Below are 143,379 nucleotides of genomic sequence, written 5' to 3' on the forward strand. Positions count from 1 at the left end.
TTTTGACGAATACAATTTCCATGATTCCCTGAAAAGATAGAGCTCTAAATATTTGCAAACGAATATGGGTCTTAATGCAGAGCTTCTTATGTCTTGTTTAGCGGTTCCATGTGCCAAAAATCCATGCCGAAATGGAGGAAACTGCACAGTCAAAGGAAAGGACAGCTACATTTGTCAATGTACTGAACGATTCTTTGGAGACACTTGCAAAGAAGGTAAAACCATAAATGGGATTTGAGGACTACGCCTTGTCAAAAAAAAAAGAAAAAAAAACGTGAACGCCATACTAAGTTCCAGAAATAGTTTATTTTTAGAAAAGGTCACAATAACAAAAATGTTTTACCAGTGACACTTTAAAAATTGAAGTACTTTTTAACTATCGGTTAGGCGCATAACCTAATCAAAAATTCCAAATTTAATAAAAACTAATTTGTCACCTTCCCCCTCCCCAACCCGCCATTACAATTTTATACATAAATGGAAAGATAGCCTTTTTTCGTCTATTTCAAAAAATATCTAGAGTGCTTAAATGCTCTTGGCATGGAAGACCGTACAATCTCTGACGAACAAATTACTGCTTCTTCGCAATGGGATGCTAATGAAGCCGCCCACCAGGGAAGGCTTCATTTTCATAGAACACTGTCCAAGGCAGGTGGCTGGGTGGTTGCCACAAATGATCTCAGTCAATGGCTTCAGATCGACTTTGGCGGTCTGCACACTAAAACAACACGTGTGGCAACACAAGGAAGAAATGGAAAAGAGGACTGGGTAACCAAATACAAGCTAAAGTTCAGTAACGATGGCGTGAACTTCACGTGCTACAGAGAACCAGGAGAAACCGACGACAAGGTGAAATCCACTCCGAAGTTGATTACTCTTGATCCTCCAGTAACGGCCACATTTGTAACTGCCCACTAATTGCAACGGTGGTCATTAACGGTCCTAATCAAAACTATAGCAAAATTCTCGAACGTGATTGGCTATCAGCAGCCCGATTTTAGCATTAATTGGACAGTGTACGCGTCATGTTTGTAATTGGATAGTATACGTCATTTTGCGCGCGCTGTTGCGGTGCACTTTGTTGAGTAAACTGTTGTGTTTTTCAGCATTCATAACGACGTTTAATTGTTCAGCGCTCAATCGATAGTTTGTTCGTTTCTCGAATTTTGTCATAGTTTTGATTAATTGGTGACAGGGCTTCGCGTCGTCCAATTCAGTCTTTAATCATACGCTTCGCGGTCGTCCGATTTTGTTAATCACTGGTATGATTACAGATCGAATTGGACTCCACTCAGTCCTATTACCATTGTTTATCATAGCTATATGCTGTACAACCATAGCAACCAATACTCAGTACAGTAGAAAAACACCTCCAAAATGTCTATGAACCATAAGGCATCGCCGCCCATGTTCTCACAGGCCTCGCAAGGACAAACACGGAGAATCTCTTGCAGGCAAATTCAGTATGACACACAAAACTTTTAAAATTGTGAAAGTAATTACCAGTTTATACAAAAAAGCTTTAGAGCTATTCTTTTGCAAGGTATGATCATGTTAGACGTCTTTTAGCAAGTGTGGCTATTGTTTCGGCATCACGCACTCGAGCTACTCTCTCAGGAGCAGCAATATAGTCGCGTCTTTCTTTTATCTTTACAAAAGGAGTGTATACATAAAATAACATTTTCCAGACATTCTACTGACTTCTCTAGGAAGATTAAAAAACTGAATTAAACAGCTCCGATGTCCAGGAAACGATTAAAACTGCAAAATAAGTGCAAGGCAAAAAAATGAGATTATGAACAAGAATCAGAAGTAATTAGCTTCAATAAGCTGTAACATGAGCTCCCCAGAACGTGTTGCTTCCCTTGCATCATACGGTAAAACGGACGGACAGTAAAACTGTAATGCAAGGACCATTTGTACAAACAGCAGCGGAGTGAAGCCGGATCTTGGTTTTGATCAGGATCAGCAGTGTACAATAAAGCACAAAACCAAAGGAAAGGCTTACCGGACGACTGAAAAGGGTAAATTTAATGCCCTTTAATGCCCTTTTAAACATGTACCTCCAGACGGCGTAGTGCGCGCTCAAAAAAAGTGCAAGAGACGCAAATGTTTCCCTTACTGGGAAGGCGACAAAAAAAAACGGGCACCACCGTGAAAGTTTTTTCAAAAAGATGAAGACATTTCATTTGACTTTTAAAACGCGTGGTTACCCCCACAGGTTATGTTATGAAATGGAAGTGGCAAGCCTGTTCATTACGTGATTAGTCTCTGGTTGTGAGGAAAAGCTATTTAGACTGTATCTTGGCTAAACTAGAGGAGAGCTTTCAGGGACGCTAAAAGAGCTGTTTCGAAGATTTTTGTTATTAAAAAGACAGCAAAAGTGGTTTTATGTTACCATTAACTTACCATAAGTAAGTAAGTAAGTAAGTAACTTTATTTAACCATGCAGTTAAAGATCTTTATAAATGTTTTTGCTTTTCTGTATGTAAAGGCGAATTCTAAGAAAATCTAGGAAGAAAATTTTTTTCCTTCTTTTTCAAAAAAAATGCCTACATCAGCATTTTTATTCCATATTCAAGACTATTCGGAAAAGTGCGCGGCTAATCCCAGTTTTCCTTTTGGATTCCGACAGCCCTTGCTAAGATCTCCTTTTCCATGTGGTGCGACAGCCCTTGTTAAGATCTACTTTTTCCATGTGGTCCGACAGCCCCTGCAAAGATCTACTTTTTCCATGTGGTCCTAATCCGGCGAAAAGACCTAGTTTGTATTTAGTGTGCACCGTCCTTAACATAATTGAAATTATCCGCGGCAGGAGTTTCATGATCTCTATAACAAAAACTGTTATCTCACTGGCATAGGAATTCGCTGGGAACACAGACCAGGACACTGTTGTTTATCATGACCTAAACCAAACCATAACTGCACGTTACATACGCTTTCAACCAGTAGATTGGCATAATTGGATTTCGATGAGGGTGGAGCTCTATGGTTGCAGAGGTACAGTATTTACCCATGTATATGCAAAGAGTCTATGTTTAAAGTACGTTTCTTATTAAGCTCGCTTTCCAGCCATCATTACTTGACAATAATTAACAGAGGCAGCGTCTTATTTGGAGGCGGCGTGTCCGAGTGGTTTAGGGCGCTGGATTTGAAATCTGGAGCTCCCTGGTTCAAATCCTCCGCCCTACCGCTATCAGGATTTGTTCTCGGTAGTCCCGAGTTCAACTCCTCGACCGCGTTGAGTAAATAACCAACTGGTCAGCCTCCAAACAGTTGGGATTCTTAATACTTTATGTTATATTTGAAATATTTGTTTATTTATTTACAGTATTTAATAGTGCTAAATACATTTGACACTTAAATAGTTATTATTATTATTATTATTATTATTATTGTTATTATTATTATTATTATTAACATTTTGATTCTAGAATAGTCCACTAATCACCAAGTCATCCTGATTAGTCGATGACCAATTTGTACTCGCATACTCAAAGCAAAAAGTATCCACCTATTACCACTATTAGGTACGACATTACAACGGGTATTTCCTTAAAGACGAAAAAATGGGCCGGAATAACTGTTCTGTGCCAGAATTTCACATGTATATCTATGGATGTCTATGGATATGGTTTATCTGCTAGAATGTCAACAAGCTCTTGGCATGAGGAACAATGCAATCTCTCATGGACATATTAGTGCCTCTTCGCAATTCGATGCAGACCATGCCCCCTTCCATGGCAGACTGAGATTTAAAGAGGGTGCTGGTTGTTGGTCGCCAAGCTCAATAGATGCCAATCAGTGGCTCCAGGTGGACCTTGGAAGTATTTACACTAAAGTGACATGCGTAGCAACACAAGGAAGACACAGTCAAAATCAATGGGTTACCAAGTACAAGTTACAGTACGGTGACGATGGAGTGAATTTCCAGATCTACACGGAAAATGAACAAAGCGCAGATAAGGTAAAATGTGATGCATGATAAAAAGTGAGTAAATCTCACAGCGCTCATTTACAGCAATCAAATATTATTGTGTTTAATAGTAATAGTAAGACTAATAGTAATAGTAATTGTAATAGTACATGTAATAGTAATAGTAACAGTAGCAGTAGCAGTAGCAGTAGCAGTAACAGCAACAGCAACAGCAACAGCAACAGCAACAGCAATAGAAATAGTAATAGTAATAGTACTAATAGCAGTTATAGTAATAGTAATCGTAATCACTGGTAATGGTAATGGTAATGGTAATAGTAATAGAAATAGTAATAATAAAAATGTTAATCTATTTAATTTCGTGACACAGGGAGTGGTTACCTATTCTTCCGAACCGGGGGCTCACGATAAAAGCGCTAGACAAAAAATAAACTACTTCAATAAAAAATTAACGTGAAAAATATGAAAAAAGGATATCCAGCCTTCGGAAGTACAACGAAAATTTTCCTTCCTTTGGGTCATGGCCAGCTGAGAAAAGATACTTTCGGTTGTCCATGTCCATGTAAAATCAATATCCATTTCTAGGTAATGAGAATTTTCATTGACGAAATTCTCAATGGCTAATCTGATTCCTAACAGTTTGTAATGCTGATTTTTTAGGAGTTTGCTGGAAACACAGACAAGGCCAGTATTGTTAAGAACGATTTAAACCCGCCGATCATTTCACGCTACATTCGTTTTCTACCAATAGCCTGGCACGACCATATATCAATGAGGGTAGAGCTCTATGGCTGTATAGGTATTGTGGCAAAGTTTGTATTCGTTTTTATGTCGACAATTTCTCTCAAACCTGTTGCAAATAAAAGGCAAGTTTCTTTGTTTTTTGTTTTTGTTTTTGTTTTTCTTGATTGATTGACTGACTGACTGACTGAAAAAAACAACAAAAGGAAACAAGAAATAAATGATAACCCGAGGCATGACAACCGAGAAAAATATATACAATCATTTCTTCTACCAGTAAGGCCCAGCTGAGACGCCGACCTTTTCATGAGCCAAGGCCAATACATTGAATTAAGTACTAGAAAAGTTCGGTGTCTGAATCAATTAAGAACGGTTATCTGAATTTGGAACGGTTCAGCCGTTCTTCCCGCCAAGCTCTTCCGGGAATCTCGACTTTGGACTTTAATTCAGACGTCGGACTTTTCATGTGCCGAACCTAATGCATAAATTATTATAGCATATTTTACAAGCAGCTTACACTTTGCCTCAAAACCGCTGACATTTAGATGTGTTTTGGTACAAACTAAATTAAGTTCGGCGAATTAAGTTCGACGTCTGAATCAAAAGACGAACATTTGGGTCGGTCCAAATTCGAATTAGGTTCGGCTCATGAAAAGTTCGGCGTCTGAACTGGGCCTAACAGCTTTATATGGAAGGGAAATTTATGGCAAAGGTCTTCATTGGAACATTTTTCTTTCCTGTTTAATCTTGTAGCCATCGGCGTTCTAGATCCTAAGGTTCTCTACCCCCTTAACAAATGGTTTTCAGTACGGGAAATCAACGACGAACAACCCCAGGGTACCCCTGTTGGAGTGACGCTAGCAACTGGTCCAAATGGTAACGAAGATGGCTCTTACGAGTTCGATGGACACGCGAACAGCTACATTGACTTTCCAAACGATGGGGGATTGGATGTACAGCATTCCATCACAGTGTTATGTTGGTTGTATCCTAAGATTATAGGTAGAGGATCAATCTTCAGTTATGGAATAAATGATCAGCAGTGGACAGTTCATTTTTGGATTTCCAATTCGGGAAAACTTATGGCTGGTTATGCGGACAGAAATTACTCGGACATACCAGCTTTTAAGACCGATAATTCCCTGGCAAGTAACCAATGGCACTATGTTGGCACTTCCTATGATCACGATACTGGTATTGCAAGCATTTGGATAAATGGTACAAGAATTGTGCAGCGCAGTATCGGAGCTGGAATAACTCTTGCTACTCAAGACGACGTCAGAATAGGTGCATTTAAAGAGCGGTATTTCACGGGAAGAATTGCTGCAATGCAATTCTTTGACGCCGCGCTGACCGCGAAGCAAATAAATGAAGTGAAAGAATCGGGTCTAGGTAAGCATTTGTGCCATCTTGGTTTTAGCTCGATCAACTATCCAGCTAGAATAGCTTCAAGACTTATTCCGGGGGGAATTAAGAGTTGCAGGAGAAATAGGAGTTCTAGAGACTTCGTTGTTTTGTAGAGAATATATATAGTCACGTAATTCTAGGCGAATAAGTATGGTCTTCTTATGCAAATAAACGCATTTGTTTCAACATTATCGTCTGCTCCCTTAGTCGAGTAATAAGAATAAAGGTAATGAAAGTCAACGTATTTCACAGGGCGTGGAAATTAAAAGTCTGAAATTATTAATCAGCACATCGTTCCGATACCTTATATGGCCAGAAAATCCCAATTATATGTCGTTTACAAATAATGCGATGTCTTCAGATGTACACAGTTTGACACGATTCCTCTTGGCCTGGCATAGAGAATAATACATGGGCGCCCGTAGATATGGAAAACGTCTTACATTACGACAGTACTCTCCGTAAAAACAAGTTTCGTTGATAGTCTGTTGGATAACCAGATAATTAATCAAGTCCATTATGCAGTCCTAGGGCCTCGTCGGCCATGCTTCTGTCGTGATCCCGCGTGATATCAAAGGATGGTCGCTAAATAACTTAGTGATAATTATTTTTCGCAGACATAGACGAATGTCAAGAACAGAAACACAATTGCGACGTCAACGCCCAGTGTAACAATACTTTTGGTTCATTCAACTGTACTTGTGTCCAAGGGTATTCAGGAAACGGTGTAAACTGTTGGGGTATGACAACTAATTGTAGTTAGTAGAATTCTACTAGTATACTAATGCAAATGCTACAATCTAATTGGCTCAGCTACTCGTATACCATCAGCCATTAGAATGCAGTAGCTGTCGGTCGTCCACAAAATGCGACGTTTTTATCGTTTATCCGAAGTTTTGGAAGAAATTTTGGATGTAAATGGATAATTAAATTCCTGAGAAGACTCAAAGAAGGACATAAACGGATGCTTGACTTAAAACACTTGAAATTATTGAAAAACCGGTGCGCGCGCGTAAACAACTGCAAATTTACCAAGGGCAATTCAATACGTGCGATTTTGTTAAAGCTTAAAGTTCAATAATACGTCGAAAAATATTTGGGAACCTTTATTTGCGTTAATTTAAGTTATAATTCTACTGAAACAATTAGATTATTCGCTCTCGGCGATAGTTGATTCGGCCTTCGGTCTCATCAACTATATCACCTTATAGAAATCTCGAGCTCATAATCTAATTGTTAATTAGACGGAGTGGAGTACAATTCAAGGAGTAATCCGGCAAGTTATTCGAAATCGGACGAGTATAATTGCATGTATAATTGCAAAAAAAGGGGGAAACATTTTAAGTGAAGTCATTAAAGTGCGCGAGATTGATACGTTAATACAAGAGTTAACAATCGACTATTAAAATACTCGACTTGTTAAAATATTTTACCACAAAATTTTATTTCTCCGCAGACGCAGACGAATGTCAACATCAGACGCACAACTGCCACGAAAATGCACAGTGCATCAACACTATAGGCTCATTCGACTGTACTTGTCTTCGAGGATATTCAGGAGATGGCGTAGATTGTTTTGGTACGATTTATCATTCTATAATCTTCCATCATCTATACATTTTTACAACAATGGTCGTTTTCTTGTAATCTTTTATGGAAGTTAAGGCTTACCTAAGGTAACCACAACGAAGCGTATTTAGTAAGCAGCGGTGTAGAAATAAATTATAATGTTGCAACAAAATGTTCGCAATGCTAGCAGTCTCTTATTAATGTGCCACATGCTGTGATTTATCATTCAATAGCAAGAAAATATATCCGTTTAATAGCACTACTGACCCACAAATAATTAAAGCTAAGAAAGCACTCGACGCTTTTCTAGAACGATGTCTGAATGTTGCTGAAGTAGTTCCACGATGAAACTCTCACCCTAAAATGGGCCTAAACTAAAGATTTTCCCAACAGGTAATCACAGAAAAAAAAGAACATTTTTTTCCATAAAACAGGCAACGAACTAGTCGACCTTATCGCCCGAAGAAGACTAGCAGTAAGCAGTCGAAACGTCGCGATCTACATCTCAAGTGACTACATCGTGAGACAAACGATAATACACTTTATTATAACGAACTAGTAGTTTAAAAAATATGAAAACTGCATGAATCGAGATTTATCGTTCTTAGTGGTTAACATGGCTTCCTTAGAAACAGTTTCATCCGTTGCGTGTACCGCAACTTTCCGCTAAATTTTTCTGTCAACTATTGAAAGAAGCATGCATGACAATATTCGATTAATTATTATCCCATTTATGGTACATTTTATTTACATATTCACAGCATAAAGATATCCTATATATACACATATTGTGCCATATGTCACCACGTCAGCAAAATTGCAAGAATTTTTGAGGCGCGACGTTGTCTACACTTTTTAATAACATGCGAACACTGGATGAGGTTTTACTCCGCCGTTAGTTATAAATCACGACGGCGATCAACGAACCTTAAGAAACAAAAGGGATTGAAATCTACCAATATCAAGCCACAGACATGAGGATTTGAGCCCTTTTTGAAGCGACCTTTTGTTTTCTGAGAGGTTCACGCAAAAAAAAAAAAAAAAAAAAAAGGATGACGATTATTCTGCCTTGCCTGCAAAATTGTATAAATTACATTTATACGTATACATTGTCTGACAGATATCGATGAATGTGGAACAGCAACTCACAACTGCCATGGAGTGGCTAACTGTTACAACAATGACGGTTCCTTTACCTGTGAGTGTCGGGATAGTTACACTGGTGATGGGATATTAAATTGTGATCCCGTGGGTAAGTAAGTAAGCTTTGTAAATAGCCAACTAGTCTGCCTCCTGCCGGTTGGGTTTTTTAACTATCTTACGTTTATTTGAAATATGTGTTTCCTTTGTTTCAGTGGCAGGCCTGTAAACTAGCTAAGCTTAGTGCTTGTATAGCTAAGCTTAGTGCATGACCACTATAAATAAGATTCACATTTTTTACGTTGACATTTACATTAGCGAGTAAGTAAGTAATCGATCTTTATTTAAAAAGACGGTGGTACACGCACACTGGTATACCAATATGGATGTGTTGTAGTTTAAAATGTGTTTTAAGTCAGAATGTAACTGTAATTCACATATTAGTCCACTTCAGCTTCTTTAGTTTTTTGTTTGTTTCCAAGGAGTCATTTTTCGTATAGAATTATATATTCAAACTGTTTTATGACTAATTGTTACTCACAGGAAGAGAGGATTTACAATAGCCGTTTACTAACGTAATTAACTTTTATTTTCTGAGAAGAAAGAGGTGTCTGAGTTTCATCCCGCGAGTTACATAAATCGTTTCAACCCTTCTCATTGTTTGTGATATATACTTAAAAAGTGAATGACTTGGCGTCAGTTGTGGACGTCACTGTCTTTTTCGTCTGTTGTATTATTTGTAATATTCCGAGAAAGTATAAACAGAATGAACGGAAAGTTTACGTTTCACTTTGTCCCTGGTTGAATATCTTTCATGCATGTTACCCTTTTTTGCCATTATTTAAGTTGATTAAGCGTGAAGTTATTTAAAAAAAAAATTCCAGAATGGAGTGCTCTTGATGATCTCGACCCTTTTTCCCTTAGATCCGTCAATGGTTTTTTCTTTTAATTGACAGGAGACTTCTCAGTAACCATCCGGAACATTTCCAAGGACAAGAATCACGCCACTCTTGTCGAGCGGTCGGTGAAAAGTGTTCAAGAAGCGATAATCCAAGGTTTGCAGAGCGATGCCAATGTATTGGCAAACACCTTGGAATGGCGTATCATTAGTGAAACAGAACTCGATAACTCGGAGACAGCGGAGGGAGCTTTAGTAAGTCAGGGAACAACTGAATGGACCATAAACAGGAGATCTATACCCGCTGGTATCTATCAAGTCAAATTTACTGCTTCTTACAAAATTGGTGATTCGGAGTTCCCACAAACTCTTACTGCCTTTGACTTTGGGTTTATTGAGGTCATTTCAGCGCCGGTAAAAGCCATTATTGACGGTGGCAGTAGCGTGCGCCTGGGATCCGTCGATAATGTAACCGTGGATGGCTCATTGAGTTACGATGGAGATATTGGCCCTGGAAATTACTCAGGATTAAATTTCGCTTGGTCCTGCTTTCATTCGGAGGACAATGCTTCTTTGAGCAATGATTGTTTCGGTTCTTTTGTTGGACACGTAAACGCCATTTCCACTTCCATTACTATCGACCCTCGTCAGCTTGCAGTACGGCAAAACTATGTTCTGAGACTGACTGTGTCCAAAGATGAGAGAAGCTCCTTTGCAGAAATGTCTTTTGAGGTAACTGCTGGAGAAGTACCCCAGGTGGCATTGAGGTAACCACTACCATTACAACTCTGTTAAAGAAAATTGACTCCAAAATTTCTCGAAAAAAGATGCGTTATTTCTCCCACAAGTGAACTTGTGGCGAGATGGTCCAATCAGTCTACTCACCTGTGAAAAGTGTCCAACATACTGCTGATATTGGCAATGTATGTCAAAATCAGACTCTGTTGTAGTAGGGAGAGAGAAAGTATATTTAGACTCAGTAAGTAAAATGAAGAAGACGTAACATGGGACATGAGTAGAACGCGTTAACCACACCAGCATATTCCATTATTTCTTTCCACACATTCACTGTTAGTCTTTCGCTTCGTGGTAATGGCTTCTGGGATGAAAACCCAAAAACTCCAAGAAGCTACTTTCTTTTCAATTTTATGTCTTTCGTTCTGATTTCAGATGCTTTGTTGACTGTGGTGCAGTGGTAGCCGCTTCGAACAAGCTCCGAGTGACGTCAGAGTGTGTTAATTCTCCATGCAATGGTTCAGTGTACGAATGGCGATTAAAAAGATTGGATGATAATTCGGGCAAGTGGGAAGGCATACCTATTCCACCTAACATGACCTCAACTGCAGTGAATGCGACCAATATGATTATCAAAAAGAATTCATTGCAATCCAAATCCAAGTACAGTTTAACGTTATTCGTAACATCTCCAGACGGAACAGAGGGTTTCGCCGTGCTTGATTTCGAGACAGCTGGGGCGCCGCACAGCGGGTATTGCACACCGTCAGTAACTGAAGGAGTGGTTCTCGAGACAGAGTTTACTTTTGAGTGTTTTGATTGGCAAGATACAAACGCACTTACTTATGAATTTCAGCTTGGAGAGGAACCAATATCTTACGGAAGCTCTCCCAAGTCTGTTTCGACAGTGTTACCGGCAGGAGCTCCAGAAGATGATTACAAGTTACAAATTAACGTCGTCGTCAAGAATGCCGTCGGCGTTGCGGTTGTAGTAAATCTGTTTATTAAGGTAACCAAATTAAAGAAGACGCATTGATGCTATTTTTCTCCACAATACATTAAAGGGTGCAAGAGTAAACAACCGGAGATTTACTTTCTCGTCGTGATTCTAAAAGTCCTTTTTTGTTTGCAGTCGCGGCTTGTCATCGATATCAATCTTGTCTTTATTTTTACTTTTCAGTTCTCACTTTAAAAGTTTACCAATTAAAAAGCGGATAAGAAATCCACATTAATGAGGCAGCTTCTTCATTCAATTTGATATTTTCATTTTTTTTTTGTCTCTATATCATAAAGTTGCATCAGACGAATTTGTTGGCATGCTGTCTTCAATCAGATATATTAAGACGGAAACCATTTTTTCCGGATAAATATGCTATACTAAGCTATCAAATATTCTTCACGCATTAATCTGTTTAGCTTTTCACGCATTCATCCACGTCCCAGCAGCTATCACTCGTTGAGAGCGCCTTTCTAGAGCACGAGTCTACTTGAATGTCTTTTTTAGTTAAGTGATATCATTTCTCATGTTTTATTGTCCGGTAAAATTTCATCGGATATAAAATAAGTGAAGAACTTCACGAGTCACCTTTGTAACGGATGCGCAAAGTAACATTACGGTACAATGGCTAACTGACACTTCAAAAACTATCATTATATCCCAGGAAGAATAAGGTGTAAAAATCAAGCCTATAAAAAAGCACACGTATCTTTAATGAATAAAAAATCAAAAGCAGGCATGCCAGAGAAAGGTTCATTTTCCCGTTATAAAGCATCAAATGACTTGTTAATGAAATAGCCAAGGGCTGAAGAGAAAGTATTCTCTACTTTTCGACAAAACGTCCAAAATGTCAACAAAATGTCCGAGACAAAAGGGGATTTTGTCTAAGACTTGTAGAATATGCATATAACATCTTGTCTGTTCAACTGCAGGTTAAACCAGCTGCTGATCTTGATCCCTGTCTATCGTCGTCAGATGAAGTCGCAAACAAGTTAAAAAGCTTTGTACTTGGGGAAGGCAATCCACTGGATGGATTTCTTAATAAAGGGGAACTCTCCCAGGCTGCCCAGCTTGCTTTGTCTGTCCTCAAGTCTGCCAACGAGAAAAACGATTGTGAAAAAACATTGGACCCAGGTGTAAAAATGTTGGTACGTCCACCGTCGTGTAAACGATTATTGTTCTCCACATCAAGTGAGACATTTTTTCGTTCACCTTGATTTAGAGAAACAAACGTCGATCATACGATCTTGTTTTTATTTGGCTCTCGTTAAAAAAAAAAAATTTACAACGATTGCAAGTGCGTATCATTACATGCCGCAGTTGATCATTATTAAATTTGTACGTCAGTGATTAGCGATCAGTGGACAATTTCACAGCTAAATCAAGGGTTGTACAATGTAGCATGTCTCCCTTGTACATAGCTATTTGAGTGGATAACGATCAATATTCTGACTCGAAAAGTCAATTCCAATTTGAAATAAAAATCATTTTACAACGAATGCAAGTACGGTTTATTACATGCCGTAGTTGGTCATTATTACATTTGTACGTCAAGGATTAGCGATCAGCGGAAAATGTCACAGCTAAATCAAGGGTTGTACAGTGTAGCATGGCTTCCCAGTACATGACTATTTTAGTGGATAACGATCAATATTCTCACTCGAAAACTGAAGTCAATTTCCAGACAACAAACTTAATCTTTCTCGGTGCTCAGTCTGGGCCATCTTTCCTATCAGTTGTTTTCAAATAATACACATAAGTATTATCCTTTTCTCTCTTTGCTAGATTTCTGAAACAATAATTATGAAGTTTACAGTTATAACGCCAGAGAGTCTTGAAATGTCCCGCTTGGTGATGTCAGTGGTTAACGTGGCGATGGGCGGCGAGAAAGGGACGGGAGGGAGTAATAGTCTAGTAAGTAATATACTCCATCTTTCTTAAGAAAACTGAGTTCGCTATCTATCTTTATCTATCATGGTAGACAGCGTATTTTGAGATTAAAAACAAATGCTACACCCCTCCCAATTTCAACGTGTACTTATACTTCCTTTAGAAAGACCATATCTGAAAAATTATTAGATATTCTATAATATACATTTTACCTCTTAGGTATTTATAATGCAAATGACAGAGAAGGTTTCAAATATGCTAGTTGATAACCTCAACGACTTGGAGGAGCCATTTTCTCCTGTGATAGAGCAAACATCTAAGAGCATTACAGGATGTCTCACCAATGTTCTTCAGTCGGCAGCAGGTGCAGATCAAGCGAACGGAGTCTCAGATGACAACCAACCTTCCTCACAGGTATAAGGATTTAAGTTATCGTTTGGACAGCACTAACGGTACTTACCCAACTGTACACTAGTGAATGCCATAATACGGAAATCTGGTTTGTTCATTTGTACGTTTAGAATACAGATTGTGAAAAAAGGACTAAAAGCTTTAGGCAATCTTTATTGCAGTAATTGCCGAAAAACAAAAAAACAAAACTGCCGAGAGTGTTTTTCTTTTTTATTGCAGTTCGTGAAAAAGGCTTTGGGGAAATTGAGTAACATGAGCGATGCGTTATTTGGCCGCTTGGTTCCGTCCGAAGCCTTAGTAATTCGTACAAACAACTTGGCAACAACTTTGAAGAAGGTCGCCGTCGACGATGTGAAGGGACTCGCTATGGAAGAAGGGCCCACAAAATTTAAGCTACCTGCCAATCTTGGAGACATTGGCGATGGAGATATTAACGCACGGGTATGGATAGTGACTGTTTTCTATGCTTTTGTCCAGTCGTTTTCGTTCATTTCGCCAGGGCCGAATCATCCCATCTATTGTTCTCTTCCTTGATTGTTGCTTCCAACCTCCTGTTTAATGTCACTCAGCAATGAGCAAGTCATATTTTGGCACCCTATCTACTCTGCTTGGGCAATAATCTCTTTGCTGGACAGCAAAACAAACGTCTTTTTGCGGACACGCATGGTCAGCGAACAAAAGCTGGACCCAGTGAAACCGCGTGAATGAAGCTGGGGCTTGATGGACGCTTAACACGGCCCTAAAAGGCGTTGTTTTTCGGTCCCACTCTCTCGAACAAATTTTCGTTTCCCCTCGAAGTTCTATCATTCAACATTCCAAGTTTATTCGGCTCCAGCTTATGCCTGAAACTTGATCGGGGAGTTCACTTCGTAATATTTAGCCAGTCTATTTAATTAATAATTGCTATGCTATCTTAATAAACCCCAATCTTGGACTTGCCTTGCAGATGCAAGCTGTTGATTTCAATCCTTTCACCTGGGACAACAGCAGCAAAAAGATCAAATCAAGTGTAACCAGTCTTGCTCTTCAAAGTGGCAATGGGGAAAAGATTAATGTGTCAAACCTTGATAATTACATTGAGATAGTTATTCCGATTTCGGGTCCACCGACAAACAACAGCAACGGAACGGAACATTATTTCCTAAAGCCAAACAAAATGTCATTCCGTAGTTATTACGCAGAGCTAGCAGATGTACCCGTTTCTATCAAAATCAAAGCGCAAAAACAAGGAATTGCTATTCAACTGTTTTTGAAATTTGGAGCAAGACCTACAATCGAGGACTTTGATCACAACTTCACTGTTACGTCAACATGTAAAAATCAAACAGATGACAAACAAAACGAAACATTCTGCCCTCTAGAAGGGGGCTCATTAACAGCGGTACCTTCTGAACCAAGTCGTCTTTATGTTGGTCTGTTGATTCTAGTCAACGAACATTCCAGAAGACGGAGATCGGCATGTCTTGGTCATGGTCGTGAAAGACGGTCATGTGTCGGCGTCAAGGATCCCCCACCAAAAGGAGTTACTAAAACAGTTATTCCCCAGTATGATCCATTAACCGATGTCAACTACACCTTCAGTATTACCCAATCAAGTTGTCTGTATTGGTCTGAAGAAAAAGAGAAGTGGACTTCCGATGGTTGCAAGGTAAATTATAATTAAGTCAGTTCTAATTTCTGCTTGAAAATGAGCAAATTCAGGAGCTGGATCTCTATCTGCATTCAGAGTTTTGATATTTATATTGAATAACATGATTTTTTTAATATTTGTAATTTAACAGAATTCATGTTCAATGGTATTTGTCATTCCTAAAGATTAGTAATTCAGTATATTAAACTTGAATTTTCTCTTATCAATACACCACTAATATCGTTCATAACATTAGCGCCTAGTAGTATTTACTTCCATTTTCAGTAAAACTCCAGTGTTTTGTCCTCAGACTGGACAATTATGGGTTTTTTGATTTTTAGCATAGGAAAGAAGATTAAAATATTGCAACTGTACGTTTTTGCTTACAAGCAATTTTACGTGATTTTAAATTTTAGTCAACCTCCGGGATAAGCTTGTGCCTAAGGTTGAACTTTGTTTGTAGTTTTGCAGATTTCCATCGCTTAGATGTTTTTTTTTTCTTTTCTGGAGTACATGAATTTAAGACCAGCTTTATCGCCAGGCAAGTTTTATTTCCATTGTGGTTCGCCATTGATTGTAAGTTACGGATTACGTGTTGTGATTGTTCCCTCGGTTTTGGAGTTTGAGCATACAACTCGTTGGAATACAATTTTTTCCATACTTGCATGCCTTAGACCAGGGTTCTGGAAGTGATTAAAGGAGAAAAACTAGCCCAAATTACAATCAATGTTCCCCTTTGTTCTTACTGATTATGCATGCTTCTCTTTTAGGTTGACGCCAGTTCAAACACCACTCATCTTAAATGCCTTTGCAACCATTTGACTTCCTTTGGTGGAAACTTCATTCAAGCACCAAATCCCATTGATTTTGACAAGGTTTTCACTGAGTTTACGCGCCTTGGAGAAACTGGCAATATTTCAGTACTTGTCACAATAGCATCTGCTTTTCTTCTCTACTTCGTTATCTTAATATTCGCAAGGAGGGCCGACAAGAAGGACGAAAGCAAGGTACAGTCACCTCTAAAGGAATGCGTATAGTGATATAGATATTCTAGATGTTTTGATAGCCCTTTTTACTTTTGAAAGAAATTCTCTAAATGGGCCCTTGCGCTAACAATACATAAGTGGAAGTCATGTATATTAAATCATTTCCAATTACCGTTACATGACAGATGTCCTTTTCTAAGAAAAGAAAATACTGCAAAAACATGCCAACGCTACCATCTCTAATAGCTCGTGTGAAATAACTTCTACATTTATTGCAGACGTCTTCTCCTAAGCATGTAACCATCTTTGATGAAGGAAACTATTTTTACGACATGGTTATTAGCACTGGTGTTTGGAAACATTCAGGAACAACAGCCAACGTATGTCTTAGCGTTAAAGGCGAAGTTAATGAGCACAAGCTAATTCCGCTGCGAAGTAAAGAAGAGTCAGGTGAAATATTTGCTCGAGGAAGTATTAATGGCTTTGTCCTCATCACTGACGAATCATTGGGTACTTTAAATGAAATAACTTTGGAACACGACAATTCCGGAGATGACCCCTCTTGGTTTGTGGAGACAGCCGTAATTCAAGACAGGCAGACAGAGGAACGATGGGTGTTCCCGATAAATAGGTGGCTTGCGTTAGAAAAGGACGATGGACAAGTAGAAGTTACTGTGGACAACCAAAGTGTTGCGTCCTTTTCAGCTCATGTACGTTCGCGCTTTGGACGAAAGATTGCAGACGGTCATCTATGGGTCTCAGTGTTTGGTAAAGCATGTAGCAGCACTTTCACCCGCGTACAAAGAGCCTCGTGTTGTCTCTCAGTGCTATTCAGCGCCATGATTGCTAACGCTATGTTTTATAACATTGGTGGAGAATCCGACGGAGCTATACAGGTTGGTCCATTTAAGTTTTCTTGGAAACAGATTGTCGTGGGAGTTCAAAGTGGACTGATAGTTGCACCTGTTAACATCCTGATTGTCCTCCTGTTTAAGTCCAGTAGACCAAGAAGGAAAAAGGCAGACAAGTATAAAGACATTGACCGGGCCCAGCGACTCGTGGATGAAATAAGTGAAACAGGTTGCATGTTGCCTCATTTCTGTGTGTACATCGGTTGGTTTCTATGTTTCGTCACAACTCTTACAGCTGCAACTTTCACCTTATTTTACAGCTTAATGTGGGGTAAAGAAGTTGCCGAACAATGGCTTGCTTCAATTTTGATTTCCAATGGACAAGATATTTTTGTTGTACAACCAACAAAGGTAATGCTGGCCGTCATTGTAATTTCTTTGCTCTTGAGCCGAAAAAACAGCAACAAAGAAGGAGATTCTGGAGAGGGTGAAGATTATGATTCATATGACGATGATATCGATTTTCTTGGTGATGATCCTAAACAGCGCTTTAAGCAAAGTCTGTTGGAAAAGATGCGTATCCGAAGCAAAAAAGAAGCTCAGTTGACAGACATTGTGAAGGACATTGTTCTTCATCTAATATTTGTGTTTCTCCTGGCTATTGTTTGCTATGGCAACAAGAATAAAAACCGTTTTCTAATGACAAGTGCAACGAGAAATGCCTTTACAAAGTTTGATCTGGTAAGACTGAAGTATGAATAGCTATGAAAAGGAATATAGTAAAGGAAGTCTTCCATCTCGCACTGGGTGGCTAGCAGGATAAATACTATCAAATGAATAACTTCCTTTGTTGAAAAGACACCGAGCCAAAAAAGTATTAATGTAGGCCTTCCAAAAGTAATAAAAGTGTGCAGAGGTCGCCAAATAGGTGGATATACTGTGCAATGTAGGTGGGGCAATTTCCGGCGACTACTTTGCAGCCCAACCTGGTGGGAGGAGGTTTACACAAAGGTCTCTGCGCTAATGCTTAATAACACCTTAAGCAATTCTTCGGTTTGTTAAAAATCAGTGCTCTATCTGAGACGAATGACAAATTTGTTTCGTTATCTCAAAGCTCCTGATTTTAAAAATCATCCCTTAGTTTATACTTGAACTTAACGGCAACCTTGGGTTCCAAAGGCGTCCTGAAGTTACATTTTTACTTATTTTCGCGGTAACTTAATTTCGCAAAATATGGAACGGGCATACTTTTGCGGGACTTAAATTTCGCTTTTTGATGAAAAGAGAGTAAATGTCCAAAAACATTTTCTTTAATTAAGCGTCTGGGTCTTTAATTTCGCGATTCGTTCTAAATTGCGAAAATTGGTAGTGCCAAAAAAAAGTAACTATAAAGTATTTTTTTGTCGACGCTTAACTCATCAAGGCAAGAAGAGTAGAGGAGGAGCAATTGGTCCCTTGCAACCAACATTTAAACTCAACCTTTTTTCACATTTTAGGTAACCGACTCCCAGAGATTTTCGCGTTGGTTAAGGCAAGAGTTCCTTCCAAATATTTACAGTCAAGCGTGGTACAATGGCTTTGAAGAAAACAATGATGTATACATCGCAAACAAGATGTCAATATTGATCGGCATGCCTTGGATGCGACAGCTGAGAGTAAAAAAAAGTAAGTAGTAATAAACGTTTTATTGCCAAAAATGAACATCAAAAAATTAAATTACATCGCTGGAATTTTGTTTATGACCAGACTAAATTGGACAAACCTTTCCTGCCTGCCCGTGTTTAAGAAAAGGCATGAAACAGAATCATGAGTCTCAGGCGGAGCCCATACCTTGTCGGCTCTTCTGAATACAGAGTGCTTAATCTGAAAAGGAGCTGAAGGAAATTGAATGCTGGACAACAAGTTTTTACTCTGTTCGGATGACTTACTTGGGTCAAATGTCTTCGGTTCATTAATAACAACGTGAACAACCACATACTGCTTGATGAAGGTATTCGTGCCTTTTCTTGACCGCACGTTTCTCTAGAGGATAGCTATTATCTAGTTCAGTCCAATTCAGAATTTTCTGTTTTTCCAATAAGACATGCAGTTAGTGCAATTGGAAAGATGAAAAAAATTCTGAGAAAGACTGAAAGACATGAATGATTATTGCAGTTTTGTATTCAATGTTTAAAGATAACTCAAGCCAGAACGTCGTTCAGGCTTTATCCTCACAACTGCCAAAGTCGTGTGCACAACTGCAAGAACAGTTAGTCTTCAAGTAGTTTAAAGATCTTTAAAAAAGCTAAATTTGTGCTTTTTCTTGACTGCAGATCTCTTTAGAGAACAGCTATCATTTGATTCAGTCCACTTCCGAATTTTCTATTCTTGCGTTAGAACAGTTAGTCTTCGGGTCGTTTCAAAAAGACACTCTTTATTGTGATTCTGTTGTGATCCAATCTGCAATGTTTATTTCTTATTTTTAAGGTCCGTGTGGATTACTCTCAGAAATCATCTCAGTCTGCTATTACGATTATTCACCCGAGGGAGAGGACACCACATTGCTGAGTCTTCCAGGATGGAAACCTCTCCTCTACAATACATCATGGCCAAAGGCTTTGCGAATGTGCCCAAAGCCTTGGCGTTACCAAACAGCCAAAGACCTGGCCAATGATCCAACAAAAGCCGCATACAATACATATGAAGGAGGTGGCTATCCTGCTGTCCTTGGGTATGACGAAAACACTGCCCTCGGCGTCTTAAGTGAGACACTTGAACAAGGATGGGTTGATCGGCAGACTCGAGCGGTTATTCTAGAGTTCGCAATTTTTAACATTAACACAAACTTGATCAGCATCGCTGCTTACGTCTTCGAGATGATCGCTACTGGCGCTGCCTACACTTCAAGGAGGGTTGAAACACTCGAGTTGTACAGTATAGAGTCAGGAGCTCTGATGTTCTATCTCATTTGCCAGTTTTTGTTCATGGCCATGGTGCTATATTACTTCATTATGATCCTGATCCACCTATATCGGGAGCGTCTTGGATTTTTCAAGTCTGTCTGGAATATGATTGACTTCTTAATGATTGTATCTTCTGTCGCCTCCGTTTCATTCTATATGATCAGATCTAAAAGTATATTACAGAGCATCAAAGCAATCCAATCTAATCCTTTTGAAATTATGCATTTTCACTCAGCACTAGATTGGGCCAACTGGGAAAATGCCTCAATCGCTGTTGCCGTTTTCATCGTGACACTGAAGCTTTTGAATCTCATCCGTTTCAATCCTTATGTGATTTTCTTGTTTTCATCTTTCCGGCAGTCTGTAGGCTACCAATTGTCATATCTGGGTGTTTTTCTCATCGTCTTCAATGCTTTTGTCATATCAGGGATGACATTTTTTGGTGGTACGGTCATTAACTACTCAAGCTACCTGCAAGCAGTCATCTCGCAGTTTCAGTTTCTTCTGGGAACTGCTGTCCCACTCGATGACCTCCGTAATGACAAACCCTTTATTGGCCCAACGTTTGCTCTGCTATTCATGTTATGCATGACTGTCATCCTTATGAATATGCTGGTTTCAGTCCTAAATGAGTCGTACACTGACGCCAAGACAAACGTTGAAGAAAGTGCCGACCAGCTTGAAATGGTCAGATTCATTGGTGAACGTTTCATGGAAATGTTTCAGGAAGGTAAAAGGAAACCTGAATTCAAGCTATTTTGTGACGACGTGACTTTTACTAACATGTGCAATTCTGACGCAGAGCCATTCTGTTTGAATTCTGAAAGTATCATCCAATGCACCGAGCAGAGATTGGAGAAAGTGGAGAAAAGACTATCCGCCCTGACTCGGCGAACGGAAAACGCAGTGACTGACCATTTTAAGGAGGAAGATGAAATTTTCGATCTCTTCTACCTGATTCTAGGGGAGGGGCCCGGGGGACCCGGACTCCCCCCTTATTTTGGGTAAAACAAAAAAAAATCGAAGTAGGAAGAAAAGCCGGCAGGACAAGCAAAAAAAACCGCTCTCCATTTCTCTCCATTTTACTGCTGAATATTTCCTATTTCTAAGTACAGCGAGAATAGCCATGTGTAAAGCAGGGAGTTCCCAACGGAGCTCCATTAAGCCTTAGTCAAAAAGAAAATATGTCGGCACCCACAGATCAATCTGTGCACACAACATCCCCAAACCTTCTTTATTTGAATATTATAGTAAATTTGTAGTTAATTTTTGATTTCAAGTATATGTCGATCACAACAATCGTCCACGCTAAGATTACTCCTGTTGGGAAACGTTTCTGGCATTGTGTAATGATTGTTGAATAAGGTCGTTGCACTGAAAACATAAATTTGGCTTCAGTGAAAGATAACAACTATATTCAAGGATAAGAAAGCAATAGGAAAATTGTCAAGAGAGCCCCGCGTTCTCCTCCTTACATGTGATCGGGTTGTTCAAAGCTTAAGCAAACCCAGGATTAGGAAGAATTTTGACTTCAGTTTTGTACTTTCTCGGTGAAGTTTTCTGTTTCTACTGTTTGTCCTTCAGTTTTGAGCTTGAGTAATCTCACACAACACAAAACGTAAGAAGTGAAGAACAGTTTTATATCGGAAATATTGATACTTCAGTTAACGTTTTATCAGGGGTTACTGTTTTCGAACAACCCAGCAGGGTAGTACATCGTATTTACATTGTTGTCAATTTATATTTCCGAGAGGAACAATGGCGCTACAGTAGAAAGAAATTGTTTAAACAATATCGGTTTCTTTTTTGCTTCCTAATTAGACTAGACGATCTTACGTTCGAAAGAAGGAGCCTTTAGCGATCGAGGGTAACTTGCGGAACAGAAGAATAAGCCTTGATAGTAAAGCATGTAAAAAAAACTGTCGCAAAACACAGTTTCCTTACTCTTTCTGTAAGAAATGTAGAAGTCTGGAAAAAAAATTATTTACATTTTGATATTAAGGTTCAAGGGTTGAAAGCATATGCTACAAAAATATTAGTCGAAAAAGTTGAAATCACAAAGAACTGAAAATATGCCGTTTGTCTGCTATTGTTACCGGTTTATTTGTTGAGTTTTTGGTATTAAAAGATTACAATTCGATCGCTCTTAGGTACTCGAGGCCTGAGTTCATTTTCATCCGCAAACGATGTTTATGCGTTTTGCGATGTCTATGTCAAAGATGTTTTTGTGCAGTTCGTAGCTTAACGATAGAGCTTGGCATGTGTTTGAGGTCAATATCATAAAATTATTCGCAATCGCAAGGCTCCTCGTGGTCTCCGTAGGTATAAAAACAAAAAAAAACAATTACTCCTTGTTTGTAGCCAGGAGATTCACATTTGCAGCTAAAACATTTACTGCTGCACGTTTTGTATCTCAATTGATTACCAAGCTTTATTATTTGTGAAATAAATAATATATGTGAACTGCTGACAAAGGATTTCCCACAAATGAAGGTCGTAATTACTGATCAGGTGAAGCCACTTAATTAAATAAGTACAGAAATCTATAGAGCTTCGTAACTTGGAACCGGGGCAACCTGGTTAAGCTTTGTTCAAGGGAGCTAACTTCCGAATGTCTTCTTCTCTTCGCTGTCAAGAGCATCAAAGTTAAAAGTTAGAAAGGATTTCCAAATATTTCATTCGTATACACATCGGAAAATAAAACAGCACTGCGCGGTACCTTTGACAGGTCACAGTAGGGAATCATTTGTAAACAGAAACGTTATCGGTACTAAATTTGGTACTTGGCATGATCACAGTAGCAAACAGTAATAAACATTTATTGTGAAATGCTTGTTATTGTTTCCTATCTCATTCACTTCCACATAATATGTTACCCTTTTAAGGAATTTCTTAATTTACTGTAGGAATAGAAAACACTTTCTGCATTTCTAAACGAGCTGTAGAAACACGAGGAAAGATGTGGGAACACAAGCAGTGGGCGAGCCTTCCAAGAGCCGTTGCAATAAGTCATAGAAAAGAATAAAAACAATTTTCCTAAATTTTTTGACAATATTTTTAAAGAAATTCTGCTTTGTTATTGTGATCATCGAAATACGGATTCTCATGGCCTTTACAATCACGCTGTGGGCAGCTTGCTCTATATTAAGCCGATATCATTGTTATACAAACAAGGCTTTTATATAGTGCACGTTTCTTCAATAACAATCACAGCAGGGCTACTCAACCCTCGTTGAAAAGCATCACGGCTAAATACAATTTGTTCCCTGTAAAAGGACGTATACGAAATATTCCCTGACATGAACTTTGTCTTTTTAAGCTTTGATCGATGAGAGATGGGTGTAAAACTGCTATCATTTGCTTGCAAGGTGAGGCTATCCTTTGCGTTTTTCGTGGTTAGATTACATGCAAATATTGACTGAATTGACGTTTTAGACTCTCCGGCTTTTCATCTGTGGCTTGATTGTTTTAACTGATGGAGACCAAGCTTACGCAGGTTTGATTTTCATTGTTATAGCACGCTTTCAAATCATCGCAAGCAGAACTTAAAAACCAGTTTAAATTACATATAATCTAAGTAAATTTTAATCTTTATTTGTCGAAATTGACTCAAATCGCCGAGGATCCCAGTCGTTTGAAAAACAAGGTCTTTTTTTCATAATAAACCATGAACATTTTCGGAAGCTATTGATCCCCCTACCCTCACCCTGTTTCCCGTGAAAAAATACATCGAGTAGATTCTAAATTTCTTCCAAGAGAAAATTTAGTATGGGAGGGATGAGAACGTTCATAAATATATAAATTACCAGAGAAAAAAGAACGTCAGTTTACGTGAAAACAATACAATCTTTCACACCCTATGATTTAATCATAAGCTCGCACAAGATGACGTATGATTTCAGCTGTAAGTCATGAAAAAATAACGGTTTTCACCAAGCTTAATCTTAATCTCTTGGAAAATAAACTGTACTGTCAAAGGTAAGGGGGACCAGGGATGGTGCAGTGGTGAGAGCAATCGCCTCCCATCATCAGTGTGGCCCGGGTTCGATTCCGACCCGGTCCATATGTGGGTTGAGTTTGTTGTTGGTTCTCGCCCTTCTCTGAGGGTTTTTCTTCTGGTTCACCGGATTTCCTCCCTCCACAAAAACCAACATCTCTAAATTCCAATTCAGCCAGGATAGAGAACCCTCATGGAAACTAGCTTAGGCTGATGTGGCTTCCTCTCTAAATGGTGTAATTTATTTTTATTTTAAGTTCATTCACTTGTTCAAACGAACATTGCACGCGTGACCTAGGCTATTTACGCAGTTGAAAGCTGATTTATTTTTCACCCTAACCACACAGTTTGTCGTGTTTGGTTAGGGTTAAATTTGATTCAGCGTTCCTGGTTTTAGTGCACGTTCGTTAAATTAGTTCTGTGTGCAGTTTGCGACACCGTTTCTTAATTTTAAGTGGTGCTCTTTCTCGTGTAGTTGACTCAGTCATTTGAACAAGCAATTTAAACCCCTATCGGCTTACTTTGAGCATACGCATAGAAGTTACCTTGGACATTCCCTTCTCCTTCATAGGCGCAACCCCTATAAATTGGGAAATTATCAATTATTCCCAGTTAATAAAATGTGGAGCTACGTGTACTTTTCTCGTCGTTTAGTGACTCCATGTACCAGCGACCCTTGCCGACATCAAGGAAGCTGTATACTAAAAGAAAATGACAGCTACTTTTGCCAATGTTCTGGACGATATTACGGAGACAATTGCGAAGAAGGTAATATCATTTATTAAGGTTCTGTAACATGAATGGGACCTCGCGTACCATGCACGCCGTTCGTGACATCCGCCGCCATATTTTATCGTTTGTTTCGGAGCGCTAAAATTATTATTTCATGGAACACCGTTATTTTTTAAATATTGGAAAAATATCCTTAAATGCATAATCGAAAAACTTCATAAAAAAAGAGTGAAGGTTAAAAGGTGACAGTCTATGATACGAGTTTAACGGTATTTGACAACAATCGCTCTGCTGGCAAAAAACATTTTTTTTCCTACGAAGAATCGAACTTTGCGGTGAATATGAAAATCAAGGAAACGTTATACTATTACACTGGCAAAGCTAAACGAGACACCTTTTAATTATAATTGCTCAGCTGCTTACATAACATCATGAGAAACATATTTCTCGATGAGCCAAACCAAATGCCTAAATTGCACCAACACTTCCAACATGGGAATTTTTAAACTCCACGTCTTGAAACAGAAATGTTCCAGAATGATCTTTGAATTTGTATCCATTCCATAAAACATTTAGCATGTACAAAAGCTCTTGGCATGGAAGACCACACAATCTCTAACGAGCAAATTACTGCCTCTTCTGAATGGAGTTATGACGAGGCTGCCTTCCAGGGAAGGCTTCACCTTCAAGAGACTGCAAACATGTCGGGAGGCTGGGCTGCTGACGTCGATGACTCCAATCAATGGCTCCAGGTTGATCTGATTAGTCTGTACATTAAAGTGACTGGTGTTGCAACGCAAGGAAAAAATGGAGATTACGACGAATGGGTAACCAAGTACAAGCTGCAGTACAGTGACGACGGAATGAGCTTTACTTACTACAGAGAACCAGGAGAAACCGCAGACAAGGTGAAATCGACGAGATAATTCATGTTTTTGTGACGTTTTAATTTGTCACTAAAGGTCGAACTCCCCGTGCAGTGAAGCCACATAAGTGTTCCTGCATCAATCACGCCTTTTTCTCGGACTTATTCCCGGCGAATACGCTACGCTTGGATGTTTCTGTGAAGTATAGAACAGTGGAAAACCGACAGAAAAAAATCGAAACGAATAGCCCGTCCTTCCTTTTTGTAATCGATCGATAAGCTCGTTTAGGGCATCTGCTGCTACAACGAGCAAAAATACCACTGACGCCAACATGACCCCAAAATGAAGGAGAACTCCGCACTTAAAGGCGTCTGTCCAGAAAACAAGATTATCAACCGCGTAGCGCTAGTAGGACCGTGGTAATAAAGCTAACAAGTTCCGTTCTTCGGTGTTCTTTGCTTTGTTACTGTTGTTGTTGTTATTTATGTTAATGTACATCTGTCGTTTTGTATTAGCAGGGTTCCCTCTTTTCAGCAATCGTATGGTATTTACTTAATAATGCGTCGTTCGCTATCCCGCGCTGATTACTTATTTTTCATTTGCAACTAAAATGAATAAATGATTCCTAAGAGATCAGTTGTCGATAAACTACGTTTAATAGATGATGTCATCGATTTAAGCCATTCCTTTTTAAAATTTAGGGAGGCGCAGTGGCCTCATAGTCGGTGCGCTTTGCAAATGCTAACACGAGTGAATGCCCTGACCCTACCTGGCACTACCTCCCTCCACCCAGGTGTATAAATGGGTACTGGGGAACTTAATGCTGTGGGTAACTCTGCGATGGACTGGCATCCAATCCAGGGGGGAGTAGAAATACCCCTAGTTGCTTCATGCTACAGAAATCAGGATAAGCTCTGGCATGATGGGCCACTTGGCTCGTATGTAGACTTAACCTATTTTTTTTAAAAAAATTTCAGTGTCTAACAAATTGCTTCACGTTCGTTTAGGAGTTCACTGGAAACACAGACCGGGACAGTGTGGTTTCTCATGACCTAAACCAAACAATAAGGGCACGTTACATACGTTTCCAACCAGTAGCTTGGCATTGTTGGATTTCGATGAGGGTGGAGCTCTATGGTTGTAAAGGTACATGTATATTTGAGATAAATGGCATTTTGCGAAAAGCTGTTTAGTAGATTTTGAAATTGTACTGATTTTCCTCGAAGTATTGAGATCATTAAAGGAACTCAATCACGGTATTTCGAGTTATTTTGGCCGCGTACAGAATTACCTTTAAACTGGTCAGAAGGAAACCTGAAAATAATAATTTACTGAGACAGAAAAACACTAAAGAGATAATAATAAACCATAAAGGAACAAGGATGGTTAGGGATGGATAAGATTGACAAGGATTTCAAGCCGTGGCCTAGTTCCTTTAATAGTGGTCGACCCGACAAGACAATAACTATATAAACCATAAAGTGCCTACCGCTACAACTTATTATTTACCTAATCGAAATGAATTGCTTCCATCGAGTCTTCGCCATTCACTATTCCTTCGCTTTTTCGTTCTTCTCTCGCTATTTGGTATTGATCCCGTTTCTCACTTAGAATGTCAACAAGCTCTTGGAATGGAGAACAATGAAATCCCTCATGGACAAATTAGTGCCTCTTCGCAATTAAGTGCAGATCATGCCGCTTTCCTGGCTAGACTAAACTTTGAAGGTGGTACGGGAGGTTGGAGGGCGGGCACAAGTGATTCCAATCAATGGCTCGAAGTAGATCTTGGTAGTCTTTACACTAAAGTGACAGGTGCAGCTACTCAAGGAAGACATAGCGTTAATTATCTTCATCGGGTTACTAAGTACAAGTTACAGTACAGTGACGCTGGAGTAAATTTCCAGACCTACAAGGAACACGGACAAAGCACAGACAAGGTATGTTGTATGATATGATGTGGGTAAGCTCCGCAGCTCGATAAAGCGGAAGTAATTATAACGATGTATGTCAGAATACTAGAAAGAAAGGCGCTCTGAGAAACACCTCAGGAATAATGTTCCCAGATACCAAATTAGGCCACCTGGAAGACGAAGGACATCTTTGGCACCGACTGGAATTGTACCCAATCAACTTAACCACGAGGCTACCACATGGATTCAGTTTTCATTTCCTAAAATTCATCTTCACCTTGAAGTAGCTTTTAACAAGTAAATTATGGCTGACCTGAAAAAGGGTTTACTTTCCAAGCAGATTTAAGGTAGAAATTGATTTAATGATACAAGACGCTGCTTATCTATTTAACGATGGACAAGTAGCTTATGTAATAAGAAACTATCAGGATATATTAGGAGGATATTTGACAATTGCCTTGTTATTCATGTAGGAGTTTGCTGGAAACACAGACCAGAACACTGTTGTTTATCATGATCTAACCCCACCGATCACATCGCGTTACATTCGTTTTCTACCGGTAGACTGGTATCTCGCTATATCGATGAGGGTGGAGCTCTATGGCTGCACAGGTACTCCAATATTTGTTCTATATTTTCGAAGATTTCCACATAACAATCTGTACATGCATGTTGTATACGATAGTCTCCCTTCTAATAGCAATCACGAATCGCACGCGCATTTGTAAGCACATCTTCCATAAATTTGTTTGGATGCGAAAGTAGTTCTCGTGAGTCCGTTGAGAAATAAGGTATTGCTTTAAACGAAAATGACAAATTCAACTCGTTTAAACAACAGTAAGTTCAATTATCGTATTTTTTTTCCACAATTTTATTTCCATTATTTGGTACAAAGTACATCGTTATTATTATTAAGTGTCAATAACTTAATTACGTTAGGTAAGAAAAATAAAAATATAATCATTTTATTTATGGTATAACAGATGATAATTTACTATCAATGAATAATTTCCAGTTCAATGATCTTTGTGACCAACTAATTGTACAAAAGAAAAATGTTTTTTAACGCATTATTAGAAGCAGTAAATAAAGAATTGGAAGGATGTAGAAAGAATATAAAAAGATTACAGATTGAATGATTATATTTTTAAAATCATATATTCTAATAAGCTCAGTTTAAATTAACGTGTCCGTAATTCTTCTATGTTGTTATTATTTCATCTTCTAGCCGTTAGTATTCCAGATCCTAAGGCCCTCTATCCTCTCAACAGTTGGTTTACAACATGCGAAATCGACAACGAACAACCCCCGGGTACCTCTGTTGGGACAACGCTCGCAGTTGGCCCGAATGATAACGACGGTGGCTCTTACCAATTCCATGGACACGTTAACAGTTATGTTGAGCTTCCAAACAATGTTGGGTTGGATGTTCAACATTCCATCACAATCTTATGTTGGTTGTATCTTGAAAGTATAGAAGATGCACCAATCTTCAGCTATGGAACACGTGATGCGGTGTGGGGCGTTCATTTTCGGATATCATTTCAAGGAAACCTTTATGCTGGTTATGCGCACCGTAATTACTCTCAGTTACCATATTTGGCAACTGATCAGCCCCTGGCGCTAAACAAATGGTATTATGTTGGCACTTCTTATGATCACGATACTGGTATTGCAAGCATTTGGCTAAATGGTGAAAGAGTTGTGCAGCAGAGTATCGGAGCTGGCATAACTCTTGCTACTCAAGATAACGTCAGAATAGGTGTAAAGGACTACGATCCACGGTATTTGTTGGGCAGAATTGCGGCCATTCAAGTTTTCGACGCTGCGTTGACCGCAAGGCAAATACTTGAAGTGAAAAAGAATGGTCTAGGTAGGCATTTGTGACCTCTTTAGCTGCATTTTTAACCAGGCGGCCCAGAGTGAGTCTGATTCCTAATTCGCTGGATGTTTCGTCTTTTACTTTTTTGTCAATTACTAACCCAATCCCTCTACAAAACGATTCCTTGGTCACAATGTAAATCACACGACTTTTGATGTTACTAGCAAGGACCTATTAAATCACTGACAACATAAAATTCTACGAACACAGAGCTCTGTATTTTGTGCGAGAAAATTAATTTTTGTGTTATACTAGCGCTGGAGTTCGAGCGAATACAGAATAGGAATGTTGAGCAAGCCCCGATGGCGACGGCAATGGGAACATTACCGATCAAACACTTTTATGAGCAGAACAATAGCTGTGCACGAGCGTTATAAATCTTGATATACATTCCATTGCTGTTCACTGCAAAACAACCTCTTGAAATTACCAAATTCTGTGTTTCCTGGAGGACGTGAATCACGAAAGCTATTTTTTTTTTTTTTTTTTTTTTCATTTCTATTTTGAATTTTTCGCTGGGTTCTACATTGAGCTTAGAGTGCCGCGAGATTCGCTGTTTTAATCTACGTCAACGTCAAGGAAACTGACTGCCTGAGGCTCTTATCAAATCTGCATATTATCGATGATATTTGTAATATGCGCCTCCCTTTGACCACCAGCTGCCATACACTGCATCGACTATCATCAACTATGAATCACTTTTAGCTTGCTCAAAATTTTCATGATAGTCGATGATAGTTTTGCTGTTTGATCGCGCGAATGATATAGTTTATGATAGTTGATGGTAGTTAGGGGAGAATCAGCAACTATCGACTATCATACGAGGACCAGGACCATTACCTGAGTCGTCACCAATCCCATGCTTCTTCCCCTCCACCCCCTAGGGAATATTGAAAATATTAAGTGATGACTTACATAATGGTTGCGTAGGAGACTACTTAGTCCCTAACTTGGCATTCGCGCTTGATTTGGCGAGAGTGGTGACGCTAACAACTGGCAAACAATTAATAATAATAATAATAATAATAATAATAATAACAACAACAACAATAAATACTTCATTTATACTGCCAAAAAATAGATCAGCTGATTTTAAATGACGAATTTTGTTACTTGTAGTCTTACTTCATGCCAAATCAAGCGCAAGTGTCAATTACAGTCGAAACCCTATTAAACGGCCACCCTCGGGGAAATGGACTACGGCCGCTTAAAAGCGGTTGGCCGCTTAATAGAGGTAAAAACAATAGAAAAGCCATCATTGGGACTTTGATTGCTGGCCGCCTAATAGAGGTGGCCGTTTAATAGATGGCCGCTCAGTAGGGATTCGACTGTAGTTGTCCTCTGAGTCGCTTTCGTCATAGCAACAGCTCTCTATTTCCTCTCCTCAGACGTAGACGAATGTCAAAAGCAGAAACACAACTGCCACGTGGACGCTCAGTGTAACAACACGTTTGGTTCATTTAACTGTACTTGTCTTCAAGGATACTCAGGAGACGGTGTAAGGTGTTGGGGTATGCGTAATTATACAATGTTTTGCTATTGTTTACACTTTAGTCCGTACATATGTAGTCTTTCGGAAGGCTGCGGCTTAGCTAAAGGAGGCAAGAAACTGTAGCAAAGAAATACACATTGTATTTGAAATAAAAATTTAGAGCCCACATTATTGGTCTCGTTAAAAAAATAACCAAGATGTGTTATTTCTTCCAAGATGTGGATGAATGTCAGGATCAAACACACAATTGCGATATCAACGCCAGGTGTAACAACACTATCGGATTATATCTCTGTACTTGTCTTCAAGGGTATTCTGGTGATGGCGTGGAATGCTATGGTATGGTGATTGACTTAAAATGCTCTAGCGCTAGAAGAGGGTGGCATAAAATTACTTGTAATCTTCTCATGGTGCTAACAATCCTCTACCGTTTAAGGGGATAAAAACGCTTGAATGGAGAGGAGTTTGGAGTTATTATTAACAAATAATTGAAAAACATTATCTAAGCAACTAGCATATTTCCGCGCGCTAAAGGCGCGCGAGCGGAGCCCAAGACCTTAGAAACTGTGGTGACCCATCGATCTAATACGCCATAAATTACCATAGGTACATCTTTGATGTTGGACATCCATGTTGTAGTTAATTGACAAACAAGGTATCTGCTGATCAGTATCACGTGACCATATCACGGGCAGAGGTTTAGAACTGAGGTTGACTGCTGCCCTGGTACTGCTTTTCCATTGGATAGCAGGCTCAAGCTAGTTTATTTCTCTGGGGAGAAGGGAGAAGGAGGGGGTACTTGTAAAGGCTAAATTTCGGCGCAAATTAACCCCTGGCGCGTTTTTGTTCCCGTTATTCCGAGACACTCCTTGAACAGTTGTCTCTTGAAAAGTTCCTGATATATTGTGTGCGTAATTTCAACAATCTTGGAAAAACTGCGTACGCTTATTGGGTATGGTTTGTCCAGTTTTTACGGAAAAATTGTGGCACTACACGCTGATAAATGGCATGCTCACAATTGATCACTTTTTGAGTTTCTGATCCGAAGAAGAACGTATCCCTTCTTTCCTTTCTAGTTAACTTATTGCAATCAGGAGCTCCGCTTTTAGGCTTGGCTAAATCTGTGTTACATCTACATCTGAATCATTTTGAGAAGCTTGTGTACGAAAGGATATCATCCCAACAATCAACCCGCTGAGTGTTATTTCTTCGCAGATGTTGACGAATGTCAAGATCACATCCACAACTGTCACGTCAACGCCCAGTGTAACAATACTATAGGTTCATTCAACTGTACTTGTCTTCAAGGATATTTAGGAGATGGTGTGAACTGTTTGGGTATGATTTATCTATTACATTGTCTACTGTCTTAAGGCAATGACCAGTGGTTTCGCAGCTTCAAGAACATTTTTTGGGAGGTTTTGGGTACCTAACACAGGCAAAAAGACGAAAATGAATTGCTGCTAAATTACCACCAGGCAAACTATTCTAGTATCTTTTACGTTTATAGAACATTGATGTTTTTTCTGCCTGACAAAGATGCCCGTAAGCAATGGTCACCTGGGTTACGTACTTTGCCCTTCTATTTGACATTCATTGGGTCTGCGTAGAATAAAGCTTAAAGGGAATCTTAGCGGAAAAGCATTTCAAGTTCCAAAGTATACCCAATGGTTCTCTTTAACTGGTCCTGGGATTTTTAGGTTCATATCTCTGTAAGTGGCTCGAAGACGAAGTGTTTGGTTTTCAGCTTAAATCACTTGGGCGTCCTCATGTTTACTTTATGGTAATTTACGACGTTATTGCGCGGTCAGAGATCTCAATACGGAGTCTACGGAAGATTTCTCGTTGGAACTGAACATATTCATCTGGAATGTGAATTATAAACGATTAGAAGCACTTTTACATATCTTCATACACTCAATGCTGTATTTCAAAGATGTCCAACCACGCATTGACTTCAAAATTTCCCGTCAAGCTTTGCAGACAAAAACATTGCGGGGCGCAGTTAATTTGAAATCTTCAAATAGCTGAAGGGAAAAAGGAAATGCCCACTATTCAAAACAGGCAGTGAATTATCGACTTCACATCGCTGAAACAATTTAACACAAACGCCAGCCGGTGATTTAGAACAAAACTAGCTTTTTAGTCAAGATTCTCTTTAAGGAATATTTTCTAAACAACTATAGTTTATCCACATCTCAGTAATTTTAGCCGGCAATGTCCGATAGGATATCACCCCGACAATCGACTCTTTGAGTGTTCTTTCTCTGCAGATGTCGACGAATGTCAAAATCACACCCACAACTGTCACGTCAACGCCCAGTGTAACAACACCGTTGGTTCATTCAACTGTACTTGTCTTCAAGGATATTCAGGAGATGGCGTAAATTGTTCGGGTATGAATGATCATTCAGTAACTATCAGTTAAGGTGTAGCCTTTTGGGAAGAGTAAAGGACAGAAGAAAATACAATGCTGCAATCGTTTTTTTTTTTTTTGGTTTTTTTTTGGTTTTTTTTTGCAATTACACATATTACTGTAGAGTCCACAGAATAGAAATTTTGGGTCCCTTATTTTGAGACATATTGATTTATGTAGAAATACAGCTTTAAGAAACATTACCTAAACAACTTTAATATATCTACATCTGAATCATTTTGGGAAACTGATGTCCGATAGGATATCACCCCAAATAGTCGACTCGCTGAGCGTTGATATTTCTCCGCAGATGTCGACGAATGTCAAAATCACACCCACAACTGTCACGTCAACGCCCAGTGTAACAATACTATGGGCTCATTCAACTGTACTTGTCTTCAAGGATATTCAGGAGATGGTGTGAACTGTTCGGGTATGATTTATCCTAGCTTAACAATATAATTTTGTCTACACATACTTAAGTCAATGACCAGCGTCTGTGTAGGTGCAAGTGCAGTCTTTTGGAACGTTTTAGCTTTCCTGAAGCCGGTAAGAAGACGCCGAACAGAAATATCTACTAAATTTTAACCAGGCGCACACTATTCCAGTATCCACTCTATCTATCTATATTATGTTAATCACCTGATGGTCCAGGAAATTTACTTTACTGATGTTCACAACAAAGGACATGCAGATTCTTGAGTTGCCCATTCATACTCACATATATATTCAGTTAACTACAGCTCCTAAAGAGTTAGATTCGCTCAGTAGGTCTCGGAAGCTGCAAAATAATATGTTAAATATGAATTTATTTTTGAACAAGCGTTAACTTCGGTGTCACCCTTGTCCTTGCTTAATCAGTCTATCATTTCTCCGCAGACATAAACGAATGTCAAGATCAGGAACCAAGGTGCCACGTGAACGCGCGGTGTAAAAACACCGCTGGTTCATTCTACTGTAGTTGTCGTCAAGGATACTCAGGAGATGGTGCAAATTGTCTGGGTATGAATAGTCATTCAATAATATCGGTGTGGTTGTAATCTCCTGGTAAGTTTGAAAAACAGAAAAAGATACAATGCTACAATCGCGTCCTTGCTATTCTGACATAAATTTATAAATGTGCTTCGAGAGATGATGTGGACAGCTATTGCAGAGCAAATCCTGACATATTCTTAAGTCGATGGAATAGACATACTGAAATAAAATTTGGGGAGGTAGGTGGTCTTGAGATGCCGGATATAAACTCGCAGAGACAGCCCAAAAATGACAACTATAACACCGTAGGATAAACACCATTCGGAATTAAAACAGCTGCTTGCTTAAAAATTCCCAGCGCTTAAAACATGTCAACGCTATACGGATGTTCACCAGCTTCGTCACTTTGAGGCTTTCTAAGAAGTACGCCTCGCGTGTCCTGTTGATTTTGCTCCGTTCCCTATTTTGCTTTTGTTATCTCTTTTTATAATTGCTTTGCCATCTTACTAACGAGCCAGACGTTCTTAGCAACCAAAAAACAGACCTGGGATCCCGTGGAGATGTAGAACTTTTAGTCCTACATCTCCACGGGATATCCAGTGGCTTACAACATTCCAGTGTAATCATATCCCTGTCGGTGATCGTTTATGTACCACAAAACGCGTCAAGTTTTGCACGAATGTGTCATAATCCTAAAGTGTGAAATTATATTTACTGTAAGACAATTCCATCGTGTCAGAAAGATACAGAACATTTTAATAGTCGGCGATTCGGGAAATCGCGCGACTGACGTGAAGAATTTGGATTAAAAGAAAAAATAACGTTGAAACAATGTGTTTTCTAGGTTGGGGCGCAGACGCCAGTTTAAAACTTAGACTTTTTGATACATTTCTTACTCTTGTAAAGCTACGGAGCACGTATAGATGAAACGTTTTCGCTAATCTCAGTTATCACTGTTATTCAGTAAGCGAAGTGACTATGCCCAGCAGCCCAGAAATGCCCGAGAGTCAGAAATGTTCTCAGATTTTCCGCGGAAAGCTGATTGAAACCTGTTTAGGGTATTCTCTGTATACATGTTTGTTGCTTAGCGATTCCAAAAATAATCTGAATTTTCTAGTTTTCGAATTCGAAGATCATGTGCACCGACACTTTGAAAATCAGTTAATGTTATGGGCAGTCAGGAAATCATCTCAAAAATTATGTCAAAGCTCTCAAAAGCGATAGAAATCTCGAGTACATGATGTAATTCTTTTCGAGAAATGCCGAGCGATTCTGGAAAGAGCACGACGGAAAAATCACTATAACGATTTTGTTACATATCCCGAAGCACTCAGCAACTGTACTGCATGGACTTCAGTTTGGATGAGCCAGAAAGGATATGTAACATGTTCCTATAATGTCACGCACGACGGAAAAATAACTATGACGATTTTGTTACATATCCCGAAGCGCTCAGCAACTGTATTGCATGGACTTCAGCCCGGATGAACCAGAAAGGATATGTAACATGTTCCTATAATGTCACGCACGACGGAAAAATAACTATGGCGATTTTGTTACATATCCCGAAGCACTCAGCAACGGTATTGCATGGACTTCAGCCTGGATGAACCAGAAAAGGATATGTAACATGTTCCTATAATGTCACGCACAACGGAAAAATAACTATGACGATTTTGTTACATATCCCGAAGCGCTCAGCAACTGTATTGCATGGACTTCAGCCTGGGTGAACCAGAAAAGGATATGTAATATGTTCCTATAATGTCATGCACGACGGAAAAATAACTATGACGATTTTGTTACATATCCCGAAGTACTCAGCAACTGTATTGCATGGACTTCAGCCTGGATGAACCAGAAAGGATATGTAACATGTTCGTATGATATGAACGAGCGAGGGAAAAATGACGATTTTGTTGTTGTTTTTGTCTCCTATAGTGTCACGCATTACTGAAAAATTATGTGGTTTTTGTAAAATATCCTGTAGCACTCGGTAACGTAGAAATACTGCGAGGACGTTTGCGTGGGAAAACCAGAGCGGATTTATAATATGTGGCTACATGGTGATTTTACTATATATCTGGATTCGTCTTTCAGAAAACTGGTGTACCATGGACTTCAGTCTAGGGTCTAACTCACGAATGAAAATAGTGATTTAACATTTTAGTAGCTATCTAGTCCCCATACAATCTAAAAGCATGACAATGGGTGTAAGTTATGATATAAATAGGATATTAATCGGAAGACTTAACTTGGTGCGTTTGACTTGTTGAGTTTTGAAGCTGTTGTCTTGATTCGATGTTCTGGGAGGTTGGTCACGAGCAGCGCAAGCTGAAAACACTTTCTGGTTCTCTCCGTCGTTCTTGGGGGAATGAATTCACGTATAAATCAATCGTGGCTGGCGATTTCGTTTGGTTTTCAACAACTGTTTTATGGTTTAAGCGAAAACCAATCCAAATGTATAGTCACGGCAGCTCCTTTGTTTCCCTTCCCGTGAAAAGAAAACCCACGCGCCTTCTTTAACTCCTCAAGGCAAATTCGATTGGAAACTGGCTCAATTTCGCACAAATGCGTCAGAGAGACACCATATCTTCTAACTCAGAGGCACATCTCGTTTTGTGTCCGTTTTTAACGACCGATGACGGGTTTATTCGAAGTCGAAGTCTTTTTTTATATATATATGACCGCACAATATTCCCGCGTCATGAAAATTTATTATAAAATATCAATTATATGGCCAGATTATATCTGAAAATAACCATGGTAAGTCTAGGAGGAGGCTGTTCAACCTTGCTACATTGGTGAGCCCTCGGATGAAAAATTAGGCCCGAAATGAGTGGATTGAATTTCGGGTTTTAGAATCAATTTTAGAATCAATTTTCGAGATAACGAACCACGACGGCTAATATTTAGCGTTTCCATCTCGATTAAAACGCCACCAGTTCCTATGCACATGCATATATTCAGTTGGAACTGGTTCTTAAACAGATAGATTTGATCAATAAATCTTGATAACTGCAAAATATTAAGTTAAGTATGAATTTATTTTTGACCAAGCGTCGGTCTTGGCGGCACCCTTGTCCTTGGTTAACCTGTCCAGTATTTCTCCGCAGACATAAACGAATGTCAAGATCAGGAACCTAGGTGTCACGTGAACGCTCAGTGTAACGACACTGTTGGTTCATTCTACTGTACTTGTATTCAAGGATATTCAGGAGATGGTTCAAATTGTCTGGGTGTGAATGATCATTCAATAACATCAGTTTAAACTCTTGATCAATAATGACTTTTTAAAACATAAACAAGCAAATATTAAGGTAACAACCAAACCATAAACCATGCTGTATTTTATAATATGATTCTTTATCTAAGAAAGTATGTGTAATATTTTTAGAACATTGATAAACCGACACTCGTCGCCTTGTTCACTTACTTTTTGTTTGCACTTGAGACACAGTGAGGTAGCATAGTAAACAGTTAAAGGAACATTGAAACAACTTTACTTTATCTACATCTGAATCATTTTAAGTTGGCAATGTCCGATAGGATGTCACCTAAGCTGTCGACTCACTGAATGTTATTTCTCTGCAGATGTGGATGAATGTCAAGATAACAACCACAACTGTCATGTCAAAGCCCAGTGTAACAACACGAAAGGTTCATTCAACTGTACTTGTCTTCAAGGATATTCAGGAGATGGTGTGAACTGTTCGGGTATGATTTATCCTAGCTGAACAAACTACATTTTGTACGCATTCTTAAGACAATGGCCAGTGGCCATGTAAATGCAAGTGCAGTGTTTTGGGCTTACCGTGCGATAGCTCTCATACCTTACTATACTTGAATTATATTAATAGCAAAAAATGTTTTAACAGATATCGATGAATGTACAGCAGTAACTCACAACTGCCATGGAGTGGCTAACTGTTACAACAGTGAAGGTTCTTTTATCTGCCAGTGTCGGGATAGTTACACTGGTGATGGAATATTAAACTGTGACCCTATTGGTGAGTGGGATAATTTTTCAAGGTTTTTAAGGCGTTCACATATTCACACGCTTCACCTCAATGCTAGGAGAAGCAGGAGGTGATTGCAGTCCTCCCGCAAAATGGCAGAAATATTATAAGCATCACTTGCCTTTGATACTTCAAAGTAAGGCTATGACAGGTTGAAGTTTCCCTTAAATAACTTACATGCGCAAGGTTTTGAGGGTAATGTTTTGAAAACTTCATTTTTCTCTGAACCATAAAATGAAGACACCCTGGATTACCTGGAAATCAGTTCCTTTACTTCTTTGGTCAATTTTAATTGTCAGGAGACTTCTCAGTAACCATTAAAAACATCTCCAAGGACAAGTACCATGCAAGTGTTGTTGAGCGGTCTGTGAAAAGTGTCCAAGAAGCGATAATCCAAGGTCTACAAAGTGATGTTGCTGTGTTGTCAAGCAACTTGGAATGGCGCATCATTAGTGAAACAGAACTCACAGCATCAGAGTCAACAGAGGGAGAACTAGTAAGCCAAGGGACAACTGAGTGGACCATAAACAGGAGATCCATTCCTGCTGGCATCTATCAAGTCAAGTTTAATGCTTTATTTACAGTCGGTGATCCGGAGTTCCCACAGACTCTTAGTGCCTTTGACTTTGGCTTTATTGAGGTCATTGCGGCCCCAGTGCGAGCCATTATTGACGGAGGAAGTAGTGTTCGCTGGGGTTCTGTGGAAATTGTTACCGTGAATGGTTCGTTCAGTTATGATGGAGACATTGGCCCTGGAAATCACTCTGGCTTAAATTTCGCCTGGTCATGCCTTCATTCGGAAGACAATGCTTCTTTGAGTAATGATTGTTTCGGTGCTTTTGGACACGTAAACGCGTCCACTGTTATTAGCATCGATCCTGGCCAGCTTGAAGTTGGAAAAACATATATTTTAAGGCTAACTGTTTCAAAAGATGACAGAAGCTCCACTGCCGAGATGTCTTTTGATATAGCAGAGGGAGAGGTACCCCAAGCGACTCTAAGGTACATACTACCGTGACTTTTAATTGAAGGGTATCTCGGGGCTTTGAAACAAAAAAGGGTTCATTACCGTACATTGAACGCACTACCAACAAGTTACACAGAAACACTTTACTGTTATACCAATCTCAAGGAGAAATAAAAATACTAGTGGGTTTAAACCAAACCAATTTCATGTGTTATGTTCTTTTTCAGATGCTTTGTAGACTGTGGCGCAGTAGTATCGGCTTCGAACAAGCTCCGAGTGACTTCAGAATGCCTTAATTCCCCTTGCAATGGCTCAGTTTATCAATGGCGATTAAAAAGATTGAATGACAATTCCGCCACGTGGGAAGATGTACCTATTCTACCTAACATGACTTCAACTGCTTTGAATGCGACCAATATGATTATCAAGAAGAACTCATTGCAGTCTAAAACGAAATACAGCTTATTGCTCTATGTAATATCTCTAGAAGGAACAGAAGGTTTTTCCGTGCTCGAGTTTGAGACAGCTGGAGCACCGCACAGCGGGTACTGCACACCATCAGTTCATGAAGGCGTGTCTCTTCAGACAGTGTTTACTTTCAAGTGTTTCGATTGGCAAGATGCAAGCTCACCACTAAATTATGAATTTCAACTTGGAGAGGAGCCAATATCTTACGGAAGCTCTCCCAAATCTGCACCTACAGTTTTACCAGCGGGATCTCAACAAGATGATTACCAGTTGCAAATTAACATTGTTGTCAAGAATGCTGTTGGTGTTGCGGTTGTAGTGAGTCTTCTTGTTAAGGTATCCAGATGACTTTCAACTTTTTTTTTTTTGTTAATTCGTTTTGTGCTATTTACAAAAGGACGTTTTACGATAACTGTAGAAATTCTCGCGTGCTCATTGGCTACTTTTCATCGTCAATAAAAGTGCAGACGCATGAATTTATAATTCATGCGATGCGTCAACGAACGAGAGCGGACAACTTGACAATTTGTTATTGTAAAAAAACAAATTGACGTCAGTTTGAAGTTAGAGTAACACTGGAAGTCTGCGGATAGTTATCGTAACACTGGTAGTCTGCGGACCCAGCCACTTTGATGATGTTATGACGAAAGCCATGATCAATAACAGGACAGACGCATGAAAAACTGATGTCAGTTTGTTAAACTGAAAAGCACATCAGTCTCCAGTATCTCGCAGTATTCGAGAAGCTATTTTTGAAAACTTAATTTAAACGTTGTAAAAGCCGTTTGTTATCCAACTCCACCTTCTTAATCATTTTTTTTTCTAATTTAGCCTAAATATGCAAAGTGAATTAAGTCAGAATTTAGTAGTGATTATTATGGATTTGTGATTGAAATGTAATTGTCAGCTGATCAGTGGATGTATGCATCTGCAGGTGAAGCCATCTTCCGCCCTGGATCCTTGTCTTTTACCGATAGATAAAGTTGCCACCAAGTTAAAAAGCTACTTGCTCGGGGATGGCAATAAGCTGGACAAGTTTCTTAACAAAGGTGAACTCAGCCAGGCTGTCCAGCTTTCCCGATCTGTCCTCAAGTCTGTCAACGAGAAAAATGATTGTGGACAAACACATAATTCAAATTTGCAAAGACTGGTATGTAAAAAGACAATAATAAAGAGATAAAAGCACTTTATCTGCTCGATGTATAACCTATTACCGTTATAGGCTAAATTACTCGACACTATACCATACCAGTAAAGTATTTTCAAAGAATTTCCTCGAATACTAACATACAAAAAATGTGTTAATGGAGTAAATGTATGTGTGCTTGAATTTCTACTGTCAGACTCGACATCTTCCGTACCAGGTAATACATCCCTAAGTTAAAAAAACTCGTCTGTGTGCTACTCGTATATCGAATAACATGAGTGTTACAGTAACTACATCTACCTTGCCAGTGTAACAAAACTTTTATGCTAGCTGCTAGATTTTATCAATGTTGATACAATTTGTAAGCTGGACATACTAAGGGTCGGAACATGGATGCCTTAATCACGAGTATGCAGGTGGTTAGTGATAGATATAAGAACTCAAAGGTCAATTTAAACACAACACAGTGAAGTCATTCCAGTTTTTCTTAAAATTAATGATGTTGTTTTCTCCAAATTTTAGATTTCAAGAACATTAATTGAAAAGTTTACAGCTATATCGCCTGAGAACCTGGATATGTCTCGCTTGATTATGTCCGTAGTGAACTTGGCGATGAGTAGCGAACAACGTCAAGCGAGTGGCAGTGGCAGCAACAGTAACAGTAATAGTATAGTAAGTAAAATCTGCTAAATCTGAGTTCACGTTATGTCTCACCTATATCTTTATCTATATCCTTATCTATATCCGTATCTATCCAACCCTTCGTTCGTCTGTTTCTGTCTGTCCATGGGCCTGTCTGCCTGTCTTTCTGTCCCTCTTTCGTGTCCATCTGTCCGTTGTTCTGTCTCTTAAACTAATGTCCAGTAGTTATTTGTGTATTAGTATATGGCCGAGAGAATACTCCAAAAGCTGATTTTCTTTAATTAAAGTTTTACCAAAGAGAATGGTAGAATGAATTTCTACAATAAACATTACGAAATGAAATATCCCAAGATAGAAGACTTAGACCAATAATACAACGGAGTGCTTGATCATGATAAATTCTTACGTAGTGCCAGGCAATGAAACTATTATAACTGTGTTCACATGTAGTCACACCACTTTCCTTAGAGACAAAATACATCTCATCCACCGTCCATTTCTATTACGTTAACCCAATCTCCCCACCAGCCTTTTACAAACTTCATACATCAACGGATATTCACCTTTCTTGGATGCTTCTTTTAGATATACGCGTATGCAGGATCTGGGGTTCTAGAGCAAGTCTGGGCAGGATCTAGGAATCTAGAGTTTGAAATCTAGAGTTTGAAATTATATAATCTTGGAGTTTAATTCTTATTTTTCCCCTTGGATCTCGTTTCGATGAAAAAGATATAACAAAACCTAGACAAAGTGTTTCTTTAAATTTCCAAACACCTCCAAGGTCGCCTAAAAATACTCCCATTTACGTCGTATTTTCTACTGCAAATCTCTTTTTGGTGGTTGGAAATGCGATGAAATACTGTCATATTTTTTATATTACTAACTACACTATTAATGTTCTTTTCTAGGAATTAACAATGCAAATGACAGATAAGGCAGCAAATTTGCTATCTGATGCTCTTTATGATTTAGAAGAGCCATTTTCTCCTGTACTGGAGAAAACAGCTAAGAGTGTTACAGAATGCCTCACGAACGTTCTTCAGTCGGCAGCAGGTACAGATCAAGAAAACACAGCTGAAGATGAGAACCAATCATCACAGGTATAACTAATGGAGTTACAGTTAACGAAGTTAGGATTTAAGTAGTCTGGACAATTGTATAACAGCCATATTGACACAGCTGCGTTACAAGAATTGTTTCGATGATATATTGCTCGTGTCTAGTGTGAATTAAGGAACTAAAACTGTAGCCGTGTTAAATTTAACTTGAATCAGCAACTTGCAATTAAAGGAAATATGCCGACAAATATTACTTCTCTTCTTACTGCAGTTCGTGAAAGAAGCTTTGGAAAAATTGAACGGCATGAGCGAGGCATTCTTTACCCGCTTAGTTCCTTCCGAAGATTTAGTCATCACAACAAATAATTTGGCAATATCGTTAAAGAAGGTCTCCACTCACGATGTGAAGGGACTCAGTATGGAAAACGGAGCAACAAAATTTAAGCTACCTGCTAACGTAGGAGATATGGGTGGTGGAAATATCAATGCAAAGGTAAGAAGACCATTATTGCCGTTCAGATTCTTGTGATAACAATCCTAATACGTTTTATCTGAATCGATCAAAGGAATGTGCCTATTTTTTTAACTTAAAATGGTTGATACTTTCCACTCCCTCTGGGTGGCATCTGTTTGGTCTATTTTCAGCCTCAACCAGGAAAGACCTAAAAAGATTGTTGCGTTCTTGCGATTATGTTATGGTTAATATTTCATTAACAGTTAGGTTATGTTCTTAGGTGCCCAAAGAATCAACTGACAATAGCACGTGGCTTACTCTGTTGAGAAACACTTTTTTTTTGACGCAGAAATTATCTATGTTTTTTCATTATACCTTATTAGAAATTCACGTTGATCTTCAGTCGTATTTGTGACTTTGCTTGACTATCTTTCTCTTTTCACCGGAGGCTCATCACCTAAATTTGTGTACACGATCGGCACGATCGTGACTTACAAGCCTGCAGCATCTTGTAATGAAATCTATTTGCACGTAAGAGTTGAGGAAGTAGTGCTTATAGGGCCGCATCAACAACTTCCTGTTAGAGACCTTAACGGTAAGATACTATCGCGAGAAAAAAGTATTCCGCACCTAGAACAGGAAGCTCACAAGCGGAGTTCCTTGGATCTTTTTATAGCTATATAGAAAATGAAATCTGATAGTCAGATCTTAAAATCTTAAACTAAAGGAAGTCTTTAACCCTTTGAGCCTGCATTAACCATAATAAACCTCAAATATAGAGGATTCATGACTCGAATACCTCTGTGGGCTTCCTTTTCAGATGCAAGCTGTTGACTTCAATCCTTTCACTTGGAACAACAGCAGCAAGAAGATCAAATCAAGTGTGACCAGTCTGGATCTTCAAAGTGCTAATGGAGAAAAGATCAATGTGTCAAACCTTGAAAATTACATTGAGATAGTTATTCCGATTTCGAGTTCACCGCCAAACACCAGCGTCGGAACTGATCATTATTTCCTAAAGCCAAACAAATTGTCTTTCCATAGTTATTACGCGGAAATAGCAGATGTCCCCATGTCTATCAAAATTGGAGCGGAAAAACAAGGGATAGTTATTGAAATATTTTTGAAATTTGGAGCAAGACCTACGATTGAGTACTCTGATCACAACTTTACTGTTACATCAACATGTAAAAACCAAACAGTTGACAAACAAAACGAAACATCCTGCCTTCTAGAAGAGAGTTCTTTAACAGTGGTGCCCTCGGAACCAAGTCGTCTTTATATCGGTCTGTTGTTCCTGGGAGCTAAAAGTGTCAACGAACATTCCAGAAGACGAAGATCAGCGTGTCTTGGTCATGGTCGTGAAAGACGGTCGTGTGTTGATTTCAAAGATCCGCCACCCAAAGGAGTTACTGAAACAGTTATTCCCCAGTATGATCCCTCAACAGATGTCAACTACACCATAAGTATTAGCCAGTCAAGTTGTTTGTATTGGTCTGAAGAAAAAGAGAAGTGGACCTCAGACGGCTGCAAGGTAAACTAAATTGATTTCAGCGTGACTAAACTTGGAAGGTGAAAACACACCTCCTTTAAAGTTGATGGTTATTTAAATTAAAGAACCCGTGAGGGAGTTAAGGGAGTCAAGGCCGAGCGCTCAAAGTTGAACTTTCACCTTGAATGCATATTGGCCACATTTTGGTAGTCAGTACGAGAGTACAATTGCAAACAGCCTTTGTTTGCGGATTGTTGCAATTCCAAGATTTAATTCAATATCTGCATGAATCGTCTTCCTGAATGCTTTAATTCAGAATTTAAGAACAGCTCTTTACTCAAAAGACAGAGAAATTGGGAAGCTACCTTTAGATCAATGAATATAGTCCTTGCAAAAGATAAAACATGAGTTCACAGCAGGCCGAACAATACGTGTGGAGTTTAATCATGAATGAAACATGTTTCTCAACGAAAGGTGTACACATTCTGCTCTGGCGAAAATGATCGAAACATGTTTATTTCGATCATGATTGCAACTATTTAGTATCTCTATATCTCAGATGAAGCACGTTAACCATGAAGGCCGAGAGCGAGGGGAAAGCAGAGCCCAAAGGGCTTCACAATTGCCGCTCCAAATGCCGCTCCACTCATTTGCCGAACCTAACTGATGAGTTCGGTACAATGGGCGATTTTATTTAACCATTGTTACTACAAAAGTAATAGTAGACATTAATTTTATTGGCTCTTTTAGTTTGACTATTCAATGCTAATCATGTTACTCAGTGAGAGTGAGAACGCAGTTTAAGTTCACTAACGTGCATAGAAACGAACCACAAGCAGGCAAAAGAATAACGTAACGTTTCTCTTTATTTTTCTCAAATCGATACTGACTTCCTCCGTAGGTTGACCCTAGCTCAAACACCTTCCATCTCAAATGTCTGTGCAACCATTTGACTTCATTTGGCGGAAACTTCATTCAAGCACCAAATCCCATTGATTTTGACAAGGTTTTCACTGAGTTTACGCGGCTTGGTGAAACAGGCAATATTTCGGTACTTGTAACAATTGCATGTACTTTTCTACTGTACTTCATTGTGCTAATCTTCGCGAAGAGGGCAGACAGGAGAGACGAAAATAAGGTGTGTTGTTGCTTACGTGAGATTTACATGCTTATCAATACTTTTACCTAATCGTACCCTTTTGGCATGCTTAAGCGGCATATCAGGTGAATTTGTCCCGAAAAGGTTCAGATTTTGGCGAATACTCAAGGAGAGACCAAACGAGTCTGATAAGCCACCAAAGTGTACCAGATACAGTTGAGCGTGTGAGGTGATCCACAAATCCGGTCATATCAAATCAGTGACTTGATATTGTAGATTATCAGGACAGTAAACAAAGCTTCTGATTGGTTACATGCCAATTTCAGCTTGGTGACGCGCGAAATCATTTTTTCCCGAGACGACTGGTTTTTTTTTCCTTATAGAACAAGTAGTTGTACACCAACCGTTGTAATTGTAAAAATCAAATTAGCAATGAAATTAAAGACTTTGTTACTCCCAAAAAGGAAAATATTCATTCATTATGGCAAATATGTGGCATTTTGCAATGATGTTCACGTCATTACGGTTAAACTGCAAGTCGCTGGCTTCAGACTACATGTATCGTTTAAAGTGATTTACCTCTCTGACGCTTTTTGCCAAAACTGGACGCTTCTCACCTTCTTTCAAAACAATCAAATTTGCCGAACGCAAATTCAATTTTTATGTCGGGATAACATTTGGCTGGGAATCAGTGCAAAGTTTTTTTTCATTATTAGTAATTCATACGAACTAGTAGAGTCTCACAACACCCTATTCGGGATTATCCAACCTCGCAAAAGCGAATTTGAAATGGTAACGGCTCTCCTGATATGGACCTTATACTGGTTGAAAACACATATTTATAATGTCTGCAATATTTACGGTAGATTTGCCCTCCCAGACATGTATCCATCACTGAAGAAGGAAGCTACTTTTACGACATGGTTATTAGCACTGGAGTGTGGAAACATTCCGGAACAACAGCCAATGTAACAATGAACATTAAAGGTGAAATAGATGAACACTCCCTTATACCACTACGAAGTAAAGGAGAGGCAAGTGAAATATTTGCACGGGGAAGTATTAATGGCTTTGTTTTAACCGCAAGGGAATCCTTTGGAACTTTAAAAGAAATAACTTTGGAACACGACAATTCAGGAGATAATCCATCTTGGTTTGTAGAAACAGTAGTAATCAGAGACAGGCAGACTGAAGAACAGTGGGCGTTTCCGATAAACAGATGGCTTGCGCTGGAAAAAGACGATGGACAGGTAGAAGTTACTGTAGATAGCCAAAGTCCTACTTCTTTTTCAGCTCAGGTGCGTTCGCGATTTGGAAGAAAGATTGCCGACGGTCACCTGTGGATGTCAGTGTTTGGTAAAGCATGTAGCAGTACTTTCACCCGTGTACAAAGAGCCTCGTGTTGTCTTTCGGTGCTGTTCAGCGCCATGATTGCTAATGCTATGTTTTATAACATTGATGGAGAATCACATGGAGCTATACAGATTGGTCCATTTAAGTTTTCTTGGAGGCAGGTTGTCGTGGGAGTACAAAGTGGACTGATAGTCGCACCTGTTAACATCCTGATTGTCCTCCTATTTAAGTCTAGTAAACCAGGAAGTAAAAAGGGAGACAAATATAAAGACATTGACCAGGCCCAACGACTCGTGGATGAAGTAAGTGACACTGGCTGCATGTTGCCTCATTTCTGCGTGTACATAGGTTGGTTTCTCTGCTTTGTTACAACTCTTACAGCTGCAACGTTCACGTTATTCTACAGCTTAGTGTGGGGTAAAGAAATTGCTGAGCAATGGCTTGCTTCAATTTTTATTTCGAATGGACAAGATATTTTTGTTGTACAACCAACAAAGGTATTGCTGGCAGTCATTGTAATTTCTTTGCTCTTGAGTAGAAAAAACAAGGACAGTAAAGGAGATTCCGAGGAAGACGGCGAACAAGGTGATTCACATGAACATGAAATCGATTCTCTGAGCGATAATCCCAAACAGCGGTTTAAGCAATATCAGATGGAGAAGATGCGTGAACGATTCAAAAAGGAGGCTCAACTGACGGTCATGGTGAAGGACATTGTCATTCACTTAATATTTATGTTCTTCTTGGCTATCGTTTGTTATGGAAACAAGAATGTAAATCGTTTCTTGATGACAACAGAGATGAGAAATCAATTCACGAAGTTTGATAAGGTAAGATTCCACTGTTGGTACGGTAGGTATTATCTCATTACAACTGGATTTTTGACCTTTTAGATCACACTGATGCCGTCTTCCTCTTTAGGCGACCCTGGATTGCAATTTTGCTTTGTGTAACAGCAAAGAATGAATAAAAAGTCAAAATAATTAATAAACGTTAATTTATATTTATTATATGGCGTATTTTCTTTAAAATATCCAAATACGGATTTACATAAATTAAATATCTACAAGGGCTACCGCCTTAGAGCGGTTTTTAATTGAGTGCCGTCAAACCAAAACCAAACCAGCTTCTTCCCAATTAGACTACTCAGCCAATCTCAAATTAAACCGTAAAAAAACCAAACCCAGAGTTATTTCCTGACTACTTTCGACACTCAATGGAAACCCTCTCTATTTGTTATCAGCGCCTAGCAAAGAGCTGACGTCATATGGTGGTGATTTGAAGATTCCCTTTGCACAAATATCTAAGGACATTTGCCAACAAGAAGACTAACGACATGTCACAATTAACTCTACTAAGTAAGAGACGGAGATGTTAGAGCTGAACTTAAGTGGAACTCATTTTCAGGTAACCGACTTACACAAGCTATCTACATGGTTGAGGCAGCAGTTCCTTTCTAAAATTTACAACCAGCCGTGGTACAATGGGCTTGAAGAGAAAGAAGACGTGTACATCGCGAACAAGATTTCCATATTGATCGGCATGCCGTGGTTACGACAACTGAGAATAAAAAAGAGTAAGTTCGTACGGTGAATTCAATCACTTTCAATGTACAACCATCTTTCTTTTTACCCCTTAGCAGCATCCCAAATCAAACTAATCTTCTTTCTCAGCGTTAACTCCACAGAAATCGGACTTATTTTATAATTTCGCGTTCAAACAAGTTAATTTGACTAAAGTGATGGCTGAAAGCAGTTAAATCAGTTCTCTTTACCCTTATTGTGAAGAACTGATTTTGAATTCTTTAAGGACTATTCAATAACATATATCGGTGTACTAATTTCAATGTAACAGTTTTCAAAGTTGCATCAGAATATTTCCCTCAAAATTCAGCGAACCGTTGACATCAACAAAAGAGCCTTTTTCGCTGCAATATTCCCTAAACAGCGTTGTCTGATCGTAAGGTATGCCTGAAGAATAACAATTATTTCCCATAAAGCTATGTCGATAATCCCACTATAAATGCAACAACCAATACTTTAGAGAAAAATCAAATATTTCTCGTCCGAGGTTTTGTGACAGGTATTATTCAGTATTATTTAGTTATTTATTTAGTCAATAAGAGGCGACTTCAATCACATGAAAATCATCTAAAAATGCAAAACCAGGGAATGTTTTTGTGCCATTTGTAAGGAGTTGCCATGGAATCACAGAAGGAACTTGAACCTCCTTTAAAAATACTGTTACAATATCAAGACTGATATAAGCACGTGCCATAGCGTTTAGTGTATCAGTCGGATTAGTTTCATTTCAAATAAATTAACGGTAATTTTACTGACATTTAGTGGCTTATATTTCATTATTTTGAAGGCTCTTGCGGAACACTCTCTAATATCATCTCAGACTGTTACTACGACTATTCTCAAGAGGACGAGGACACTACCATGCTGAGTCTCCCAGGATGGAAAACTCTCCCCTACAATATATCATGGCCAAAAGCTCTGCGAATGTGTCCAAAGCCTTGGCGTTACCAGCAAGCTAAAGAACTAGACAATGACCCGGTAAAAGCTTCATTCAATACATATGGAGGGGGTGGCTATGCTGCATTACTGGGATATGACGAAAACACAGCCTCTAGCGTCCTAAGGGAGACTATTGGCCATGGATGGCTTGATCGACAGACTCGAGCGGTGATTTTAGAGTTCGAAGTGTTCAACGTGAATACAAACTTAATCAGCATTGCTACGTACTTTTTCGAAGTACTATCAACTGGTGCTTCGTACACAACAAGGAGGATTCAGACACTCGAGTTGTACAGTACGGAGTCAGGTGCTCTGATGTTTTATCTCATTTGCCAGTTTCTGTTCATGGCCATGGTGTTATATTATTTCATCATGATGTTGACTCACCTTTACCGACATCGCCTTGGATTTTTCAAGTCTGTTTGGAATATGGGGGACCTCTTAATGATTATATCTTCTATAGCGTCTGTAGCATTCTATATGATCAGATCAAAGAATGTTCTGAAGAGCATCAAAGACATCCAAGCTAATCCTTATGAAATTGTCCATTTTCACTCTGCCCTATCTTGGGCCAACTGGGAAAATGCCTCAACTGCTGTCGCGATTTTTATGGTAACACTGAAGCTTTTAAATCTCATTCGTTTCAACCCTCACGTCATTTTCTTATTTTTATCTTTCCGTCAGTCGGTAGGTTACCAACTGTCCTACGTAGGGTTCTTCCTGATCGTATTTAATGCTTTTGTTATATCAGGGATGCAGCTTTTCGGTGGTATAGTGCTTGAGTACTCGACCTACATGCAAGCAGTCATTTCGCAGTTTGAATTTCTCCTAGGAAAAGCTGTCCCAGTCCAAGACCTTCGAAACGAGAAGCCATTCATTGGCCCAACGTTTGCTTTCTTGTACATGTTATCCACCACTGTATTTCTCATGAATATGTTAGTTTCTGTACTAAATGAGTCCTATTCTGACGCAAAGACACATGCAGAGGAAAGTGCTAAAGAGCTTGAAATGGCACACTTTATTGAAGAACGTTTCATGGACATGTTCCAAAAAAGTAAAAGGCAAACTGAATTCAAGTTATTTTGTGACGACACCACTTTTGTTAACATGTGCCGTTCGGATGCAGAACCTTTCTGTTTGAATTCTGAAAGCATTATTCAATGTACCGAGGAAAGAATGAAAAAGGTGGAGAAACGACTCAATGTCCTTACCCGACGAACTGAAAATTTTGAGAGTGATCATCTGAGAGAGGAAGCTGAGTTTCAGGACCTCTTTTACTTGCTTGCTAATCCTTCTGACCACCGAACAAACCATTCATGCACCAAAAATGACTCTTTAGCTCCTGCCCTTTAGGTACACTGTATACTCAGACAGTTTTAATATACCCTTCTAAGTACATACTTCCTCAGAATGATTTCAGAATCTTATACTGTAGAACATAGAGATATAAGCATTTTTATCTGTGAAGATGCACCGGCTACGACACCTGGTTCATCACCTGGCGTGGTGAATGTGGTGATTAGCAACCTAGCAACATTTGCTATTAAACTAAAGCAGCTGGTAGCGGTTTCCAGCTCTTTAAACACTTGTACCTCGGTGGATGATACTACAACTCTTAATTAGTAGAAGCTACAGTTAGGATATCAAAGGAACGTGTAATGCAATCATTCGGAGGGTCGAGTCGGTAATAGGACGAGCGAGGTTGGTAACTCTTTAGTCAGCCTGACAAGTGTTACTGTCATTTTTATTTCCAAGTTATTTTCTCGCTATGGTATCCTCTTATTCTTCCAGTCTGCTCCATATCTTATTGATCTCAGAATTACCTCAGCTTTTAAAGTAATAAACCATTCATTTATGGTTATATTTGTGTCGGTGATGTGCGTGTTTACACATTTTGCACTATTACCTTAAGATGGATCGGAGCTTATACGGAACATGTTTTCGGTATCCGAAAATAAATATCCCCTGCCCCACAAACAAACTACGCCGTCTAAATACTTCGAAGAGTTGCTATTTTCGTGTAGCCTGCGAACGCAGACGTATTACCTTGGCTACACTATGGAAGCACACTTTTACTCTTTTGGAAAATAAAAGTTTGGTTTGAATTAAGTATTCCTGCGTGGGGAAATTAATGGATATTTTTTCATAAAACACATGAAGAATCCTCAGAAACCTGTTAAATTATGGCTTTTCTATCTTCCATGTGATTGTGCTACTGATAGCACTAAAAAAGTGTTTTACAATGTTTTAAGTTTGAAAGACATGCTTCGAAGAAAAAAGTCTTTCGTTGTCAGTTACACTTTGTATTAAATTAGAATAATTAGCAGATAAAAAACCGTCGGCTGTGCTCTGTTCTGTTTTAAGCCTCGCAGGAAGCGCCTAGAGCATGAAAGAAGTGTAGGGGAAAACACGAGACGTAGTCGAGTGTTTCTCGTTACTTCTTGAGTGCTCCACCGCTTCCTAACAAACTTCTTTATTTGTTTTATAATAAAGAATCCATTAATTTCTCCACGCAATAAAACTAATATTTCCAAACCAAACGTTAGTTTTTCAAAAAAGTAAAACTGGCGTAAGCGTGCATCTGTACTCCCATAAAGTAGGCTAAAATGTGCCAATCGCAATCCTTTTTAGAATTTTTCAAACAATCAGTGATTTGATTGGCTAACAAGATAAAATCTATCAATCACAAACTGGACTGTGAAGTATATATCAAATAATTTATATTTGAACTGCGGTTGTAGATGAAAGTGAAGAATGATCATCGTAGTAAATTTTCCAATTTAAGCAATTGGAAACAAGAAGCCCGAAAAAAATCAGGACTTCAACGGGATTCCAACCCGTGACCTCCGCGATACCGGTGTGATGTTCCACCAACTGAGCTATGAAGTCACACATTGGGAGCGAGGTCAATTAATTGAGTTCACATCCTCCCGTGAGGAGTGCAATGATGTGAAGTATATCAAATAATTCATATTTGAACTGCTGTTGTAGATGAAAGTGAAGAATGATCATCGCAGTAAATTTTCCAATTTAAGCAACTGGAAAGAAGAATCCCGTTGAAGTCCTGATTTTTTTCAGGCTTCTTCTCTCCGATTGCTTAAATTGGAAAATTTACTGCGATGATTATTCTTCACTTTCACAAACTGGACTGCAGCCAAACTTTCGGTTTCGATTGGCTTTCGAGGAAATAACGATCGATCCAAAGTTCGCTTTTTAGTTTAAAAAAAAAATAAGAAGTTACTTGTCCAGTGGAATCCGACCGCATTGTGGCACACGAAAATGTGCAATTTTCTAATGGAAATTACGAAAGCATTCAATTGATCACTCGTCGGGTTAACGCTGTAATTGCTGGGTCACTTCATCGTCATCTGAGAGGGCCAGAGATCGCTATTTAGCGATCGAGCGTTACTACACTCCATGTAACTGTTGTTCGAACATTTCACAAAGTTTGTCATCACAAATACAGACATAAATTCATTGGTGTTTTCTGTCGCAATATGTCGTTCATCGGGGCATTCGATATATTGACATTTTTTTATTCACCGCGTGAACACCGTTTTGTTGGAATCTAGATAAACTTGTAATTTAGTACAGTTGTTAACAATGGCGTTCCGATTGCGTTTGTCTGAGTCATAGGGGACGTTTAATCCGGGTCAAATTCGTCAAAATCCATACTTACCATCAATCTATTCTCTGATAAAGCACGCTTTTTCAACCAATCTGAACGGGCGTTATATCGAAACTTTATTATAAGGTTGAGTTATATACAGATTTTTGGCAATATGTGTTACTTTTAAATTGAAACAAATTGCATAACTAGAATAAATGCAAGCTTATCAGACTGCAAAAAAAAAAAAAAAAAGCAAAAACGGCCACTTTTTCTAGCGTATCGTTCGTAATCCCTCTCAATCTTTCTCAGTGGTAGCCATCCCCATTTAGAGTTTTTTAGTGATGTTACACCTTAAAGAAATATACATCTTGAGATTTCCGAGTGAAAAGAAAAACGATTTAAAACTGTGGCATAGCCCCTTTCTAACTATAATTGTTGATTAAGAACAAACCACTCCCAACTTATGTGCGCAGTTATCTAGCGAAAGAAAGCTAGAGAAAATACCTGTAATATTGAAGTTCTTAACCGACCACCGTGTTTTTTGTTTTTTTTTTGTTGTTGTTGTTGCTGGAGCAAGCTAACTGTCGTCATAATTCACTTGATCAATTTGAACGTTATAGTTTGGTATCGGCACCTTTATTCCTGTATGCTAACCCAAAAAAAAAAGTTCTAATAAACTTCCCCATGCCAAACGCTTCCTGTACTTTTTCTTCGTCCTCCTTTACGTCATGTAAATTTATATCGAGAATAGATACAAAAATATTGACAAGAAGAACCGCAATTGTCAGCATAAAACTGGCGGTAAAAAGTGAACCTAAAACTCTGTTGACATCATTAATCTCTACGACGTGAATTGTGTTGCCTAGCGACAGTTCAAACTCAGAAGCAAACGAGCGAGGAAAGGATGAAAAGGAAAAGACATGGCTACCAAAAGCCAGTAAAGCAAAATGAGCATGTGCCACAAAAAGTATACCAAAGAGGGTGCAAAATGATGAAATGTCGTGCCTCGCCGTAACAATTGTCCACGCTAAGATTTGCACATGTGGATTGAGACGAATAAAATGAAGAATTTTAAAAGTGGCAATAAATAAAGCGAGAGAAAGAGCAGCATTTTCAACCTCAGTCCAGAAAATTGCAAACTGGAAACTCACTGTCACAAACGGGTTCTTTCGAAGTTCTTTTATGCTGTCATGCATAAACTTCACCTTTATAATGTAGAACACTATGGCAAGTGAGGCACTCATAATCTGTGCAATATCTATCCAGTTCCATATACGTCTAAAAAACGCATATCTTTGACGGCATAATCTGAATAACAGGATAGTGACATATACTAATACGATTAACATAAACAACAATTGGCATGTTAGGTAAAAACTGTAAGATAGATTTTGGAAATTAAATATTTTTATCGTGTCAATCTTCTCGTAAGTAAGCCCAAATCCAAAAGGTAGAACCTCGTAATGGTAAGTTACAATGCTCATTAAATTAGTGTTTAAGTTTAAAACTTGGAATTCAAGTAAAACGGCCCTTGTTCTTCTGTCAATCCAGTCCTTGTCTTTGACGTCTTCCATCATACGGATAGCAGTTGGTTTATCATACCCAAGGTCAAGAACATACCCACCACCGTCATATAGATGATGCTGTGCCCACGAAGGCAAGTTATTGAGCTCTTCTGGTGACGAATAACGCCATGGTCTGGGACAGAGTTGTGATAGGTTGGCCCAATCCTGCTGCGCGTCTGACAAATGAATCCAATGTGGGAGATAGAGACGAGTTGTGTCCTCCTCTGACATCGAGTAGAAATCGTAGCACTTGTCAATGATCGTCTCAAACTCTTTCATCACTCGGCAAGAATCTAGTTGAAACAAGAGCATTAAAAATAAATAACGATGTTGCGATAATAAAAACGTCTATAATGGGACTGGCTTTCTGTAGCTCATCACCATCAGTCCCTCATGAACTTATCTACTCGTAGTTGCAAGATAGAGCTGGTTCTATTGTAAATATTCTCTCTTCACTCCTCCCCACCCTCCCCCTCCCTCAAAAAATGATTACGATCATGATAGTGATAGTGTTAATAACAATAATAGACATAGGGAATTTACCTTCCTGTATCCTGAGCTGTCTAAGACGTGGCATTCCAATGAGCATTGAAGCTTTGTTGCCTATATACTCTGGTGTCTGTTCCCATTGGCCATTGTACCATTCACCGGCATACGAATCGTGAATGAATTTTCCCAGCATGTAAATCCACATTTTTTGCCCCGTGTTTACCTAAAGAAAACATATGAAATGCTCGATAAATGTCTTCTTGCCAGCATAATTCTAAAAACGTATCTCCCACTATTTCGAAATGAGATATAAAGTAATTAATTCAACAAGAAGGAAGACAGACGTTGTCAAGACAATATTGAATTCGATCGCGTGTGCAAATGTCGCAGCGCAAAAGTAATGCAGTCGAAATTCGTCGAATTTCGTTCTATTCTCGCCATATTTTGTCGAAATTTCCAACGGAATTTCGGAGACGTTTGATGCTCTTTAAAACGAGAATTCATCGAAATTTCGCGGATGGAAACGAGATTTCGCAGTAGCGAAAATTCGTAAAGGTGTCCGTCGGTTACATGTAAATCAAAACGAAAATTCGGGGCAACGATAATTCAAAGCAACGAAAATTCAAAGAAACTAGGCACAGTAACCTGCTCTAACATGTTCAGTTAATTTCAATACTTGTAAAAACATCTTGACGATTGTCCGAAAATATGTTATCAGTTTAATTTGTAGTTGGAAAAATCGTTGAATTCCTGAATTTGAACAAGATGGATAAACATTTGAGTGTAGACTGTCTTATATAAATTGTCTTATTTTCTTATCCTTACGCTACAGAGACTTCGCCACAAATACAAAGTTTTTCGGTTACCTTCTCTATTAAATCATTTTATGAAGTCTCTCCCTCGCGCACAATCGAAAAGTAAAAACAAACAAACTTTTCATCATGTCTCTTGCTAGCTCACGGTATGCAGAATTTAAGCACTTCACTTTCCCTTGTTTAACTTAAGCAATCACGCTAGTGATTAATCACGAAGTATTTTCATCGACTCTTTATTAGTAATTAACTAGCTCAGCATATTATTAGTAAAAAAGATTCTCATTATTCTCGAGCACAATCAAACCTTTTATCAACTCAGTCAAGTCTCTCGTACGCATTCAGTGAAAACGATTCTCGCGCTGCTCTGGCGTTTACAAACAAAACCATTTACCAACTTATTTAGTCACTCGCACGCTTTAAGTTAAAAAGATTCTCGTGATTCTTTTACGTTAACAAACCTTTTGTCAACTAATCAAGTTTCTCACACGCTTCTCTTGCGTAAAAAGCTCCCTAAAACCTAATCGAGTCGCTCGCACTACGCTCACTTAAACTATTTACATAACGCTAGCGGCATTTCGTTGAGAATAAAATGTCGCTCGAACTTGCGAACGAATTTTCGAGGACTTGAAGCGAATTTTCGAACGAAATTTCCTAAGGATTCGCGAAGTTTCGTTAGAACGTTTCACAAAGCCAAGCGAAATTTCACATCAGTAGCAACAATAAGCTTTGCAATTTTCGAAGAAAATTCTTCGAAGTGTTCTTTAAAACGAATTTTTTTCATTTGCGTCAGAAAGCGCCGAAATTCGCGATTTTCGTGGAATTTCGTTTGCATTACTTTTGCATAATACTGTATCTTGTTTATCACAGAAGTAGACGAGCGGTATAATCTGCACAAACCTTGCCAAAGTAGGTGAAGCTATCTCGAGTGCCTTTATTCATCAGATATCTGTGATAATCTTTATCCCCATAAGCTACTATCATCAGCAAGACATAGAAGACCATAAAGGCGCCAAACTGTCTTGCAAAACGAAAAAACGTTGCCCTTTGTAGTTCATAGGCACGCAGCTCCTTCATCTCCTCTGCAAACGACGATCCAATGCTATTACTCGTCTCGTCGGGAGATTTAGGCCTACTGAAGATAATAATCAACAAAAGAGTAAAGAATAAAACTTTGCATGGTTGCCAGATGAAAACATCCTTGATACAAGAGACAACAACCGAAGCCAGCCACTGATCTGCAATTTCTTTCCCCCATTGAAGACTGTAAAATACTGTTACAATGGCAGACGACAATATCGCCGCAATACAAAGAAACCAGCCGAGATGCACAAAATTATGAGGTAGCAAACATTTTCTTTTGGCGAAGGATGCCTTTGATGTGTCGTCTTCCTTCTCTCCACTCGTTTTAGCCCTCCTCTGACGGAATAACAGGGTTATCATAATACTTGCTGGGGCAACAATCAGAGAACTCTCGATTCCAACAATTAGTTGACGCAATGACATTTTCAATGGTCCAATTTCAATCACTTCATCTGAAACTCCTGTCACTTGATAAAACATAGCGTTACATGCCATCGCCAAATATAAAAGAGAAAGGCAGCACGAGGCTCGCTGTACACGTGTAAATGGGTTACGCGGCGGTCTGGTAACGACAGATGCCCAGAGATGATAATCCGCTAGATCCACTGAAGAGACAGAGAAGAACATGTTCTTAAATCCAGGACCATAATGATTTGGATCATTGGACATTAGGGTAGCCTTGGTAGATCCGTCACCTTTGTGAAGAGCAAGCCAACTGTGGTGGAAGAAATCCCACTTCTCGCCTGTACTTTCATCAACAATACCAACTTGATCCAGAAACCACGAGGAATTCTTCCCAGAATTGTCATGCCATATTTCTATTTTAATTAAATTTCCGAGGGAATTGTCAAGATGGAAAACAAACCTATCGATGCTTCCTCTACCAAACATTTTTCTTCCTGGTGGAGAGCTTTCAGTTAAGTTCACGGCTCCAAGAGTGCCTTCGGTGCCATAGATTTTAATAAACACGCTAGCCGTTGACCCAGCATTCCGCCAAACACCTGTACTTACTGTCAAATCATACCGGTGCGTGCAGTTGACAGAGCATTTGACGAGTACAGGGGGACCCAGCTACCAAGAAAGGAAGTAAATTTACACGTTAAAAGTCAACTCAACCCTTAGGTACTACATATAACAAAAGGATGTTGAGTCTAGAAAAGTTTAGGTGCGGTAGAACCCTCTAAACAAATAGAACAGAACACAAGTTCTACATTTGTTGAGTAAGAATATCAAACATTGTGGCGTTTGCTGTAACAACATGAGATATAACAAGCGCTATCTATTAGAAGACACATTATATGGAATTATTTTGAGTTACATTCGTGGGACGTATTATTGGCAGGATGTTTGCGCTAAGATTTGAGAGACTTATTTTCAGGGGGAGGGCGGAACAGATTCTTTTATATGTTGACGATAGTTTAAGTTCACTTTTGCTTGATACATAAAAGACCATATCTTTAGATGCGCCTGAACAGTAATAGGCAAGTTGAACTGGAAGTAAAAACGTTCGAGTTATGTAGTCGGCCAAAAAGCGGCGCTTAAACTCAGGTTTTCTGCAGCATGAAATGACTCCTCTGGATGCTGTTTACACACTTGGACGTAGGTAAGCACTGTGGAGGAAAAGCGTTAGACCAAGAACAAAACAAAATGACCTCAGGTGGCTTGAACCCACAACAGTCGGTGCGGTTTCCAGGACACAAACCATAAGGCCACTTCTCATCCCATTGGAACGGAAAATGAAAAATTCGCTATATATGTGCATTTTTCCACATTGACTGTGTAGGAGTTTGAAACACGGTTAAGGGTAGGAAGTTTTCATAATGACACTGTTTCTGCTATGTTAAGTCGAGTCGCCTTTTGGTGTTTCTCTGGATAAAATTAGCACTACATCCGTGCGTGTTAACGACGTAAAGCATTCAACAAGGAAGTGAAATAAACACTTCAATTAAAAATATTGAATGCTGATAACATTTCCAACAATAAAGAATAGAAGATATGGCTAATACCACCAGCTTACATGCAAATATAAAACTTGCCTTTCTTTCGTCCAGCATATCAGCCTTTCTGGCCCAGATTAACACCACAAGATATACACCAAAAATGGCGCAGACCATTACGGGAACCAAATAATTTCCTGTTTCTCCGAGTCTGGAGAATTCTGTAAACACTTTGTCGAAGTCGATCGGATTTGGAGCAATGACAAAGCCTCCACCAAAAGCTGTGAGATGATTACATCGACACTGAAGTAGTTTGTCGTTCGTGTCATCTCCAACCTGAATAGAAATAGAAAATTTCATGAAATCTTTGACTTGAGGAGTTACGACTTGTTGTGGACAAGGTAATTAAAACAAGAGACGAAACAAGAATAGCCCAAATAATAATGCCTTAATACATTGTTGAACAAACCTTTCTTATTTATTTTTTCTTCTTTACGTCCATAATATTTGCACACTTAACATAAATAACCTGTAAGCTTCTTTATCATCAAATCATTTTTTCAGAGTGCCAATGTTTTGCTAGACTTTTATCCCTTTTAGTCCCACGTACATTTATTCCAGGATATTTTCAAGGAATTTTCCATTATCTGGCAACTTCTTAACGATTTTTCAGGGCCTGTGTGAATTACGGTAGTTTTATAAGTCGTTTCTTGCTGTAAATACCAAAATATCATATGTACATTATGATTTTACTTTAAAAAAGCGTTCCCGCTCACAAATTTCAGTATTTTCCGACGATAAATGCTTCGTACAGGGCGAGCACTGCCTCTACCTCGCAAGCATATATCCTGCATTGGACGCAATTTTGATTGACTATAGAGGGGGTCACGTCAATCAGTTATGAAGGTGGCATTCCTCAAAAGAATTTTATCAGTCATCAGTAGAAGTCTTTTTTAGGCGACCGGTAAAAGAACCGAATCGGCAACTCACGTTCGTGCCTGAGATTTGAAATGGTAAGACATTAGAACTTACTTCTCTCATAATCTGAAGGTAAAGATCTTCTTGATTGTAGAGAGTGCAACAATGGGACATCATTTTTGATTCGCGTTAGTCAGTATGTATTGAAACTCGAGATCTTGACCCTATTTACAACCTTTGCATTTTCCGAACAAGTTTTCTGAAGTCAAGGTTGCAAAGACCATTCCCCAAGTTACTCTACATTATTACGATTATCATATTTTGCCAGTGAGGACACAGAAAATCCTCAAAGTCAGTTCTCCCGAATGTTAAGAATTAAAATTGTATTGTCTGTTGAAATAAAGAGGCAATGTACACAGTTTAATGTAATGTATGTATACATGGTGTAATCATTTTGGTTATAAGCGTGATAACTGTTTTAGTTATTTCCTACCAACCTTGCAGCCATCTTTAGTCCATTGGTTTTGCGTCAATGAGAAATAGTAGCAACTGTACTGGCGAACTTTGAGGCTATAGTTCTGGTCGGTAGAAGGATTAAATATCAATGTTCTGTTGTACTCAATTCCTTTCACTGGAGGTGGCTTTGGCTCAACGCAGTCTCTTTTCTTTCTTCTTCTTCCAAAGCACGAGCGTCTAAATCGAGTACGACTCAACTGTTCGACATATAGAACTCCGACGAAATACAAACCTGTTTGGTTGAAATCTGCAGTAGACATGATCTCGTATGGGCTCCTCGAGCACTTGACTACAAATCGACCACTTACGTTGACCCAATCACAAGACGAAAAATCAGGTACAATGGCAGTATAATCGTAACTGTTTACTGTTGGGCGTTCTCCATATTTAACATACACCAGCAGTAGAAGACTGCGGTTAATTGGTTTGACTTCAAGGATCATAGAATCGGAAATGTCGGTGAGCACCACCGCGTGGTATCGCATCATAAGTGGTCTGGCAAAGAAGTTATTCACTGAGGAGTTTGCGGAATTAAGAGGTATTTTGATGTCGATATCTAGGTTCTTTCCTCCAACGGGTAATATTGCTCCTTTACCGTCCATGAATTCAAGACTCATTATTTCCGTCTTCAGTTTTTTGTGGCTTTTATGCCACTGGTATGGATTAAACTTCGTGATAATCATCTGCAGAACAGATAAAAAGTAAAAAATAAGAAATTACAAACAACTGAACAGACAGTACGCGATGATGAAGAAGTATTAGTAAAAGGTTGCACTTAACCTGATAATCAACCGATTCCAAATCTGCGTCAGGAAAGGCCTCCCTCATGTTTGGTGGTAGTATAAATCCTTGAGCCTCCGACACGTTTAAAGGTTTTTCTTCAAGTCCACAGGAAGTTTCGCGACCCACAATGATATCCATACCCGGGATCTGGAGACTTCGAGGAGATTGCGATACCGCTAACCTTGTTGTCATTGTCCTGAGTAATGTTCTTATAATCCTGATTGATTTTAGGACGATTTCTATTTCCTGGGAAGGCAAACATGCATTTGTATTAGGTTTAAATGGAAGTTAAATCAGAATGTTGTTGATAAAATGCATGTAGCCTTGCTCGTACTGGGCTCACAGCTCGAGCGACAGTCAAAACCAAGCTGTCTTTCAGAAACGACACCATAACAGTCTTTTTCTTGGCAGCTAACACAACTTAAGGTGGCTCTATATAGTTTTTTTGGCGCGCGAGGCATGGGTGCGAATGGCGCGAGCGCGCGAGTATTTAAAAGAAAAGTAAAAAACAAAAATAAACATGGCGGCGAGACTTTTATCGCGAGTCGCGTTCCACTTACCGCTATCCTTTTTGACCAGAACAAGTGTTCATCAAAAAACGCCTAGAAATGTGTTTAAAAATACACTTCTTTCGTGTTCTCCTGACGTGGTTAAACTGAGAAGCCAATTCGCAGCACTTATCGCGCCGACATCAGAGAGAGAAGACGGTCGTGATCGTACGCGAAGGAAGTCACAGAGTGGTCACGGTGTACTTTTTATGGTCGGAGGCTTCGCTTTGAGTTCCCTGGGCGATGAAACACCAAAAACAGCTGAAGAGTCTGCAAAGGCGCAACTGACACCGGAAACAAAACCACCATTGCGTGACGAGAAGGGTCGGTTCTCAAGAAAGAAATCCACTCAAAGTGGAAACACGGACGACAGGACTCGTGGAATAAAGGAGTGGAGGGCAAAGAGGAAATTGGAGTTTCAAGGAATGGTCGAAGATTGGTCCCCACCGAAGAAAAGAGAAACCCGTTTAAGTCAGGTGTGGTTTAAATCTTGTTTTCGCTATACGTGGCACCAAGCAATTCCCTAAAAGTTTTAAGACAAGTGCTTCATCAAGACTTTCTTTGCTCTGAAATAGTTCTCAATTTGAACTTTTGTATTATACCACAGGTAGCTCATAGCAAATTGTCAACATAATTATACCTGAACATTCTGACATTTCATTTTAAAATTCCAACATTTTTTGTTACAGTTACAATCTAATAATTACCATTAAAATGTAGAAGTTTTAAATTTTTATCAGAAACAAACAAAGAAGGAAAATTGCATTCCACATGGAAGTAGAATTATGGACTTGGATGTTTTGAGAAGTTCATTGAAATGTTGTCAACACTGTAAAGCAGGTGAGAAGAAACATTTTTCTGCCTAAAGAAAATCAACACTAAAGAAAAGTCAAGTACACACAGCTTTAAGGCTATAAAATTAACAGGTTTCCAAAAAAGAATTATGAGGTTGATAATACATGTATATCTTCAATACATTACAAAACGTCTGATATGCAATCAGCCATAAAAAGCCTCGGGTTGGTCCTTAAATTTTTGAGCAAGTTCCCTATAACAAGCGTCACACAATTGTTTGTCTATTGCGAGCAACAAAAATGTTTTTGATAAATTTGGAACAAACAAGCAGTTGTAAATTTGCCACAGACCACAAATTGCATTCACTGCATTTTGAAATGTTGTTAGTTTTTGCAAAAATTTACTTGTGCTCGTTTATTCCAAATTAAAGGAGAAAACACACTGCCAGAATAAAGTATCAGATCTTCCTGAGTATCAATATATTCACTTTATTTTCAGCCAATTTGTCATTGTGGAACATAACAGCAGAAAAAAAATGTGGGTTAGCCTCAGTGTTCTCAGTTACCTGTGCAGTGTGTGGTACAGAGAATGTTGTCAAGACCTCCAATGAACACAGGAGCGGTCAAAGAGGTCCACTCAGTCAGGATGTTAATTCAAGAGCTGTTCTTGGGTGTCTACATACAGGAATCGGTGAAACCCACCTAAATAATTTGCTGTGTACATTAAATATTCCCTCTATGAATCCAGTAACTTTCAAGAGTAGAGAAAATGAGATTGGGCATGCAGTAGAGCAAGTAACAAAGAAAAGTTGCAAAACTGCAATGTCAGAAGAAAGAAATGCTGCCATCAAAAAGGGTGTAAAAGCAGATGACCGAAGCTGCATCAATATCCCCTGCCCATATGACATGGGTTGGCAAAAACGGGGAAAGGGGCATAACTCTTCAACCGGTCATGCTGCAGTCATGGGTTTAACTTATGGGAAGGTTATGGATTACACTACAAGAACAAAATCCTGCAGGGTTTGCACAAATGCTAAAAAACTGGAAAACAAGCCAAGCAACACAATTGCCAACTCAATCATACAGCATCATCAAAAGCAATGGAGCCTATGGCAGCAGTCCATTTGTTCACTGAAAGCCTAAATTCTAAAGTCAAACTATCTGTTTATGTCGGAGATGAAGACTCCACAACAGCTGCACATATAAAAGAGAAGGTCCCTTATCCTGTAGAAAAGTGGACAGACATTGTGCATGCCAAAAGATCCCTTACTACAAGGCTGTATAACCTAAGCCAACGTGGGAAATTTGTAAATTCATCAACTCTCTCACAGAAAGTTATCAACTACTTGGTCAAATGTTTTACTTATAGCGTGTCTCAAAATAAGGGAAATCCATCAGCACTTCAAAAATCCTTAAAAAGCATTCTACCACATTCGTTTGGAGACCACAAGAATTGCAATGAATCATGGTGTGGTGCCAAGAAAGACCCTATTAACTATAACACTCTGACTTACCCTATGGCAAAGATCTCTATGGCGATGACTTAAGGAAAGCTTTGGAGAGAATTTTTGATGAATATTGTACTGACATAGTAGTTGCAAAGTTATCACCTGGGTCAAATTCGCAGAGAAATGAGGCCCTAAACAGTGTTATAGGCTCAAAAAATCCCAAAATCAGATACTATGGTGGAAGTGAAAGTAATGACTTCCGAGTGGCCTGTGGCATCTCGCAAGTAAACCTTGGATATCAGTACATTAGCCAAACACTTGAGAGCCTCAACATTGAACCTGGTATACACTGTATCAGCTACATTGAAAGGATGGATCACAAGGTTACCCAAGACAAACTAAGAAAAGACAGCATTAATTTCAAACGCCGAAGAGCTCAACTACATAAGCAGAAGTTAAATCTTGATGGTAAAAAACAAGCTAAGGAAGGAAACACATACCAAAGTGGAATAGGACTTAACCTGGATCCAAACAATTCTACCAAACTGATCCAAGAATTCGACATCATCAATTTGAAAATTTCAAGTGAGGAGCTGAAAAACTTTGAAACATGCATTCCTGAATTAACGATCAGACCAGTGGCGGAGAAATTTCCCTATGACAGAAACACTGTTTACAATTTCATCATTTACGATATTGAAACAAACACGTCTGGAAAAACCGCAGAAATATGCCAGCTTTCAGCAGTTGATCAATCAGGTTTGCACTGTTTCAACGACTATATATTACCTTTGAGGGATGTAGATATTCATGCTACAAGGATAAATGGTTTAAGTGTCCGAACAGTCAGAGGCGTCAGGACCCTGTTCAAAAACAATCAACCAGTCGAAACTGTGTCACTTGGAAAGTCACTCGAAAATTTTCTAACCTACTTGGAGAAAACTGTCAGGCGTGCGAAAGGCGATAATAATATTTATACCGTTTTAATCGGGCACAGCTCTCAGGTTTTCGATAATCCAACTCTTCTTCGTCAAGGTGGACATCAACTTTGTGAAAAGCTTTCCTGTCTTAACGTTTTCTTTTCTGACACTCTCCCTGTGATGAAGAACTTGGTCAAATGTAAACATCCCTCTCTGGTCTTACCGGATGGTTCCACAGTTAAATTAAATCAACAATCCATTTATCAGACACTTTTCCATGAGCCTTTCCCCGCACACGATGCAATGGAGGACGTTAGAGCTTTAAGAAGAATAGTCTTCGACTCCCGTTTGAACATTTCAGAGGACATGTTGACAGAGAACATATCAACAACACAGTACGCAGAAAACGACATGAAATACCTTGATGGTCGCTACGAACTCCTGCAGACGTTCCGAGGAACGCTTTATCATCCAACAAACGCGGAATTCCCCATCAAGCAACAGATTGCTGAAAAAATAGCCGGAAGTGGCATTTCATATCGAGATCTTAAGAATGTTTTCGAGAAGTTCGGAGCAAAAGGGCTTGTTGGCGTATTGTCTCTGCCTCCATCGTCAGCAACTAGCAAGGCTCCACGAGTGACAAAAACAACCCGTATTCTAGCCAAGATCGTTGAGCACTTCAAAGCAGTGGAGGAAACCACAAGTTAAAACGCATTTCCATAAGTATTACAACACTTATTAGGTATACTTTTCGCCGTCGTGGGGAAAAATAAGCTTCTACATCTCGACTAATTTTCAACTAGCACGTGCGAAGGAAGCGAAACGCGAGCATGCGCAGTACCGTAACTTGAAGAATTTCTATTTTGATGACGTCACGAAAATACAGGGGTCTTTGGGTGATCTAAAACGCATATTAAGCGCGTTCCAGACGGTGAATTTTTTTGGAAATTGGCACATGGATAGGATTTTTCTTTTTCTCGCTGTTAAGCAAAAATCATCAAATTTTATACATACGTTAATGTAATATGCGTAAAAAACGAAAATTGCGAATTCCTCTGAAAATTATGTACAGATTTTCTTGTAGCTTTGTCAGTTGAAACTCCTTGTGTGTTAACTGTGTTTCCCCCAAAACAAAGAAAATTCACCGTGTAGAAACCTAGAAACACCGTCTAGAAGTCAGGCAGGTTAAAAAAACAAGCCAAGCATTTCTATCAGTAGTTGTCATAGCAACAACATTTAGGTTCTGAAAGTGTCTTCCATACGTAGCCTAAGGCTGTAGGTTTTTTATTATTGACCTTCTACCGAGTGCTATGTTGTAAACATTTGCCAAGGGAGAAATTACTTATGCATATTTAATATCCAAAGCTTTGTGAAATACTATATAGAGCCACCTTAAGACAATGCCAAAGTTCCTTTTGCCTCTTATAATACTTAATTCGAGAATTCTACGTTTAATTTGACGAGGAAGAACATATTTTGTTCAAAAAAACATAACTATCATGATTATCCTACCTGGTGACACTCGACGAACTGCGAGCGAGTTGCCGGACGCGAGCGACCCATTTTTGGCGCCAACTTAAAAGCATGGAGACACAAAAGTGCTTCATATTTTCCACTTTTTATAAACTGATATATTTTTGGAATTCTAAATCTCTTTTCATGAATATTCAGTGCCTTCTCCAGCGAGAAAAGTTTCACAACTTGAGTGCCTTTCTTGTTAACATACATTGACGTCAGGACAGTACAGTTTTTTCCGCCTGCTGAATCCTGATTGGTCAAATTTTGCGCGCACCAGCCGTATGCAAAGAGGGGTCCGTAGAAGCTGCGCATGACAAGAAAAATCGGGGTTATGTATAAAACGGGCAACTTTGCAAAGGGTTTACATTGACGGGGTCAGTTTCTTGAACTCGCTACCAACCAAAATATTAGAGTCCCCCCCTCCCCCCCCCCCCTCCCTTGAGGGCATGTTTAAGTGGGAAAAAGTTGTCCTTGTTTGGAGGGTCATCCTTCTAGCCGAGAACGAGAGAACATTTTTCAGTATAAACGCCCTGCCAAATAATTATGACTAATTTAAAAAAACGTTCCTCCGTATCAACTGTACAGCCGTTATGCCACACTAAATGAATATATACGCCTACCTTTGAGCGGTTGGCGGATACGGTGTCGCTGTCCCCAGTTACTCTGGACGCCTCCGCAGATACAATAAGGAGTTCAACTGTTCCGTACAACAAGTTATAAACTCCTTGGGAAATAAACCTTTCGTCTTTTGCTTTCATCTTATTAGCTTCGACAAGCAGTGTGTCACTCATGTTTCCAAGAATTTCTGGAAGAAGTTCCTGCAATGAAAATATACATTAAGGCGATAGAAACGTAGACCGAGGAAGAGCTTCGGACACCCAGGGTACAGCACACGCAAAAGAATTGATAAATAGAAGTCATTATTATCTACCAGAAATGTTTATTCTAGCGTAATTGGTCAAAACGAACGTAATGAAAAACTTTGGAATAAAATTGGGAAAAAGACACCACGTTTTCAAAGTAATCAAATGGAATAAAAAGCCCAGACATCTTTGAAACGTGGTCTTAAAAAATTTGCCGTTAAATGTTTATCTTGCTGCCAGGTTAGTTTAGCTCAAGATATCGTGTTTCAATACCCCGCTTGTGCCAAAATAATGTATTAATAGTAATACAATGAATTAAGTGTAGCTTTCTTATTATTTTTTTTTCAGAAATGCAGTACATTCTTCGAATGTCAAGAGGCTTTAAATCAGAAGAACTATTCGATTACTGAAGCACGTGAAATAAATAAAATAAACTTTGCTATATAATACATAAATCTTTATTCAGTACGATATTACCTCACTGTGGAAGGTCAACCTGGTTGTGTCCTTTCCCGCAGTGGCTAGAAAGGCTGAGATGAACACCAAACCAGAGAGACCATCGAGCTTTTCAACTTGCAAACGCCTAAGGGCGACATCTCTGAGCTGCAACGCAGGTTAAAAGTTACCCGTAAATTGCCAGTTTTAACATCAAAATAAATTCGTTCGTTATTGCCGAAAGAGTATTTAACAAAACTGCTGTTGGTGTTCTGTATTTTTAAATCAGTCCCTGGTTTTTGCAAAAGCAACTTGACTCATCGTTCCCGATTTCTTGCGGCTGTCATAACAGCATTAGCAAAACCCATTGACCGATTATTAGGTAAAAGTGCAATCTGATTAGCTCTACGACAGACAGCACCTATAACTCGTCAATCTTTGAAAATGGCTCTAGCCGATAGAAACGGCCGTCTAATAGACACCAAGAGCTTGCACTCTTACTGGCTATCTCTGCTATCTATTGCTGCCTCACTTTCAAAATCAAAGTTGATGCAAAAGCGTTCGTGCGAAAACGAAACTTAAGTCACACATGTAAAGTTGCACCGAATCGCATTTCGAAACAAGAGGCAAAACGGTTAACTAGAGACTGTCCATTGTCAATCGGTGAAGTATCAGCGTCGTTTTAGGAGAATGCGCAATAGAATTTTGAATTTTTACTTACAATTAAAACAAATTTAACGTTACGGCACAGAGGGCAGACTGCACTCCAATAGGATTGAAACAAGTTGGGGTCAGTTTTTTCACTCGTGATTCACAGAAAAAATTAAAAACAAAACCTTTTGTTCTAACCAAGTAAAAAATGAAACGTTTCATACTCACGACGATTCTCTGTCGACTTGATACCGTTGAGTTAGAGAAACTTCCTTTCACCATTGCTTGTTTCTCTACTGTTAATAACATTGCCGTCATCAACCGCCAAATATTCTCTGTATCCATCGTGTCAAGATAGTCTTCAAAGCTGCTTACATTCCTTTCGAGAAGTTCAAAAATATCCTGCTCTACTCTCGGTTTGGGTGGAGTTACCTATTATATAAACAAAATCGAAACACGATCAAGTTCTATTGCTTGATTATTTCAGATGCAAACTGGTTTTAAAATTAACACAAAAAATGCTAAATGGACGCGGGAGTAAAAGAAAACGAAATTAAAACATTCATGACATGCTATATAGTACTACGAATGATTTGAAAAATTGCTACATATTGAAACGGCCATCGTTACGGTCGGGACAAAAAAAAATAACATAAATTGGTATAGAAGCGAAACAGATGACCTTTACTAAATTTCATCTATTAGGCACAATATAGCTGAAACCTCGATAAATTGTTCTTGTCGAATCTTAACTACCTATGCTAAGTTCTCATAACTGAGGTCTACACATAATGTGGAAGCTGTCTGTTTTAGCCTAGCCTATTCGTTGTTTTTCTGTATTGCACACTTGACAAAGTTTTGTGAGAGTAAACCAGCAACTGACCATAAATTACCCCATACCAAAGCCACAAAAAGTGATGCAAGGAGAAAAACATACCGTTACTGGAATATCCAGCTCAGAAGTAGCACCATTGCTCCTCGAGACAAATACCTTGACGTAGGATACATATCCACTGGAGGGATTTCCTTGCGGTAAAACTAACTGTAGTTTATCAACAAAGCCATAATACAAGGTGTAATGAATATCGCCATCCCCAATTATCTGTATTTCGTAGGTGAAAGTTTCATTTAGTGGGAACCAGCCGAAACAAAGCAGCTCAAATGAGGTATAAACAGCTTCGCCAGTGTCAGGAGTTATAGTACACGAGCCATCACGCGGAAGGACTGCGGTCTTGAAAACCTGCACACTTGAAGACGGAGTTCCATTGGCAAGTAGCACGGTCAATTCCAATCGATATTTTGTGTTGTCTTTTAGAGTCTTTGGATCGATAGCGAACACTTTGGAGTATCCTGGATTGTTTAAAATTTCTATCCACCCCGCGTCCTTGTCTTCTTCGTAAAGGATCCATCGGTACTCCTCTTCATCATCACACGAGTAGCCCAGGTACCCGGCTGAGATGGTCAGCGGCGCAGAAGGGATGACGTTCAACCGGTCATTTAAGACAAAACTTTACCACAAAAAAATAAAATGATCAGCCAACAGAGTCACACTTACATTAATTATTGCACAAAATCATTGAAATAAAACGTAAAATGAAAAGTATTTGAAAGAACTTCTTTCCATAACGTCTAAGTTATAGAAGAATTTTGCAAGAGCTAAAAATGCAGAGAAAACATATATACATATTTCTACAACCTTCGATATAACACTAGCGAGTGGTGATAACGCGCGAGCAAAGTATTTGGGTCATCTTAACAATGAGGCGACCCAAATAACTCCTCGGAAAGACAACGACCTTCGTATGAAATATAGTTTCGATATCTTGTGCGTAACGTATGATTATAATGTTCTTTGTTGCTGTTGTTGTTGTTGTTGTTTTCCTTTATTTTGGAACTGCGAATCAAGTATGCGATTATTTTCTGAAATAACGAACTTAAAACATAACGAGATTTTATGCATCACGTTTTAGTCTCCTCGTCGGGATTTTCTTTTTCTCCCGTCATATCAAGTCTTTGACCTGGTATGGGTGGATTTATAGCTGAATTTGGGTAAGGTATAAAATGCCTAGCCCTACCTTGTCGTACGCTTCGGTGGCATGCCAGGCTCGGTTGGTCTCACCATGTGTAGTTTGGTTCGACTATGTCTCGCCAAAACTACGAACACTGACTATACCAAACTCGCCTAATATCCCGCTGAAGCGTACCATGGAGGTAAGATTAGGTCTATGTGTACTTACTTCAGTGAGACTTCAGGAGGACTTCCCTCAACGACATGAACTGTCTTTCTGTCACTCGATGTTCTGGCGTCTTTGGCTAGAACTAACTGGAAAATGTATGATGCACTTGAGTTCTGCATTGCTGAGGCGTTCAACACTACAACAGGTTCAGTGGATTCCAGTCTCCCAATACCAGTACCGAAACAGCCTCCATCTGATGCTTCGGAGCCATTTAGGGAAATCGGCACTATTTGGATCTCCAGCGGGTTTTCCGTTGTGAATTCTTCATTCGATTTCATGCAAAGCCAATAAAATGTCAGTGTCTCTAAGGCCCCAGGGCCAACATGAGGATCATAAGACTTGGATCCATTTAGGATGATATTCTGATTATTTCCTCTGGTTATTTCAGTTTCACCCGAGATTATCGCCACCAGTGGTAAGGGTCGTAATATAATGTAACCTTTATCATATGCACTTTCTGTTTTATTATTGTCTCCTTGGACTACCGTAAAAACGAAGTACAAGGCATGTAAAACGTGGGCGAATGGTAAATGGTGGTCGGAGAGAGTCCATTTACTTGTTTTCGCCGAAACTATGGTTCCATTCAAAATAGCTTCAGAATCGTTTAATGATGGACTTGCTAATATCCAAGACATGTTTTGTGTGTAGATCTGAGCGCACCTCACTTCAATGTTTGTTTCAAATGTGTAATATGAACTCAACTGAACCACAGCGGGTTGATCGACGCTCCTTCCAGCATTGGTTATTTTAACTCGTGGAATGTCACACAGTATGGTCCCTTAAAGAAAAGAAAACAGCACTTTTCTTCTTCTGGGCTTAAAAGTAGGCATGAAAATTCCCTTGATACATTACAAAAATAACACAAGTTTAATAATTTATTCTTCACAACAGTTTGTGCTCAAAGAATAGAAGGAGATATGAGACATTTATTATCATGACTACGGAATTCCTCAGTAAAACTGAAAATACGTGACAGCTTTTAACATGCCGTTTAGCGTTTCTGATAAAAAGATTACGTTTTAGTAATTCGTATCTTTCTCAGTTGGCGTATACATGCACGTACCAAAACAGAGATGAGATTCCGCTGCTGAGCAGCTGCAGTCATAAGATCCATCCAAATTCGTACAGGTGGCATTCGCAGCGCAACGAGAAAGGTCCTCGCACTCGTTTACGTCTTTTAAATGAAAAAAAGTCAACGATCACAAAATAAGCAATTAATGAATTCCGTTACCTATCAAAGGACAAAAAAAATCTCAGCATGGAAGAAAGACATTAAGACATTAGGTAAGGTAAGAAAAAGTCTTCACACGAGCCAAGTGGCTCATTGGCTAATTTTAGGGTACAACAGAAACACATTTGTCTACGCTCCGTCAGCCTAGTCATTCAAAAGGCAGGGAATACTTCTTTAAAACTTTCAAACAAACCAAAGGGAAAATTTCCATATGTATATTGTGTTCTTTACCAACACAAGTTTTTCCATCCCAAGCATAATTTTGCTTGTAACAGGAACAAATGTATGACCCTGGAATGTTGATACAATCTGTTAAGGCATTATCACAGTCATCCAACTCCTGGAAACATTCGTCAATATCTGTTGTAAAAAGAAACCATATAGTTATATAAAAGTCTTCAGTACATCGCTAGAGATCATCTGGATAACAAAAACAAGCTCACAGCATTGTTCTGTGTCAGACCTTTATGCTAACAATTCCAAGTCCAACCCTTACTAGAACTAGAGGTCCAAGTAGACATTTCGGGATTGCCCATGACCCTAGAAGCTCATAAATAACAATTTTATGGGTTGTCCACGTTATAAAAACACGCTGTATCACGGTGCATTAAAGCAACAAACTCGAAACTTTCAAACGTAGTAATATACCTGAGCACATACTGCCATTATAACTGTATCCCGACTTGCATGGGCAGTTATAAGAGCCTGGAGTGTTGACACAATAGGCATAGACGTCACATGCATGTGGATCATCTGCGCACTCATCTATGTCTGCAAAAAAAGGTAAAGCAAAGAAGAGGAAATTACAAAATGGTTTCTTTTGTAACCTACTTGTTTGTGTAAATTAATGATCAATAATGATAAATATATTTCCCTTTTATATATTTTTCTTTACCGACACAAACTTGTCCATTCCAAGCATAATTTTGCTCAAAACAGGAACAAATGTAGGATCCTGGAATGTTTACACACGTTGTTAGAGCTTCATCACAATCATCCCAGTCTTGAACACACTCATCGATATCTGAGAGTGAAGAGAGAGGTGGTGTCGTTAAGTTAGTGCTTGTTACTTACAAATGATTACAAAACGTATACTTAGCGATCACGTATTTGACAATAACTGCAGAAATTCTCGCGCGCCCATTAGCTAATTGTCATTGTCACTAAGCGGACAGACACATGAATTCATCACTTATGCGATGTATGCCACTTGACAAATGTTATGACGAGATTCATGATTAATAACAGGACAGACGCATGAAAAAACTGACACCAATTTGTTAATTAGAAGACAATGCAGTGGTGTAGACAAGACTGAAGACAAGTAGTACACACCTATACACATGCTACCATTATAACTGTATCCTGATTGATTGCATGAACAGTAATATGAGCCCGCAGTGTTGATACAATAGGCAGTGGAGTGGCAGTCATCTGACCCATCGGCACATTCATCTATGTCTATGAAAGAAGGGTATTGTCGAGACCTGATTAGACACGAAATATTGTAACTGTGCAAATGGCAAACTAGGGACATCGCGGGTTAAGACTTGCCCTTTAATGTAATTACGTGGATCATAATAACACAGGGTGGCTTCGTCAGTCCAAGGATTGGTGCCCTTAATTGGCACGATTGGCGGCACGGTATATCACAGGGGGAAGGCCGGCCAAGAGCCAGAGAAAACCCTACAGACAAGCACAAGGTCGAAAAACCATTAATAACCTATCCCATCCCATTGAGGCTGAAAAAGCTGCATAACAAAGCTATTGCCTAAGTGCCAAGGTTGGACCTCATGATCTTAAATGCAGCAGTCTACAGTTGAGACCATTGTCTATAGAATGCCATCATTGTGTCCTCTCTACTATGGCTCACCTTGACACTGAAGTGCATTGCCAACAAAACCATCTTTACAGATGCAGGTGAAGTTGTTAGTCGCATTGACGCAATGCGCGCCAAAATGGCAACTAGTGATATCGACGTCAGCACTACAAACAGTTATCCCTTTGGCCTGAACTGTATAAAATAAACCATTATTCACAGCGTTAATTTTAACCATTTCAGCCATAATCTCAAAAATATCATACTGAAAGCCATACAATTATTGATACTATTTTACCATAAGAGTATGGTTTTCACTAAGATTTTAAGACGATTTTACTAAGAAAGCACACTTACGAGCAACGGCGCATGTTGTCTTTGCTATAAAGTCGGCCTTTGCTACCAAATCATTAAATTCTGTGGCTAGAAAAATATCGTCTTCTTGTTCAGTCACAATCCTCATCTCTGTTACGTCAACAGAACCTCCAATGCCGACGGCAAACATGCGAGCAGATTTGGAACGTAGAAGCTGCACTGTTTCTTCTATTGGGACGTAAGCTGGACTCATAAAGTCGTTTCGAGTTTGCTTCCCGTCAGTCAATAATACGATAATTCGCTCGGTTTTGTTCGAACTATTTGTTAGAAAGTATTCATCATAAACCAGGCGAAGTGCGAGGTCAATTCGAGTAAATGCTTGAAAATATGGGATATCATCCACTGCCGTAGCGAACGATAATGCTGTTCTCTTCGACCCAAGCTTAATTTCATTGGAGGCATGATTGCTAAATACAATTACTGCTGCTTTACTGCTGTTCACAAGATCATATCGGCTGGCCAAGATCTTGATGAATTCTTTCTGTTTTTCATAGTTTTCCGTCCCAACGCTTCCAGAGGCGTCTACGGCAAATATAAGGTCGACTGGAAGTCGGCATTTTTCTGGTGCTAAATGCAACACACAAGAAAAGAGTTTTAGTTTCTCGTGAAAAACTTGGACGGAAAGGAAGAAAATAATAGAAGAAAAAGAAAGAAAGAGAAATGCATGAAAAAGTAAAGGAGCTATTGGAGGACAAAATGCTGCAAGTTGCACAGGAGCAATAGTAGATCTAGAATGAAACTATAGCAGGAAGGAAGAGACTGTTGGAAGAAACAATATTGAAGGAAGGAAGAAAGTGCAATAGAAAACAAAAGGTGCTGGAGAAATAACAAACAAAAACAAACAAAAAGTGCTGGAGAAAGAACAAAGGAAACAAACTGATAGAGAAAGAATGAAGCTGGTGGAGAAACCAAGGGGTTATTAGAGCAAGAAAGAAACTGTCTATTCCTTCAGAACTACTCAAAGGATAGGAGCAAGGCCAGGGATCGCTCACCAATAGCTTCTAAACTTCAAGATGTTAGCTGGTTAGAAAGTAATAGCGTTTTATTGTGGGTATCCTTTTAGTGAGTGGTGATCCCAACACCGAGAATGTTTTGCTTTTAAAGAGGTATTTTGGTGAGACGAAACGACCAGCAAATACACCTTTTGATCGGCACTTAAAGCGATTTTCAATCAAGTGTCGGAGGTAATTAGGCAGTTACTTTGGTTTTGGTTTTGGGTTTACTACGGTTTGAGATTTGCTGAGTAGTCTTATTAATACGTAGTTGTTTTGGTTTTGGTTTTGATTTTACGACACTCGATTGAAAGCCGCCCTAACAGTTACAAACACTCTTCTCACTAGATTTCTACCTGGTGGATTCTTTAACGTACCTGTGCAGATTGTGCCATTGCCAGAGTATCCAGACACACACATACACTCGTGATAACTGTAATAGTTGCTACAATAAGAGTCTTTGTGGCAAGTGTCTGCTAGAAGTTCGCATTCGTTGATATCTAAGTAAAGGAAATTAACTTAAGTTAGTCATTAGTCTTCGTTTGGCTTTAACAAAAAAAAAAGAGGCAATATAAAATGCAAACTGCAATGTTTAGCAGGCAACCTAAGCCTGCTAAACATTGCAGGCATTATAATTGCCACGAAATTGTCACATTGCATCAAAAAAGTGCAAGTACCTCTGAAATCGGGCTCGAAGACTGATCATTGAAGACGAGATTAGAAAAACGATACTCCTTTGGAATGACGCAAGGGGTAACAAAAAATAATTCAAAAGCTGGAATGCACTGTGCGGCAAGAACCTAAAGAGGGCATTGATGATTACAGAATGACAACTGCTTTTACTTTAGCCGTCTGCGTAAATAGTTGTTTCCAATGTTCTTGGAACTTGGTAAATGACATTTTCAGACGCTTAAACAAAATTCTTAAACAAAATTCTTAAACGTGAACGCCAAGTTGACATTTTAGTGGTGTTGTTATGAATACGACGTGTTTAAATCATAGTATTCTACCCTTTTAAACGACGGAAGTCAAGATTTGACATATAACAGTTATTGAAATTAATTTTCGATAGACCTGTAACGAGGTAGGATAGCTAATGCACAGTTGTAGGCTAACTGTACAAGATGATTCTTGTTTAAAATGCGAATGAAACCATAAGACTTACCATCACATTTCTTCTTACCATCTCCAGTCAACCCAGGATTACAAGAGCAGCCGTACGAACCTTTTGTGTTTACACAAAAGGCCTCTTTGTGACAACTGTAACTATTCGACAAGCATTCGTCCTCGTCTACAATTAAAGACAAATTCAACTATTTCACAAATTTGCAAACTTTACAAAAGAAGCTTTAAAACCATACATTTCTCCTATTCACCTTTCTCTCGCAAGAATTCTTTGTCGAACACCTTTAATATTACTTTTTTTTTGCCCTCAACTCTGACTTATCCTTTCCAAGGATACGTCCTTGCACAAGCATGTCAGTTATATAACTGTGTCTAAGCGACTCCATAACGTTTTTGCAGAAGCATTAAGATTGTTAACATTTAGAAAGCCGTAAAAACGATTTGTTAGCTCGTATTGACTCTAAAACACCAATGAGCAATTAATATTAACGAAAGGACGTGCTTTCACAATAGTCTTTAGCTTTTGAAAAGATGACTGCCTTATAACAGTCTGCATGGTGACGGGAGTAGTAGCAAAAGTATAAGGGACAACAACCTACCGTCACACTTTGTTCCATTAGTAGTATATCCTCTAGGACATTGACAACTGTAACTCCCTTCTGTATTTACGCAAGTAGCAATTTCGTCGCATTTGTGCGTTCCATTGAGACACTCATCTAAGTCTAAAAATTAGAATAGACTTGTTATTCTTTAAGCCTATTTGACTACAGAATCAGGGGTAGAAGTCTTTTTGCATCAAAGAAATGACTAGATTAAATGATGTTTTTTTAGTTTTCGAGAATACCCAACATCTAGTTTCGAAATGCTCGAAATATTTTAAATACATTGGTAAAAGTGAATAAAGTAACAAGTGCTAGTTATGGATCTGACACCAAGTTATGCTTTAGAATTATTGGCCACTTCGGTATCGCTGGTTTTTAAGTTTCTTCGTCAGAGGACGAGAACGTTTTGAGAATAGAAGTGGATGGAAAATTATTGACAGGAACAGGTGATTAGCACGGTATCTATGACTCCGGATCCAGAAGGTAAATGATCCACCAATGAATATGATTGTTAGCTGGGCTATATCATGTTATTTCGTACAAATCTGACACATTCACCAGTTTGTCCCCAGGAGTAAGTGGAGATGTCGAACCCGGCAGAATGTCCAAATCAGTCTTGCTTGTTATGTAAAGAGATACATGTATATAGTGCCTTATTTTAATTAGGGACGTGTATCTAAGTTCTAAGCGACTATGCAAACTGTCTCGTCTTAACCAAGGCCAGCCAAATACTCACCAAGGCATTGGTTTCCTTCAGCGAAATAACCAGATTCACAGACACACTGATGGGTGTCATTCAACATGACACAGCTGGTATGCTCTTGACACCGCGTCACTTCAGCATAAGAAGGACAAATGATAGTGCCAAGTGACTGAGCTGAAAAGCAAGAAATATTGATCTGGTCATTCCATGCTAAGTAAACTGAAAACTAAGTGACAAAACCATCATAGCAGAAATTTTAAAAGCAAAAAATTAACAAGGGGAAACTACCAAACTACGCTCGCGATACTTGGAATATTTTGTTTGGTTTTCCTTGTAGTTAGGTGAGAGAAAATTTGTTGCTTGCTAAAGTTGGAACAAATAGCGCTACACGAGAAGCTAGTTTTTCGTCTTACCAGTAGCTTTACATATTTCTTTGTAAACCACCATGGCGTCCCTTGTAACGTTGTCGAAACTTTCAAACAAGATGACCTTAGATGGTTCGGTTGCGATGTTTTCAAGATCTTGCGCTTGAACATTATCACCAACTCCAATAGCGAAAGTAATGACCTCTGCCTCTTTAAGTAGCGCAGTAATAGCCTCTATCGGTATATACTCCGGAGTCATCTGAGGATGTTGCGGCTGTTTTCCTGTAGTAAGAAGCACTAAAACCCTTTGTCCCGGAGTTGGCCCCCCGTGAGACAGAAAATAGCCGTAAGACTTGTTCAGCGCTAAATCGTGACGGCTACAACCTCCCATTAACAGCTGAACATTGCGCATAAGTTCAGCAAACTCTCCGACTGATTTCCCCTCAGTTGAGAGAATCTTCGCTTCATGTGGTATGTCGCTGTATGGAATAATATTGATACGACTATTTGTACCGTTAAACCTGCTGATGATCCGTTGTATAAACAGTTTCTGGCTTTCAAAGTTTTTTGTTGATAACAAGTTCGAGGAAGTGTCCAACAGAAAGACCATATCCACTACGACTGGACACTGCTCGGGAGCTGCGAAAAAAGGGTACAATTTAAGACAACGATAATTGCGATATTAAAACCCGACTGTATGGGGCCTAAGGAGAGGCAAGAGCTCGAAGATTTTGCGCTACCCCTTACAGTGTAAGCTAGTGTAGCTGGATTTCTTAATCAAAATTTATCAGTACCAATAGGCAATTAGAAATGTGTTGATTACCTTCGCTCTACCGGGTAACAAACAGCAGCAAAGCGTGTTGCGGTTCGAAATGAAGCGCTTACTATTTTCAAAGTGCATCAAACGTTTTTGCCAAGCGGGATTACTTTCAATTCTCGAATCTCTTAGAAGGAAGAGTATTTAGTTCTATAAATTCACTTACCGTGACAGGAGCCGATATCTTCACTGAAGCCAGGCGCACAGCTACAAACGAACGCTTGATGTCGGTTGATGCACTCCGCATTTGAGTGGCACGGCTTTACTTGAAAGGCGCACTCATCTTGGTCTAGGAGGAAAAGTACACATCTTTCATCAGTATTTGAAAGAGACAAAGAAGCGATATAGGGAGGTGTTTCCGCCATGCGGCATTCTGATGCAGCCATCGTTTCTGATAATTGAATGCATAACGTATGCGATTTGACATAACAAAGAGTGTTAGAGTGTTAGAAGACTTAGCAGCACCTGTTTCTCCAATGGTATTATACTTTGTACAACATTCATTTTTACAGTGCGAAGTACAGTCGAACCTCCGGTTACGACCACCTCTCCTCAGCGACCAGTTTTCCAAAATACCAAAAGTTTCCAAGTCAAATCACTGTATGGAACCTCTCGTTACCAACCGCGACCACTTTTAGAGCTAAAAGTTTGAAATTTTCTTTTGTTTTTAACCTCCCGTAAGCGACCAGTTGACAGATAATAGAGCGGGAAAAGGATTAAATGGTGTTGTAACATTTTGGCATTTCTGAGCAGTACAAGAGACGGAAATTTCTCAACGGGAAGTAGCAGATTGACTTTTCACATGAATAAAACACTTAAAACATGGGGTAAATCTCTGCAGTTACCATATGCTAATGAGGCAAAATTTTGACCCATTACGGTCTAAGCTCTCTTAAGCGACCACCTAGGCTTGACAGTTTGGGTGGTCGCTTACGGGAAGTTCAACTGTACTCATTTGGTTGTTACTCACATAGATACAAATGATTGTTAGAAAGAGGACTTTCAAAGCTTTTAGATGGTGTTTGTACACCTTTGTACAACTGGGGTAAATCTCTGCAGTTTCCACATGCTAATGAGGCAAAATTTTGACCCATTACGGTTTAAGCTCTCTTAAGCGACCACCTAGGCTTGACATTTTGGGTGGTCGCTTACGAGAGGTTTGACTGTACTCATTTGGTTGTTACTCACATAGATACAAATGATTGTTTGAAAGAGGACTTTCAAAGCTTTTAAATGGTGTTTGTACACCTAAGGAGACGTGACCAGATTTAAGACCAGGACCGGCCTTCATGTAGACTCTCAGGAAATATGACGAGCCTTGAGATAATTGAACAGCTCCGGATATCTGTTTGTCTGGAAATCTGAAATAGGAAAGCTCTGTGACTTAAATTTATATATAGCTTTGATAAAGGCCATTTCCGAAAAAAAAACCATTAGCCTCTTTCTCAAAACGAGTCTTGATGCCCATCCTTTCATATGAAAATGAAATTTCTTTCACATGCAAATTAAGGACGGTGCCGACTAAATACACAGGTTTTGCGCCAGGTAAGGACCACGTGGAAAAAGTAGACCTTTGCAAGGGCTATTGGAATCCACAAAGAAAAATTAGGGTAGCCACGCATTTTTTCGAGATAATTAGCCTTGAATCCAAAGCAAAATGCTGACATCAGCATTTTCTGAAAACAGAAGGAAAGGATGATAAGTTAATAAAGATGGTGAATTTTAAACTCGGTAATGAAATGTGAAGGTGAATTAATCAACATGACACGAGCGTGGGACAAAGAAAAATTCTGAGTCCCCGACAGGAATCGAACCCATGACCTCCCGAACACTGGGCGGGCGCTCTATCCACTGAGCTACGAGAACTCATGGAGAGCAGGGTCATTTAACTGAGTTCATATATGATAGGTGTCCTGCATACTGCTAGGATCAACGCTATCGAATTCATCGTGAGTAGTGATAAGTTAATAAAGATGGTGAATTTTAAGCTCGGTAACGAAATGTGAAGGTGAATTAATCAACATGACACGAGCGTGGGACAAAGAAAAAAAAAAAATTAAAAATTAAAATTCACCATCTTTATTAACTTATCACTACTCACGATGAATTCGATAGCGTTGATCCTAGCAGTATGCAGGACACCTATCATATATGAACTCAGTTAAATGACCTTGCTCTCCATGAGTTCTCGTAGCTCAGTGGATAGAGCGCCCGCCCAGTGTTCGGGAGGTCATGGGTTCGATTCCTGTCGGGGACTCAGAATTTTTCTTTGTCCCACGCTCGTGTCATGTTGATTAATTCACCTTCACAGAAGGAAAGGATATTTCTTCACAGATTTCCTTCGAATTCGCCTTTACAAACAGAAAAACAAACACATTTATAAAGATCTTAAAACCGCATGGTAAATGGTAACATAAAAACCATTTTTGGTATGTTTTTAATAACAAAATCGTAAAATCGTTGCAACAGCGCATTTAGCGTCTCTGGCAGCCTTCCTCTGGTTCAGCCAAAATACAGTCTAAATACCTTTTGCTCAAAACCATAAACTGATCACGTGTTGAATTGGCTTGCCACTTCCATTTCATAACATAAAACATAGGGGTAACCACGCGTTTTTTGAAGTTATTGATCTTTTTTGAAAACTTTCATGGTACCCGTTACATTTTTTCCTGTCACCTCCCCAGCAAGTAAAACATTTGCGTATTTCGCACTTGTTTTGCGCGTGCACTACGTCATCTGCAGGTACATGTTTACAATTGGATTTCAGTACAGTTTTCGACAGATAACAGCTAGTTTTTCGGCTGGAAGACGTTGACAGCTAGTGGTTAGCGATATGCTGCTATTTTGGTGTTCCTGGTTTAAGTACGGGTTAATTAAACTTGATTTAGTCACAGTAGGAAAATTTTGCTTTCTTTTAGTCGTGTACTTGGTAGCGTAGTTGATTGTGTCAATGTCAACCCCAGCGCGCGCGTGGCGCTTAAACCATGCCTTGCGTAATGCGCAGAAAGTATGCGCACTTACAAAAGTAGGCACCGTCCTTAAACTCATTTTTTCATATAAATGTTTGTGCACCAGGCCTTGCTTTGATAGAGAGGCTTAAAGCAACTCGAAAATGGGCTATTGGTGAAAGGCATCAAAGTAATTGTAACTAAAACAGCAAAAACCACTACACGAATTATTGGGGTCGATAATCACTTTCAAGAAAAACAATTGTGCCTCTTAAAACTCCTTGCAAACTCTTTTCCAAAAAGGAAAAGAAAAAATCCCCAAAATAACTTTATTAGCCCCCAAAGAAATAAAACATACTTCTCCCACTGCTGATGCTCCGTGGACTTCCAAGGTTCCAGTTTGACCATCCTAGAGATGTTAGCCTCCACGTCATCACCGCTAAGCCATAACTCGCAGGCACTTGCACACGCCAAAGAAAAGACGTAAGAGCCCGTCATCGGTGGCTGGAAAATATACACTAACAATAAGTACAGGTTATCTTATGGGCTTAAATGCAATCACCAACTGATTTTATTTGAGTTCCCAAACTTTTGCAGTTTGCCAAATTTTAGAGTCAAATTTAATTCTTAATTGTACAAAGATATCAAATAACCATTTATTTAGACACGCAACGTCTATGACGCCCAGATGCTATGCTATGTATGGTGTATCACACACGCTGCAAAATGTTTGGGAGGTGAGAACTTTCAAGTGTCTACAAGGCGCAATTCAATACGTGTCCGACAACTGACCGCTCAACAGAATACCTATCACGTCAAGAACAAAACAAAGCCGAGCACATTGCCTTCTGCCTAAACCAATAACCAGTCAGTTTTAATCCCAGCTAGCAAGTGAGCCAGCCGGCCAACCAAGGAGACAGACTCATTGAGTCAGAAGTTACATTTGCAATTTCACACAGTAACGAGTTCCTTACCTGATAAAAAGTAGAGAGCCGCTGGCCATAACCATCGCTATCATTGAGAGTGGCGTCAAATTTCGTCAATACTTCGACGAAATCTGGGCTTTCAGGAAACTTGGAATGACGATAAAGTTCTTCGACAGTATCCCCACTGATTGAGGTGTAAACTTCCCGGTAAACCCCTACAATTGGTAAGAAGTGTCACGCCCTTCGGTTAAAAACTATATCAGGCCTTGACGGACAAGCTTAGAATATGGCAGCAAATAAAGGTTTTGGTCGACTTGAACTAACCGTGTTAACCACCCTCGAGGCTGTGTACACTGAACATTGGCAGTAATGTTACTGTTTGTTTTCTATTTCTTTAGATGAAATTATTAAGTTGTTATGGACTCGTCCCTTGCAACTGAAAAGGTTGAATAATCGTTCTGTGATCATGACATTTAAGCCTTTAAACAGTTGAAACTTTGGAAATGAGAATGCTGATTATGTTTGAATAAGTTGCACGGTTCAGGGTCAATTTCACTAAACCAGTTTCTTTACTAACCTTTTCCAGATCCATGCAAATCTGCAACAACAAAAAAATCTCATGAGTTGATTTTTAAAATGTGCACCAAGCAAAAACAGCAAGTATTGAGGAATGTTCTCTCCTTCCAACCCTTTCGTGGAGTGCGGGGGGCGAGAGGGACAATACATATGCAGTATCGTTAGAGGTTTAGCACTTGCTGGGGCTACACATATCGTAACGTACTTATCGTATTATTAAGTAAAAGCAGAAATTAACGTACCAACACAAGAAGAACCCTCTTTTCCGAAACCTTCTCTGCAAATACAAATATATGAGCCGGCAGTGTTTATACAATCCGAAAATACAGGACATTGCATGGAGCTGCATTCATCAACATCTAGAGAAAGAAGTACAACGAAAATTTCAGTCGCTGGCCTGGACCGGCCGTGGATAACAGTCAATATGCAAATGACTGAAAAACATGAAACCTTATCATTACCAACACAGAGGTCTCCATCTAATTTAAATCCTGCTTTACACTGGCAAGTAAAGAAGACGCCATTCTCGTGACACTCGGCATTTGCTTGACAATAATCCTCCTCCGCTGTGCAGTATGACGAACCCACAGAAGGAGCTGAAGTACAAGGAAAACATGAAAAACGTTAACTGACTTGAACAAAAGTTTTAATGAGAGAAAATTATAAGAGGTATTTTACAGCTTTAGAACGAGGAAGCGATGGCACCTCTTATAAAAGCGGCGAAGTTGGAAGACAAGAAAGAGAATGAATTTTTTCTGGCCATTACTGATACATTACGAATCAAAGGTTTGTGGCTTAGTAATTATCTCTGGTGTCGAGTGGGGCATATTGCATACACCTTATGCCACAGATGGCAACAAACAAGAAGAGATTTGCAAAACCAGCAAGAGATTTGCAAAAACAATGCAGCAAGAGTTTGCAAAGTCAACAAGTCACGTTTTCCTTAGTTTACCTGAAGTTTTACAGACGGCCATAGAGAAATTCCCAGCTGCGGAAACGAGCTCGTCATAATCTCGGATATACCAGATCTCGTCGTTGCTCTCGAAGAATTGTTCGAAGTCCTCACTAATATTCACCCCTATAGCCGCCATGATAACCCTGACGCCTTCGCCCTTTATTTCACTTGCTACCGCAGCAGGTTGAAGATATGAAGGACACAAAGTTGAAGAACGATTCAGGTTATCACTGACAATTAGGACTATCACTTTGGCATTGGAAGACACAGGGACCTGCTCAGCATTAAAGTAAGTGTTAAATACATCGTTTATGGCCAGATCGAGTCGACCCGGTCCTGTTAAGGAGGCAAGAGATTCCAATGAGTCTAGGAATTCTTTGTTGTCTTTTGAAACACCCAAAGCGATCTGATGTTCGACAGTGTCTCCATATACACTTACAGCCAGGCGATGTCCGTCCGATAGAATAAACTTGGTCGCTATTAGCTGTAAGAACAGTTTTTGTGATGCCAATACGTTTTCGGCGCCCCCAGCATTCAACAGAAAGGACACGTCCGTTGTGACTTCACAAGATGGTCCCCCAGGTCCTTGAGAAAGAAAACCAGAATACAAATTCATAGCATCCTATACTACTTGAATTTTCTGATAAAGAAAGCTTCTTGGTTGCCAAGGGAAAACGAAAAGAGAGTTTAAAATCAAGTTGTTGATATTTTTTATAAATATTTGCAATTTTAATCCTAATCAGAAGCACTTTTCTCAACTTTACTCGACTTTACACGTAAGGAGGCACGTAAATGTTGACCTTCCAACGGGTTTGGCGTTATGTTTCCTCTCTTGGAAGGATATCCAGGAAGTTTGTGTTTTCTTTTTTAATTGATAATACCTGTACACGAAATACCGTCGCCAGTAAACCCGGTAATGCATTCACACAGAAACGAGCCATCAGTGTTAGAGCACTTAGCCAAGCTGGAACAATTATCCGTATTTAAACTACACTCGTCAACATCTGACAAAAGAAAAAAAAGCAAGATGATAGAAATCAGTTTAGAATATAACGAAAGACAGACACGTTTTCGCTGCTCCGCTTCGCCAGGCAAGTCGCCAAGCAAGCTGAATTTTTCTACTAAAAATATAAATCTCAATCAAGTTAAGAAGCTATTTTGCAAAATGCATTTTTACTTTATAACTATTTTTTAAACTCCCAACTAACCATCTTTTTGTAACCTGAATGTAATTTGTTAAGGAACTGTTTTTAACTAACTAATAAACACATCACATCAAGAGAAAGCACAAAAAGATCATTAGGGCAGTACGATCGGTTTATTTACCTTTACAATGCTTTTTGTTTGAGTCCCACTCTCGTCCAGGCCCACAGTCACAACTGTAAGTCCCTTCTGTATTAATACAGGCTTCATTGCTGGGGCAGTTATGCGCTCCCGTGTTACACTCGTCCACGTCTTGGAAGGAAACAAATTAACTGCTTTATTTTAGGCACAATTTAAAAACGAAAAAAGTTGACGAAAAAAAGTTGGGCAGTTCTTTATTTCGTCGGTTACCGTTTACCGCAAAGGCAAGGTATTTCAGTAGCGCTTCACTACTAGCAAGAAAAGCGAGTGAGAGTATTTAGCCTCTACTTTAATATTGAACCAATTGTTACTAGAAAGAAAAACAACCCGACGTAAAACAGTTTTAGTACCTTTACAGATGATAAAAGAGCATAGTAAAGTAAAGCCAAAGCAATTACGAATAGGATTTCCACTCTGCGACGAAAAGCGCTTTAATGACTTAAGGTCATTCCACTGAAATAGAACCTGCACTGAGATTTTTGTGAAACTTTGCCTATTGATTGTTTATATTATAGGAACTTAAATTTTGAAATAAAAATGAGGGGTCCCCATGTTCGTTTAGGAGCAACAGCACCTTGTTTATACCCATATAAATCCTTATAGAGCGGTTTTCAATTGAGTGTCGAAAGTAATTAGACAATTACTTTGGTTTTGGTTTTGGTTTAACTTCGGTTTGAGATTGGCTGAGTAGTCTAATTGGTAAGTAATTGGTTTGATTTTGGTTTTACGACACTCAATTGAAAACCGCTCTAATAGCACCATGATTGCAGTCACGATTGCTTGCTAAATCCACGTTTCCGACGATTGCTTTTTGTTCTACACTGAGAATTGGTCCGTATTTGTCTCACACAGAGAAATTTATTACTCAATTCAAAACAACAGAAAAAAATGATAGGTCACCATACTCGTTTGCGAGAAAATGACGATTTACCTCTATGGCGAGGTCCAGCTGTAAACAAAAAGCCGCCATTTTTTAATGCGCGCGCGCTAATCCCGCGTGAAATTATGCGCAGGAGGGATGCGCAATGCAATACTGGGGAATAACCTTAAGATCATTCCCCAGAATTGCATTGCGCATCCTCACTGCGCATGATTTATAGCGTCATTAGCGCGCGTTCGTGAACGAGCACATTGAAAACATGGCCGATTCGCCTTGATATTGAGTTCTGACAGTTGAAAAATGGCTATAGCTCACTAACGAGCTCGGGCACCTCAAATTTTTGTTCAGTCATTTTAATCAACTAATCATTACCTTTGCGTGAGAAAAGACTGATCTGATTTCTATTGTTGAAAATTGAATAAATAAGCAAAATAGCGGCTGCACTGTAGTCTTTTCTATTTTGCAGTTTGATAGCCGTGGCAAACAATTTGATTCCAATATTTTAGCAAGGATTCAGCTGTCTGTCAAAATCGAACTTAAAAAGTTTATTTGTGTCCGGCTCAAGTATTGACTGTAGTTTGAGGCGTGTTTTCATGAGTGCGGGCTCACAAAGAGTTTACAATAACTTGGAATGCGTTCTTGTAATAAGCATTAAATAACGCTAAAATGGGACATTTTCAATGCCTCACTGCTCCTTAACGAGCATGGCACACCCCTTTTTTATTTTATAATTAAAGTTCTCATATGATAAATATTCATTGGACAAAGTTTGAACAAAAATCTATGCGCAGTTTTATTTCAGGGGAATTACCTTAAAGAGACTAAGTAATTAATGAAGTAATTAACCGAGTGAGTCCAAGTGTCGCAAAACCAAAACCAAACACGCTGGCCAACACAAAGGGCCCAGACAATACGGTAAACCAATTAAAACTCGAAGTAGATATATATGTAGATGACACGAAGCGCCGAAAAACATGTTCGAGAGAGTCGTGCAAGATTAGCTTGAGTTTAACTTCTGATTGGATGACATAGTGTTGCGAATCAAGCACCGTACTAATGCAAAACCAAAGCAAATGCAAATCACTTTCACTCAAGTGAAACTGTTCTACTTAATCTTTCAGACTGAATTGGTTTTTGCTCTTTTGAATGAGAAACTGGCACCACTGCCAAAGAAAAAGAGCTTTTTTTGAGTCGTCACTTTAACTTGCTAATGATAAAGTTTGTTACCTGTACACAAACCACCCTCGCCAGTGAATCCTACAATACACTCACAAAGGTATGAGCCATCAGTGTTGATGCAGTGAGTCAGACTGGAACAGTCATCTGTTTCTAAACTGCACTCATTAATATCTAATAAAAGAATGTAAACTGTTATGATGTAGTTGAAATATGTAGGAAATTTTTTCCTGTCAAATATTCGTCAGTATAACATTCTTTGGGGTATGTTTGTTTGGAAGGGTTGAAGACTTAGAACGGTCGCTGTTCTAATAAATGATAAACGAAATTATTCACAGTTATGAATGTGTTCCACGACGCCAAAGCGACTTAAACCCTAAAACGCATAAATTAAAATAGTAACATATTTTCCGCGGTTTTGTGTTACCTTTACATCTCATTTTATTTGAGTTCCACTTTAACCCAGCCCCACAGTCACAAGAGTATGTTCCTTCAGCATTGACACAGGCTCCATCACTGCTGCAAGTATGTGATCCTGTACTACACTCATCCACATCTTTTAGGGAAATGAAAGCAAAAAATAAGTTATACTTCACCTCACAATGTTGAGCAATTCAAATCCTTTTGGGAAAAAAGTGTCGTTTCTCTTCTCATTTGCTTTGTTTGAAGAACTTGCACCATAAGTAAGTGATCAGAAAGAACACTATTTGTCATCAAGACTGAAGCCTGTTACCTGTGCATGAAACACCATCACCAGTGTATCCTGCTACGCACTCGCACAGGTACCAGCCATCAGTGTTCGTACAGGTAGCCAAATCGGAACAGTCATCTGTGTCTGACCTACACTCGTCAACATCTGATAAAAGAGAAGAAACCTTCCCTATCAGAAAACAGCTCAAGCACAACTAAAATATTTTATCGTCATAAAGGGAGTGGTCGTCAGGAGAGTACTAGTGAGAGAAGAGACTTAATAAGGCGTTATTCTTTCCCTGAAATATGGGATTCTGGTCCATAGGAAGTAGCCTGTACTTTGGTCAGGTTTCCCTGGCCAATGTACCATTACTACATCAGATGTCCAAAGTAACGTCGACCTATATCGGATTACATTATCCTGACCTATATAAAACATTTACAAAAGTATAAAAAGGAGGAGTCTGTCAAGCAACAGTAGGAACTTTAATCGCATTTCTAAAAGCAATAAAATTTCTTAGATATCATATTTGCAGTATTACCTTGACATTGCATTTTCTTCGAGTTCCACTTTAACCCAGGTTTACAGTCACAAGAATATGTTCCTTCAGCATTGACACAGGCTCCATCACTGCTGCAGGTATGTGATCCCGTACTACACTCATCCACATCTTGAAAGTAAACCACAATGATCAATTATAGTAAATGGTTTGAACCCAGGAGTATTACACTATTCTCATGACTCTGAAGATGACTTCCGCTCAGGTTGTTGAAACGTCAGTCACCAACAACAGTTCTTTTCAGAACTACCCTCACCCGGACGATCACACTATACGAAGTAATGATCAATTAATCCCTCAGTCACAATTTTCATCAATTCAAAGGCCGCTTTAGCAAAAGTACTGGTCCTTTTTCACTGTCGCCATTGAATGAGTAAACTAACACTAGAGGTAATCACAAGACAAAAAACGCTATTTCAGCGCGTTTGTTTCGCAATGCTTGTTACCTGTACATAACACCCCATCACCAGTGTATCCTCCTATGCACTCACACAGAAATGAGCCATCAGTGTCCGTGCAAGTGGCCAACTGGGAGCAATCATCTGTATTTGAGCTACACTCGTCAATATCTGATAAAAGAAAAACAGCACTGAATGAAATCAATATGACAAACAGGTGAGGGGTTAATTATTTTTCTGCTGAGCTGACGACAACTACGACTGTTTGTAAATCAAATGGTTCGTCTTAATTTTAGAGTTCAGTTCATAGTTCCTCTCCCGTATTTCCTGTGTGGAATTGCACGCTACCTGCAAAGTACTGTATTTTCCTCTATTTTAACCCTAACTGTCTAGCCTGACCCTAACCCTGTGTTTTGAAAGGTTTTTTTGCGATTAATAGATATAGAGTAGAAGTACTGAAATGAAATTGCTAAAGATAATCACTCTCTGGCCAAATATGTGAAGTTGTCTAACTAATTTTACATTATGATCGAACATCATGACCGAGTACCAGAATGAATCATTTTTTAGTGGTGAAGATCGTTTTTGTAGACCATGCTTGCTTTGGAACATGTTAAAAATAACAAATACGAATCCATGGTTTGTTTTGCTTTAATGCCTTTCCAGACTCATGCGAAAAGAACACCCGCATTGAAAAACGTCCAACAGTACGTCACCATGTACACTTATTGCTTCATGTATGCCCATTGATTGAATTATCAGATTATCTGTGTATTGCAAATTACGTAATTTGTAAATTCCAAACTGAAGATGGCAGATGTCGCTGCCGAAACATGTTTGTCGAACTCAATAGTCTCGTGATCTTCATTAAATTAAAATGATAGAAATATGAAAAACGCCCACTAGGCATGATAAAGATTATTTCAAGCACTGCAACGAACTTCGATTTCATTACGTATGAAGGACAATATCTTTCTTTCAGTTCGCACAATTACAATGTTACCTTCACATCGCATCGTATTTGAATTCCATTGAAATCCAAGCTCGCAGTCACAGATGTAGGTCCCTTCGCTATTAACACAGGGTTCATTGTTGCGGCAGGTATGTGCTCCTGTGCTACACTCGTCCACATCTTAGAGGAAAAAAAACACATACTATTAGCCGCAATTTGATAGCTTGGCACCAGTTAGTTTTAAAAGTATGTTCCAAGTAATAAGAACTTTTGTCATCGTTGTCAAGAGAAGGACAATGAAAGTTAGGAAGAAAGACGCCGAACGTTGCACTCAATTAGGGAATGTAGGTGGGATGGTCTTAAACTGGCTCTCTTGGAAGCCCTTTCTCTCCCATGGGATGCTTACAAGACAAACGTGTTTGTTGTTGCTATTTTCAGCAGGCAGACAGGCCAAAAGCTGGCAGAGATAAAAGCTCGAGGTCTTATGAAGTCTTCTCTGGCAGACACAAGAGATGATGTTTTCTTGCTTTCAGCAAGATTTTCACAGAATTAAAGAAACTGTAGATGTTCAGCAAACCAGTTATGCTTTGAAAACAGGGTTGTACATTAGGGTTGTAGGTTGATTTAAGAGGTGGTACGCCAGCTCTTTGCTTTGTTTTACAGTACTATCGACAAAGGTAATTTCCACTTCATCTATTAGAAGATCTCATTAATCAATATATATAGGTGTTACATGCGAGGAACGAATTCAAAGAACTGGTTTTCGTAGTTCACGTTCGCCAGGCCTCGCAGAGTTTGGTAATTTCACGTTGTTTCATTCCGTTTTGTAGAGCCGAACGGAACGTAAGTCCCTAATACCTGTACACTGCACTCCGTTGCCATCAAAGCCATCCTTGCATGTACAAGCAAACCCTTCAGGTAAATCAGTACAGTCTGCGTTCTGATCGCAATTGTTAAACTGCGCATCAGCACATTCATCGAAACCTGTGAGAAAGAGAAAGCGTTGTGTTTCAGTGCAACTTCTTTAAAACAGTCGTAGGAGTCACCAGCGACCCAACAATGAAAATACACTTCAAGGTTCAAGGTTCGTTAAGGAGAGACGATGTGAGACGGGCTTTAAATAAAATAACCAGAATGGTATTGAAGTATAGGATATTCCTGTTATTGCGAAATGGGCTGGATTAAACCGGCAAAAACATCGAGGAAGCGCGGGCCGTTGGTTATCATTTCTGCCTACTCACTTAATCACCAAAACTTACTCACTTTGGACTAGTCGCTGCAGTTGGAGCCAAGCAACACATAGAAACACCAGCTGCAAAAGAATATAACACGATCTCAGCCAACCAAGGTGAGATTCGACAAAAAAAAATTGTCAAAAACGGATTTTAAAAATAAAGAAAAAACGTCGAAACAACTTTCACCTTCCATTTAAGAGGGTTCATTGCATAGTTGAAATGAACTCAAGAGATGTAACGATATGTGATTTCAGTGAAACCGGGTATGTTTGTGACAACTGAAGAACGTTTGCTGTTAAATAATCGGCAAGCGATTGCCGGTTTCATAACTGCTGGGCCTGAGTGAAAGCGACATCATTCCCGCTGTGAGTATATTAAAAAACACCTGCTCTAATCAGAAGCCTCTCCCATATCTTATGTGACCTTGAGGACCGTAGTTGCTAGATGATAAACAAAGACAGCAGCTGCCTTCATAGGTGGCCGGCATATAACAGTCGTAGTCCTTAGTTCAATACTTTTATTCTCCTTACTGACAGCCGTTTATTTCTTCATTTCTGTACTGAGAACTTGGTGGTATATCGGTCCAATGGGATAATTAGAAAGTCCCAATAGTAACAAACACATTTGTATAAAAAATCCCCCATGCGGGCAGAAAGACGATAACAGTGATTAGCTAACGTAAAGAGGCATTCAGTAATAAAATGATTATTTTTGTTGGTTTGGTCCTTTTAACGAGGGTTTTTGTTCCCTTCAGAGTCACTCAGCGTGCGAGTAGCAACAGTAACCAAACAGGCTTAATTTTCTTTCTCTCTCAAGCACAACTCCTCTAGAAAAAAATGATTTTATATATCAGGATCTATCTAAGTCTGCAAACTACGCTATTATGCGAGTCGAAGAACATCCGACTCACATAGTAGACTCACATGCCTCATGTGAGGCATCCTTTGAGCACTTGCGCACGACAGACGAGAGGCTCCAGAGAAAGTCAACATGTCATAAATGATCTGTTTTAACAGTGTTAAAATAAAAAAAAAGCCTATTTAACTCATTAAACTTAATTCACAGGTCTGGAGTGGCAGTTTTGTTAAAGCTAATTTCCAATTCCGTACCCTTTTCAGACACATTTTTCAGTAAATGTATTTCCAGGAAAGCCTGAAACTGCCGTCCAGACGCCTTTCCATCCAAAGCCTTTAATTAAACTTGCAGTATGTTTACAGCTTTTAACAATAACAATGTTAGGATTATTCTACTTTGAGTTATGACTGGGCGCTAAAAGTTGTCAAAAGATGCCGTTTGATTCTTTGAAATCGGCTTTGAAACACTTGACAACTAAGCGGTAAGGTTATTTCTTATTAATGACGTACAGCCGACCTTGTTAACACGGCAAGATGAAAATGTGATCTAACCATAGTACTTTTCAAGTGATATCTTTACATAATTTCATTCTGATTTTCAAATCCTCTTCTTGAACTTAAAACAAATGGTGCGATCTATTGTAAGGAACCGTTCATTTTTATAAGGTGGAGAGGGGAGGCTAGTTGAAGTTAGGGGGATCATGCCAAAAAATATGGCTCAAAAGAGGGGGCGGGCGGAAAAATATGGCCTCATTGACAGTTTCCACAGTAGTGCAAACGTTCTGCCAGAATTTCTAAAAAAGCGTTTTCAGTTGATTATTTACAGCCCCTTAACTGACAAAGGGCCGAAAATTTAACCAATAAATAGACAAAATTTAACCGATAACTGACGTTTGCACCCCCCCCTCCCCCGCCCCCCCATCCAGACCCTCTATAATAGATGCTGTCATCACAACACCCACATTCAAATAGAAATAGACAAAGCCTGAACACAAAGCTGACATTGCTTCTTTTAAGGAAAGTCACTCGTGGAGGTTCAGCTGTATTTAGCCACCAAATCCTTAATAGGGGTCTAGTTCTTGCTGCAAGGTACCTAGCATAGTAGGGGGTCTGGGGGCACAGTCCCCCGGAAATGTTTGAATTTTCAGACACCCAGGATCGCTATTTTAGGTATTCTGGCAGAACGTTTGCAGTATCATAGATGCTACCATTACATATCTATATTCAAATTGAAATAGACAACCGTATAACAAAAACCTGACGTTGCCTCTTTTTTATCAAAGGGCAGTAATTTGTGGAGGTTGAGCTATATTTAGCAACCGAATGCTATGTAGGGACTTAGTTCCTGCTGTAGGGAGACGCTACCCCGGGAAATTTCTTAATTTTCAGAACCTCAGGAACCTAAAATTTCTCCTAGAGCATTTTCCAATCAACCAAAAATTCCGAAAATTTCAAAACAGTGACGAATGGTACCGAGATTTCTCGGGAAAGTTTCCAGAAAATCCCGAAATAGTTGAAATTTGAAAAGCGAACCACTCCACCAAAAATTCTGGGTGTTGCAAGAGGAAAATTAAATGGCACGGAAAATCCCGTTGGGAAATTTCCAAATATTTGGGTATATACCTCGCGAGATTTCCCTTCTTCTGGAAATTCCGGAAAATACTGTTCCATTTTCCACTAGTAATTTTCGGAATTGTGGAATCGATGTATAGTGAGGATATTAATCAGACTGAAACTCCCTGAAATCCTTCGAGAGGGCTCCAAAACGCCACGAAAACACAAATAGTACTCATAAATTTGTTCTGATTGGATTTCTTTTCCATATTTCGCGCTGTTATAAAAGATCGTTACATTCCCATACAGTCCATACAAACTCTTGTTTAAGGTGTATTGCAAAACAGAGTGACATATATTAAAATGTTCACGGCTCCCAAGCCCTATGGTGACCGCTATGGTGGTCGGGTATTTGTCAGTTTTTTTTTTTTTTTTGGCCATTTGTCAGTTGTCAGTTAACCCCATCCAGACCCCCGTAAATGGAGCTAATGAATTTACTCAAAATGCGACCAATCATTCATTGGAGCCGTTCATTTTCTTCTGAACTCTACAGTAAAACGATCTATCAAAATTACCGTGATAATCAGGTGCTAACAAGGTGAGTGAATGCGACATTTTACTGGGCTTCAACTAAATTACACATATTTGTCTGTCATCCCATTACTTGCCAATAAGTAAGCAATAAGCAAGTTTACTTAATACTTCTCAAATCATTTCATATTTTGAACTTCCCAAAAGTAGTTAAGAAATTCCATTGAGACCACTTAAATGTTTGCAGGATACATGTTTAAAGCGGCGAAGACCGTTATACCTTTAGCGCCGGCTTTTTACAGCTGTATTAAAAAGCATAATTCCTAATGGTAAACATATCTTCAGAAATATTAGTATTTTTTAACAACCCTCGTTCAAGCTTGCATGCAATAAACACGTGTCATCTTCTTTGCGAACGTGTTTTAAGTTGGCTGAACACAGTTTTTGATACCTGTGTTCATTCACCTATTTCTCTAAAACCCTTGATCCCTCGGTCGCCAAAAATGGTAGCAAGCAAGTTAACAACACAAACTTTGGTTTTTTGATGGTTGAGCTGACGCATGTGCCGTTGCCATGGCAACATGAATAAATATAAACAGGCCTTTAAAATCGGTTTTGTTTATTTATAGAAAATCTAGTCATTAGATTTTCTTTATAATTTGCATGCAACAAGCTTGTAACGATTCTCACAAGTTCACACCATTTTGCTAATAATTTAACAGAGAGATTTTTAATTATCCCTTGTTGAAGGTTCACTGGAACATCTAGAATATCCTTTGTTAAAGTTCAATTATTTTCAATACTCCAGTTACCTATTTCCTTAAGTATTTTCGTGCCAAATTTCGTGAAATTCTAATGAGTGCTTTTCGAGTAATAGGCGTATTTCCGAGAGAGCAATTTTCATTCAATCGCAATTTTTTGACTTATTACGCATGCGCTGCATTTAACTGTGTTCTTTCGGTAACAAAGAAAAAGCTGAGAATTGCTGTGTTCTTTGCATCGTTACCTTTTCTAACATATCTTTGTAATAAAAGACTAAAGCCATCAATACACTGGGTTTAATTATAGAGAAAAATAACGCAGATAGTGCGGGTGTTGAGTAAATAAAATGATCGCTGTATTGACGGCATGTTTGTTTTTTGCAATCCTTATGCGCGCGCTGAATTGCATCAGCAAAAGCGCGCGCGAAAACTATGTTCGGCCACCTTAATCAACTCTCTTCCCGTTTCTGAACTTGCACCATAATAATGCAACCGCATTTTACAAGGAAATAAAAATAGGGTAATTATGTAGGAATATTTGTTCGGGTAAAGTCCTTGATGGAAACTTCGTGCTCGAAGTAAACAGAAAAAAACACTCGTAGCCATAGCGAAATAAAACAGACCAGATCGTCGACGAAGCAAGATTTTTCTGGGGAAGGCATTGTCAAAACAAAACACCAAGGCCCAACTAGCCTCGCTTTCATGCACCTCGTTCCGGGCGACGGCCGAGTGGTCCGCCGTATTTCCATAGGGTGTATAGTTAATAGAGGAGAATGGTTATAAACTATGTCGGGAGGTATCTAGAGGAACATGGTCTGCGTAACTCTGCTTTAGAAAATAAAAAATTATCCGTCTTGAAAAAGTGCAGATCGGGGTTTGATTGTTTATTACATGTATTTGAGATGCTCCTTATTAAGGAGTTGTGACCTATGTAAAACACCCAAAAAGACTCTATTCGGGCCGGCAAACTTTTTACGTGACTCGGCGTCGTAGTACATGTACCTGATTGCAACATCGCCACATTCTTATTATACTAGTTCGTATCTCTGAGGAATTCTTTTACATTCATATTCGCAGACAATTTTATTTATCTTTGACTTGATAATGACGTTGAGCGAACGTCGAAACATCGTTGAGATTTTTTTACTTCTTTTTAAACTCTTAACCAGATGGTTCTAAGGTTCTCAACAATTTTTTCGCGATATTTATAAAAATCCACATCTTGCTGTTGCTGTTCATTTAGACAAACAGCGAGTGTTAATACGTAGGGGATTAATGAGATGTATGGTGTGTAGGTGTATGTGGGAAATTAATGAGATGTATGCTGTGTAGGTATATTTGAGGGATTAATGAGATGTAGGCTTTGTAGGTATATGTGGAAGATTATTGAGATGTAGGTATATGTGGAAGATTATTGAGATGTAGGATGTTTTGGTATATGTAGGGGATTGATGAGATGTAGGTTGTGTAGGTATATGTGGGCGGACTGATGAGATGTAGGCTCTCTAGGTATATATGAGGGATTAATGAGATGTAGGTATATGTAGGGGATTAATGAGATGTAGGTATATGTAGGGGATTAATGAGATGTAGGCTGTGTAGGTATATATGGGGAATTAATAAGATGTAGGCTGTGAAGGTGTATGTGTGGGATTAATGAGATGTAGGCTGTCTAGGTATATGTAGGGGATTAATGAGATGTAGACTGTGTAGGTATATGGAGGGGTATAATGAAATGCAGTCTGTGAGGGGATATTGGGGGGATATTTAGGGGGGTGGTTGAGGAAGAATACTTGATATATATCCAGGAGTTATTGTTTTAAGAGAGATCAAGAGAGATGTGTATATTGCAGTGGAGTTAACCAGCCGCCCAACCATCCGGGTGGTGTCGCACTTATAAAGCGAAAGAACAAAAGGCTTGATTGTGAGCCAATGAGAAAGCATTGACGTCATAGCGAAATCGGACAAACGAGTTTCTGACACCGGCTGGACTTGATTATTCAAAATGGCGGACATACCTTAATTTAACACTATAATATGCTAATTTGCCAAACATTCTTTATATGCACGCTTATGTTCTGTAACGGCTTTGTAATTTATGTTATACATAGTTATATATTAAAATACGCGTTCATCTTGTGTATCTTGAGTTAGAGTAGTCAGATTAAGCCTTGATTGATACGATTCGTTTAAGGTTCTCTCTGCCATTTAATTTTACCCGTTGTAGAGAATGGGCGGTTCAAATTCGTCGACAATGTCTACCGTCTACGAATGCCTGCGAGCGAAAACAACTTCCGGTGCCTCGCCGCCTAAAGCATCACAATTAGAAACACTGTACTAATTACTTGGTTTAGAGTGGGAAAGCCACGACTGTCAAGACCTATCAACTCACCATATTCAAGCACACGACTGATGACGATGGCCTTTACGTGTTCAAAGCCTTTTGCTATACTGAAGAAGAAGATGCAAACGATTGCCGTGTAATAATGGAGAAGACGAAAAGGTATTGCATCGGCGAAGTAACGTAAACGAGATTGTTTCAGCAGGAAGGAAAAACTTCCTAATGAAACGCTCGACAACTTAATCGCTAGATTAAAAAGAAAGTAGGCAAAGAGCCGCAATTTATGTCATTTTTTACGGTTTTTACAGGATACTCTCATCTGCGTTTGATTGGTCTTGGGATAAAACAGGAGCAAAGCACAAAGCAGCCACTTAGAATGACAGACCCCATCTTAAGCAAGTGTATCAACATTCCAGCATCCGAGATGCAAATATAGGGATCTTAACAATGACGAAGGCGACGCCGAGGATAACGCCTTGTAAAATTGAATTTGTCCAGGATGCCTATGGCTCTAAAACCTCGCTCAGGTTAAATATGTAATGACGGCGTTCAACTCTAAATGGATATACGAAAAATTAGCAGTTCGACTCATCGTTTGCGTTCGCGGTTATTTTGCGCTGTTGTTTTGCAGAGGACGGCTATGAAATGTACAAAGGTTTACTGAACACGCTTGTACAGCCATTGTTTTGCTCATTAAACCTTTTGTTTGGTAGTGCTCATTGACGTCGTGGTTTGCTCCAGGCTCCGTCCATACTACGCCGGAGGATTTTAGAAACGCATACAGCTTTATTTCTGCGGTTAAGCCTACGGTCCAGAGTAATCCGTCACGAAAACGGAGCTTTTCGTAAATGCTCTTCAAACCAGAGGAATCTGAAAACGCTGGCTTTGAGTTTTCGTGTGGACGGAAAACATCTTAAAACGGACCTTTTCGAACACGACAGGATCAGAAGAACCACGTGATTTCCCTGGCCGAGATTTCCTCGAACAAAAATATAAAACAACTGGTGATTGTTACGTTTTTAAATTGCTCCGGTGTAGCTAGTGTGGACGGCCGGGCCTAAGCTTCCTAGGCTCCTAATGAAGTCAATAATCAGACGGCGTTCTTCAATGAGTCCAAAGAGTAAAAAATCGGAGGAGGTCCCGCGCAAAGGAGAAATGCACCATAAATAAACAGCGTAAACAAAATAAATATTTAGGAGTGGAACTCTCTAAGGACCTCGATCAAGTTTAATATTCGTTATATGTTATTAGTATTATCACGGACGTTAACTCGGCGGCTTAATAAAGTTTTACCTTACTTACTTTTACTGTCGGATTTATCAGAAGGAACCTGCATCGTTGCCCCGAACACATTTAAGAAAATCTCTTGTTATTTATATGTAAAATACCATCTACATGTGTGGGATTGACATACCCAAACGGAAATTCATGACATCCAGATCTTGGGTATACCACTTATTATCGAATACCAGGGTATGTGATTCGCATACCTAAAAGGAAATTCATGACATCCAGATCTAAGGTGTACAACGACAAGCCGCTCGTTTTGTTAAACATTTTTATTATCGAATACCAGTGTATGTGACCAGTCTCTTGAATGAGCTAATAATGATAACGCATCTCGTTAAATCGGTTCTGCAATCATTTCTCGTTAAATCAGTTGTTATCAGTTCATATGGAACCAAGCCGGCTACTCGCCTGATACATACTACTTCCGCGACGGTCGCTACTTGTAACATAAATAAAATAAATAACCTTTATTTGCCCTCAGCAATGTTTATAGCACTAGTGCTAGTGGGGCCGAGCAAACAACTGAAACAAATAATTCAAACTGAACATAACACTGTTAAGAATCCCAACTGGCCGGAGGCAAACCAGTTGGCTATTTACAATCGCGGCGGAGGATTTGAACTCGGGGCTACCAAGAAACAAATCCAGGTAGTGGCCAGAGCGAACCCGGGACCGCTGGATTGCGAGTCCGACACGCTGACCGCTTGGCCACGCTACCTCCTAACATGCAATATTTGTTAGATTTAGAACAATTAAAATTACAGAAAATGGATATCGGCGGATATGCTCTAGTGACGGTCATAACTTATTTCTTCTGTGATCTTTGGAGATCAGGTCCCTTGTCTACTCTCAGAGAGTTCACACGTATTTTATCGCGCTCCGCTACGTTGTATTTTACTCGGTTTTCACTTTTCAGTTCGTTAAAAATGGCTCTTACAAACGAGAATTCATCATCAATTGCATCTTTGGCTAGTCAACTACTTGAACACGAAGGATCAATTCAAGTGGTACGGAAATTTTAAAGATTTGATTTGTCTGGTCAAGACATAACTCGAGTTTACGAAAGATGGCGAAATCTCAGAAGATCCAGCCGATAAAATGCTTTCATTCAAGGTGGGTGATATCATAGTGAAGTGGTATTCCTCAACTCATACCGTCCAAACCCAAGAGTCTGGTTACGCTATCTTCCGAGAAAAACTAGGCAACCTCTTTGCATCGAAGGAAACCTTCTTGCTCTTCAACCTAATTGTGACACTCAGCAATGTCCGCTCGCGGCCTCAAACGAGTCAACTGCGGTGGATTGCTCCTTCAACTCTTCGTATAACCTGCAGTCTGTAACCCAGACTTTGCCAAACCCTTCCACATGCGAGGGTTGTTTTATGGTTATGAGCAATCTACAGAAAGTCGAGCAACAACGTAATGAACTTCAGCATCTTGTTCACTCGAAGGTAAATATGAAAATTACCAACAGTTCGTCACCTAGTCAAGAACGCCTACTTCAGGAAAAGATTGTTCTTCAAAATGAGGCCAAGAAATTAAAAGAGCAGCTCGAATATGAACGTTTATCGAATGCAAGGGCATCAAACACAATAAAAACCCTAGATAATGAACTGGACAGCCTTGTTACAGCCATAAAACTATTAAATGATGACCAAACTCGGCCAACACCTACAAACACCGCGTCACCTCAGGTCGATAAAACGTCACCTACTCAAGGTGATGATCAGGGAGCTTAAGAAAATCACGACGGCAACGGCAACGGCAACGGCAACGTCGCTAACCAAAAGGTTTGATGAGCCGAACAATGGTTGTGCACATGCGTTATAATTCTTGGTACATTTCTTTGCCGTCCCCTGCAAAACAACAACGTGAAATGACTGAATTCTGCGTTGTCTGGAGAACGTGAACCACGACGGCTAATTTTCTAAATTTTTATTTCGAATTTATCGCTGTCTCAGATGCAGTTTTGTGATAGCTTTGACAGTGAGAAACAAAGTAAATGACGTTAGGGTACCGCGAGATTCGTAGGTAAAATATAAAATCATTTTTTAATCGACGTTGTCGTCGGCGTCGCCGCCGTGGTTTCTTAAGGCTGGTTTCCATATGATCGCAGACGATCGCAGACGATCGCAGACGATCGCAGACGATCGCGGATCGCAAATCGCAGATCGCAGACGATCGCAAAGAGAGTTGTTTCCATATAATCGCAGACGATCGCAAGCGATCGCAGAGCCGACTGTTGCATACATTTCGGACAGCGGAACTGTCAAAATTACACGCGCGTTGTGCTGGCGGGAAAATCGCAGCAAACAATATGGCGGACGTCGAGGAGGAAATTTTGCTTCAAGCACATTTATTCCTTCTTTTTGTCAACCTATTTTTGAAATTCCCTTAGCAGTGCATCTCGCCCCGAGCCAGAAGGTAGCGTTTTCAATCGCTTCAGATAACGACCATAAGCAGTTCTTATGTTGCGGAATTTGACCTCCGCCTAAGCCGCCGATAGATTAAATTTCTCCCCGATTTTTTCCTAGTAGTTAGCCTTTTTGTTTTTGTCTTTGAAATGTTTACTGTTACGGTGGTAAACGCACTGATATCACGCAACTTCCTCCATAAATTTCTCGTTACTAACGTTACCTTCTTCAACGCCAGCCATGTTTACAACAAATAAACGGTTGCTTTCTTGCAAAGAAGCGTTGAATCATGGGTCGGAATTCAAAATATTATGGGATACGTTTCGATCGCAGATCGCAGAACTTTGGTTTCCATATGATCGCACGATCGCAATTGATCGCAGACGATCGCAGACGATCGCAGAAGATAGAACATGGTTCTATCTTCTGCGATCGTCTGCGATCGTCTGCGATCACGATCGCAGGATCGCCTACGATCGCAGAAGTGTGTTTCCATATGATCGCAGACGATCGCAAAACTTTTTGCGATCTGCGATCCGCGATCCGCGATCGTCTGGTTTCCATAACACGGGTTGGTTAACTGTTGGCGAGCGGCGGGTAGAAGCTAAATCAACCATCATTTTGGGCGGTTCGACGATTAAATATGTCGACACCAGAAGAATGAAATCTAAAGGGAAAAATGCGTTTCGCAAATGCTTCCCTGGTAGCTTCACGGAAGACATGAGGCATTATATGGTTCCAAGTTTAGCGAAAGATCTAGATTACGTGGTAATCCACATCGGAACAAACGACCTTAATCGAAATCCCCGCTCAGTAGCAAACAACATTATCGAATAGCAAATGAAGCTGAAGGCCCAGCTAAAAAAACACAAGGTTTTCGTCTCCAGCATTGTTTGTCGTCATGATTCCACACTCAACAACAAAGTGAGACAGGTAAACAACTTGTTGAGCTCGTCGTGTCATCAATATTCTTGGTCTTTCAACGACAATTCAAACATTTTAGTGGGCACAGGTAGCCCAAGCTCGCAAATGAGCTTCCCTGGCACACAGTAGTACTCAGGTTAGGCTAGAGACGAAAACTAAAAAGGAGCATGAATAAAAATATTTTAAAAACCTACCCTTAATTGCTTCGGCCTTGCTTCAGCTGTGTGTGTTTCCTTGTTTCTCGTGAGGTTCCTAGGTAGATTAATGGCCCTTTTGGTGATTTTTTTAACTTCACTGCTATGTCCTCTATGTAAGAGAAAAAAAAGGAAATGTAGAGGACAAAGCAGTGAACCTAAAAATCACCTAAATTGCCATAAAACGGCCCACAACATTCAACATTCGCTCCTTTCGTGATCATCAAATGTGGCGCCCGCGTCTCAAATTTCCCGCTCTTTTGTCAACCTTGTACCAAGTGATAAAATGCATCCAATCAAATATAAATTTAAATATCGCTCCTCTCCCCTCCCCTCCCCTCCCCTCCCATCTTCGACTGAACTTCTCCCTGGAGGCTTTGCGGGTATATATCTTCGTTTCGCCGGCTTCGCCTCTTTACCTGTTAAATTTTGTTCTCTTTCATCAATACATAAGAGAGAGACGGAAAATAATCCCAGCAGCATGTCACAGGTTTGTTCAAATTGTGGTGGAAGTGACATCGACATTGATCAAGCTCGTGGCGATGCAGTTTGTATGGGATGTGGGTCCGTGCTCGAAGACAACATTATCGTCTCCGAGGTTCAGTTTCAAGAGAATAGTATCGGAGGTGCCAGTGCCATTGGACAGTTCGTCTCAGCCGAAGGTAGGAAGTCTGTTCTTCGAAAAATTCTATAGTAATCCGGAAAAGAAGTTGTCCTTATACAACTAGGTTTGTCTGAATCATCTTTTAATAAAACCGAAGACAAGCTAACGGTCGACTCAGGTGATCGTAAAATAGAAGCTATCTACTTCCATTTTACACTTGAGTTTTTTTTTCTAACGGTAGATGTACATTTGTTTGTCTGAAAATATGCTTGATTTTTCTTGTCCTTTTATCTTCTCAAACTCTGACTCAGAGGAACATAATTTTGGAAGTGTCAGGAAGTTTATATTTTCTCGACGACACGTGGATGTGGCTCTCCTGTCGACTCTACAAACATTCTTTTTCGTATATCAAAGCGCCTTTTGGGTTAAAAAAGAAGAAGAAAAGATTTGTTACAAGTACCGGGAAATTTTGAGTTGATAGAAATGTGAGGATGGATACAGGATTTGAACTCAGGACAACCAGTGCGGCGAACGGCTTTGCGAGCGATGTTCATAACCATTTTGCCACGTAGGTCACGTGACTCGTCTACGTTCAAAGAATTGCATTTATTGAAGACGCATGGCAGCGTGTAAAAGAGACAAAAATGGTGCTAGTGCTCTACCTGCTATTCGGGAAGCTAAAAGGATTTCGTTTATAGGAACTCGTGATACGGACAGTTCTGGATCTTTTTCTGGCTTTAATTCATTGGTTAAAGTATGTACATAATTTTCAGATGTTTTAAATTGAGATCCAGGCCTCCACTGTTTTGCCATGGCCACCTCACAGAGTCATTGGAAATTCCATTGGGGAGTGGAGTCTGAAAAGCCAAATGGGAAAGTTTGAGGTTTGCCTTCAAAATATTCCCAAAGAGAAAGGTTTCAAACCAGTAACTCTCCATGGGAGGAAAAGCTCTGTAGATATTTTCTAAAGTAACAAATTATCATTTTGTTTGGTCAGGAAACAAAGCAGGAGTTGGTTTGGGATCTGCATTTCGCCATGGACTTGGTCAGGAATCAAGAGCAGTGACCCTTGAAAATGGTATTTCAAGCTTACATTTCTAATCATACTTTCTCATCAGAGATATCCTATCTTTCCACATATATTAATCATCAAGGTAATCTAGGAAGGAGTTCAGTCTTTAGATTGCTAATGTTTCGTAGATTACAAGTTCCAGACCATGAATCCAGATTCTAGCCATGGGAGTGGGGATAAATGATTTACTTTGGTTTCACAGACTGCGGACTCCAAGGAGAACAAAAATTGGTTCAAAAAATCGCATAGTTTGAGAAACTGGGGGTAAAATTACAGTGTTCGACTGAGGAGAGGGAAATGACTTTTGTTCAAGTTATCAGGATATTCAAAAAAATGAGGGTTCGAGAAATCGGGATTCCACTATACATTGATTCTGCTGCACATGTAACCATGTCAGGGCAAGTCATATAAAAATTCATGAACATTACTTAAATTAACTTGATAGAATGACAGTGGCATAGAGGAAGCCTTTGTAAAAATTCCATCATTTGAAATGTTATGTAATATTCTCCTCTCCAGTAAATGGTCCAATTAATACGATCCTTGCCAACTCTCAAAAATTAAATGGGAGTCACCAGGATACAGACTGGATATCCTGGTATAATTTGTATACTAGGTCATCAAATCTCCCACTGTACAAAGGAAAGAGCGTGAACTATTAAAGTATGTATTTTCACACCTAATTTAGCAATTTGGGATATTTGATGTCAGTGTCTGTCTGGTTGAATCAGTAGAGAATAATATTCTCGTTACCCTGTTTTGGGGGATCAACAAGGGGTACAGACTGTACCCACATGGCAATCTCCCAGATTTCTTTTTTTTTTTTGGGGGGGGGGGAACTTCAAACATTTTCAGATGATGATGGCAATGTATTATGTATACTATCTAGAAATCTTGACTTTTGTTTGACTTTGTCTTTAGGGAAGAGAAGAATAAACACTGTAGGTCACCAGCTGCAGATGAATCAGCATTGTATTGACACTGCTTACAACTTCTACAAGCTGGCAGTCAACAAGCGTCTTACCAGAGGCAGGCGAACAAATCATGTTGTGGCAGCGTGTCTGTACCTTGTATGCAGAACAGAGAAAACTCCACGTATCCAAAATAAATTTCAATATTTATACCGTCCTGTACTAAATGGCATTCACAATAAATCATTTCTTTCAATACGTACTATTCACAGATTGTGCTGAGATTAAGAAGCTAAAGGTGTTATGTGCAAATGAAAGGGAAATTTATAATTATATATAACCTTCAAATTTAACTTTCTTGCTCAACAAGCCTTGTACATATATACATACATACATACATACATACATACATACATGTAACCTTTGTTAAAGGTCAAAAAATATTTAGCCGAGAGGAAACACTGCTCTTAAGTAAGTGGGGACATTTAAAATAATTTTTTAAACTCACTAACTATATTGCCTAATAGATAATTAAAAATGCCTATCTACTATTAACTTCCACCTGTTTGTGTCCTCTAGGCCTCACTATCAAGCTGAATTTTAATACATTTAAAGTGGCCTATTTAGGATAATTCATTTTTTACTAGACATTGTTTGACATCCCTCTGTTAGTTTTTCAAACCTCTTACCATTTCACCTGTCTTCCTCTCTGATTACCTGTAGTGCATAACAGAACTGGCAGTGGTGCAAATAACAATTACTAATGTTTTATGTCCTGTGAAAAGGTTTAACTTAAATGAAATATAATTTTTGTAGTGTGGAATGGACAATTTAACAACCTTGACACTTTACAGACATGTTACTGGATTTCAGTGATGTTTTACAGGTACTAGGTTAATCATGCTTTGATAGTGGCACTGAAAGTCAGTTTAACTAATAGTGTTCGTTATCTTATGTAAAGTCTGAGGTATTATTATTCTGGATATCGCATGTTTACAATTCTTTGTAATATTTAAAATAAATCATATGTTGTCCTACAAAATTTCATCCCCCGTGCTATGGAAACTTTTTTTGTTTGGTTCACTGACCTCTTTCCTGTCCCCCTTGGGTACTGTAATTCAAGTTCAGTGATTAGGTGATTAGCTTTGACTCCCTTCCTTCTTCTTCCCTCTGAATGTAAGCCTTCCTTGGTCAATTGGTATGGATATGTTTCTTCATGGAATCTGACACATTATTTTGTTAATATCCAGTTAAAGTTACTGTGTACCCTCAGGGGTGTCTCCAGTACTATGGATGTATTGCCTTGCAGTCACATCACAGATACAGTACCCTAAACCCTATGTATCAAACTGAAGCTTAAAGATCTGGCTATTCAAAAGTGTTACTTGATTTTCTGATAAATGAATTATAGAATGAAATCATGTTGATCATGGCTGCCTTTTCTTTTTGATTTGTGTGATCCTTATTGAACTGAGCTTCCATTGTTTGACAGATTGATGTTTTCACCCTTGGTAGAGCATACCTAAAGCTGGCTCAAGAACTTTACATTAACCTGCCTGCTGTTGGTAAGGTCATGAGAAAATCACAATAATTCAGATTGCTTTCGACTGAACTTTTTACTTAACTTAAGATCTTTTTTTATGGAGACAGTGGTGTCCATTAATCTCAATGGTTTACGTAACTGTGTTCTTGAACATGACTGTGCTATGATATATAACGTATAGAGAAAAGACTGAAATTGGTCACTGTTAGGGATAAAGTACATTAGTATTTATAGAGTGCTTATACTGCACTTCAGATCCCTGCCTGTACATCCATCGTTTTGCCCATAAGTTGGAATTTGGTGAGAAGGAGCACGATGTTGCTGTGACAGCTTTGCGGCTTGTGTCCAGAATGAAGAGAGACTGGATTCATCATGGCAGACGACCCTCAGGCCTTTGTGGAGCAGGTTGGTGCTTAATGTTCATTTGTTATGTACTCTTAAACTGCAGATTGGCGGCAGCTAAATGTGTGCAACTTTGCTTATGAAAATGATGAGCATATGTTTAAAATCAAGGTGCCGTGGGCATGCTGCCTCCATTTACTCATGTCAGAAATCACTAATGATAAAGCACTTAGAGGCCCTTTCACAAATTTCCTACTGAACAAATGTTTGCTAGTCCATCTTGTAGTAATACTTGTATGACAATGCGTTTATTATCATAACTTCCTTTTTCATTTCATTGTTTAATCTGTTTTTGATTCAGTTTATAAGCTGCTTTTGCTACTTTTTAGTGTTAGCACCCACCTTCTATGAAATGGTTATTAGTTCATTCCCTATAAGTGTCTCCTAATTGTAAGAGGTTTGATTGCATTGCATCAGTCTTCCTTTATTTCATATCAGCTCTCTTAGTTGCTGCAAGATTACATGGATTTAACAGAACCGTGCGTGAAGTTGTCAAAACCGTTCGCATCAGTGATACCACTATACGAAAGAGGTTGGGTGACTTCTGTGACACGCCCTCCAGTCAGCTGACCATTGATGAATTTCAGACCATTGATCTTGAGGAGGAGCAGGATCCTCCGTCATTCACACAGGCCAGGAAAAGAGCAAAACAACAGCTTGAGGAGCTGAACAAACCAGAAATTGCTTCAGAACTGGAACAATTCCAGAACTCAATTGAGAAAATTTTAGGCATTGATTCCAAAAAGGACAAACCTGTCCCAGTAGATGAAAGTGGAAATACTAATGATTCAAGTAGGACTTTGGAACAAGATGTTACAAGAGATGCTAGTAGTGACACTTCACTTGTGGTTCCTCCCTTTGGCATAGCAGATCTGATGTCAAAGATTGACAATGTAGAAGGTACTTGAAACTACACTGAAATGGTCTTTGGGTTCCACTTCCAGCCACATTTGGAAGTCCAGCAAAAAGGTGGAAATCGAGCTTTAAGAGCTGGTTTTTCATCTTTCACGTTGTTGTGTTCAAGATCTTTTCCTTGGCACAGTTTTGTCTAGTATATTAGTATAAATCTACTAGCATTCTATCATGAATGCCATTCTCTGATTGGCTATGCTACTCACTATCTATTCTGTGATAGATAGTGAGTAGCGTAGTAGTGTGACCTTGTTAACAAAATGACAGCTATTTCTTGGCATTTTCGAAGTGTCTATGAAGAGGATTTAGATAGAGTTTTGAACGAATAGTAGATTTATACTTAAACAATTATTCGCTCTTGATCTCTATGCATGATAGTTGACTCAGGCTGCTCCCTTGTCAACCATCACACGTTATAGTTCACCACTAAATTTTCTCTGATTCTTTTTGGTTTAAATTGATCACATGATGCGATAGTGTTCATCTGTGAAGAGACACTATCAGCCCATAGTGCCTGTCCGAGGAAAACACCCAGATGGATAGTACTCGTCTGTGAAAATATTTCTGTAAACAAGCGGGCTTATAGAAAATAAACGATTGAAGTGTATTAAGAGAGTTTCTGTTTGTTTTCCTTTTCAAATTTTACATTTGGCTTTCACGGCTTTCGTCTTAAAAAAAAGTTGAAAATAATTCAATGTGATTTTTGAACTGGCGCATGGAAGAACATTTAGTGGTGAACAATAAAGACAATAGAGTGTTTATGTCTCAGAACTATTGGTCTGACAGTTGCCCAGTGGAAATTTGATGTTCTTAAAACTAGCATATTTGCCCTTGAAGCTTCGCTTCTTGGGCAAATATTTGTTTAAAGAACATCAAATTTCTGCAGGGCAACCAGCACCCGATAGTTCCTCGACAGAAACACTCTATTGTTTAAATAGCAATCTCGAGCTCATAATCAAATTGTTTAATATAAACACACCTAATTGGATGTTTTCTGGCTGGAACACGATAAAAGTGCACGTGAAAAAATGGTCCACTTTCAGGAGGTTCAAATTGTCATACACTGAAATAGGAAATATGACACTTCACTCATCAAGATGTCATGGGTGTGAAATGATATCTATCGTGGAGTTGTCAATTTATCAATTCTATAGAAGATGGTATTCCATGTTCTCTATTCAGTTGGTTTACTAAGAAAATAGCATGCATGTTTGAGGTTGAGAAAAACTGCAGCTGCTAGTGAATGCTCAAGCGGAATGGGAGCGTATTCAGCCTCGAAATTGCACCTTAAATGGGCAGCACTAAACCAGGCAAGTTAATGGAAATGATAATCATTATCATATTGCAGATAAAGCAGAAGAAGACCAAGAGAGTGAAGAACTCGATCTAACAGGCCTGGATGAAACAGAACTGGATAAAGTAATTTAAATCCCCCACCCCCCATTCTTTATTATGTCAACAGACACATCCTCCTCACCGGCTTCCAGTCATATTTTAGCATACATGTCTATTTTCCTAAGCCTAAAAGAAACACTACTGTAGTAACTTAAGACCCAAACGTAAATTAATACACAGGTTGGGTCACTTGTAATTAAGTTACCTGCAAGTTTACCAGCAAAGTTGATTCATCATAGGTGAACTTCAGCTTTATTGACGTCTGTATGCAGGGATTTGGGCATGGGGAAAATTGGCCAGCTGTGAGGATGATTTTGCCCGTCTGGTTTGACCATCTAGGGAAAGATTTCTTTTAAAGAAGTTCCATTCCATTCTTGTCCGCCTGTGTAAACCAGTTGCCCTCCTGTTCAAAGCATTGATGAAATCAAGCTATATCTCTACTCTACTCTAGCTGTAAAGGTCGCCCAAGCCAATCTTAATTCAATCAGCTAAACTTAACTTGGTTAAAATTGTTGCATACTTATCATGCACTTTACTGACTGAATTTAGCTATATAAGCTCACGATCAGTATGATATTTTATCTCAAGCTCGATTATTGTCCTTGTGTTTCATTTTTATATAGAAACAGTTTTCTCTATCTGTAGGTTTCTCATTCAGTCATGATCAGCCTTGGAGTCTTAATCTTGAACTCTTTGTCTCGTCTCTCCGATAATTTTAACCAGCAGAGACAAAAAAAGCAATAGAGAATTTTGATAAACTTCCCTTAACTGTTTTTTCAATTTGTTGTTTGGCTTGTTTTTAGTGCCTCTTAAATGAACAAGAGATAGAAATAAAAACAAAGCTGTGGATGGAAGAAAACAAGGATTATTTAGAAAAACAAAAAGGTGACTATGACATCTCGTGTTGTGTTAACACACTTGTTCCAGAAGTAGAGGTTTCCTTTAAGGTAAGTCTTTGGCTCAATTGCTAACCTGAAAAACTTCGCTGGATTATTTCTTTTGTAGAAAAGGAGGAAAAGGAAGCACGAGAGAGAGAAGAAGGAAATAAACAAGAACCAAAAAAGGTCCTCCTCCTTTACACTTTTTGCAGACAGCCTACAGTAATAGAGCGGTTTTTAACGGAGTGTCGTAAAACCAAAACTTAAGTAATGGCTCTGGCTTATCAGAAATCACAAGCAAACCACTGAACTAGTCGGCACTCGAAGCAAATACATGTAGCTGGCGCAAAGCGCGGGAAAACGTGTTTGAACGAGTCACGATTGGATTACCTCCGATTGGATGACAAAGTCCTGTGAGTTTTTTTTTAGCCAGTCGTTTTAGTGTTGCAATACTTGGTGTAATGCAAAACCAAAGGAATGCAAATTGTTTTTCTACGATAACTGCAGAAATTCTCGCGCGCTCATGGGCTAATTTTCATCAGCCACATGAATTTATAATTTATGCGATGCGTCAACGAGCGAGAGCGGACAATTAAAAAACAATCTGTTAACGTAAAAGACAAATTGATGTCAGTTTTTCATACGTCTGTCCTGTTATTGACAATGGATTTCGTCACAACATTGTTAAAGTAGTCTGCGGAACCACTCGGCTATCGCCTCGTGGATCCACGGCTACTTTTACAATGTTGTGACGAAATTCATCATCAATAACAGGACAGACGCATGAAAAACTGACGTCAATTTGTTAATTGACACTCAAGTTAAAGCTGCTATTAACAAAGAGACAATTTTAGTATGGTTACAACAAACAGACGCTTGAAAAAATGGTGAATGCCTGGGTAAACGTATACAAAATTTCCATCCAAGACTTAGCTCCTTCAATCGTGTCTAGTGTATTAGAAACTAAATTTTGACCGCAAACCTTACGTTTTTCGCTATCTCTAACTCACAAACGCCCAGCTTGCCATTTTGTGTTGAGCTTTCTTGTTCTGGTCCAGTACGAGACGCCTCCTTAAGATCACGGACCGATTTTACTGTTTTATCCCCTTTTTATCATCAACTTTGGACACTCCTTGGAAAATTTTCCACATTTCGAGAATGCGAAATTCTAAATAACCAAACTCGGCTAAGAGGGGTCCAGCTGTATTTGGATTTGAAAATGTTAGCTATAAAATTATTCGTCTGCCACGCCATTCAAACTGATAAGAAACAAACAGCTGAGATTTAAATGATTCGTCAAAACAGACGTCTTTTCTCTTGCTCTCATACCGTACTCGTGCAAGAGAGGTTTATGAAATTCGCGCCAAAAAAATTACATACTGATAACGTGCTGCAGAATTGGCCAGTGATTAGCTAAGCAAGAGTAGACTTGCCTTGACCTATAAAGGGCAAACCCATCAGAATGGAATCTCGAATCACGGTTGTCTCGTGCTCAGGGGATTACATAGAAGTAGCACCACGGAAGTCTCTCTTCTAAGACTGAAACTCTTTCACTGACCTACATCTGAACATTTCAATTCGCAGACTGTGTTTCCCCTCCCCCGCTCCGCCAAAAAAGGGCATGGTGTTTGTCTGTTTTGTGTTTTTGTGTGTGTTTGTTTTGTTTTGTCTTGTTTTGTTTTGTTTTGTTTTGTTTTGTTTTTCTTCTCATAGTTGAATTTTAACTAGCATCAGTCTTGTGCTCCCACAGAAAAGAAAACCTTACAAGAAAAAAGTTCCAACCGGACCAGCAAATACTGCTGGCGAGGCTATTGAAAAGATGCTGGTAGAAAAGAAAATCTCCAGTAAAATAAACTACGAAGTACTAAGGGATCTGGAGACGAGCCAATCCAGCAGGCCCTCTACACCAGTCACACCTGTTCCTAAACCGGTTTTACCGCTCAAACAGGAATTTATAACACCGCGCATACCAACAAGGACCGGAGGGAGAAAGCGGTTAGTCTCTAATTGTTATATATTGCACGGTTTTCTGTGGAATACCAGAAGGTGTTTCACGGAGAAGTAATGATCTGGGATAGCCCTAATACGCAGAGGAGGTGATCGTCTTAGTAGGATTGCGTTACATTCCATCTAGAAGACAGCTTCCTTGTTAACAAGCCTTACTCAATGTTCCAGATAAGTGAAGGGTCTCAGTTCAAAAACCCGTCAAGGTCAGCTACATGACCCGATAAATAAAAATAAAATTTATAATGATTTGGTGGCAGCAGTGGGAATTGACCCGTTGGAATTTTTTATTGACATCCTGCCGTGAAAACTTATCTGAACCCTGCTTACTTAGTTTTTGTTCTTCTTTGTAATTCTTAGAGACTCTTCTACTCCTGCTGCTTCGCCTTCGGATACCTTCAAGAAACCAAAGGTAGGTGTACACCTAGATGTTGTCATTCTGTAATTTTCACGCCCAACAGCAACCTGGATCACAGGCTCTCTCTCTCCCTTGCCTCCCTTGTCGTTGAGGAGAGAGGCCCTGGTTGCTCTTCTCGTAGCCTGCGAACAGGCTCCTGGTGAGCCCTGTCCTCCCCAGTCCCCGCCCCGATCGCTTCGCTATCCGAATTCTTCGGTTTCGCGCTTGCCGAAATTTTTTTCCGTCCTCGCCGGGAGCCTGTTCGCAGGCTACTCTTCGCGACAACAAGGGAGGCAAAGGAGAGAGAGCCTGGGATCCAGGTTGGCTCAACAGTGAAAGTCAGTTTGACCCAAAAATTTAAAACTTTATTTTATGTTAGCCTGTTCCAACTCTCGGTCCTGGAACAGGTTACGTTTTCGTGGGCGGTAGGACTTACGTTGATAAAACTGCGGCACGACTTGGATTCAAACTATGTTGGTACCGTTAGGTGACTTTTGTACATTCAATTTACTATGTGGTTTTATTGTTTATTGGCATCCAGCTCGTTCAGTCCCAAAAGCCAGTTAAGGTGGAAGCAGTTGACAAAGAAGTCGTCATTGAAAGCGGCCCCGTGGAGTATGAAAAGACTGACGAATCTAACCCCATGGGAGAAGAGGACGAATTTGACGAACTGGAAGAGGAGGACGAAGAACCAGTCAGCGCCGTACATCTCATGGGTCATTTGTATGAAGCAAGTAAGTTCCCGTCTTGTGTTACTGAGAGTCCGACTAATTGCATTTCAAGAGAATGCAGCTGCCGGGTTGCTACTGGTCAGGGGAAAAATTCTCCGGGGTCATGGAAAAGTCAGGAAATTTTATTTTGTGCCTGGAAAAATTGACATTTTGAAGAAAAGTCAGGGGAAAATAAGGGGATAGTCAGGGAATAATGAAAAGTGATGTCTGTGGTACTGATCGGTGTGTTTTACTCAAGGTTTCGCAAAAGCAACAATGGAGTTTTCGCCAGCAAAATTTTGAAACACGAATGTGAAACGAAAAAAAGCAACTTGAATTTAACTTGGGGAAAGTTTAGCTCTTGCTCAACGAGAAAGATTTGTCTTTGCATAGTTTTTACTTCGTTGGCCTTTCGTCAAGATATAATAAGCTTAGGGGATCTATCAGAAAAAAAACAACTTGTAAGCCAGTCTTCATGATCATTCTGTTTCGATAAGAAAATCGATATTTTGAAGGAGCTCAGTCACGGTATTTTGAGCTATTTTGACCACGTACAGAATTACCTTTATAAAGAAGGAAACCTGAAAATAATAATATACTAAGATAGAAAAACACCAAAGAGATAACAAAAAACCATAAAGAAAAAAAATTGGAAAATTTAGCCTCAAATTTTCAAGATGCGCAAACTGTAGCTTAGCTACTTTAAAACGTTTTGGATGAAGCAATATTCTTGTCATTTTCCTTGCAGATCTCGATGAAGAATATGGCGACTTTGAAGATTACGAGTAATCTACGCTGCTTCCCATTCTGGTTCAGGCGGGAATCCTGTTTCAGGCAAATTCATTGAAACAGAGTGCTTCGTCGGCGTATGCTCTTAAAAGCAAAACCTGAAGTAGTTTCCCGCTCCTTCTAACCAATCCAGAAAGTTTCGGGAGCCGAAAGTTGTTGCGGCGTCGAAAGCACACGTCATGTTACCAAGCAACCAAAGTGGCGTAAACCGCTGGTTCAGGTAGTCGACACCAGAGATAAGACAGAACTCGGACTCTTCTCTGAGTGTCTGCACTGTGGGCAAGTTTCTGAGAAGATATCCCGTTTATTTTATCGCATGCACTGACGACTTGTCCACAATGATGAACACGGTTTGTTCCTACGAATGAACAGGTGGTGTGGAAAAGTCGCGGAGAATACCGAGCTAACGGCTCTAGATCGGTGGTGAACTTGGCCGATAAAACCAAGGAGGAATATGAAAAAAAACAGGCATTTCAGCAGTACTCCTATGAATTGGATACATCTTTAATGTGAACACGGGGAGCACTTCACCTCCCGTCCATACATGGCGAACACGTGATATCTCCAGTGTGGACGCAAAACTGCCCTGTACAAATGAAAATTCGAATAGCTGACAGTATGAGGCCACGTCCACACTACGCCGGAGAAATTTGAAAACGGAGGTTACACTCTGAAAACCCATCAAATGTTTTCCGTCCACACTACGAAGGAGGAATTTAAAAACGCAACAATCACCGGTCATTTTGGATTTGTGTTTGAATAAAACTCGGACAGGGAAGTCACGTGATTATCGTGACGTCATCGTTTTCGAAATGTTTTGTGTCTATACTAAAACGAAAAGCCGGCGTTTTCAAATTTCTCCGATTTGAAGCGTGTTTTCGAAAAGCTCCGTTTTCGAGACGGATTACGGTAGAAATATAAAGCCGCATTTTCAAATTGCTACGGCTATGTGTGGCCGTGCCTAAGAGAACGAATTCCTTTTATTGTCGATTACTCCTACCTTTCAGTAAGGGTTGATGCATTTTTAATTAAACTATACCCAAGCAAGGTTGATATCTGATATTTTTATCAACTATCAGGGACAAACTTCTGAAAGGAGTTTTACACGGAGGAATGGCTCGAAATATTTCCCATACCGCTGTAACTTTTTCTCAGAGAAAGGAAGCTGCCATAGCGCTTGGCGCACGGAAATATTATTCTAAATGTGCTCAAGAAACTAAATTACAACACCCAATCAATTTCCATCACAAACATTCAGTGTTAATTGCTTTAATTCTTTTCAGCTGGATCTTCATGGCAACCTATTGTGTAAGCGAGCCATTTTCACTGTATACTCAAGAGGAAAGTTTACGAGGTTCACCTGAAACACCGCTTAGTTCCTTATTAAATTTGTCACAATGAATGGAGAAGATTGAGTCGATGTCACTATTTGTGACAGTAATTGATTACAGCTCGTGTAATTTTACAAGTTTCAGCTAAAAGTAAAAGATAATTTAATTTAGAGCGGCCTAATCAAACTGAAGGACGTCTTTGTTGGGAAAACAACCGGTTCTTTCACTAGTTGTTTCAAAGCTTTTAAAGTAACCTGTCTGTAAATAATTTATTAGGGCGATCGCCATGAAATTATTTATTTTACTAGAACAAAACAAGAAAATATATTTCTAACAGACATTGGGTAGTGGTCTTGTATAAATTTTGTTTAGTGGAACCTAAATCCATGCAGAATTTAGTGCCTGGTGTATTATTTAAAAGAAAAGAAATAGAGTAAATAAAATTATTTATACTTCTACGGTCGTTGAGTGTCAGGATCCCTTGGAACAGCTGCAAAATACTGCTGACATTTTGCCAGAGTAAATGAAACCTTTTCATCGGATGACTTTCTCGTGATCGATGTTGGGAGTGCCTGTTAGGCAAAAAACAAAAAACAAAAACAAAAACCTTCATCATCTACAGTAGATAAAGCTTGTCATTTTTGAGCAGAATGTTCAGCGATGATTCAAGAGTTGAGAAACACACATTTTAGCAGAATCTTTAAATTTTAATCTATTGCTCAAGAAAATCCTTTTTTCCCCAGATGTTTGTGTACGCTGGGTGGTAAATTCTTGCTTAAATTATCTATCAAATGTGAACAGCCTCAGCCCCGGGCCTCAGCTTGTCTTTCGATATTCAAGTCGATTTTGCAAACTGTGCAGCGAGGAAATGTGATAACTTATTTATTATATAGGTTTACTTTCAATCGAAATTATTTTTTTAGAAAATGGATTGGAATATGTGATCATACCACTACAGCAGTAAAATTTGGGTCGTTCTTCCAGCGAGTGCTCGCTCCTCTTTCGTGGAGGGCTACACGCGCGAAGAGTGGTTTGCGTTCGCTAATGCTATTGCAGCGCATCTGGAGCAAATTGATGTCATTACAGCCCTCGAGAAAGTTTTTTTTTCAAATTTTGGTAATTCAGCCAAAGTAAATATGTTCAGCCCAACACTACGATGATAGAATTTATCGCGATGGGATTTGCAAATATGATGAGTAGTTTTCCGCTCACAAATTAAACTTGGCACCATAGCAGCCGCCTGAAGTTTATTTTGTGACCCGGGGTCACGAAACACTTCAATATTTTTTTTTATTGTCAAACACCTGTCAGGGCGGATTTAATAGGCACAGAACGCTTAAAAAAAATTGCTAAACCTTCTCTTTTCTCATAGCTTGATGCATTCCACTCTGTAAAGGCTGGAGATATTAAGCATGAAATACGAATTTTACTTTTGCCGCATTAAAAGTTAAAAGATTGCAAACACTTCCAAAACAAGATCGAAAACCACCACACCCAGCGATATGACAATTACAGTCAATTTGTTGGCAAGGGTTTTATTCTTCCTTTAGATTTCACATGTTACACGTTTTTTCAAGAAACTGAAAAATCGAGATGGAAATTCAATAGGAGTATGTTAATAAGATTTCTGATGCAATAAATGTCTTATTGTCGAGACAAAAGACGAGTTGGTCGCACGCGAAAACCGGTCGACTGGCGTGGACGGGAGCCTCATGAATATTCTTAAGGACAAAGTTCATCTAAAACACAAGCGAAGGGACGTAGGGTGGGAAGGTTTTGTTAATGGCAAGACTTTTAATCAAGATTTTCTGTCTTACTCAAATTTGTCTTCGTGTGAAGAGAAAAACTTTTTTTGACCGCAGAAATTTTTTCTAAGGTTTACTAAATCGTTTTCCTGAAATTTTCTTGGCTGAGTATATTTTGATTATCAGCCCGACCCCTCCCACAATAATGAATTATGTAACTCATTGCCATGTGGTGACCTCGTGATACAATGGAATAAATTTGCCGCGTGGATCTGTTGTTTTTGTCTTCGTTCGCGCCATTCCAGTATTGTTCTTGGACCTCGTTGTAGGTTGACTGAAGAGTCCTGAACAGTTCATTTTGCCTGTTCAAGTGAGCAGTCCGTTGCAAGATGTCTAACGAAGTGGAATTCAACAGTTTAACCAAAGATGATGTTAAAATCAGATTCGAGGATCCTTCTGGTGTTCCGTCGAAATCAACGGACGAAGAAGTCGCGAAGCACAGAAAAACACGCTTGATCCTCGTGGTGTTGTTCGCCGTGGCCGTTGTGGCGATGGTGGTAGTAGCGGTTATTATTATTATCGTAGCTCCTCGGTGTGAAAAGGCAGAAGAAGTGACGGAGAAAGGCAATGCTACACTCAAGGGCAACGATACACTCAAGGGCAACGATACGATGGACGAGAACTGGTGGAAAAACGCCGTCATCTACCAAGTGTACCCGTTGTCTTTCAAGGATTCAGATGGCAATAAATATGGTGATTTGAAAGGCATTGCTGAAAAGATGGATTACTTCACTGAACTGGGAGTTCATGCTCTTGGATTAAGCCCGATCTACCAGTCTCCAATGGCCGATGCTGGCTACGATATTTCGAATTACACCGCCATCGACAAGGAGTTCGGAACCATGGAGGAGTTTGAAGATTTTCTCAAAGCGGCTCACGAGAAAGGATTCAAGATCATAATGGAGTTCGTTCCAAACCACTCTTCAAATGAGCATCCTTGGTTCGAAGCAAGCAAGAAGTCAAAAGAAAAAGAAAACAAATTCAGAGACTATTACATTTGGCGTACCGGGGCCGGAAAGGACAAACCACCGAACAACTGGATCAGTGTGTTTGGTGGAAGCGCGTGGACCTACGACAACACAACAGAGCAGTACTACCTTCACCAGTTTCACAAAGAACAGCCCGATCTAAATTTGACAAATGAAGAAGTCAAAGAAGAACTGAAGAAAGTTCTAAAGTTCTGGCTCGACAAAGGAGTCGATGGATTTAGGGTGAACGCTGCGCAGTTCTTGCTTGAAGACGACAGTTTTAAAAATGAGTCAACAAATAGTAACTACAACAAGTCTGCTCCCACATACGACATGCTGGATCACACACTCACATACGGTAAGAAAGTGAAACTCTATAATGGCCTGCCTTCTAAACTCCTCTGATACGGTAGTAGCGATTTTTTTTTTGAATGAAATTGTGAATGCAGCTTGTTACCATAACATTAATTAAGATTGAGAGACCGATGGAGCAACAATTTCGCGCCACATAAGCTTATAAATATTTTGCTTATCGAAAGAGAACAAAGATGATAACAAAGCTGATCTTTGTAATTTAATTATCAGTGAGGGATCTTTTTTTTTTTTTTACCTATTTTGGTCCCAGACAACTGAAAGGCTGAAAGGGTGCTGCCGATGCCCACCCCCCTACACGCCTGATTTCAACCCGATTATATGTATAGGGAAAGTCCTCCGATATTTTGCTGCTTGAAAATATCGTTTGCTGTTTTTCCAAGCATCTCAGCAGTCTGAAATTCTGAATTCTGGAATTTGATTGGTTCGTGTAAATGCACCAGGCATTTTTTTTTTTACAAGAGTTAAACATCATTCACATCCCCTTGCTAGAAAATTTAGGTGTTGATTCATTTTAAACTATATGGGCTATGCTACAACCATATTTGAGAAACACACCATAGAGATTAACAGACTGAGTTTCAGATAGTGAAAGTTATTAGCAAAAAACTTGTGTCCTCACTCAGGCATACACCCCAGTATTTGCATGGATTTGTTACTCTGTATTTTTTAAATAACAACAGTTTCAGCAAGTTTTGCCTGTGATTGAGTTGCAAGTCTTGTCTACATTCAGCTACTCAAGTGTACTGAGAATGAAGGCAACAGACATTCTCAGACCAATTTTTTATAGAAGATTGTGTTTGTACCAGTTTGAAAATATGGTTCATAGGAGAAATGTATTTCAAGACTGATAAAAATATTTACATTTTGATCTGTGACTGTCTGATAATTCTCTTTCCTTTTTTAAAGATCTTGATGGCAATCGAGACATCTTAAGTGAATTCCAGAAAGTGCTAGATGAGTATGATAGTCATCCCATTCTGATTGTTGATGTAATGGGACCCTATGCTGAAACTTCCAAATATTATGGTATGTCAGACATCCCCATCAACTTTGGTTTGATCAACAAAGTAGACAGACAAGGCATGACACTAGCACAAGGCATAAGTAAAACTGTGGAGGAATACCTGGCCAGTGTCCCTGAAGGAAAGACACCCAACTGGGTTATTGGTGATCACAATAATGCACGTGTAGGCAGCCGATTGGGTGAAGACAACAGATATGCAATGAATACCCTTGCACTTACCTTACCTGGAGTGGCAATGACCTACTATGGTGAAGAGATTGGCATGTTAGATGGTAACACAACTAATCCAAAGGACAAAGAGAGAACTCCCATGCAGTGGAACAAAGAAGCACATGCTGGTGAGTAACTCTGTTTACACGAGAAAGCATTCTTACCTTTAGTAGTAGGATGGATTGACCAAAATATGGGACCCCTTCTAGTTTCCTGAAAGCAGCTACTGTACAGAATCCTCTAAAAGTTGTAATTATGTGGATGTTGTAAGAGAGCTGGACCACTAAATACAAGGAATGTCATTTTTTGAACTTTGCGGTACCTAACATTCCCAGATCTCAGTAAAATCCAAAATGTTATTTCTGTGAGTTCATTCTAATTTCTGTTCTGGTTTGTTTGCAGGTTTCAGCACAGCTGAACCATGGTTGCCTGTTGCTTCAGACTATCTTACCATAAACGTGGACTCAGAGAAGGGTGTCAATGAATCATACTTAAACAAGTACAAAGAACTTATTAAGCTAAGGAATAACATTGCCTTTGTCAGTGGTGAATTTAAGGTTGTGCATGTCGATACTCAGGTGCTTTCCTATGTTCGCAACCATGGGGATGAATATTTCCTTGTTGTCATCAACTTTAGCGACAAGATTTGGGATGGTGATCTTGAGAAGCTGTCTGGCTTAGGCACCGTGGTATACGATACTCAATCAAAGCTGGCTGGCGAAGGAAAGGTAGATGTGAATAAGCTTAAGCTTAATGTGGGCCAAGCTGTTATTGTGAAAAATGGAGACGAGAAATGGCACTTTTCTTAGGAACATTCTACAATGTTGGTCAATAACACAGTTTTCCAAGTTAATTTATCCATATTTGAAATCATGCTGTTGCATTATGTTCAAACAAGGACATGTTTCTCTGTGGTGGTCATTCATGTTAATTGGGGTTCAAGCTTCCAAAGCAGACTGCAACATCCTCAGTTGAATGTATCGTAGTATTATTTTATTTCCTTCCGTATTTTTTGAGGATGTTGTATTTTGTATCTCATTATTACTCCTTGTAAGCAAAGCCTTGGCAATGCATTAGCATGTAAAAAAAGCTATACAATGGATTGACATTTTGAAGTTGTCATCACGCCATTATCAAGTTTTTTTTAATCAATTCCAAGTTGACAAGGGTGTCATGACAACTCCAAAACACCATTCCATTTTATGGCATATTTTACATGACTATAACTCCTCTTAAAGAAATTCTGGATTATTTTTTAAATTATTAGCATTCACATTCGTAAGGTGTAGTATGCTGTCGTCGATGCAGTAGATCAGTATTTAAGTTAATACTACTTTACTCAGGGGGAGTGGCTGGCCAGATTGTCAGTTCATTGGCCTGCACGCTTTGGGTAGTGGCATTTTTTCTTGCGTTGTGTTCTCAGGAACAAATTCTCACCTCACAGTGTCTTGTCTCCTGCTAGGTGTGTGTATATAAACAAAATGGGTATTGAACAGGAAAAGAAAAAGGCTGGTGGGTGGAGGGGAGGAACCTTTATTGGCAGACTTGCTTATACTATAGGATTGCTTCATACTACAAAAACCAGTTTTGAGCACTGTACACTGATGCAACGACATAGTTTTTTGGCTTAGTAAAACCATTACAATGGCTTAGATCTACCCTCTACAATTACATGTAGACTGAAAGAATGTTTTCCACTTAGAATTTGTGATTTCTCAGAAAACATTTCGTTATTCACCAGCAAACTTTTGCAAGTCTACCAGTAAAGTTCTGACTCTCCTCTCTGAGGCAAAAGTGCTCCCGAATTAAAATTTGCTGACAAATTAAGATGTGTGATGTCAAAATGATAAACATTTCTTCCATGCAAATTAGTGTCCCTCGGAAGAAAATGAATGTTGTAATATTAATTAATAATTGTTATTTATATTGTCTTTGTTGAAATGTTGGAATGTAATTTTCATATTAGCATACATATTTACTCCTCACTTAAAAGCACATGTTAAAGTTAGCAACAACCAGACTACTTTTGATTTAAAAGGAGATCATCCTGACTGGTACTGTACTTTGATGATTATGGGCGGTAGCTTGCTACAAATTTGCTCTATCTTGTAGTCGAAAATATTTCCAACAACGGCGAAGGCAAAAAAAATATCAACTTGAAAGATTCTAAATTTTGAAATGGCAGTTTTAATTTCTCAATATCTTATCACAGATTCAATCCAACTTCAAAATTGCAATGCTATACTACTCCAAAAAACTTGTTCTAATTTTCTCTGTGGGATATTTTTATCCAATAAATTATTATAGTTCATGGTGGCATTTGGCAATCTTGTATGGAAATCAGAAACTAGGGGTGTATAATTAGCTGGGAAACTGACTCTTGAAGTGAATAATAATGTATTCCAACTTGACATCATAACTGAAGAGTGAAGGGTCGTACACCACGTCCACTGTTACCTGTACCAAAAACCCTGCGTAACTAGGGGTTATTCAGAGCATGCTATGATAACATTCAAGTCAAGTTGGGTAACATGTACAAACTGTTTGTATTATTGTATTTTCTCCAACTAAGACTTTTTTAGTTGGAGTGTTAGATTGGCTAGGATGTGAGACTCCAAAAAAATGTACTTGTATTTTTTCTCATGAATCTGTTAACAGTAGTCCTGCCTCTAGTATTACCTCTCTATCATAAATATTGCAAATCATTCATGATGTCATGGGAGAAATGACCATGTCAGCCATCCAGAAAGTGATTAAGCATTGTTGGTTATTAGGTGGGTGTAGTTACACAATACAACTTTCTTGTGTCCAAGTTGGTTCCATTTAGGCAAGTTTGGCTTCTCAGTAAATCCTATGAGAACCTTAATTTGTTATCACTCATGCACTAGAGTGGTTTTCAATTGAGTGCTGAAAGTTATCAGGCAATTACTTTGGTTGTGGTTATACTATGGTTTGAGATTGGCTGAGTAGTCTAATATATTGGAAAGAAATAATTGTTTTGGTTTACAACATTTAATTGAAAACCTCTCTATTGCTGGTAAGATCTTTAAGTTTTGAGTCTCATTCAAATATGTTATTAAGCAATTATCTTAGATGGTCCAAATGTGAAACTATTGAATTGAAACTTATTAACTTTGTTATATTTTAAACTCTACTGAAAACAAGACAACAGGCAAGGCTAGAATTTAATAATAAAGTAAGGTTTATAAGTAAAACAAACATAATTATTATTCTAGAATATTTCAAGTTTGTTTAGCTAGGTGCTGCCTGGACAGGAGAGATCCTTTGTAAAATTGGAAAAAAACTTCCTGATTAAAATTGTTGCAACTGTTGATAGTCTCATTGTGTCATGTTTTTGTCTATTAAACATTAAGTTGATACAAGTGAAGAACAGCAATCTTGACAATCGTGCTTTTTTAATGTCTCTTCCAAGCTCTTGGTGGTTACTGGTTCATTGCAAGAATGATTATTCTTGCCATTTTGAAATGTTGCCTTTGACTGCTGGACAAAGGCTACTCATTTTGGGTGGTGAGGACAAGATTTCTATTCATTAAACCCTTTTGTTGTAACACTACCAAGGGGACTTATTGCGTTAACCAAGGTAGATTAGGTTTCTCATTAAGTGCCGGCCGCTGGCTAGGTTACTTCAATTCTCAGCCACCTACTTTTCGAGAAATAATTTGTGTTGAAGTTATAAAGTAGGGAAAACATATTAGGTTTTTTGGAATGTGATGGAACTTTGACCATCCTTGTCTCAGGACAGTCAAGGCTGTAGCTAGATAGGGGGCATGGGTCAGGGTGTAGTGCACATTTTCAGTTATGCTAGCGTTGTAGGATACAAATTTTAAAGAAGTCCTTGTAATCCCTTAATATAAGATTAAAGGCCAACTGAGAAAGAAAGGAGACAGTCACTTGCCTCAATACATGGGCTACTACTTTGATGACTAAGAAACAGTTTTGAAATGATATTAGCAGATCGTAACATGGGAATCGACAACATTGAAAAAGGTTACTTCTGTGCTGGGCCCTTAAGAATAAACATTGATTTTTAGCATGATAGAAGGCCTTCCCTGTTATCAAAATACTGAATCGCATACTGTATGAACTACTCTTTCATTTTTACCTTTCGTAAACAAATTTTATTAGGCACTTCACATTGTGAACACTTGCATTTGATATCATAATACAATCTGTTGTCTTCACCACCTGTCATGTTTAGCGAGCACTGAATTGAAAAGATAAGTTCAAAAAGTCTTTAAATGCTCTCTCAACTTATTTATAAGCACTACACTAAATTTTACTACTTCAAATAGATTTTCCATAAAACCATGGGTGCAAAAAAAATTGACGTCCTGCATTTCACCACGTAAACATTTAATCTGACATGAACCTGCCCAGCAAGTTTTCAAAAGACTTCAATAAGGTACCATTAACCAGTTGACAGAAGTGGAAGGTTACGTGTACCATATTACATTGGTCTTTATAGCTATTGTTTTAAAAAAAATGTTTTGCACTTTTCAATTCAAATGGTCAATTTATAACATTTGGTTCTTTATTACATATTAATTTTATACACTGGTAAGATTGGTTAAATTTTCTGATTTAATTAATTCTCGAGCATAGCCATGTCCAGTTGACTCCACTGAAGTAAGGATGTGATTTGATTTCCTCCACACCATTCACCCCAGAACCTAAGAATGAGAAGCACACAAGAAACTGCTAAATGACAAAATAATACCAACTATAGTTAATAGAGGGAATGATTAAGAAGCCCAGTAAACATTAAAGAAGCAAACAAACAGGCTAAGATTTATGTTGGAAGGTCCTCGACTCTGCACATCTTTTGTTTTATGCTCATTGACTATAATGGTTATTCACATGTAGTTGTATATTAAACACGCATAACCACCTCTTGAATTTTGCCCTGGGTTTTGGGCAACGCCAACCCCCAAAAATTAATAGCCAACAAAAACATACAACAAAGAACTTCACCAGGTTTCAAGACCAGTTTCCTCTATTAACTATATATCAACTAAATTCAAGATCAACTGGGTTCTTAAAGACAATAGGGTTAAAGCAAAATTCAACTGGGTAGTATATGAGAAATACATGTGGCACTTAATATTGATGTGAAGTATTTGAAATCTAAATTAATTTTGAAATTGGAGTGGTTGCACAATGCCAAAAAAAACACAAATGTCCAACTGACAACAACTCACCCAATCTCTCTGAGGGTGACACTCTCAGAAGCTATATTTAAAGAAGTAAGAAACAAATCGATTATAATGAAATACCACCAAAAAATTTGCATAATATTTTAATATTTAAAAATACTCAAATTGATTGACTACACCTAAAGTTGTGCTAATTGCCAATACATAAGTCGATTAGTAAGAAAATAGTATTACTCAGTTATATTATTTTATAAACAGTATCAACACAAAAACACACTCCTAATTCAAAGACTTTGTAATCAGAACACTGTACCTCTCTCAGAAGGGATTTAGCCTCTGGCGAGATTTTATTTGGCAAGTGTAATTCAGTGTGAGTTTTTATTCCCCAGGGATGTGCCGTTGAGAGCGCCTACAACATTGACAAAGAAATATAAAAATTCAACAAATCTTGCATGGACATTTAGTACCCAATATACTGACAGTAAGAGAACATGAACTGATAGTAACAACATCCAACACGTGATAAGTTAACACTAACCATATTTTCAATCAGAAATAAGTTCTGAAAATCACCTGATCATGTTTAATTTTATTTTATTGTAAGTTGTGGTTCCAGAAAATATCCATACCCTCCCTAAGAAGGATTATAATTTGGAAATTCCAGTGGGGAGGTTGTGTCTCAAAAGCCAAAACTATTAAAGGAAAGTATATGAAACAAAAGTGGAATTTCCAGAGAGGGACACACCAAAAAGCCCTTCAACCCATACCAGAACAAATAATTAAAAATACACCAGTGCATGGATCCCAGCAGGGCTATGTAATATACAGGTTTATTATCCAAGTGCAGTGAATACCGTCCAAATAACAGTACAAATATACAGCGATATTGCACAGTTATTTGTACAGTAGAAAACCTGTTTGCCGGATAGGTCAGCATACGCATGCAAAACTGTCACACTCTACCTCTTTCACTGATAAATTTATTGACATAGCAGCTGGATAATAAATCTCTTATTAGGCACAACTCGTAAATATATACAGCGATACTACACACCAAAACATCTAATAAGATATATGTATTTTAATTTACTTGCAAGGAACGACAATGTCATTCCAGCACAGAAGTTTTAGAATCAAACCTCAGATGCCTTTTGTGTACAGGGAGAAGTACTTGCAAAAAGATATATCCAGGTAGAGCTTTTTCACTGGACATTACTGATCAAGAAGTTCATTCATAAGTCTAGAGATACATGTATATATTATGCAACATTTGATCACACCTGTCCTGTGATTATTTCATAAAGTAGAGCTCCAACACTCCACCAATCAGCTGCAGTTGTTACTTCATCAACTTGCCACATCTCTATAAAACAATATAGGACAACCAAAAGCAGTTAATTAAATAGCATGTAAAAAACTAAATCTAGGTCACATCGTAAATGTATGTAAGTCTTATTTGCTACATAAGCTGAAGCCAAAATTGAAGGTTGTGAGGGAGGTTAAAGGTTGAAGTCCATTCTAGCTCTTCGGATGGAATGAGCCTCATGGTTCATCAGCGGCAACTGCCGGTAGTGTTGCTTAACAGGGATGACAGGAAGACCACGACAGGAAAAAATTTGATGGCAAAGGGCTTGGAGAGATCAGAGAGGAGAAAGATGATAAGTGAGAAAAAGGATTGGGAAGGAAGACAAGGAATAGGAAGAAATGAAAAAACAAAAAGTTGATGAGATGATAATGATGTTGATGAGAAGGAAGACGAGGAAAAAAAGGAAGTGGAGGAAAAGGAGATGGTGGAGGAAGAGGATGAGAACAAGGAGAAGGAAGAGGACAAGGTGGAGATGGAGGATTAAGGGGAGGGCAAGGAGGCAAGAACAAGAATGAAGCTAATAAGAAATGAATAAAAGTATCAAACAATGGTTGACACTTAACAAGCATCACTTAGATTGCAACAGAGGCATATCCTTATTCAGATTTACCAACTGAAAATGTTACCTGGAGCACAGTAAAAGTGATTCATAGCCTCCTCATCTGGAATATGTTCTGTTTCTTCCCAGGAACCAAAATATGTGAGAAGGATATGGCCCTCTTCATCCAGAAGCACATTTTCAGGATGCAAATCTCTGTGACAATAAAATGGAGTTCTGATAATCAATAATCACTACATATGAATCAAACAAACCTTGTACTGTCAACTTTGGAACTTAATTAATATACAGTGTATACCAGATGCTTAATAACTTTGCAGCAAACCAAATTGTATTGGAACCAAGAGAGTTAATGACAGCAGATACCAATCCATAAGTAGTGCATTTCAATAAATATTCTTGACCATTTGAAGTTGTCCTTCAGTAGCATGTTGGGTGATTAGTAATGGTAAATTGACCAGGTTTTTAGCCAGATGGGTGTCCAGGCATCCCGTGGATGGCCACTTTCTAAAGATAATTGTTTTAGTTTTCATATGTTGCCTTATAAATTGCTCATTTGAGCAGGCCCCATAGCACACTTTGGACGGCGACTTTTCAATTTCTGGCTTAAAGCCTGAATTGGACTAAGTGGAGTACAATTTAGGGAGTAATTGTGCAAGTAATTTCAAAATCAGACGAGCACAAAGTGCGAGGCCAATTTGAAGTTTCGAGCGCAATTACTCCCTGAATTGTGCAACACGAAGTCCAATTACGAAATAACTGTTAGTACCTAATAACAAATTTCGGAATTAAACTTGTCTCTTGAGAACTTTTTTTGAGCAAAGATGTCTGTACATAGTGCTTCTCATGAGTTTTCAAAACTGTGGGAAACACTGTGAAGGAAGCAATTAAAGCACGCATAATTGAAGTGCAAATCACATGGGTATCCAATTACAGATATCCAATTACAAAAAGTTCAAATTGGATACCTGTAATTGGAAACCCACATGATCATGCACCAATTACATGACAAATAGGCAAGCGGAGAACCAATCACAATAGAGAATTTTGAAATAGATATGATTCAACAGACAATTTGATTTTTAATAGTTCAAGGCCTCAATCAAATCGTCTATTTATTTAATTAATACTACTAACAATAATATTTATTCAGTAGTAACTGTCAGTCGATGTTACCTGCAAATAATTCCTGATGTGTGCAAGTAAGCAACAGCCAACACAAGTTCTGCAGCCCAAACTCTGATGTGTTCATCCGGTACACACTGGGCTGCAGATGAGAAATATTCATCCAATTTCACAAACAGTGAGCTCTTGTTATCAGGACGGACATCAGTTGCCTCTCTGTTGCATTTATCGTCAGAGTTTTTGTTTATTTTATGAGCCTCTTGGTTCCCCTCTGATAGCTTATTATTGTTACCATTAATTGGAGTTCTGAGGCCTTCAGTGTAATTCTCCCAATCCACAGCAGCTGCAGCTGAAACTTTAGTGTCAAGCTCACTGTCTTGCACTGTTGCAGAATCGTTAGTTCTGGATCCAAAAGCTAGATTATTGGATACATCCTCTCCTTCTAAAGGTATTGCCGCAACTTGAGGTGTGGGGCGATCATTTTTTGTATCAATATTTTTAGTCTGAGTCACACTTGCATCAGAAGCAGAATTCTTCAGCTCAGAGTTTTTTCCGTTAGCATCTCTTATGAGGTAGTCATGAGACTCCTTGTTTCGCTGGTAACAAGATGTATGATCCCACAGTCTCCCTCCTCTAGCATACTCCAGCAAAAGGTATATTGCAGTTGCAGTTTCAAAGTACTTGTAAACTCGCACGATGTTTGGATATTTGCCCTGCAAAGAAAGTACATGTACTTTATTGTATTTTGACTAAAGCTGGCTGCGCAGAATATGTATTACAGGGTACATGCATGATAGAGGATACAAGTGTACTACAGTATTCTCATCACAGGCATAGTAAGTGCCAGTTTATACATGTACATACTACAACCCTCTACATTGAAATAATTATTGTATTTTTGAAACACCTCTTACTTTTCTTTATTTTGTCCTTCCCCACCCCTTCACATTAAGTTCACTAAGCAATTAAACACATGACTGCATTGATTTTTAGCACTGAGGAGTATTAAATTGTATACAGTCATAACCTATGAGTTCAGTATACTTTGCACCCTCTGACATTTACTCATCCATATTCAGTGATGTATCTAAGTAAATTGCACTTACATAAAGACGTCTCACAGATTTCCTTCTTCGACGTTCGCTTCCTTGAGAGTTCTGCTGTGTTCGTGTTGGTCCTGATTTGCAGAGAGCCTGAGAGAATATTAAGTCAATGCATGTAAGAAAAAGTGAAAGCAAATTAATACAATATTAGAGAGAAGCACAAAAATGTTACAATCAAAGAATTGTAGAAATGCAAACAACCCTCAAGGAGAAACTTATGGATAAAAATGACAGGAAGAATGCAATTTTTCCTCAAAATGACCTTTAAATTGATTTTTCTAATCTTAAATTAATGTTGATTTCATAATAAAACTTATAAATATTTGATGATGTTCTGACATGCAGTTGCTGTGAGTTGTTGAGCTGTTGTCTTTCTGCCAGGGGGGGGGGGGGAGGGTGGGTGGCTAAAACGTATACTAGGTGATTCTTCCTTGAGATCCCAACGAACAATTACAAACCTTGATGACAAAAGTTTCCCCATTGTGAATATTCTCGACCAGTATCACCTATAAATCCAAACAAAAATAAATAAATTAGATTTTGTGTCCAGTATATGTTATAAGTAAATTAGTACTATACATATATTGATTTGAACGAATACCGTACATCAACAGACAAACCTTGCCAACAATCCCCATAACTTTCAAGTCTGCAAGTGCGAGCTCCTTGAATTTTTGCAGCTCATCTGATTTGCATAGGTCACTCGTATGCGATGGAGAAGAGTCCTACAATCAGTCACAAATGACAAGATAAAGCTTTAAAGTTCCAAGTGGAACAAAGGGTGTTACTACTGTTTCGCTGATAAACATTCAGCTTATCTCATTTTTCAAGTTTGGCACGTGCGCTGTTTATGTTCAACATTGAGCACGTGCTGTATTTGAATTTATATATCACAATGATGCTTATTGTGTAATGCGTTTAATTTAAAGTTCCGTAAGTCCAAGAGTTGCCAGTTGTATGGAAACAACCAAGCTAACCAGTTGTCAGGTCTGTTTGCTCACCAGTTATTGCTAGCCAGTTATTACACTAACCAGTTATTTGCTGAGGTTTTAACCTACCGTTTGCCACAATGTACATCAATTACGGAGGCAGTCAAGAAGTAACTTTTAAAGTTGGTTTGCAAGTTTTGTTTAGATCAATTTCCTGTTTGTTTTGAACACTTGTAAGGTCAGGTGCCAACATAATTTCTTTGTATTATACATTGAATTGAATTGTTCAATTAAATATGGTTCTTTATTTGTATTGGTGACTTTGGTCTCTTGTTCAACTGAACAACTACATGTACCTCATCACCTGCTATCAATTTCTTACTTAACAATTTTTGAGCAGAATCAACAGTCCACTTACCTGCTCCGATTTCTCTGGAGACTCACTTGCAACAAGGTATGTGTTGTAAAGAGCTTCAGCTTTCAACAGATACTGAGCTGTCTTTCGTCTCACTGCCTCTCGTCTCTTTACATCCTTTTCCCCTAAAAAACAAAACTCACTCAGCAATTTATTCAAGGAAAAATAAGCCATTTATCAAAGCGATTCAGTCTCTGAGTGGTTAAAAATCACAAAGCTGGAACGATGCAATCAACCTACATGTATCAGTGAATCAGGGATTAGAGTTACAGGTTCATAGTAAGCTGTTACAATGTATATGAGTACGTCATGATATTTGCCCCTCAGGTGCCTATATGACGCACTGGGTAAGTCAAAATCTCCCGGCACATCAGAAACAACTTTTATCGGCACCTGAGATTCATAGGAGGCTTTTCGAGAGACTGCTAATTTCCCATTGCTGTGACATTATATGGATATCAAATTACGTCAACCTCAGCAAAATCAAACTCATTGATAAGAAACTTTTATGACCTTTTGAAAAATGCACACATGTCTATAGTTTAAGTGAAAAAGCTCGTGGCAGTTGAAGTTGTTTACTAGACACCTATTTTCAGTGAAAATGGTGTGAAACACGGCATACACAATGGTTTGGCACTCAAGGAGTTAAACTACACCAATAATGAATGTATCACACTGTATGTCACACACATGAGTACCTTGTACACCACTCAGAAGCAGACCAACACAAGTCTTATACAAGCTGAATGCCTCTCCATATTTGCCATTTACTTCACAATCTAATGCCTTGTGTATTGTGTGTCCTGCGGCATACAAATAGTCGCTCTCTTTAGGATCAATGTAGATATTTGCTAGATCAGAGATAGTTCTCTGACGTGTTACTCCCTTTACCGAGTCACTTGAACTTGTGAATGACTGTTTATCTTCCATTGTACCAGCTGAACTTGAGTCCTTTAGTGGGGAGGCCTCAGCAGATTCTGTTTTCTCGACAAACTTTTTCAACTCTGATGTCTTTTCAAGACTTTTTTCAGTCCACTGATTTTCATCATGTCCATAACCAACTGAAGATGAACTTTCAGTGGAAGCTTCAAAAGTGTCTACTCTATTTTGGTGCAAAGAAAGATCATCTGCAGAATCCATACAGGGGAAGGGGGAAGATTCATCTCCTTCTTGCTTTGACACATCATACTCAGAAAATGCTTGAGGAAAGCTAAGCTCATCAGTGTCAGCTTCCAATGCAAGAATTTCTAAGTCCTCTCCTTCACTGCAAATTGAAATTGCTCGGACCAGCCAATTAGGAGGTTCAGCACTTGAGTGATCGTCCTTCTCAGATATGTCCAGCTCATTATCTAGACTTTCCTCAGGATCCTGTGTAAAAACATCATCATTATGCTCATCTTCATTGTCTTCAGCAGCCTCTCCATTTGAGTGCCTGGTTAAATCAGTTCCCCCACTTTCACACCCAGCTGGTGGCACTGTTTCACGTTCATCATTTTCATCCTCATCCGAGCTGAGGTTGTCGAGACCTTCAGTCAGAGAAGGCTGCTTACAGAGCCACACACCCCCAAGGGTAGATGAATCTTCAAGATTATCACCTGAAAAATAAAGGAAGGGTTGAATGAATGGTTATAAGGCAATAATTGCATCAAACTTACATCAAGCAATACATCTATGTACATGTATGAACTCAAACAGTATTTTTAGGGTAGTCAAGGGTACATCAATAGACAACAAAATTAGTTTGGATCTGTCACAAAACCCAAAATGAGTCCCTGTGCATAATTATACTGAAAGCTAAGTACTACAAATAATGTTTTAATACCAAACTAATATAAACAAATGCAAGGAAAAGTTTATTGTTTCAAGATTGCTGCTCATAAGCATCACCAAACCTTACCATTCTCTCTGCTTGCAGTACAGGAAAACGATGGTGACTGCCTGTCATTTTCAACATTATTTCCAATACTTGCTTCCAATTCTTTAACAGTAGAACGTCTTCTAAGGCTTTCTCCTTCTGTGTCAGATGAACTGCCTTCTCTGCTTCTGACACCATCACTGCAAACTGGGCTATCAGGGAATCCCCCCTGAAAATTAAAAACACAAGTAAATAAATTGTGCACACACAAAATTAACCCTTATATCTAACAATTATTCGCCAAAGGCAAAGTGAACATAAGCATGAATCAATGCGTTTTTAAAACATGCAATAAAAACCCCAGCAGAATTTAATGCAAGTGTTAAGCTAGGCGGAAATATCTCCGTTAAAAACTTGACCATTTCGATTATTTACCTAGATTCTTCTACTGTAAAAGCCAAATAGTTTTAACTTACTTGCCATGCATTATGCAAGTGTTTCGAAATTTGGCAATGAGTAAATATATACCTCAAAGAACTTAACAAATGGTTGACTTGTAAACAGATCTGGGATGCTTCCAGCAAATGTCAAAAGTTCCAAAGCTGCTTTTCTTCTCTCTTCAATTACTGACTCTTCAAAGCGGCCTGCAATCGTATTGGATCAGTAAAAAGAATTTTCAAACCTTGCTTTTTTCACAAACCCTGAAATGCAGTCCAGGCCAGACCAAACAAAGGTCAGACCTGCAGAGAGTCAACTCTCTTTATATCTCAATCATGTTCCCTCATTTGGCCCAGACACTTTTTGACAGCTAGAGAAAATGTGTAATGCAGCCTTCCTGCTTAACTCCGTGGTAGTTCTTTTTCTCATTTGGCCAGCTTAAATAGCTCAGTAAACCACACATGAAACCTCTGCCAACCATGACCATGCACCTATCTAATACATGTAGCTATAATTGTTTAAGTAGTTTTAAAGGAAACGCTGTAAGTTCTAATGTTTTTTAAGGTTTAATTTTTGAAATAATTGTTAATAATATAATTGTATTTTATCTGTGTTCCTAATTAGTGCCGTTGGTCCTAGAACGACCAGACACTTTTGATAAAGGACATGCATGTTTTCAAGAACAATTTCTAATACAGTGACATACCGAAAAACTTTGCCTTTGGAAATGCTGGAAACTCTTCTTGCTTGGCATGTTTCTGGACATAGATCTTTGAAAGCTCTTGGTGCAGCTTCTTAAAATCACTGAAACGTCTCCACACAGCTATCTGTAAACAACAGAAATTACCCATAAGAATATGACTTTTATATGTTATGGGAGTTCATTGAACGTGTGTGTATAGTAAGGGTCATTATGTCTTTGACAAAGCCAATTAGTTACAAGCCATAGGATAAAGGAAAGTGCATGTAAAGCCAGTCACCATCCTCAGTATCAGAGAACCAAGCAGATGGCTCATCAGTGCAGAACTAGCACTACAGCTGTATGTTCAGTTTCTGTCATATTAAGCAACTATAAGAAGTATGACTAGATCACCAAGGTTGAGAAAAGCAAGAGGCCAAAGACCACTAAATTTAGATCTCTTCTTCGACTGTTAATTGCTGAGCAGTATTAATAAAGGTATATGTACATGTAGAGATTGTGGAGGCGTGGTAGCCTCATAGTTAGTGCACTTGGCTCCAGATCAAACTGTCTGGGTTCGAACCCTGGCCAAGGACATTGTGTTGTGTTCTTGAGCAAGACATTAGTCTTGACTCTCAACATGCTTTCTCCACCCAGGTGTAATAGCCAACTTGCTGCTGGAGGGTAACGCTGCGATGGACTGGCATCCTATCCAGGGGGAGGGGGTAGTAGAAATACTCCAAGCTAGTCGAGTCATGCTACTGAAACCTTTACCTTACAGGTACAGTAGAGGAGGGCTCTCAAGAAAGACAGGAACAAAGAAGGATGGCTAAGTCATAATATGCCTGAAGTAGTAGTGTGGAACAGGGAAGGAGGGGTTAACAACAAAACAGACTTATGTGACATGAGGAGACAAGAACATGAAGTAGCAGTACAATAATTATACTCCTAGTCACTTTAGAGTGGATTTCAATTGAGTGAGAAAAGTAATCCAGCAATTACTTTGGTTTTGGTTTTACTATGGTTTGAAATTGGCTGAGCAGTCTCATTGGTACATGTTGGTAATTGGGTTGGTTTTGGTTTTATGACACTCAATTGAAAACCCCTCTATGCAATAGAAATTGCAGTTAAGCACCAAGGTTATAATTCAAATGGCTCTGCTAAACTAATGGATTACAGCATTTTTAAAAAAATGAACAACAACCACCTCAGTTGCCCCTTCAGGAAACTCCTTCTGAAAAACCTAAAAAGAAAATGGTGAAAATTTTCGTGAAAGATCATAACGCAACGTTTTTATTTACATCACATTCACTTACAAAGGAACTTTATACCATGTATTGACACAAATATATTTTCATTAACTGTGTTACTTTTGACAGATGTTTCTCCTTATGTGTGCATGTCCCTTAAAAAGTAAGGAAAACGTCTGTATACAAAAGCTTACACTAGTATGTGCTGAACATGCTGGTGGCTGTGACTACATGTATGATGATATAGATAGTCTACAAAGTAACTAAAAAATATTTTGAGATATTTGTCTTTACGACTGGATAAATCAGATTGCTAAGAAACTAAAAAAAATAAATAAATAAAAAATAAAAATTCTTATAAGATTAAATTTGGAAATACAGTTAACAATAAAGATTAGCGAAAAAACTGAGCAACGACGTTTCGGTGTCATCCTGGCACCATTTTCAAGTTAAAAAATATTTGTGCGAAAAGTAAACTAATTTATACCAATGGTAGAGGTGCGAAATTGAATAAATTAAGATTAAGATAGCTGTTCAATGTTCATGTTCATTCCAATGAGGTGTCAAACACTGGTAATGAGTTCAGTGTCTGTTCAAAGCCTAAACAAATACTTTTGCGCGAATGGAGTCTGACTGTGTGTTAAGGCTCGGTTTCTTCTTGCGAATCCACAACATTTCGTGGATCAAGCAATCGAACTTTCCCTGACATTTCTTTAGGATCTTAAAGTTGTTAGTCAGGTCACCAACTGTATCAACTCGGTGTTCATTTTGAAGGTGTTTTCCGATGGTGGTAAATCGGTGTTCCTCAATGCGCTTGTAAAGATGACGGCTAGTGTAACCAACGAATTCTGCATCACACAGATCACATATATAGTTATAAACAACGCACTGTTGATTGATCAAAGGTGGTTTTGGCTCTTGTACTTTGAGATCATCGCCAATTTTACGGCTTCTGAACACCGGCTGTAGTTTGTGATCAAGTTTATTACTCAAGTCCGAGAGATGTTTCTTTACTATGTCCGCTGATTTCTGGTCTTTAAAAGGCAGGACAATGCGGTAGATATTCTCTGTTGGAGGCGTCGATCTTGTGTCTGGTGACATCACTGAATTAACGAAACGGGTGATGGTGGAGTTCACAAGAGAATCTGAGTACTTGAGGTTAGAAAAGATCAGTTTAAGGCGTTCGCATTCTGTTGAGAATAGTTCCCATGTTGAGGACAAGCGGTAAGCACGGTTTAACATGGTTTTAACTAAAGATCTTTTATAGCGGTTGTCGACATGACTTTGGTGGTGTAAGAGGAGACCAGTGTTTGTGGGTTTACGGTAAACACTTGTTACCAGCTTGCAGCCCTTCTTGCATATTTCAATGCCGACAAATGGTAGCTTACCGTTAGATGCGATCTCCATGGTGAAGGATATGGATGGATGACAGTTGTTCAAAGTCTTCAGAAAGGCTCCATTCGCGCAAAAGTATTTGTTTAGGCTTTGAACAGACACTGAACTCATTACCAGTGTTTGACACCTCATTGGAATGAACATGAACATTGAACAGCTATCTTAATCTTAATTTATTCAATTTCGCACCTCTACCATTGGTATAAATTAGTTTACTTTTCGCACAAATATTTTTTAACTTGAAAATGGTGCCAGGATGACACCGAAACGTCGTTGCTCAGTTTTTTCGCTAATCTTTATTGTTAAAAAAAAATAAAAAAGCAAAAAAAACAAAAACAAAAAAGCAAAAAACACAAAGACAAAAAAAAGAAACTAACAACAATAAGATCAACTGAACGAAAACACGATGATAAGTTCTTAACCTGGCCGGTTCCGAAACATTGCATTCGGAACAACAGGAACAAAGCCTCAATGAGCGACAATGTAAAGAAAAACGTTTGCAGCAATATCGAAATTCTTTGCTATTTTAAGACTTTGAATTGGTTTGGGAATCTAAGAAGCTTCCAGAGCGTTATGCAACATAAAGCTACAGTTTTTTAGCTTTTATGCGCTTGGGAAAATGGTTGTCTTTCGTTACCTTGGAAGTGACTTTATACAAAGTGTGACCGGCATAAGCTCGTCTCGGGTCCGATACATTGAATAGTCGGACCCAATGATCATCCATTTGCGCCATTCCAAGAGACCGTTTACGGATATCATGTCAAGAGAAAACACCATTTGATTGAAGTAACTACTCCGCCAACAGCTTCCGCCATCTTGAAAATCAAGCTAGTTACCAGATCTCAGCATCACTATAATAGAAAATCATCCCCATGCATTCCCCATAGTCCAATTCGGTCACACCGGAGTAAAATGAAGACTCTGGGTGAAATGCGGACAATGCAGACCGCAGGCTACATACTTTTTAAAGTAAGTATCGTGTTATTTCCATTATCGACTGCTAAACGTAAACAGGGTTATTTAACAATTATTCCACGAGCGTGCGTGGGATATAAGATGGTAGATACTGGATAGCCAACTTGGCTATTATCATCTCCTTTAAAAAAACTGGATCATTGGATAATGCAGTTCGAGAGTTTTCACTGACTTAGCCATCGTGGGTTAGGGACCATTATACCATGCTCTACAAATATGGTAAACGTATGCGTGATTTTTTGGGGCGTTTTTATTTTCTTTATTCTTTGAGCGCTTTTAATAAAACAATTGTTCCACTCTCGCTTGTTGGATATGAGATGATTATAGCCAACTCGCGCTCGTGCATAATTGTTAATTATTAAAAACTAGATCATTGGATAATGCAATTCGAGAGTTATCATTGGCTTAACCATCAAGTTAATATGAGCCATCATACCATTCTCCACAATGGGGCACTTTTATTTTTATTTTAGTCTAGTTTTCTATATTTTGGGGGCGTTTTCAATAAACAATTATTCCACTCGCGCTTGTTGGATATGAGATGTTTATAGCCAACTCGGCGCAACGTGCCTCGTTGGCTATCTACCATCTCATTTCCAACGCGCACACGAGGAATAATTGTTAATTATTACATTGAAAGTCTGCACTCCGGTTAGCCTAAGTATCACTAAGAATACTAAGAAATTTCTCAAGAAATAAAATGCAAACAGCGGCAACAAACATAACACATGAACTACGCATGGTTTGGAACAACAATCTAAAATTTTCTTGACGTTTCGCATGCTACAGCACGCATCTTCAGAAGTGGCGGTTACAAAAAACCAAAAGATTTAAAACTTAAAAATACAAAGCGAGGTACTGGTAACTAACTAAACAATAACGAAAACAAAAGGTGATAGCTAATAAAGTGACAGCTTTTCACTGCTAGCATTGTCATTAAGTGTTGGTTTTAAGTCTCGTATAAACAATGTTTCTTTGATTTTACAATGTAAATCACATTGTCCACTAGCTAAGACCTCGCGTCGCTTTGTATTTTTAAGTTTTAAATCTTTCGTTTTTTTGTAACCGCCACTTCTGAAGATGCGTGCTGTAGTATGCGAAACGTCAAGAAATTTTAGATTGTTGTTCCAAACCATGCGTAGTTCATATGTTATGTTTGTTGCCGCTGTTTGCATTTTATTTCTTGTTAAATTGAAATGGCCAAAGAACAAGAGTGTTTAAGAAATTTCTGCCTATTACTTCTGGGGGCGGATCTTTGTAATACACTCACAGGCTATGTGCCACATTTAGTGGAGATCATATTCGAATGGAAAGCAATGTCTGTGGCTACCGTTTGTCACATCCGGTTTGTCACATCCGGGTTTGTAGTGTCACGTGACATTTCCCCAGGGTATCGCACGTGGGACGTTTTGGAAGGCAGCGAGTTTTTGTTTTTGCAGTGTGGACCGTATTACCAAAACAGTTCTTCAAAGTGCCTTACACGGTTCTTTGGAATTGTACGTTTTATTGTACCCCCTTTGGTACGTTGATATTAAAGACCAGCTTACGGAAGCTACAATGTCTGCATGTCTGCTTATACAAATGTATATTTTTATTCATGTTACTTTGTCTGCCTTTTGTCTGCCCTTTTGCCTGCCTTTTTCAAAATCTTTATCATTTTAAAAGTTGAAGTGTTGCATCAAAGTAGACTACTAATAGTCCCTCTTCCGCTTAGTCCGCCGAGGGAGACCGTAAATAAACCGCGAGGAAAATTTGGCCGCGTGAAATCCTGGGGACGACACGCGCTTCTCGCCCCCCAGGAGTTCGCGCGGCCATTTTTTCTCGCGGTTTTCTCACGCGTCACGCAGGACGGATTAGGCGAAAGAACGTAGTCTACATCAAAGCAAACCCTAGCCTGCAGTGCAGGCGTCTTATTGGGGCGAGTTAGCGTTACAACCTTGCGACCGCCTTTTTAGACCGCCATGTTAGACGGTGGGGGATGGGGGAGGGGAAAAATGAGAAGACTGAGATTTTCTTCGCTCCACCCCTCCCCTATCCTTCCTCTTGCCTATCATTCACCCCCTTGGTAAAACTTTCTTTCTCTCCCCAGTCTTCCACTGCGTGAAAAACTCAAGATGGCGGCTAAACTTTTTACGATGTGAGCGCTCGCTCGAAAAAATCTCGCCTGCTCTGCAGGCTAAGCAAACCCTAATCGCATGAACCGAAGAAAGGACTTTTGGTTGATGTTTCCAATCGGGTCTGCACCCGAAAAAAGAGCGCGAGCAAGATAGATTCAGTTGTTGTTGTTGCTGCATTGTATTAGCCAAGCACTCTGTTGGCCTTGGATACAACGTAATCTTTGTGTGGGTTCCATGATAAGTGTTGATTAGTAATAATCCCTAATATTCGATTCGTTGTCATCTCATTGTCATTGTCATTGTCATTGTCATCTCATTGTCATTCATTGAGATTGTGGTCACTTCGTCGCTCAATTCATTGTCATCTCCCGCTGACCGATAGATTTGCAGTTTCGTGGTTAGGTGATGAGAGATGATGAACCCTGGGGAATGGGGACGAGAATAGAAAGACGATTTTGTTTTCCTCAATCAATGCCTGAGTTTTGTCGTTAGTTTGAGTGCTTTCTTGACTCTTTTTATAAGTGATTTCGTGTTTGTGATGTGTTTTTTTCAGCGGGGATGACTGCACAAATTACGCCGTGAAGTAGAAGTGACCATGGTGATGTCTGATGCTTTCAGCAATTTTCAATTTCCCAAACTTACTCACTAGCGACTCACTTGGAAACGTGTTAGATTATGTTCATAGGGCTACAAACTGCGATCCTTAGCAGCTTCAACAGTGTAGCTAATGGGTCCTAATGAAATTTTATGGCCAAGCAGCTAAATTAACGCCGGTAGAAACGACGTTTGTTTGAGTCAACAACCTTGTATGGTGTGCTACGTGGCAAACAATAAGTTTACTGTAGCTCTGGACCAGCACAAATTGAAGATGGCCTCTTCAAGGTCGACAGTAAACTTTTGTTCCGGACACATGCAGTTTAAGAAATTGGTGCTTTACCTATGTGTTGCTGCCTGGTTTGCTATTTTCTTTTTGTCAGGGAAATTGTTTTTGCAGAGGAGAGAGGAGTCATCGATACTACAGGTATCAAAGTTTACTTATTGTTATGTGTCCTCTTTGTACTTTCTCTAACTTAAATTATGTGTACAAGGCTTGTTATACTTGCAGCAGCTTTCTATACGCTACACGCCTCTTCATAAATACGCTGTGTCTCTATGTCCGGCAGTCAAAATTATTTCTTAAAAATTTCAGTTAATAATGTCAAATCCTTGTTTATAAAACCCTTTTCATAAATGGCTGCCAACTGTAAATTCTTTTGTAAGTATTAAAATTAGCCTGACTAACCTCGTTCTTGAGTCGATAATTCAAAAGAATTTTTACTCCCAAACAAGTTTAGTGAGGCTAATTTGAATACATACAAAAGAATTTTAAATTGGCAGCCATTTATGAAAAGGGTCTATATGACTGAATACTTATTTTGGTGAGCCCAGCACCCAGTATATCGGGATTTATAACATAGACTATTGTAAAATAACCGACAGTCAAAACATTTGAATAGCACTCCAGTTAACCTAAAAAGCACTCCGGTTAGCCTAGAAAGCACTCTGGTTAGCCTAAAAAGCACTCCGGTTAGCCTAAAAAGCACTCCGGTTAGCCTGAATAGCACTCTGGTTAGCCTAAATAGCTCTCCAGTTAGCCTGTTTACGGTTAGCTTTCAATAATGCCAAGGGTAACTCTATAAACACTTAAAAAATTCCAAATGTTGCCTGCTGGTTGAGGTGGCGCAGTGGTCATCAGTATCGCTTGCCAGGTCGGCAACCTGGGTTCGATTCCTCTTGGGTCGCCTGTCAACGTTCATTTTACGTCTCACTAAGTCTCACTAAGTCTCACTGCCAGACACGGAGTATTTTAAGAAACCTGTCCGGCTGCCAGATGTGTAGCCACAGCGTCATAAATAACAGTCGACAAGACAGCTTTCTTTTACTCCCTGTATTAAATGCTTGACATACGACATATAACCTCTTAATTTAAGTTAAGACCGGAAGCAAAAAATCGACAAAGCAGTTTAGAAAATAATGAAAAAAACATAAATAGGTCAGAAGTATTTCCACTCATATTTAATTGTAAGGCTTCAGCGTAGTGAGGAGGATACAACCCTGGTCATTTCCTATAATTATGGTGAAACCTGTATTAAGCGGACCCAATATTAAGCAGACATCCAGCTTGAGTTCCAAAATTTTCCTCCTACATTTACTGTAAAATAAACCTGCATTCAGCGGACACCTCTGTTAAGCAGACACCTCTATTAAGTGGACATGGACATCAATTTTAAGCCATTTTGTTGCACAAAACCTGCAATAAGCGGACACTTCGAGGGCTTTCTACTTCTAAAAGCTCAGCTCAGACTCCTTTAACGTTGTTCATCGATATTGTTTCAAAGCTAAGTAGATTATTCCAGATTGATGCACTGACTGACTGAACATTGTGCTATGAGCAGTCTTTGATCGTACACTGTGTTACACTGAGTTACAAAAGGGTTAATAGTTAACTATTATTGCACAATATGTTAGAGCCTGCTTAGGGTGAACACCCTGCATTAAGCATACACTAGTGAGGGTCCCAAGGGTGTCTGCTCAGTACAGGTTTTCACTGGACAAAATGGCGCTAACAGTTTTAGCACGTACAAGTTTGGCGCACAATGATACTGTGGGAGGTTGGTTTTATTTTTCATTTTATTCCCACCCGGATTGTAGCTAACAATGAATATTCTAGAGTAATTAAGTGAGGAAGTTAGTTAGTAAAAGCTTTATCAAAGTTTAACGTTTACATGAACAGCGTATAGAAGAAAAGCATTCATGAATTTTTGGGCTAGATTGTTGAATACTGGGCCACTCATTTGCATCTCATTGAATTTGAATGGTTCCTTTTGTTTCTACAGTCGAACTCCCCTGTAAGTGACTACCCAAAATGTCAAGCCTAGGTGGTCGCTTATGGGAGGTGGTCACTTACGGAGAGCTCAGACCATAATGGGTCAAGATTTTTCCTCATTAGAATATGGTAACTGCCAAGGCTTAACCCATGCGCCAATGCCAATGCAGTCAATTTCGAGAAAAAAATCCGATTCTTCCCATCAAGAAATTTCCGTTTCTTGTACTAGCCAGGAATACAATAATGTTACGACACCTTATTATCCATTATTCACTCCATTATCTGTCAAGTGGTCGCTTACAGGAGGTTAAAAGCAAAGGAAAATTTCAAACTTTTAGAGAGATGTGTTAATAAGTGGCCTGTTATTGTAAATCGCTCCAATTTTTGTATCTATCCTAATTAAGCTAAAAAAACTAATTACAATAATAAAAGCAAGATACAACACTTACTACATCCAATATTTAGAATTCAAAAGCTGCAAAAATCACTACATTATCATCTAAACTGTTAACAAAAATGAGTCTGTAGCAATTTACCTGTAGATAAAGTTATCCACCCTTTGAACAACTGGCTCCTGATCTTTTTGCTTCCCATACCCTTTACAGGTAGTGTCCTTTTTCTGTCACAAAAGGTAACCCCATGTTGCATTTTTTTTCTTTTTTCTCCTAATTCCCTGTACCTGGGGAATAAGGCTACCTGTCCTGACTTCTCCCACCTCCCATAGCATTGTAGCCCTTTATACTCATAGACTCAACCTTCACCAGTCCCCCTTGGGAAAATGTTCGGAAAATGAAAGAAAAAGATGGCAACTGATGGTCAAGCAGGTTCAGTCACATGGTGACTGACACTCAGTTTACCTATCCACCAAGTCAATAAAATTATCGACCAGTAGTCAATAATCATGTCAGCCAATACTCAGCCGACCGATATCTTAAGTACACAAGGTCCAAACTTTCAAGGAAATTCAAATTACAGATAAGTACCGTAAGAGATGTAATTTTGTAGGGCTGATGACAATGACTTTCAGACTAGTGCATTAGTTTTCTTTGCACCCTGGTACCATCTGGGAGGAGAAGTAAATATAGCATCTTATAATCCATCAAATATTTTTGCTCATGCCCGATTGGTCTAAACACATCATGTGACTGAATATTTCCCAGCTAAAACTGGAGAATATCACAATTTTCAAAACTGCTCGCATTGCAAAAAAGATTTGAATAATAATAATAAACGCAATAGTCTCCATTTCGGGCGAAAATATGCTCGGATATTTGTCCTTGGACAATATCTGTTCCTCAAAGCTCACAGTTTTCCTTGAGCAACTGTTCACTTCTCAAAACAGATAATGTCCGCTGACAAATATCTGAGCATATTTCCACTCCAAATAGAGGCCATTGTTTATATAATTATGACTCAATGCTCAGAACTTACTCTTCAAGCTATCTAGTGCTGGGCAGGCCTGGTAACTAACTACAGGGAAAGGTTCATGGAGACAAACTTTTTTAACCAGCCGGCTAAGTAA

At 39.1% G+C, this 143,379-nt stretch overlaps 8 protein-coding genes and 1 pseudogene across 9 annotated transcripts in view; 6 read left to right on the top strand and 3 right to left on the bottom strand.

The window, feature by feature from the left end:
- The window catches only part of LOC145484396 (polycystin-1-like protein 2), a 21,416-nt gene extending 92 nt beyond the window's left edge, over positions 1-21,324 (top strand). The window contains exons 1-19 of the mRNA XM_081463014.1: positions 1-849; positions 2,862-3,000; positions 3,648-3,967; positions 4,601-4,736; positions 5,432-6,070; positions 6,703-6,825; positions 7,542-7,664; positions 8,775-8,906; positions 9,751-10,459; positions 10,863-11,436; positions 12,357-12,572; positions 13,210-13,338; positions 13,534-13,728; positions 13,945-14,166; positions 14,672-15,373; positions 16,126-16,362; positions 16,620-17,933; positions 18,689-18,857; positions 19,659-21,324. The exon at positions 1-849 is cut by the window's left edge and continues 92 nt beyond it. Of these exons, the coding sequence (XP_081319140.1) occupies positions 541-849; positions 2,862-3,000; positions 3,648-3,967; positions 4,601-4,736; positions 5,432-6,070; positions 6,703-6,825; positions 7,542-7,664; positions 8,775-8,906; positions 9,751-10,459; positions 10,863-11,436; positions 12,357-12,572; positions 13,210-13,338; positions 13,534-13,728; positions 13,945-14,166; positions 14,672-15,373; positions 16,126-16,362; positions 16,620-17,933; positions 18,689-18,857; positions 19,659-21,142 (7,872 nt within the window). The 5' untranslated portion in view covers positions 1-540 and the 3' untranslated portion in view covers positions 21,143-21,324. The remainder of the gene's footprint in view (positions 850-2,861; positions 3,001-3,647; positions 3,968-4,600; positions 4,737-5,431; positions 6,071-6,702; positions 6,826-7,541; positions 7,665-8,774; positions 8,907-9,750; positions 10,460-10,862; positions 11,437-12,356; positions 12,573-13,209; positions 13,339-13,533; positions 13,729-13,944; positions 14,167-14,671; positions 15,374-16,125; positions 16,363-16,619; positions 17,934-18,688; positions 18,858-19,658) is intronic.
- A 3,427-nt stretch (positions 21,325-24,751) lies between these two features.
- On the top strand, positions 24,752-51,589 carry LOC145485480 (polycystin-1-like protein 2). Its single transcript, XM_081464144.1, has 20 exons — positions 24,752-24,899; positions 25,440-25,771; positions 26,737-26,921; positions 27,267-27,666; positions 28,113-28,251; positions 28,868-29,512; positions 32,229-32,351; positions 33,287-33,409; positions 38,283-38,414; positions 38,723-39,425; positions 39,618-40,194; positions 40,793-41,008; positions 41,528-41,677; positions 42,556-42,747; positions 42,977-43,198; positions 43,980-44,693; positions 45,553-45,789; positions 46,617-47,933; positions 48,511-48,679; positions 49,474-51,589. Exons 1-20 carry the CDS (start codon positions 24,752-24,754, stop codon positions 50,976-50,978), a joined length of 8,229 nt encoding a protein of 2,742 aa, XP_081320270.1. The 3' UTR covers positions 50,979-51,589.
- Positions 51,590-53,352: 1,763 nt separating this feature from the next.
- Positions 53,353-71,582, bottom strand: LOC145484473 (polycystin-1-like protein 2). The gene is made up of 11 exons (XM_081463095.1): positions 70,753-71,582; positions 69,453-70,023; positions 68,744-68,947; positions 67,907-68,032; positions 67,187-67,384; positions 61,336-61,584; positions 60,537-61,238; positions 59,221-59,457; positions 57,002-58,255; positions 55,344-55,512; positions 53,353-55,093 (listed from the first exon to the last, which is right to left on the bottom strand). The coding sequence occupies exons 1-11, from the start codon at positions 71,385-71,387 to the stop codon at positions 53,850-53,852; spliced, it is 5,589 nt and encodes a 1,862-aa protein (XP_081319221.1). The 5' UTR covers positions 71,388-71,582; the 3' UTR covers positions 53,353-53,849.
- LOC145484402 (uncharacterized) lies at positions 61,533-66,991 on the top strand (annotated as a pseudogene).
- A 189-nt stretch (positions 71,583-71,771) lies between the features above and the next one.
- Positions 71,772-79,388, bottom strand: LOC145485481 (uncharacterized). The gene is made up of 12 exons (XM_081464145.1): positions 78,948-79,388; positions 78,013-78,603; positions 77,633-77,773; positions 76,894-77,016; positions 75,547-75,669; positions 74,160-74,744; positions 73,857-73,997; positions 73,319-73,444; positions 72,879-73,007; positions 72,632-72,754; positions 72,215-72,343; positions 71,772-71,926 (listed from the first exon to the last, which is right to left on the bottom strand). Exons 1-12 carry the CDS (start codon positions 79,165-79,167, stop codon positions 71,772-71,774), a joined length of 2,586 nt encoding a protein of 861 aa, XP_081320271.1. The 5' UTR covers positions 79,168-79,388.
- A 23,278-nt stretch (positions 79,389-102,666) lies between these two features.
- Positions 102,667-115,686, top strand: LOC145484405 (transcription factor IIIB 90 kDa subunit-like). Of its 2 annotated transcripts, none has more exons than XM_081463022.1 (14): positions 102,667-102,943; positions 103,883-103,963; positions 104,879-105,052; positions 105,723-105,754; positions 106,361-106,433; positions 106,667-106,816; positions 107,252-107,713; positions 109,074-109,144; positions 109,924-110,005; positions 110,126-110,184; positions 111,749-111,993; positions 112,363-112,414; positions 112,941-113,133; positions 113,858-115,686. In XM_081463022.1, the coding sequence occupies exons 1-14, from the start codon at positions 102,763-102,765 to the stop codon at positions 113,896-113,898; spliced, it is 1,896 nt and encodes a 631-aa protein (XP_081319148.1). In that variant the 5' UTR covers positions 102,667-102,762; the 3' UTR covers positions 113,899-115,686. The 2 variants fall into 2 exon arrangements, with proteins under 2 accessions (XP_081319148.1, XP_081319149.1); XM_081463023.1 differs by lacking the exon at positions 102,667-102,943 and adding an exon at positions 103,176-103,769.
- Positions 115,687-116,913: 1,227 nt separating this feature from the next.
- Positions 116,914-122,943, top strand: LOC145484407 (maltase A3-like). The gene is made up of 3 exons (XM_081463025.1): positions 116,914-118,360; positions 119,284-119,739; positions 120,014-122,943. The coding sequence occupies exons 1-3, from the start codon at positions 117,364-117,366 to the stop codon at positions 120,418-120,420; spliced, it is 1,860 nt and encodes a 619-aa protein (XP_081319151.1). The 5' UTR covers positions 116,914-117,363; the 3' UTR covers positions 120,421-122,943.
- A 62-nt stretch (positions 122,944-123,005) lies between these two features.
- On the bottom strand, positions 123,006-137,135 carry LOC145484400 (ribosomal protein S6 kinase-like 1). The gene is made up of 16 exons (XM_081463019.1): positions 136,537-137,135; positions 134,462-134,497; positions 133,282-133,402; positions 132,666-132,781; positions 132,180-132,366; positions 130,981-131,877; positions 130,286-130,407; positions 129,559-129,663; positions 129,397-129,444; positions 128,942-129,028; positions 127,887-128,548; positions 126,778-126,905; positions 126,066-126,148; positions 125,099-125,194; positions 124,831-124,861; positions 123,006-124,302 (listed from the first exon to the last, which is right to left on the bottom strand). The coding sequence occupies exons 1-16, from the start codon at positions 136,630-136,632 to the stop codon at positions 124,214-124,216; spliced, it is 2,904 nt and encodes a 967-aa protein (XP_081319145.1). The 5' UTR covers positions 136,633-137,135; the 3' UTR covers positions 123,006-124,213.
- A 1,928-nt stretch (positions 137,136-139,063) lies between these two features.
- The window catches only part of LOC145484442 (uncharacterized), a 9,159-nt gene continuing 4,843 nt past the window's right edge, over positions 139,064-143,379 (top strand). Inside the window, exon 1 of the mRNA XM_081463065.1 lies at positions 139,064-140,012. Coding sequence (XP_081319191.1) covers positions 139,800-140,012 — 213 coding nt within the window. The 5' untranslated portion in view covers positions 139,064-139,799. The remainder of the gene's footprint in view (positions 140,013-143,379) is intronic.

This window comes from Orbicella franksi, chromosome 4, assembly GCF_964199315.1.
Source record: "Orbicella franksi chromosome 4, jaOrbFran1.1, whole genome shotgun sequence".
NCBI classification, from domain to species: domain Eukaryota; kingdom Metazoa; phylum Cnidaria; class Anthozoa; order Scleractinia; family Merulinidae; genus Orbicella; species Orbicella franksi.

What these genes read in the sequence shown, in the direction of transcription:
- LOC145485480 (XM_081464144.1), top strand. Translation starts at nt 24,752, where the DNA reads ATGTGGAGCTACGTGTACTTTTCTCGTCGTTTAGTGACTCCATGTACC. An exon ending in ACGGACAAAGCACAGACAAG is followed by an intron (nt 27,667 to 28,112) that starts GTATGTTGTATG and finishes TTATTCATGTAG; the next exon opens with GAGTTTGCTGGAAACACAGA. An exon ending in ACAACTGAGAATAAAAAAGA is followed by an intron (nt 48,680 to 49,473) that starts GTAAGTTCGTAC and finishes ATTATTTTGAAG; the next exon opens with GCTCTTGCGGAACACTCTCT.
- LOC145484473 (XM_081463095.1), bottom strand. Translation starts at nt 71,387, where the DNA reads ATGTCTTGGATATTAGCAAGTCCATCATTAAACGATTCTGAAGCTATT. An exon ending in AGCTGGATATTCCAGTAACG is followed by an intron (nt 68,948 to 69,452) that starts GTATGTTTTTCT and finishes TTTATATAATAG; the next exon opens with GTAACTCCACCCAAACCGAG. An exon ending in GGTTGACCTTCCACAGTGAG is followed by an intron (nt 67,385 to 67,906) that starts GTAATATCGTAC and finishes TTTTCATTGCAG; the next exon opens with GAACTTCTTCCAGAAATTCT.
- LOC145485481 (XM_081464145.1), bottom strand. Translation starts at nt 79,167, where the DNA reads ATGGCTGCATCAGAATGCCGCATGGCGGAAACACCTCCCTATATCGCT. An exon ending in AGATATCGGCTCCTGTCACG is followed by an intron (nt 78,604 to 78,947) that starts GTAAGTGAATTT and finishes CTTTTTTCGCAG; the next exon opens with CTCCCGAGCAGTGTCCAGTC. An exon ending in CAATGGCACAATCTGCACAG is followed by an intron (nt 74,745 to 75,546) that starts GTACGTTAAAGA and finishes TGTTGCATTTAG; the next exon opens with CACCAGAAAAATGCCGACTT.
- LOC145484405 (XM_081463022.1), top strand. Translation starts at nt 102,763, where the DNA reads ATGTCACAGGTTTGTTCAAATTGTGGTGGAAGTGACATCGACATTGAT. An exon ending in CATTAACCTGCCTGCTGTTG is followed by an intron (nt 106,434 to 106,666) that starts GTAAGGTCATGA and finishes ACTGCACTTCAG; the next exon opens with ATCCCTGCCTGTACATCCAT. An exon ending in ATACCTTCAAGAAACCAAAG is followed by an intron (nt 112,415 to 112,940) that starts GTAGGTGTACAC and finishes ATTGGCATCCAG; the next exon opens with CTCGTTCAGTCCCAAAAGCC.
- LOC145484407 (XM_081463025.1), top strand. Translation starts at nt 117,364, where the DNA reads ATGTCTAACGAAGTGGAATTCAACAGTTTAACCAAAGATGATGTTAAA. An exon ending in GGATCACACACTCACATACG is followed by an intron (nt 118,361 to 119,283) that starts GTAAGAAAGTGA and finishes CCTTTTTTAAAG; the next exon opens with ATCTTGATGGCAATCGAGAC. An exon ending in GAACAAAGAAGCACATGCTG is followed by an intron (nt 119,740 to 120,013) that starts GTGAGTAACTCT and finishes GTTTGTTTGCAG; the next exon opens with GTTTCAGCACAGCTGAACCA.
- LOC145484400 (XM_081463019.1), bottom strand. Translation starts at nt 136,632, where the DNA reads ATGGCGCAAATGGATGATCATTGGGTCCGACTATTCAATGTATCGGAC. An exon ending in TCACTTTTACTGTGCTCCAG is followed by an intron (nt 126,149 to 126,777) that starts GTAACATTTTCA and finishes ATTGTTTTATAG; the next exon opens with AGATGTGGCAAGTTGATGAA. An exon ending in CTAAATCCCTTCTGAGAGAG is followed by an intron (nt 124,862 to 125,098) that starts GTACAGTGTTCT and finishes CTTTAAATATAG; the next exon opens with CTTCTGAGAGTGTCACCCTC.